The sequence below is a fragment of the Canis lupus genome, chromosome X (assembly GCF_003254725.2).
Source record: "Canis lupus dingo isolate Sandy chromosome X, ASM325472v2, whole genome shotgun sequence".
NCBI classification, from domain to species: Eukaryota; Metazoa; Chordata; class Mammalia; order Carnivora; family Canidae; genus Canis; species Canis lupus.
In genome coordinates this window covers 89,029,754-89,173,932 of record NC_064281.1, presented here as the reverse complement: position 1 = coordinate 89,173,932, position 144,179 = coordinate 89,029,754, and the positions used below count along the sequence as shown (strand labels likewise).

The following is a 144,179-nucleotide window of genomic DNA, read 5'->3' as shown; positions in this document are numbered from 1 at the left end:
CCCCTCCCACCCTACCTCACCCCCTTTATCTCTCTAAATAAATAAAAAGAAAGGTAACTAGATCAGCGGCTTTGCACTGAACCAAGAGGAGTTGTAATATCTCATATGAGTAGAAGTACATTAAGCATTGTTAAAACGTGATTTAATTCATTTGATTCTAGGAACAACCTGAAAAGTAGTTCCTGCTTTTGTCTCCAGTTTAACAATGAGGAAATGGAAGCTCAGAGTGGGGCAGTTGCCTGCTCAGGTTGCATTGTTGGTAAGGTATAGATGTGGGAATCAAGTCCAGTGTTCTTTGTTTTGTTCTACAAGACACCTGCAGTGACAACTGGTTCCAGGTGCTTTGAGGGGTGATACAGGAAAAGAAAAGGGCTTTATTCCTTTTTCTACTCCCTTCCTTCAGGACATGGTTCTCTTTTGCTAGATGTAAGGTTTTCCTTTCTTAGTGAAATATTCCACTTTTTAAAGACTTTTTCACACTTTTGGAACAAATGCTTCCCAAAATTGTGCATTTGTCGATCTCATACTCAGTTATGGGTAGAATTTAGTTTAAAAAGATCATGTTGCTTATGAGGAAGGTAAGTGAGGGATAGCAACCACAAGTCCTGAAGAGTCCTCAAATATGCCATTTTCGGAATCCTTGTAGTATATCTCATGAGAAATAATTATAGGAAAAGAAATGCACAAGGGGATATTTGGAACCTCATATCTTTTTTTTTTTTCAGTTCCCAGAGCTATGGAATGCCATCCTCCTGCTTGGTCCCGGTGGAACTCTTAAGGGGAGGGAAGGAGGCAAAAAACTTCAGATGGGATTCTCAAGGATGATCTAGTTCAAATCATTCTTGTAAAATAGGTGAGGGAATGTGGTGTAATGGTTAAAACACAGGCCATCCAAGATCAGATCCAAGTTTAAGTCCAGTCTCTAGCGCTTCAAGCTGTACAGCCTTGAACAAGTTATTTAACCTCTGCGTTTCTTCAACTACAAAATATGGATCATAATAGTAACTATCTCATAGGATGTTTGTAAGTATTGAATAAGATACCATGTGTATGTGTGTTTACATATATGATGAAATAAAGTGGTCCTAGATGAGCTTGAATAGAGATCGGGGCCAACGATCACCCAGGTATCACCTGTTATAAGTGATTGATATAGGAGAAGACCTAGAAGGAATGATAAATTTAGCAAACATTGGAAGGTATAAAGCAAAAAATAGGAGGAGGTTTTTTTGCTTCAGCATTACCGAGAGTATTATTCCAATTGCTGTTTATTTATAAAATCTTGAATTAAGAAGAAACTTGACAGAACATTTAAATTCTTCCTTTCTCAAAAAGAACCACACACAGCCCAGCCCAGAAGCCTGAGGACAGTTGAACAACTGTTTCTTTGTTGTTGTTGTTGCAACTCCAAGGTCAGAAAGAGCCCTTTAAGTTAGGAAATATAACAATTATTCACTTAAACAACATTCCCGAATATATACTATGTATGTAGTGCTGAAGGAACAAGGCATGGGGGGTGGAGAGTGGGTCAGTCATAGTTCCAACATTCAAGAAACTCACATACAGGTTGCAGAGATCAATGTATAAACAGATATTTATTATGCAACAATGAAGTACCATAATGCAGGTATATGCAAAAGAGAAAACAAGTAATAATGGAGGATGAGTTAGGGAAAGATTCACTGAGAAGCTGAGATTTGAGTTAAGTCTTACAGGATGGAAAAAAGTACAACTAGAGGTCAGAAGCAGGTAGGCAGGAGGAACATGTGCAAAGATACAGAGATGTATAGAACAAAGCCCAAAACAGCACACTTATGGATCTACAAGTATTACAGGAGGGTTAGAGCTTAAAGTGGAAGATGGGGGTAGGGAGTGGTAGGGGATGAAGCTGAAGAGCTAGGTGGGAGGCAAATCATGAAGAGCTTTTTTTTTCCTTTTTAAGCATGCCAAAAGGCTTAGATATTATCGTGAAGACACAGAAGCGTTTTAAATGTCGTGGGGGGTACATAATCAAACCTGTGTTTTAGATCAATCACTCTGGTTGCAGTGTGGAGAATGGATTGTAAACAGCGAAAGACCAAGCCAGGGAAACCAGTTAGGAGGATGTTGCAATACTGTAGGTGTGGGATGCTGGCAATCTGGATTAAGGTGTTAGCAGTGGACACGTAGAACAGCATAACGCACTGCCCAGGTGCCAAGGCTTCTTATCTTAGTGGAAGGACAGAAAGAGGGCAGAGAAATAGTCTCAGAAAGCACACCAGTAAATTCCCAAACCCCTCACTGTATGTGTGAATGCGAATCGCACCCGTTTTGTCTAACTTCCCTTAAGTAACCAGAACAAGTATGTTGCCAGAGCCTCAACCATTTTGGTTTATCAAATATGACTAATAATGTATCTCTTCCCTCAAGAACACATACCCCAGGTCATAGAACTCAAAAGAAAAACAAGACGGGATTAATGTGACTTCGCTTCTCACTTTTGAAATCATGCAAGCCACTGTGTTCAATTTCTCATCAGTATGGTTTACACAGCAGAGCTAGAGGTGCAGAGATTTCCATATTCTTCTCCTGAGAATCTCCCTTCATTCACCTACTGTTGACATCAAGAGTAAAGGATGTAAGGCAAATCAAAACACCAGTATTTCCAGAGTGCCTCCTGGGTACCCAGCCCCACATAAGTACTAGCAGAAGTTAAGGGGCTGATGAAGGTGTGGGTTGGGGGGTATGGAATCATAAGACAGATTTCTTGTCCTCAGGAAGCTCACACTCTAACTGAGAAGGCCTACCTGATATACAACCAGTACCCCGTGATAGCAGAGTGCAAAGCTTGGCAACATAAACTGGAGGTGTCCCAGCAGCCTAGGAGAAGACTGAGCTCAGTGTGGGCTGACAAATCCAAGAAATCCAAGGAAGGCTTTCTGGGGGAGATCTTCTTCTTTCCTTAACTTCTTGCCACCCCAGAGCTGAATGGTTCTCCAGCTATGGACAGCACACCAGGCTTGCTTGCACTCTTTTTTTTTTTTTTTTAAGATTTTATTTATGAGAATGCACAGAGAGGAGAGAGAGAGAGGCAGAGACGCAGGCAGAGGGAGAAGCAGGCTCCATGCACCGGGAGCTCGACGTGGGACTCGATCCCGGGTCTCCAGGATCGCGCCCTGGGCCAAAGGCAGGCGCCAAACCTCTGCGCCACCCAGGGATCCCCTTGCTTGCACTCTTAAGAGCCTAGTTCAAGATTTAGCTCTGCTATTTACTACCTGTAAACATTAATCACAGGCATATATTCACATAGACTCATGTATTCACATATTCATATATATATGAAAGGCAAGGAATTATCTACCCCACTCAGTCCACAGGATTGTTATAAAAGTTATATGAGATAATACACATGAAGGCAGTTTGCAGAGTGTAAAAACTACACCAATATACATCCTATTGTGATTCATGGAAACAGTAAATCCTTAACTCTGCCTTTTACTGTCTGTGCAACCTTCAGGTAACCACAGCTTCCTCCTGACATTCTCTACAGGGATGGAAAGATGAAAAAGCTTACCAAAACCCATCCATCCACTCCTCTATAAATGTTTACTGATCATTTACTCTCTGCCAGGCACTGGGTTTAAAGTTCAGTATGAAGAGATTGCCCCATTTTAACATATAAACATAATAAAGTAAGACTTGCTTTTATGAGGGGTGTATATGCACAGACTGCAGCGGAGTTTAGAAAAGTAAGCCCTAACAATGATTAAGGGAGTCAGAGAGAGTCACAATGTATATGTTTAACCAAGGCTTCTCAAAAGAGAAAGGATTTCCCTGGGGGGGCCAAGAGGCAGGAAGGTAGGAGAACTCACCCAGCTACAGTGTATAGGATAATAAGAGCCTGCGCCAAAGGTGAAATTCCAAAATCCAAGAGATGGAAATACAAGACTCTAAAGTAGACTGAGAAAAAAGTAGAACACAAAGAGCAGTATCATGCTACCAAAAAAAAAAGGAAGAGTAAGCAAGAGTCAGGAAAGATGAAACCATTACATAGTATGCCTGAAACTAATATAACACTGTATGTTGGTTACGAATGAATGAATGAATGAATGAATGAATAAATAAATAAATAAATAAATATTTTTTAAAGAGTCTAATAAAATTAGACCTGAAAAACATCCACTGAATTTTGCAGCAAAGGGGTCGTTGGTGACCTCGACAAATCTTGTTAGTGAAATGGTTGTGCTGGGTTCCCTATTGAAGAGGATTAGAAAGAGTGGGAATTGAGAAAGTGGAGGTTGCAGGTGTCGTGTACTGTTATTCTACAAATTTTGCCAATAAAAACAGCTAAAGATAGAAAGTCATGTAGGATTTGGAGAAGTGTTCGTTTATTGTTTTGTTTTCTTGGAAGTCACAGAGCCTTAAGCGTAGTATCTTGAAGGCAAGTATCTAAGGGAGAGGGCCATTGAGAATATAGGGGAAGTAAAAGACACGTGATAGATCTAGGTTCACTGGAAGCAAGGGTATAAATAAGAATGCAGGAAAAAAGGGGGTGCCTGGATAGCTCAGTCGGTTCTGTGTCTGCCTTCAACTCAAGTCATGATCCTGAGATCCTGGGATCGAGCCCTGTGTTGGGCTCCCTGCTCAGCAAGGAGTCTGCTTCTCCTTCTCCCACTGTCCCTCCCCTTCCCCCTGCTCATTCTCTCTCTCTCTCTCTCTCTCTCTGTCAAATGAATAAATAAAATCTTTTAAAAAAAGGAAGAATGTAGGAAGAAAGAGTTATTTTTGACAGGAGAAGAGATGATACCTCTTCACCTGAAGTCAGATGGAGGAAAGTAGAGTACAGAATAACTGTCCCTATGGCCCCCACCATGTGCATATGCTGCTCTCTCTGCTCCAGATGTTCTTTCCCATTTTCATGAGGCCAAATCCTTACTCATCTCTCAGACTTCAGCTCAACTGTCATTTCGGCGAGGAAGTCTTCTACTCCTCAGAGACAAGACTCAGTCCCCCAGTTGCATGCTTTCACAGCACTCTTTCTTTCTCCCTCCTGGCACTTTTGACAGTTTGAAAAATGCATTCATTAATGTGATCATTTGAATATCGGTCTCACCCATCATTCTGGGAGCTCCATGAGGAAAGGAGTCAAGTTTTTTTCTTTTTGCTCACTTTGTTTTCTCTACTATGTAGTACATAGGGCTGAGAATAGAGTAGGTATTTAATGCATACATGTTAAATCATCTTAAATGTGTACAATTAATTGCACTAGGTGCTGACAAAGTAGGAAGTCTCTATTTTGTTTCCTACAGGGAATGTCAGTCTAGCAGAGAAGATAAACCCCATATCCAAATGATTACAAGGCAGAGATAGCACTTGGTTCAAATAACACTTCTTCCATAAAATGGAACGCTCATCTTGACCAAAATCAATCACAACTTCCTCTTAACTTTCGCTGAACTTTCCTTGTACTGACACTCTATTACGATCTTCAGTTTACAATTTATTAGCTTAGTTCCCCCATCTTCCTATCCATTCTGTGCATTTGTCTTCTGTTAAAATCAATGCAGAGTCAGTATTAGCCCCTTTCAACTGAGAATCCTAATATGTGTGATCATTTTCACTAAAACATGGAGCCATTTCCCAATTTAGTTTTCTCTCTAATTGTTTCTTTAATCAAATGCACTTTGGGGACACATTTGATAAAAAAAAAAAACTTCTTTTAAGACTTTATTTATTTATTTATTTATTTGAGAGAGAAAGAGCAGGGGGAGGAGCAAAGGGGGTGAGAAGGAGAAAGAATCTCAAGCAGACCCTGCATTCAACACAGGGCTCAATTGACCCTGAGATCAAGTCCTGAGCCAAAATCATGAGTCAGACGCTTAACTAACTGACCCACCCATGTGCCCCTGATATAAATTTTAAAATTTAGTCAAACAATTGATCTTTTGGGCCTTTGCTTTTGCCAGTCCAATGGCATATTCGATTTTTGCTGGATATTTAGGTAAGTCAACGACTCACTTTGCTTCAACAACTGGCTGGCTGGCATAGTTACAGGAGCTTAAGATTATGCTGCTGTCATGACAGATTTGATGATTTCCTTTCTCTTTTCTTTAAAGATACCACTAGACCCAAAAGCAAAAACGTAGCTATACTTTCATGTGTGGGGTTTCTTTTGCCAGTTCAAATGAGTTATGACTTCCCATAATGGCACAAATTGTAGTATACTTTGAGGCAATTAGGAAAAGCAACAAAGAAGGTCTAGGAATCCTGAAAGATCTCTCCAATACACTAGGAACCAAAAGAGGCATTGTCGTGCTTCTGGGAAATATTTTAGGGTATTTTGGGAAGCACTGGGCTAGAAATCAGAATTTGCAACATTTGGTTGAGAAACCTAAGTATAACATGGTATTCAGCACCTCTTGTAGCAAAATCATGACAGAACATGGTCATTGCCAACAATTTCCTTAGAGTCTTTGAGTCAAATTTTGTGGATGTCACAATGCTATTTAGTCTGGTATGGTCTGATCTGGTGCATAAAATATTGTCAATGGGGCTTAAGAGGTAGTATCTGTATTTTCATCAAAATTGCCAAAAAATGATATATTACATGATAGTTGATTATAGTTGATAAATTATAGCCAATAAAGCCAGAAACTTCCAATTTCATCTAAACTATGTAAAAAAAAAATTCCCCCTCTTACATTCCATTTTTCTAACCTGATAAAGAAAGAGCATGGGCTTTGAAGGCAGACACTCTTGGGCTCAAATTCTAGTTCCACCGCTTGGTAGCCACCTTCAGGTCTCATTAATCCTTAGTTTCTTTATCTGCCAAATAGGAATCATGCCACCTTCCTCATGGGATTTTTGTAAGGATTAAGTAAAATAACATATGAAATGTCCCTGGAACACAGTGTCTGGCTCATAGGATATACTCTTAAAATATTACTGTTCCTTTCATTTTTTTCAATAATGGGGATGTAATTTAAAGCTTTATTTTCCATTTACTTTTATACCAAAATTAATTTCATTTTGGGAGCAATTTATTTTGTTCTTTTGCTATGAAATGAACTGTCTTTTGAAAAATGTGTTCATATTTCATACGGTGGAATCTAATGCATATGACTTTGCATTCTCGAAAATCATATAATGAGGGCTTCTATCTCTTAGAAGAGTGAACAAACTGTAGACGAGACCAAGATTTGAGAAGTATATAAATAAAAACTACTTCTGTTGCTTTGTCAGCACATTATCAGAAAATAGCACAAAAAAGTACTTGAGGAGCAGTCTAGCAACATAGCCTGGAGAATTATATGATAAGAAGGACCTCCTTGTATTCAAGAAACAAAACAAACAACGGAAAAAGACAAAGGAAGAAACAGACTCTTAACTGTAGAGAACAAACTGACAGTTACCAGCAGGGTGATAGTTAGGGGGAGGGGTGAACCAGGTGATGGGGATTAAGAGTTCACTTATTACCATGAGCACTGAGTAATGTATGGAAGTGTCGAATCCCTATACTCTACACCTGAAATTACTATAACACTGTACGTTAACTACACTGCAATCAAAATTTTTAAAAATTTGAGATGATTTATGTTTAAGAATAAATTATCCAGTTTGGAAAAAAAAAGGATCTCCTTGTGATGAAGCGATCTGGGAAAGAACAGAGGTTTGAATCCAAAATTAGGTTTGGGAGAAATTGTCTAATGCTTTATAAAATGGAGATTTAGTGTTTTTCTAAAAATTTTCTAAGCATTATTCTTTGCATTGCATAGTAAAATCATCTGAAGATATTTGGGTTTTGGGTGTCATTTTTTTTTTTATTGGTGTTCAATTTACTAACATACAGAATAACACCCAGTGCCCGTCACCCATTCACTCCCACCCCCCGCCCTCCTCCCCTTCTACCACCCCTAGTTCGTTTCCCAGAGTTAGCAGTCTTTACGTTCTGTCTCCCTTTCTGATATTTCCCACACATTTCTTCTCCCTTCCCTTATTTTCCCTTTCACTATTATTTATATTCCCCAAATGAATGAGAACATATAATGTTTGTCCTTCTCCGACTGACTTACTTCACTCAGCATAATACCCTCCAGTTCCATCCACGTTGAAGCAAATGGTGGGTATTTGTCATTTCTAATAGCTGAGTAATATTCCATTGTATACATAAACCACATCTTCTTTATCCATTCATCTTTCGTTGGACACCGAGGCTCCTTCCACAGTTTGGCTATAGTGGCCATTGCTGCTAGAAACATCGGGGTGCAGGTGTCCCGGCGTTTCATTGCATTTGTATCTTTGGGGTAAATCCCCAACAGTGCAATTGCTGGGTCGTAGGGCAGGTATATTTTTAACTGTTTGAGGAACCTCCACACAGTTTTCCAGAGTGGCTGCACCAGTTCACATTCCCACCAACAGTGTAAGAGGGTTCCCTTTTCTCCGCATCCTCTCCAACATTTGTTGTTTCCTGCCTTGTTAATTTTCCCCATTCTCACTGGTGTGAGGTGGTATCTCATTGTAGTTTTGATTTGTATTTCCCTGATGGCAAGTGATGCAGAGCATTTTCTCATATGCATGTTGGCCATGTCTATGTCTTCCTCTGTGAGATTTCTGTTCATGTCTTTTGCCCATTTCATGATTGGATTGTTTGTTTCTTTGGTGTTGAGTTTAAGAAGTTCTTTATAGATCTTGGAAACTAGCCCTTTATCTGATATGTCATTTGCAAATATCTTCTCCCATTCTGTAGGTTGTCTTTTAGTTTTGTTGACTGTATCCTTTGCTGTGCAAAAGCTTCTTATCTTGATGAAGTCCCAATAGTTCATTTTTGCTTTTGTTTCTTTTGCCTTCGTGGATGTATCTTGCAAGAAGTTACTATGGCCGAGTTCAAAAAGGGTGTTGCCTGTGTTCTTCTCTAGGATTTTGATGGAATCTTGTCTCACATTTAGATCTTTCATCCATTTTGAGTTTATCTTTGTGTATGGTGAAAGAGAGTGGTCTAGTTTCATTCTTCTGCATGTGGATGTCCAATTTTCCCAGCACCATTTATTGAAGAGACTGTCTTTCTTCCAATGGATAGTCTTTCCTCCTTTATAGAATATTAGTTGCCCATAAAGTTGAGGGTCCACTTCTGGATTCTCTATTCTGTTCCACTGATCTATGTGTCTGTTTTTGTGCCAGTACCACACTGTCTTGATGACCACAGCTTTGTAGTACAACCTGAAATCTGGCATTGTGATGCCCCCAGATATGGTTTTCTTTTTTAAAATTCCCCTGGCTATTCGGGGTCTTTTCTGATTCCACACAAATCTTAAAATAATTTGTTCTAACTCTCTGAAGAAAGTCCATGGTATTTTGATAGGGATTGCATTAAACGTGTATATTGCCCTGGGTAACATTGACATTTTCACATTATTAATTCTGCCAATCCATGAGCATGGAATATTTTTCCATCTCTTTGTGTCTTCCTCAATTTCTTTCAGAAGTGTTCTATAGTTTTGAGGGTATAGATCCTTTACATCTTTGGTTAGGTTTATTCCTAGGTATCTTATGCTTTTGGGTGCAATTGTAAATGGGATTGACTCCTTAATTTCTCTTTCTTCAGTCTCATTGTTAGTGTATAGAAATGCCACTGACTTCTGGGCATTGATTTTGTATCCTGCCACGCTACCGAATTGCTGTATGAGTTCTAGCAATCTTGGGGTGGAGGCTTTTGGGTTTTCTATGTAGAGTATCATGTCATCGGCGAAGAGGGAGAGTTTGACTTCTTCTTTGCCAATTTGAATGCCTTTAATGTCTTTTTGTTGTCTGATTGCTGAGGCTAGGACTTCCAGTACTATGTTGAACAGCAGTGGTGAGAGTGGACATCCCTGTCTTCTTCCTGATCTTAGGGGAAAAGCTCCCAGTGCTTCCCCATTGAGAATGATATTTGCTGTGGGCTTTTCATAGATGGCTTTTAAGATGTCGAGGAATGTTCCCTCTATCCCTACACTCTGAAGAGTTTTGATCAGAACTGGATGCTGTATTTTGTCAAATGCTTTCTCTGCATCTAATGAGAGGATCATATGGTTCTTGGTTTTTCTCTTGCTGATATGATGAATCACATTGATTGTTTTACGGGTGTTGAACCAGCCTTGTGTCCCAGAGATAAATCCTACTTGGTCATGGTGAATAATTTTCTTAATGTGCTGTTGGATCCTATTGGCCAGTATCTTGTTGAGAATTTTTGCATCCATGTTCATCAGGGATATTGGTCTGTAATTCTCCTTTTTGGTGGGGTCTTTGTCTGGTTTTGGAATTAAGGTGATGCTGGCCTCATAGAACGAATTTGGAAGTACTCCATCTCTTTCTATCTTTCCAAACAGCTTTAGGAGAATAGGTATGGTTTCTTCTTTAAACGTTTGATAAAATTCCCCTGGGAAGCCATCTGGCCCTGGACTCTTGTGTCTTGGGAGGTTTTTGATGACTGCTTCAATTTCCTCCCTGGTTATTGGCCTGTTAATGTTTTCTATTTCTTCCTGTTCCAGTTTTGGTAGTTTGTGGCTTTCCAGGAATGCGTCCATTTCTTCTAGATTGCCTAATTTATTGGCGTATAGCTGTTCATAATATGTTTTTAAAATCGTTTGTATTTCCTTGGTGTTGGTAGTGATCTCTCCTTTCTCATTCATGATTTTATTAATTTGAGTCTTCTCTCTCTTCTTTTTAATAAGGCTGGCTAATGGTTTATCTATCTTATTAATTTTTTCAAAGAACCAACTCCTGGTTCTGTTGATCTGTTCCACAGTTCTTCTGGTCTCGATTTCGTTGAGTTCTGCTCGAATCTTTATTAACTCCCTTCTTCTCTCGGGTGTAGGATCTATTTGCTGTTTTTTCTCTAGCTCCTTTATGTGTAAGGATAGCTTTTGTATTTGAGTTATTTCCAGTTTTTGAATGGATGCTTGTATTGCGATGTATTTCCCCCTTAGGACTGCTTTTGCTGCATCCCAAAGACTTTGGATGGTTGTATCTTCATTCTCATTAGTTTCCATGAATCTTTTTAATTCTTCCTTAATTTCCTGGTTGACCCTTTCATCTTTTAGCAGGATGGTCCTTAACCTCCATGTGTTTGAGGTCCTTCCAAACTTCTTGTGATTTAGTTCTAATTTCAAGGCATTATGGTCTGAGAATATGCAGGGGACGATCCCAATCTTTTGGTATCGGTTCAGACCTGATTTGTGACCCAATATGTGGTCTATTCTGGAGAAAGTTCCATGTGCACTTGAGAAGAACGTGTATTCAGTTGAGTTTGGATGTAAAGTTCTGTAGATATCTGTGAAATCCATCTGGTCCAGTGTATCATTTTTTTTTTTAAACCTTTCTGCAGCCCTGAATTCAGCCCCCACAGTAACTCCGGGGTTCTCGGTCTGCAGGGCCTGGATGTTCCGGGGCGGGGCCGCTGATCTGCTCAGCTGGGGCAGGAGCGTCCTTGCTGTCCTGGGCCCTCCCGGCCTCTGCCTGTCCCGGGGGAGGCGGGATCCTGGGCTGTGTCCCGGCGCCCTGTGCTCCGGAGCCTGCGCTGTTGGATTCGCGCTCCCGGGCCGCGCAGCCCCCTTCCGCGGAGCCGCCGCCCAAGTCCCTCCGAGCTGCTCCCGGGGCCCCGCAGCCCCCTCCGCGGAGCCGCCGCCCGAGCCCCTTCAGCTGCTCCGGGTCCCGCCGGGTCCCGCCGTGCGCGCTGCAGCCCTTAGGGAGCTCGGCGCACTCTCCTGGGTGCGCAGTTGCTGTTACTGTCCCCGGGAGCCGGAGGGCATCCTCGCTCTCCTGGGTCCTGCTCCAACTCCCCGCGAGCCCCTTTCCCCCGGGAAGGTCGGTGCAGCTCCTGCGTCTCCGGGACGGGGCTCTCCTGTCCTGGGGACACTCGCCCCGGCCTCAGCCCGGCTCCTCGCGGGGCCCCTCCCCCTTGGAGGCCTTTGTTCCTTTATTTCTTTTTCCCCGTCTTCCTACCTTGATAGATGCGCGAACTCTTCTCACTGTAGCATTCCAGCTGGTCTCTCTTTAAATCTCAGGCCGAATTCATAGATTTTCAGGATAATTTGAAGGTTTTCTAGGTAGTTTGGTGGAGACAGGTGATTTGGAGACCCTACTCTTCCGCCGTCTTGCTCCTCCCCCCTCTGGGTGTCAGTTTTTAACATAATATTTTACACTTCCAATTCTGAAGCTAGCTGAAAATAAATGTGATCATAATCTGAAATTTTCTACATGAACTTTTCCTTCTGCTCACCTTGACTTAGTTTATGGAAACATATATTTTTTAATTTGAGGATGGTACCATGGCTGATAATAAAAGAATGTTAATCCATTTAGACTTTTATTATGCCTTATGTTTTTATTTACATGGTTTTTTCTTTCTTTAGTTTTTTTTTATAATAAATTTATTTTTTATCGGTGTTCAATTTACCAACATACAGAATAACACCCAGTGCTCATCCCGTCAAGTGCCCCCCTCAGTGCCCGTCACACATTCACCCCCACCCCCCGCCCTCCTCCCCTTCCACCACCCCTAGTTCGTTTCCCAGAGTTAGGAGTCTTTATGTTCTGTCTCCCTTTCTGATATTTCCCACACATTTCTTCTCCCTTCCCTTCTATTCCCTTTCACTATTATTTATATTCCCCAAATGAATGAGAACATATAATGTTTGTCCTTCTCCGATTGACTCATTTCACTCAGCATAATACCCTCCAGTTCCATCCACGTCGAAGCAAATGGTGGGTATTTGTCATTTCTAATGGCTGAGTAATATTCCATTGTATATATATAGACCATATCTTCTTTATCCATTCATCTTTCGATGGACACCGAGGCTCCTTCCACAGTTTGGCTATTGTGGACATTGCTGCTAGAAACATCGGGGTGCAGGTGTCCCGGTGTTTCATTGCATCTGTATCTTTGGGGTAAATCCCCAACAGTGCAATTGCTGGGTCTTAGGGCAGGTCTATTTTTAACTCTTTGAGGAACCTCCACACAATTTTCCAGAGTGGCTGCACCAGTTCACATTCCCACCAACAGTGCAGGAGGGTTCCCTTTTCTCCGCATCCTCTCCAACATTTGTGGTTTCCTGCCTTGTTAATGTTCCCCATTCTCACTGGTGTGAGGTGGTATCTCATTGTGGTTTTGATTTGTATTTCCCTGATGGCAAGTGATGCAGAGCATTTTCTCATGTGCATGTTGGCCATGTCTATGTCTTCCTCTGTGAGATTTCTCTTCATGTCTTTTGCCCATTTCATGATTGGATTGTTTGCTTCTTTGCTGTTGAGTTTAAGAAGTTCTTTATAGATCTTGGAAACGAGCCATTTATCTGATATGTCATTTGCAAATATCTTCTCCCATTCTGTAGGTTGTCTTTTAGTTTTGTTGACAATATCCTTTGCTGTGCAAAAGCTTCTTATCTTGATGAAGTCCCAATAGTTCATTTTTGCTTTTGTTTCTTTTGCATTCGTGGATGTATCTTGCAAGAAGTTACTGTGGCCGAGTTCAAAAAGGGTGTTGCCTGTGTTCTCCTCTAGGATTTTGATGGAATCTTGTCTCACATTTAGATCTTTCATCCATTTTGAGTTTATCTTTGTGTATGGTGAAAGAGAGTGGTCTAGTTTCATTCTTCTGCATGTGGATTAGGAAGAAAGAGGAGGTGAGATATTTATTGGAAAAAAGTTATGTTAGGAACACTTTACAAGTTCTGATGTTCCTGTTTTGCAAAGTGATCTTAGTTTACTAGGGACCTTTTTCTGAGTCCTTTACTTATGCTGCCAGTGGGCAGATGGACACACTTGACTGCTAATTTGGGAACCATAACTAGGCATGATTGGCTTGATTTTTGCCTATTTCTCCTCTTGGGGGTAAACCTTCCTATGGACAGTGTAAGTTCTCTACACCACACATGGAACTTGAACTCACAACTCCAAGATCAAGAGTCGCATGTTCCACCAACTGAGCCAGCCAGGTGCCCCATCCAGTTCTGTCTAAGACTGAATGGATGTATTTGCCTAATTCTGAAGATCAGTGAGCAGACTTAAAAACAAATGGTCACATTGGACCTTCCGTATAATAAAGGTGATATCTAGGTGCTTATATTATAATCTTTGTTTTGGTTCTTTTTTTTTCTTTGTTTTGTTTCTCAAAAATATCTATAACCTGGCATAGAAGAGAGTTGGCATTATTGGTGCCTTTTCTCCCTTTCCCTGAGGAGCGCATCATGTACAAAAAAAAATGTTTTATCTAAATATTAACAAATAATGCTGAACAAAAGTCCTATAGATCTAAAGTAGCACGTTACATTTTTAATATTTGCTCTTTTAGCATGTGTTGCAACATTGTATCTACTAATTTTCTCCACATTTATTGGCAGAAAATTGGGATTTGAAACTTGAAAGTGCCTCACAATGACTAATGTTAACCCTTTACTCAGCGAATTGTGGAAAGAAAGCCAAATCAATGAAACAGCTTAGGAAAGGTTAGTATACAAGCAAAATTAACATTCACAATTTGGAAAGAGTCTGGAATAGCATATGATATCTGGCATCCAAAAACAATTCTCCATTTCATGATTAAAGGAACATTTTTGAACCATAACCAAACACAAATGCAGCGTTAAATAGAATTCAGATGGTCACCTTTCAACCTTAAAGGGAGTAAAAGGCAGTGCTTTACTTTTTTTAATTACTGGGAAAATAAAGGCAATCAATGAGATGGAAATGCTTAAAAATGTTTCTTGAGTTCTTTAACACTGGGCATTAAACTAGTTAACAGCCACTGCTCAGTATTTTACAAAGGCCAAAGTAAATTCCTGGATCATCATATTCTGATATTGCCACCAAAGGTATACTTGATTTTATTTCTTGGATTATATACTGTGGATAGAACTTAACAGGAGTGACCATAAAGTAATATGCCTGTCTCTAATAAACATGCCAGAACAACTATGATTATATTAATATTGTCTCCTTAAAGTAGCACCTCATGTATTTATCTCAGTGATGCTGCCATTCGACAAAGTATACTTGGACTCCTCTTTTCAATTGACGAACAACCACAGCCAAGTGCACAAATCTTAAGCATACAAATCAATTAATTTTATGTATGTTTATACCCAGGTAACCAGGACCTAGATCAAGTTGGCAAACATTTCAAAAACCTCAGAGAGCTCCTTTATGCTCACTGCCAGTCATCACTCTTCCCAGAAAGACATCATTTTTCTAAGCAGTATAAACATAAACTAGTTTTGACAATTCTTGAACTTTATAGAAGTAGAGGCATACATTATGTATTCATGGATATGCTGGCTTCTTTTGATCAGCATTATGGGTTTTTTATTGTAACAATTTATTTTATTAATGTCTTACATCGTGTTTTATCTTTATATTACGTATTATTTCACACACACACACACACACACACACACAGCCACTTTCCTTATCTTTTTAGGATTTGAGCAGTTCATTCATCACCATCCCCCCTCACTGATTTGGAAGCTACTGAATTCCCCACCCGCTTCGGGTAGTTATCTTACTTTTTCTGCCACTTTCTCTACTGTTATGGGAAAATGAGTTTCCAAATATTTCTCCTTCATGAAGATTCTATTGGATTATTGTTTTCCCCTCCATCTCAATACGACTCAGAATCCTTTTACATTTTATCTCTAAGTGCACAACTGCTAGATTTCGTTGATAGTTTAGTATTTTGAATTTCAGACTGTTGTAGGTTTTTCCCTTGAAGTATTTCTCTCCCATTGTAAGTCTTTGCCCTAACACTCTGCTTCCATCACACATGCTCAGCATTGTTTTTAAAGTAATCCACATTCTTGTGTTTATTGCTATATATTATTGCATTGTGTGAATATACCAGTTTTTGTATGCATTCTACTACTGAAGGATGTTTGCATTGTTTCTAATATGGAGCTATTATGAGTAACACCACTATGCACACTATTTATTATACAGATTTTCTTATGGGCATAGCATTCCTTATCCAAAAGTGGAGTTGTCAAGGTATTTAAAAGTATTTAGCTTGTAAAAAAAAACAATACTACCAACCCAAAAGCCCTAAAGCAGGGTCTTGAACAGATATTTGTATAACCATGTTCATAGCCACATTATTTCCAGGAGCCAAAGGGTGGAAGGAACTCAAATGTTCATCAATAGATGAATGGATGAACAAAATGTCATATATACATGCAATTGCATATTAGTAGCCTTAAAAAGAAATTCTGACATGAAAAAACATGCATGAACCTTAAGGACATTATGCTAAATGAAATAAGCAAATCGCAAAAAGACAAATACTGTATTATTCCTTTTATATGAGGTACCTAGAGTAGTCAACTTCATAGAGACAGAACATAGAATGTTAGTTGCCAGGGACTGGCAGGACGGAGTCATGGAGAGTTGTTGTTTAATGGTCCAGAGTTTCAGTTTCGCCAGATGAAAAGAGTTCTGGGGATGCATGGTGGAGACGGTGGCACAATATGAATGTGCTTAATACCACAGAAGTGTACTTTTAAAAATGGTTAAGATAGTAAGTTTTATGTTGTGTGCATGTTACCACGATTAAAATTTAAGATTTTATTTATTTATCTATTTATTTATTTATTTATTTATTTGATAGATAGAGCACAAGCAGGTGAGGTTAAGGGGGAAGGAAAAGGGGAGAAGCAAACTCCCCACTGAACAGAGAGCCCGACACAGGACTCAATCCCAGGACCCTGAGATCATGACCTGAGCTGAAGGCAGACCGTAACCAACTGAGCCACCCAGGCATCCCTAAATTTTTTTTAAATACTATAAAATGCTTTTTGAATGTAATCGTAGTAGTTTATACTTTCATCAGTAAAATAGGGGAGTTCCGATTGTTCTACATTGTCACCAAGACCTAGTGTCGTTCATCCATTTAATTTTAACTGTGATAGTGAGTGTGTATTAGTACTTCATTATGGTTTTATTTTGCATTTTCCTAATGACTAATGATGGTGAACATCCTTGAATATTGTTTATTGGTTATCTGGATACCTTCTTTTGTCAATTGACTGACTGTTCAGCAATTTTGCCCAAGTCTTTTTGTTGGTTTGTCTTCCATTTTTTTTTATTTGTAAGATCTTTATATATATTCCAGATATATATTGTTTGTCAGATTGATGTGGTACAAGTATCTTCTCCCACACTGTAGCTTGGCTTTTCACTCACTTAATGGTATCATTTGATGAATAGTTCTTATAGCATATCCTTTTGAATTTCCTAAATACGAAAATTTTTCATATAATCCAGGGTGAGGGGATTTGATCACCAGAAAAAAATTTTCATCTTTAAAGCTGAGATGCTGCTGCTGAAGGTGGTGGTGGTAGTGATATACCACCACTCCAAGTCTGATCAAGGCAATATAAGGACTGTGAAGTCAGCACATTGATAAGGGTGGAAGTTATGATAAGTGGTAGACTTAGAAATTGCTTAAGAGGAGCTAATCTTTCAAGTGTGACTTGTTTATATATCTTGGCTTCCTTCTTGGAGCTGAGAGGAATCTTAAAGGGGTTTAACTGTGTCAAACAGTACTGAATTTGATGAAGAATATTAGTAAAGTAACTAACCTAGCCATGTGTTACCATTTGGAGCTTAAAACTATTTGAGGTCTTGAAATAATCTATGTGTGGGTATATGTGCATGCATGTGCAAAAGGAAAAGGGAGAAGTAGAAATTGTCCCTTATGACAATCCAAAAGGACAAGTTCTAAAAATGATTTGAATGATGGCAGACCACTGAACTATGTATACAGTTTTCCAAAGGGATAACATTCACTTGGATGTATGTCTCATTACTTTTTAGTCATAAGTACAGTTGGGCAAATATCCACTAGGCCCCTTGGACATGGATGAGTAAACATTCATGGCCTTTGTGAGGAGAGTTGCCCTACCTCTCACACACCCCACCCACTCAAAGACATTGCAATCTTCAAACCAGAAATGGAGTGAAACAGGGAAGTCTGAGTGGCTCAGCGGTTAAGTGTCTGCCTTCAGCCCAGGGTGTGATCCTGGAGTCCCGGAATCAAGTCCCACATCGGGCTCCCTGCATGGAGCCTGCTTCTCTCTTTGCCTATGTCTCTGCCTCTCTCTGTGTCTCTCATGAATAAATAAATGAAATCTTAAAAAAAAAGAAATGGAGTGGAACAACTTCCTGAGCCTAAAAGGAAATTAGACATAGCCCTAGCATTTGAAATGTCAGAATTATTGACTGTTAAAACTTCTAAGAGCCATCATGGAAGTTCACAGGTTGATCCAAGTTTAGACTTAAGTTAGTACACAGAACTATCTTCCCTGTTTTCTTCTTTTTTCTTTTGCTTTTATTCATTTAATAAGGGAATTTATAAAATAAAATAGATAGTAATTGTAGTGTATTGTATAGAGAAATGGGCCTGTTTAGGCCAAACACAGAAAGTCTCAGTGAAAAGCCAAGGAGCCCTCATGAGCAAGACAAAGCCCACATGTGCTTTCTTGCTATAAGCAAATATAAACATCTCTTTGAGCACTTGTTTTCCAGGTACTGGGATAAGTTCTTTATATTAATTTTCTCATAGTACCCTTACAACATTATGAGTCAGACACTGTGATCATCTCGAATTTATAGTTGAAATAACTGAAATATATATGGAGATTAAGTAAGTTACCTGAGGGATCCCTGGGTGGCGCAGCAGTTTGGCGCCTGCCTTTGGCCCGGGGCGCGATCCTGGAGACCCGGGATCGAATTCCACGTCGGGCTCCCGGTGCATGGAGCCTGCTTCTCCCTCTGCCTATGTCTCTGCCTCTCTCTCTCTCTCTGTGTGACTATCATAAATAAATAAAAATTTAAAAAAAAAAAAAAGTAAGTTACCTGAGTAGGCAACATGGATAGCATATGGTAGAAACAGAATTCAAACCTGATCTGTTTGACCTTAGAGCTACAGTATTCCATTGCTTCTACCACTGAGGCCTAGCTAGCATGAGTCCTCTAAGGGGCTTAAGTGCCAACTAGTTTATTTAGTCAAATGTGCTAGTCCCTTGTATACTGGCCGGAGTTGTTCAATATAGACAACTGAATCCACTCCAGCTAGTTTTAAGGAGAAAAAGATTTAGTAAAATAGTTTGGGTGCCCCTATAGAATCTCTGGGAGTGCCAGGAACTGGGCTTGGATGCCAAATAACCAAGAGCAATGATTTAGCAATGAAAAAGGCCCAACCATACCTCAGGTTGGTTATAGGAGAAGGACTACTGCTGTGACCTCCTGTTTTGCTTGGGCCTGAGCCACAAAATCAGCCACAGCTGTTTCAGAAGAAACAGATGCTTCAGATCTCTGCTTGACAGAATATCCATCTCCCCAAATGCAGTTTCTGCCCAACCAGGTCATATGCCAATACTCTAGCTGCAAGGGAATCTGAAAAATGAAATTTTTGCTTTTTAGGCACCGAATACAGAAAGACAAGCTGCAGAGAGATAACATGCATGTTGAATGACTTAGCCTATGGTATCATCAGCATATGTAATGGAGATTTTCACTTTGGCCTTTTTCTAACAGGAACCTTTCTGTACGTGATCAATTAGTGACTGCACTGAGTATCTCAACTCAGGAAGATTGAATGAAATTTAAACAGAAATTCTGACTTTATTCAAACAAATCCATGTAGAGAAGTACCTAAATTGCCTAAATAAAGACCCAGACAAGAGTTATGCTCTAAATCCCTATCTCTATGTCTACCTCCAGATTTATATCTAGGTATATAATACTCCTGCCCAGTAGTCAGGCCAAAAAACAAAACAAAACAAGAAAGTCAAAAGCCATCCTTAATTTATTGCTCCTTTCTGCCTTCATCTCAACTAGTCAGTTACCAGGACCTGTGATCTCGGTCTCCTAAATCTTTCTCAAAATCTCTCTCCTTTCCATCATTGCTGTTTCTACATTGGAGTTCATATGAAAATTATACAGTCTCTCACAGCACAGTCTATTTTCTGTGGCTGGGATGTTCTTTATTCTGCAGTCCAACATAAAAACTCACCCTTCAAAGACAAATTCAGGAGTTATCTTCCCTTTATACCTTCCCTCAGTTATGATTCCCAAAATTCTCTGGTCATACTCTTACTATAACAGCAATAGCATTCTTTTCTGTTAGTGCTGTTCCTGGGTCCCCCTCTCTCAACTAGATTCCAGGTTATTGGTGGGCAAAAACCATCTTCTTATTCCTGTCTGTATCTATGGCACCTAGACTTCTGTCATATACATAAAAGACAGGAAGTGTCTACCAAAACAACCTAAGTCCATATAGGGGATATGATCTTATCCATACTCTGATTTTGATTTATCATTCTGCAGCAGGGTTGTATTACTAGTTCAGTTGCACTATTGCCGTTATTAGGTTCAACCAGATTATTGTATTATTTTTAAATGTGGTGAAATGCACATAACCTAAAATTCACCATCTCTACCTTTTGTAAGTGTACAATTTGGTAGTGTTAAGTATATTTGTGTTGTCATGCAACTAGCCTCCATAAGTTTTCATCTTGCAAAACTGAAACCCTACGCTCATTAAGAAACAATTTCCCATTCCTAGCTCCCCGTAGTCCCTGGCCACCACCATTATGGTTTTTGTTTCTATGAATTTGACTACTCTAGATAACTCATATAAGTGAACCATTGAAAACTTGTCTTTTTGTGATTCCACTGCTTTGTTTTAAACTCTTAAAATGTTACATGACCAATTGTCACCAAAGCAGGAAAACTTTGAAGTGGGAGTTTTCTTATTTTAATAATGTCCTCAGTCTCAAAAGGGCTCATCCTATCAGGACATCTCTAAGCTTATCAGAATTCTCTGTTTCCTGTATTTGAGGAACTAATGTGCATTTACTTATTGTACATTTTCAGATCCCTTGGTGGAAAGACAAGATAGAAGTTGCCATTACCTAGGAGAAGAAATTCCAGTTAAGGGCTGTAAGCTTTTCAGTGTGTGATGTACAGTGGGAAAAGACAAACAAGTGTCAGAAAAGACAGTGATCAAATTAAAGAAATACCAGAAACATGACAGCAATCAATCTAGGGAAAATGGTACCTGTTTCATTCATTCTTGACAAATGATTGGGCTAGCTGAATGTTAAACATAAGATTTGCCTAAAGTTGTCCTGGGGAAAAGAATAACAATGGGAAACCTTTGATGTTGAAATTTTCAGAATTTAATGCCATGAATGACATGGTATCCATACATAATATCAAACCATCTAAATTAAAATGACAAATTCAAGCCATCTTCCAATCGTTATTTTTTTGTACTGTTCAAATTTCATCTTGTTCACAATAAAAGCCAAAGTCCTTATGATAGCCTTACAAGGCTCTATGTGTGTTGGCTTCTATCAATTCATATTTTCATTCACTGTTCAGCCTTCACCAGCCACAGTGATCTACACACTGTTTATTAAACAGTCTAAGCAGACCTCGGGGCCTGTCCCTCTACCTGGAAAGCTTAACCCTAAGGCATTCTCTTATCTTGCCTTTTTACTCCTTTTAAATCTCTACTCTGTCTCTTCCTCAAAGAGGCTTCCCTTGGCCATCTTTTATAAAATAGTATCCCACCTCTGTCATTTTCTATCCCCTTATATGGCTTTATTGTTCTTCATTGAACCTATCATTATCTGATACATTTCAATATTTTTTGTTGTCACCTTCTACTAGAATGAAAAACCTATGAGATTCACTGATTTCATCTAATTTGCTTATACTTGTATGTCTGGGATCTAGCACAGTGCTTGGCACATAGTGGATATCAAATAAATATTCACTGAACTGATATATATTTTTAATTATTTTTATTTTTGAACTGATATATGCTTTATTTTTTATTGATTTTTTTTAAGATTTTATTTTTAAGTAATCATCTCACACCCAATGTGGGCCTCAACTTACAACCCTGAGGTCGAGAGTTGCATGCTCCACCAACTGAGCCAGCTTGGTGCCCATTGAGCTGATAGATACTTTGAAGTCTCATTTGCCAAGTCATTATGTGACAGGGGGAAGCACAGTCTCCATGCTATAGGTGAATAAAAATTAGGTTCTGTCCTCTAATCAACTATAAATACAAAATCTCTGTGACCCTTCCTTATTTGGATGCAAGTGTTCTCCAAGTATGGTTTCCAAACCAACAATATCAGTATCATCTAGAAACTTAGTAGTTCCCAAATGAATCAGAAATTCTGGGGCCAAGGCCCAGCAATTGGAATTTTAACAAACTCTCCAGTTATGCTTAAAGGACCATCAGTCTGAGGCACCTGGGTTGCTCAGTCAGTTGAGCATCTGCCTTCAGCTCAGGTCATGATCCCAGGGTCCTGGGATCGAGCCCCAACATTTGCTCTCTGCTCAGCAAAGAGTCTGCTTCTCCCTCTACTCCCAGTTCATGCTCTCTCTCACTATCTCTGTTGCTATCTCTGTCCCTCTCTCTCTAAAATAAGTAAATAAAATCTTCTTAAAAATTACAATAAAATAGGGATCCCTGGGTAGCTCAACGGTTTGGTGCCTGCCTTTGGCCCAGGACGCAATCTTGGAGTCCCGGGATGGAGTCCCACGACGGGCTCCCAGCATGGAACCTGCTTCTCCCTCTGCCTGTGTCTCTGCCTCTCTCTCTCTCTCTCTCTATCATGAATAAATAAAATCTTTTTTAAAAATTACAATAAAATAAAACATCCTTTAAAAAAAAGAACCATCAGTCAAAGTCTTTTTCCACAAGTGAAATCTCTAAGAATTATATGTTAGAAAGGAGTCTTCCTAAAGGTAAAAATGAAAAAGCATACATGAATAAAACCTAAGTCGATAAAAGGCAAGTATAGAAAGATAACTGCTGCCTTTTCTACATTTTGTTTTGATATTCCCAGGGCATTTTTGGTTAGATCTGGGTCAGTATAGCTTGATGCAGATGCCATTTAAGAAGATCCTTATATTTGCTTCCTCACAATGAACCTAAGTATCTACTATTGAGGCTGAAGTTGAGCATTTCCCTTCTTAAAAACCTCTTGATTCTAATTTATTTTTACTTTTTTCAGAAACATTAAGAATACTTTAAGGATATATAGTCCTATATTCTGGATAATGACATGTGAGCTCAGTGGTCGCCATTCTAAAACTATATGTTGCAATTTGATAGCCATTGAGTAGAAAGGCCAAGATTTAATTGGACCAAACTGGAAACAGAAAGGATGGACATCCAGAATGGGGGTAGGGGAGCTATCAACATCAGTGACCATTCCATTGGGAAAAAGTACCAACCCTTTTTGAAATCTTTCTTTGGTTCTGACTTTTTCCAGTATTATATGACATTTGAATCAAATAACAATTGCAAGAACTTAAAAATCTATAAAGCACTATATAAGTGATACAAACAGTAGCTAATCATTAACTGGATACCTTTGTGTTGCCAGGCACTTTGCAAAGCATTGTGCATACATTATCACAATCTCTCAGCAATCCTTCAAGGTAGGTATTATTATCTTCATTTTAGAATGAAGTTAGGTAACCTGCCCAAGACCATGTAATGAATAACTAGTACAGATGAAATATGAACCGAGATCCATCATATTTAAAATCCAATGCTGCTAACCACTACACTCATTGACTCAGTATCACTTTATCCACATCCATAACTATATCTACATATATATTTAAATATCAAATATAGCACATTCTTATTGTAGAAATTAAAACATAAAAGAAGAATTTAAAATGAAGAGTTAAACTCCCCTGTGCCATCATCCAACTGCAATCCCACTTTTATTCATATTTGAAATGAGCAAAATCTGTATTTGCTTCAACAGAATATTTTCCTACTGAAAGTTAAGGAGAAATGTTCCAAGAAGTATGTTGGTTTTAATAGCTCCCTTTATATAAAAAAAGAGGTTTGTTTTAATTACAATAAATGGAATAGTTATTACATTTCTTAAAAATGATTCAGTGAAGTGCACTTCAATTTTTAAAGCAAATGTTTGCACTATTAAGATAGTACCAATTCAACTTGTTACTTGCAAAACAAATGCTTCAGTTAGTTGAGCTGTCAATGTGGACACAGCCCAGTATCTCTGTCTTCCCATGCAGCTAACATTCCTCCTCTGTCAGCTCTGCTACGTGATAAATTAGTCAGAAGCCCAGCAATCCATCCAGATTTGCTTCGTCCTCCAGCAGGACAGGTGTATTTATTTAACAACGTTTTGGCTGTAGCGCAGAATTTTTTTAAGATCTAATTTATTTATTCATGAGAGAGAGAGAGGGAGAGAGGCACAGACACAGGCAGAGGGAGAAGCAGGCTCCATTCCATGCAGGGAGCCTGATTTGGGACTCGATCCTGGGTCTCCAGGACCACACCCTGGGCTGAAGGCTGCGCTAAACCGCTGAGCCACCCAGGCTGCCCACAGATTTTTTTTAGACTGCTGGAAAAAAAAGAACGTTTGATTCTACAATGGTCTTTAATGAATGCAGGCTTGATCCTAGGTTAAAGGACTCTCGCTGTATCTCCAAGTACCACATGTCAGCCTGAACAACCCATTTCCATGCCCACTACACTGATCCTGCCCACTAAGACTCACAATAACATGGCAGAGAATGAATTGGGTGAAACATTGTCTTCTCCACTCTTTTTTTTAAGATTTTATTTATTTATTCATGAGAATACACAGAAAGGAGAGAGAGAGAGAGGCAGAGACACAGGCAGAGGGAGAAGCAGGCTCCATGCAGGGAGCCTGACATGGGATTCGATCCCGGGTCTCCAGGATCAGGCCCTGGCTGTAGTGGTGCTAAACCGCTGAGCCACCAGCACTGCCCGTCTTCTCCACTCTTTTGGGCAATTCCTACTCAGTAAGTTCCAAGCTGGATCTGTAATATTTAATTATTCTTTGATGCTTTTCTCTGCCAATGGGAAAAGAAGGGTAGCATGCTGCCGCCACCACCACCACTTTACTGCAGTAAATGAATGCCTCAGCTCACATATATTGTGACCTGTGCTTTCACTCTTTCCACTCAGCTTCAGTGCTCAACTTCCCAAAAGTTGGCTTGAAAACCTGGTGTGTTCTCATTGAGTCATCCTGGTGCAGTGCTACTCAGAGCTTCTTGATGATCCCATTTTGATACTTCTTTGTCCAGAGGCAATAGAACTCTCTGACTCATTCCTGGGGGAGTTGATATTCTGGCTGAGGATCACCTGAGTACATATCCACCTGTCTGTGCCATTTGTTATGGCTGCATTGGGACCACTATTCAGTGTGAAGAGAGACAGTGCCAGACTCCTAGGATAAAAACCTACCAGCTCGAGTATTAGTATAAAGTTGGAGGTAGCCCATTCTTACAGCCCCTCCCACCAAGATTTCTGCAGTTAAGTACAGAATGTATAGACTCCAAAAGTATGGATGGAAGTTAGGCGAAGGCACTCCATCAACTAGGCTGTCTGCTAATTCATCATCCCTTTGGTTTTTCCCCACTCCTGCCTTAATACTTTCTACTAATAGACGTTCTCCCTTTTGCATTGCAAAAGGATTCTCCATCTTGGAGAATCCAGATCCAAACATTAATTGAAATCCCCCCTAGGTACACCTATGGAATATGCTACAGTAGAGTGGATGGAATAAGATAGAAGTTTGGAATAAGACGTCAGAGATGATATTTGGATAATGACTTTGAATCTGTATAAAATGTTAAATAACCATATTTCCGCAAGATAAAGCTGAAGAAGACAGAGGTGGCTTCAGCATATCAGACATAGCCAGGCACACCAAAGATGAGAAGAAAGGAAAAAAAACAAAGCAAAACAACCTCCCCCCTCCAAACCAAAACAAAGCTTTCTTGAGAACTTTTGTAAGCCGATCAGGTAGGAGTCATGGACATTACATAAAGGTTAGTGGAGCACCAGCCAGGGAGTTCCAGGCAGTCTGCCATTCAAAGTTTAGGGAAAGGTGCCAAATGTATTCAAGTGCTGGCTCATCTGTGAATACCTGCCATACTTCTGCTTTTTATACAATGTATACTGCAAGACAGGGCAAGATATTGAAAAGTCCCAATGTCAGTGGCCAGGACGTTAGCCTTGAGAAGGTGAGCTGTCTCTACTGCTATTTCTTAACATAATAGTATCACAGAAGGGAAAGGTGGAAAAATCTCTCATTTCAAAAAGACAGTCAACTTACATGCACGACAGGTCTAGGAAGATGCCTCACTGATCCCTTAAGCAAAAAGACCTGTAAGTACAAAGGAACTTTATTGTTTGACATGACCCAGGCCTGGCTGTCTGCCAGTATTAACAAAGGAATGGATAGGTATGGTCAGGAAAGTCAGGAAAAGACAGAGAGGGCTAAGAGGAGGAGAATATCAGCAGTTACTGAAGAATGACCATTTGTTCCACTACTGACTTGGAGAGGAAAGAAAACTACTGAGCAGCCATATTTTATGAGACGTGTGGCTTTGGACAAGGTCGTAAGCCCTGGGAGCCTCAGCTTCTCATGAAAAAAGGAGAGCTTCTTTCACCCTATGCAAACAGTACTGTGATATGGATCATTTATGGTCCTCTGTGAAAACATTGCTCCTGGAAATGTAAGGTACCTTTTTGTTCTTTGTAGAATCCAGAAAGTTACACATCCAGCTACGTCTGTAACTACAAAGGGGAGAAGCAGATCAGTTTCGTGTAGACCTTCCCTCCTCCTCACACCCACCAAAACAAACACAGAAATGCATACCCTCTATTTTGAAAAATGCTTTCCTTTTCCATTTTGGAAATAATTCTAGTGCTAGCTGTCATGTCTCCGAAAGAGAGGATTTTTTAGAAGCATTTCGATACATGTAATGACGTAAATGCTTGTCATTAACACAAATTGGTTAGCGCAGCTGGAGGCCATGGGCAAAAAACAAGCACAGAAGAAGCTGTCTTGGAAATTTCACCTCACATTTCAGTTCATCTGTATCCATCTGACACTAAGGTCAGGGATGGAAAGAGGGGATGGTTTAGAGTGAAGATTGGTGACATTAACAGGAGAATTTCAATCAAAACAGACACGGGTGTGAATTGAACTGAGGTTAAACAATGACATGTGGATCGCCTCATTTCGGGGTCTGGGGGAGAGACTCAGATAGACCTACTTCTATGAGTCCAAACTCTTCAAAGGTGAAAATGGAAACTAACCAACTCAACAGGATACATGTTCCCCAAACCCACTTTTTTTTTAATTTTTATTTATTTATGATAGCCACAGAGAGAGAGAGAGGCAGAGACACAGGCAGAGGGAGAAGCAGGCTCCATGCACCAGGAGCCCGACGTGGGATTTGATCCCGGGTCTCCAGGATTGGGCCCTGGGCCAAAGGCAGGTGCCAAACCGCTGCGCCACCCAGGGATCCTCCCAAACCCACTTTGAAAGGATCATCTATCTGATATTGATTATATTCGTTTGCTAGATAATGACTGTTTCATTTTTTCAAGGGTAACCCACAGGGATTAATGAAGATTATGTTTTTTAGCCACCCTTCTTTATTTTGTATGTATGTGTATTATCTTGATTTGAATTTTTATTTATTTTTTTCATTTAAATTTTAGTTAACACATAGTGCAATATTGGTTTCTAGGGTAGAATTCAGTAATTCATCACTTACATACAACATTTAGTGCTCATCACAAAGGCCCTCTTTAATACCCATCATCCATCTAGCCCATCGCCCCCAACCCCCCAGCACCCTTCAGTTTGTTTTTTATTGTTAAGAGTCTCTTATGATTTGTTTCCCTCTCTCTTTCCCCCTCTTCCCTTATGTTCATCTCCCTTATGTTCTTAAAATCCACATATGAGTGAAATCATATGGTATTTGTTTTTCTCTGACATTTCATTTAGCGTAATACTCCCTAGCTCCATCCATGTCACTGCAAATGGCAAGATTTCATTATTTTTGATGGCTGAGTAATATTCTATATATACACACAGCACATCTTCTTCATCCATTCATCTGTCGATGGACATTTGGGCTCTCTAGATAGTTTGGCTATTGCTGATAATTCTGGAATAAACATCAGGGTGCATGTACCCCTTCAAATATATATTTTTGTAGCCTTTGGGTAAATACCTAGTAGTGTAATTGCTGGATTGTAGGATAGTGCTATTTTTAACTGTTCTCCAGAGCAGCCACCAGTTCTTTAGATAAGGGACACCAATACATCATAGCATGCAACCAATTGAGCTAATTTGACATCCCCTAGAAACTATTTCTTTCCTTTCAACATTTGAGCACTTATTCAATGTAGGTGCCTACTGTATGTAGGCACTATGGTAGGCCCTGGAGATACCCTCTTCCTCCACATAAGTGAGAGTGAAAAAACACTGGGAGGAAGTGAGAGAAGTGGAGAAGGAGGAACATATATTATGAAATTCCACCTTTCAGGACTGCCAGAAAAAAATACAACATGCTCATTCATTTTTAAAATTAAATTTGAATTTCAGGTGAACAATGAATATTTTACTGTTAAGTAGGTCCCATGTAATATTTTGGACACATGTGTATTTTTCTTTACTAAAACTGGCAACTCTAAAATAGGTTCGTATATCTAAATCCTTTAATAGAAGTATGTAAAAAGGGACATCTGGGTGGCTGAGCGGTTGTGCATCTGCCTTTGGCTTGGTGCATGATCCCAGAGTCCCAGAATCGACTCCCACATTGGGCTGCCTGCATGGAGCCTGCTTCTCCCTCTGCCTATGTCTCTGCCTCTCTCTCTGTGTGTCTCTCATGAATAAATAAATGAGATCTTTTTTTAAAAATAGAAGCATGGAAAAATACAGCATGGGAACCCTGAGAAGGGAGTATCATACTCTCCAGTATGTTGTCCATCAAGAAAGAATTATCTTGTAAGCAGAAGTAAAAGCAGCACAAGGATGGAGGAAAGGCGTTGTGAGGATAAAGGTGAGCCCACGTGTCAAAGCAGCCACCAGCCTAGAATCAGTCAGGCAAGGGCTCTAGGACAAATAATATTGTGCCAATAGATGCCAATAAAACACCTCCAAAAATAAGAGATCAGGAAGGGATATTGACACATGAGAACAGATACAAAAATCTTGTTTTGGTGTGATATATTTGTAGCATGTTTGTGGCGAGGAGGGGGCCGTGTGGGAGGCAGGTAAAAATTCATTACAGAGTAAACCAATGAGATTAGCCTCAAAGAGTCATTTCCTGAACTGGTACTATTGTTTTTAGGTAATGTCAGAAGAGACTAGATGTCATCACTGACTAGAATAGAATGGGAGACCCACTCTTTCCCAACATAAGGAATTTAAGAAGAATTACAGGTGCCCTAGCTAAAGATCTAGATTAAAACCCTCATTCCACCATCATACCATATTCACAATTGTATGCTTTCATATTATAAAACATTAGTCATATGATCTTGAGAAAGTCATACACCTCTCTGAATCTCAGGTTCCTTGGCTGTAAAATATGACTAGTAATCATGATGATGAAATGTGATGTCTATGGAAGCTCCTACCACAAGTCTTAACATATAGTAAATTTCAATTAATAATGATTATCTTCCATTACCACCGCCCCCCACCCCCATCCATCTCATCATATGACTGGGACAAGACATCATTGAGGAGACAATATTGGACTAGCACTTCAACAGAGCTGACCATATTACGAAACAACAGACCTCACCCTTCGAGACAGGGCTCTCCATATCAATAGAAGGAGGTGTGCCAACTTTATAAATTCCAATATGGCGAAAACTTCCTTCCTTAAAGTATGACGGGAGAAACTACTCCTTATAGAACTGGTTATGGGACTTTCAAGTACTTATGACTAAACTTTTTCTGTCTCTTAAGGAAGCACCATTTAGCGTAACTGTGACCAGAGGGCTTACCAGTAGAGAGTGGTTGGTTTCCCAGTACCAGGTTAATCACTCCATCAGGAGGCAGCTCAAGAGGCAACCCAGGCTTCTCCTATGTAGGGCCTCTCCAAGACGTGACTCCTTGAGAGCAAAGACTACTAGAGAACTGACTTCTCACTAGGCACATTTTTATTTTTTTTTTAATTTTATTTTTATTTATTCATGAGAGACACAGGGAGAGAGAGAGGCAGAGACACAGGCAGAAGGAGAAGCAGGCTCCACGCAGCGAGCCAGACATGGGACTCGATCCTGGGTCTCCAGGATCACGCCCTGGGCCAAAGGTGGCGCTAAACCGCTGAGCCACCAGGGCTGCCCTAGGCACATTTTTAAATGTTTTACTTATATTAACTGCTAATCATTTTACATTTGAGGAAAATTAAGGCTTGAAAAGGTCAAATAACTTACACTAAGTTTACACAGAGATGGGATATAAATCTAGGCATTATGGCTCAAGGGTCCACACTCAATTTCTGTACCATACTGCCCACGCTACTATGACCTTTCTATACCTGAGCACTCTGCTAGGTGAGCCACATGTTTCACATGAAAAAGTAAAATATACTTCTCACTCACAAAGATGTTGTCATTTAATTTTTAAAAAAAACATGCAAAGATACAGACTATGCCATACATTAAAGGCACAGTTAAATCCCAAAAAGGAGTGATTTGGACAACAGATGTTGGTAGGAATTCAGAGGAAATGAGAAAGAACTTCATAGAAGAGGCTGATCATAAAGGAACAATGTTTTGTGCCTGATCGACATTTCTAAAATGGCTCTCCTCTCACAGTTTGGCTCTCTTAATGATTGATGCCATTTACTGAACCATTGATTAAACAACCAAGATGAGCATCATTGCTGGAATGATCAATTTGCTGTAATGAAGCCTGGATTTCTCATCCGAACTATACATTTCCATTCTTCTCCAAGATCCTGGCGCATCTTTATAAAATTCGTGCTTTCTATTGTTTGATTTTGCTTTAATAAACTTTACCCGGGACTTTTCTTGGCTGACAATACCATCCTCCCAATAACTTCGAAGATCTATATACCAGGATAAATCTTGGCGGTCTATAAATTTAATGATAAAGTTTTATGTGCCATGTTTTTTTAAAATAAATTTGTATACTGTTAGAAGCAATATTCGTAATCCAATTTGTATTTTGTGAAAGCAAAGAAAGGATTTCTGCACAACGCTGCCTACGCCTATGCCATATTCGAATGACAGTTGCTTAGCTGCCATCTTGTGGCAAACAACATACACTGTAAAAAAAAAAAAGTATCCAACATTTTATAGTGAGTCAAAATTTCCATTTTAATGCCCTCTTAATGGAAGGTTTTGTATCCCTTTCACCTGTCTTTCAAGGAAAGCAATTTTTCTATTTTTTTCTGATCTGACATTTGTTGGACACAAGTCATTTCAACATTTATACTTCAGTAGTTCTTTTATGATGCCAATTACACTTTAAATGAAAAAAAAAAAAAAGATGTTCCACAGGTTGGATGAGTGTCTATAAATGCATAAGAATTTAATATTGCCCTATTTTGAGACAAATTATAAAGAAGTAGTTGACTGTCACACACACACAGAATTTTTTTAAAATCTCAACACTATACTTCATTCTGAAAGACCACCCATTAGAGACAGTAAAACGAGATCTACTTTTTACATTTGATTTCTAGTTAGCTCATTCACTATTTCTTAAGTCAATCAATTCAACTTTTCAGCCTTATCTGTGTTAAGAACAGCTTAGCTCCCATTTCTGACACACTTTGGGTATGCTTACTTATTCCAGCCCTTAAATTAGGGCTTACATGCTTAGGCCCTCTCTATAACCTTGGCTACAGAATATATAAAGAATTTGTTTCAGAATCTACTTTGCTTTGCTATCTGTGTTGCTGTGCAACCAAGGAAGGCAATAAGCATTAGTGATTAAGTGTACTGTGGGTGGACTCAGACTATTCTAGGTTGATATCCTGAATCCAGGCTTTCCCTTTTAATAGCTGTTTGACCTTGGGTAAATCACATTTTTATACTGTAGCTTCCACAAAGTTAAAATGGGGATCATAATAGCATCTTCCTCATAGGGCTGTTGAAAGGCTTAAATGAATTACCACGTATGCATTCTTTGAATGGTGCCAAACAGAGTAAATGTCCCAAAAGTATGAGCTAACATGACTATTTGTTTTTTTTTTAATTGTTCTACATTGTATATTGTTAAACAATATTATTATTGTTTATACCTTTTTTCTCCCTAGTGCTCGGTCACTCTGCTGATGTCAGACTCTCAGTGTTCAATCATCTTGCTCTTTTAATTAGTTGAGCAAATGCTTATTGACTCCCTAACATGTGCTGCACATAATTCTAGGTACTAAGGCTGTGAGAGCTGCCTTTCTCGAGACGGGCAAGGTCTCAGTTCTTACATGTCTCACAACGGAAAAGGTACTAGATGGCAAATGGATTCATGAACAGCATAATTTCAGAAAGTAGTATGTACCAGAAAAAAATGAGACAGAGCAATGGAACAAAGAGTAACAGAAAATGTAAAGACTCCAAAAGCAGTAGTCCAAATTGTCCACAAAGTCAGAGGAATACAAACTCGGTGAGAGGAAGTAAAGTTAGAGAAATGTGTGGGAACCGGTAACAGGGAGAGGCAGAGCATGGTAAGGACTTTAGATGTTATGCTAAGTACAATGGGAATCTATCAGGTTTTAAAGTAGGGAATTTCAAGATCAAATATATGTTTGCTTCAAAAAAAAAAAAACAACATAGTTTCTATTCCATCAATTTAAAAGTCGAGAAGCCTTATCTTCAGAGAATGAAACAGATGTATAGATAGAAACAAATATGAGAGATGACAAGACAATCCCTCCCTCAAGATGGGCTGCATTTACACCTGTGGGTTCCAGGAAATATCTCTTTCTAACAAATTCTCCCTTATTTTGTTAAGATATTCCTTATTGTTTTCTATTGTTCTCTAACCAAGCAAAACCCTTCTACCTACTTCACGCCTCTAAACTTGCAAAATTCCTTACCTTTGCCTTTATCATAATACTGATCTCACCTTTATTTCCCTTAAAATCATCCGCCAAGGGAAAACACTAAGGTCTTCTAATATCCAAATTCACAGCATCTGAAACTACAGTCTTTCCTGTGTATCATTTTGTCTTTTACTGTGACATAACTGGGATCCAAAAAATTAACAAAAACAGAACACATTGGGGTGCTGCAGACTGTGGGAAATCAATTAAATGTCAAGTAATGATGATCCCAGAGTCCTGAGATCGAGTCCCATATTGGGCTCCCTGGGGGGAGCCTGCTTCTCCCTCCGCCTACGTCTCTGCCTCTCTCTCTGTGTCTCTCATGAATAAATAAATAAAATCTTTAAGTAAGTAAGTAAATAAATAAATAAATAAATGTCAAGTAATGGGAATAGACCTCGCCAGAAAAAAGAAATGTGGTCTTCAAGGAAGTACAACAAGAATCACATGGTATGGAAAAGCTTTCGACATAGTGACAGCCATGGACAAAAGAATTTCCCAACAAGTGTACAGAGCATAACCACAAAGGGTTTAGAAGTACCGAATTCAAAGATCTAAGCCCACAGGCAGCACCAAGGAAAATCTGGTAGCTGGGAAGAGGGCTCCAGTCACACGAATGTAGCTTGGCACTAAAACTGGTGAGAACGTGGCAGGGTCCCCATCCTTCAAGCCTTGGTGTCTTAACAGTACAGCAAAGTCTCAGGGACCAGCTAAAATGAGGATAAAAAGATGAAGAACTACAATCGAGTTTGCCTTGATAATTAAAGTCCTCCTGGCTCCTATTGCAGCTCCATATATCTGCCCTAAAGAAGGGGGGCATGGGTGAATATGCAATTGGTAGGGGTTTGAGATCAAAGACCCCAAAGGTAGGACACCCTATATTGCCTTCATTCATGAGTTACCCATTGAGGCAGGGAGTTGCTTAAAGTGGTAACTACTCAGCTTATTTGTCTCTTCAACTACCATTCTCCTTGGAAAAGGTCAGATTTTTGAGATGCAGGCCTATTCCCTAACAACTAAGTGAGACCCCCCAAAAATAGCTTCTCGGAGGCACTAAACACTTGCTATTTGATAATGTTTTTGGTCTTGAGTCATGGAAATGAATGCCTTCATAGCAAAGCGAGAAAGAAGGCATGTGTGCATAGGGAATCAGGCAGGTCACTGAGCGCATTGCTGACCAAACAGCTAACTGCATAATAAAGCAGTTCAGAGTAACATCACTGGGAAATTGCGTTTTTACACCCCTATCTTCCCAATCTAAAGAGACTGTGGGTGAAGTGAAATAAATACATGGCCTCAAAGAAAAAGCATAGACTGATGTCAGCTTGCAAGGCCCAAATTAATGTTTATACTTACCTCCTCTCAAAATGCTGCTGCTTCAGTCAAGCAAGGAAACTTTGTGATCTTTAGTGGAGCTTTCCAGCTTAAGATGAAAAGAAAGATGTATGTTTCAAATGAGTCATTGCCCTTTCTGGACCAGAGAAAATCTTTCTGATCTTAAGATGGTTGGGCTTCTTTCCTGAGTCTTTGGGAAAGGGATTGAAATTTGCTGTGAAATGCTGTTTTTATTTTCAATTATGCCTCATACAAAATCTCTGATAGTGCCTAAACAAATAATACCAAAGTCAGAACAGAATCTATATCATCCATTACCCTGACATCAGGGTATGAATGAACAGATGATGAACTGTCTAAATCATATGAGCAGGGTGCCTGGGTGGCAGGGCCCTGCCCCACTACAAAGAGAGACCCACGTTGGGCTCCCTGCTCAGCAGGGAGTCTGCTTCTCTCTCTCTCCCTCTGCCCCTTCCCCCTGATTGTGTTCTCTCCCTCAAATAAATAAAATATTTTTTAAAAAAATAATAAACCACATGAGCTAAATGTTTCCTGCCTAAATACTGCAGAAGTTTGAGGACTCTCACTTTCTGCTCTAGGATCAACACTTTCAAAGAATTGCTTTGTGGTTCTTCCTTTAAAAAGCCTTGTTAATCACATCAGGCTCCTTCCATGATTTCAGTACCATATTTCTATCACATTCACCCTAAAATCACCAGTAATGTATAAATTGATGCTGAATGCTTTTAGAGAGATGACACACAGCAGTGGAAATCAGTGCCAATCCAAATTCATGAACATTGCTTGGAGATCCTATTACATACTCCATCTCGCATTCTACTAAGGCATTATTCCAAACCTCTTCTGTCCTTCTCAGTTCCCCTGATCAGGGCCAGCTACATAATCTGCAGGGTCCAGTGCAAAATGAAAATGCAGGGCCTCTTATTCAGAAATGGAAGATAAAATATTTTTCTTTCTTCTGCAGTCTCTGTCTCCATTTGTCCTGGTGTTCTTTGAATTACTGTACAATGCAATATAGTTCTTTAGGTGTGGGGGGATACTCCTAGGACAAATGCAGACCCTCAGAGTTACCCAGACCCCTGCCCCACCACTTAAGGAGTGGGATGTGAACATCTGACCCCCCTCCAACATGCTCATACCCAGGCCTCTGCCCTAGGGGTGGGGGCAGGGGAGTGGACAGCCAAGAATCAGTCCCAAGGAGGCAACCACGCATGGGCTGAGGCATGTGTGATCCAGTGATCTAAGACCAGAGCAAATGCTCCATTTTCCCATTGGACTTCACTGAACAAAAAAAAAATTCAAAGGCAAAATGATTCAGAGCTTCAAGACAGCAGTCATGGAGTTTTAAATCCCCTGTGAAGCCCCCTTTTGAGTGACTGCATTGATCCCTCTCCCCTGACATGGGCCCTGCCCCCAAGGCACCTCTGCCCCCACTACAAAGAAGATAGCATGGATGTCTCACCTTCCTAATCTTCCATCTACATACATAGCAATATCCTATACCCATTCTTTGCTTTATTTTCATCATTTCATCAAAGGAGATGTGCTTCCTACCTGTCAAAGCTAATGCATTCAGGTGTGCTCTGTATCCCAATTCCCATTATTGTTTTCTCTGATACTTTCCTCTCTCAAGTGTATTGACTCTCTCCTGATCTTCAACATCTGCCTCTTTGTTGGCTCTTTTCTTCAGGTTATAAGTATATTCAAATCTTTACCACATCTTAAAAACTCTCTGAGCCGTCTAACGATCCCATTTCCTTAATGATCCACACAGCCAAGGCTCTCAAAATAGTCATCTATCTTCAAAATGTACCCCAATCTGACCTCCTTTAACCACCTCAATTATTCCCCTTATCCAAACCTGAATCAACCCCTTAAATTACTACAATGTTCAGCTAAATAGTCCATCTGCTTCCAACTTTTGCCCTGCTAGTCTGGGTTCTTCACAAAGCAGTAGCAGTGATCTTTCACAACACAAGATGAGCCCTAGCATTCTTCAACGCCAAATCCAGGACAGAAACCATCTATGGTGTATTTTATGCATACACAGGGTTTTCATTTTTATGTAGTTTCATTTATCAATCTTTTCCTTTGTGGTTTCTCCCATTCATTTATACTCAGAAAGTTCCTTCTCAGAGTTAAATAAATATTCACCTTTATTTATTTCTGGTCTTTAAAACATTTCTGTTTCTTTTTTTAAGATTTTATTTATTTATTCATGAGAGACACAGAGAGAGAGGCAGAGACATAGGCAGAGGGATAAGTAGGCTCCCCGCAGGGAGCCCAATACGGGACTCGATCCCAGGACCCCAGGATCACGCCCTGAGCAGAAGGCAGATGCTCAACCACTAAGCCGCCTAGGCGTCCCAAAACATGTCTGTTTCTCATGTTTAGATATTTCATGAATTTGATGTAAGAAATATAATGGGGGAATAAATTTATTTATTTATTTATTTATCTAAACTTACCGAGTAATTCTTCTATCCCCCCCCCACTAATTTGGTTTTTTTTTTTTAAGGTTTATTTATTTATTTCAGAGGGAGAGAGAGAGAGAGAGAGAGTGCTCATGAGTACAAGCTGGGGGAGGAGCAGAGGGAAAGAATCCCCGGCAGACTCCCTGCTGAGTGTGGAGCCCAACATGGGGTTCATTCTCACAATCTGAGATCAGGCCCTGAGCTGAAATTAAGAATCTCAACTGATTGAGCCACCCAGGCCCCCACCCCCCACTAATTTATAACATCATATGGGTCACATCCTAAATTCTTTATAAAGTCAAGTTGCTGGTGGTGGTTGCAGTGATGATGGTGGTGGTTGTTTTTCTACCAGTTTCGTTCCATTGATCCAGATATTGATTCTTGAAACATCTCCACATTTTCTTGGTTATTGCAATTTGGAGGGAGGCAGGAGATAGAGTGAGAATATGCAATGTGACAAGGCTTCTCTAATAACTCTTCCATTTCCAAATTTGCTTGGCTGTTCTCACTGTTTATTCCTCCAGCTGATCCTTAGACTCTTCCCATAATATTCCAATATAAATTCTTCAAGAGTTGAAATAAAAGTTACATTGGCCTCATTAATCATTTAGCAAATAATTTAACAATTTAAAACTATTCATTGCTGCTGTCCAGAATTAAGATCTGCCTCTGCATTTCTCTTCTTTCATGGCTTTCAATTTTTTTGCTTTTCTTTACAGAAAAACCAAGTCTTATGCAGTGAGTTTATTTCTAGTTTTTTTTTCCAGATCCTGGAAAATGAATTTTCCTGATCACATTGTCTAATGGGGTTTTGTAATTTAAATACAAGCTGTTGATTTTGTATGTATACATGTCCATCATTTTTATCTAAGAATTCTTCGATTAAACTTCATGGGATTTTTTAGGAAATGATTGTACAATCTTCCAATAATGAAAACACTTTCTCCTTTTTTATCAATAGCTAGAGTTGTCATTTGTGTTTCATGATGTACCATTCTTACTAGATCTTCTATAATATGATAATAATAATAACAATAAATAGTAATAATAACAACAACATCAGAGACAGAGGCATTCTCTTATTATTTGGCATTAATGACTTTAGTATTTTGCCTTCAGAATCATTGCTGCAAAGTTTTCTGGCCTCATAATTTACTATTCCCACACCAACATATTTTCATCATAAGCCCACCAGTCTATTAACTAAGGACAGCAATATATAGTACATATATTTCTCAAACAATAACTTTTTATTGATATATATGTATCATAAAATTCACATCTTAAGTGAAAAATTCAGTTATTTTTAGTATATTCACAAAGCCATGCAATGATGAATACTAATTCCAGAACATTTTCATCACCTTCATAAGGAATCCCAGACACAGGCTCAGTCAGTGGAGCATCTGATTCTTGGTTTTGGCTCAGGTTGTGATCTCAAAGGCATGAGATCAAGCCCCACTTCGGGCTCCACACTCAGCAGGGAGTCTACTTCTCTCTCTCTCTCTATCTCTATCTCTATCTCTCCCTCTGCCCTTCCCCCACTTGAGTTCTCTCTCTCTCTCAAATAAATAAATCTTAAAAAAAAAAAGAAAAAGAAATCCCATACACATTGGCAGTCTCTCCCAACTCCCCCTCACCCCATTCCTGCAATCATTTGTCAACACTCTGCCTCTGTGGATTTTCCTATTCTGGACATTTTGTATAAATGCAATTATATACTATGAGGCCTTTTATTTATTTATCTAAACTTACCTTCTTTCACTTGGCATGTTTACAAGGTTCAACAATATTATAGAATGTATCAGTATTGCATATCATTTTATTGCTGAATAATAGTCCACTGTGTGGTTTTACCAAATTTTATTTATTCATCCATTGATGGATATTCAGGTTGTTTCCACTTATTGGTGATTATGAGCAATGTCGCTATCAACATTCATGTACAAGTTTTTGTATGACTTTATGTTTTCAGCTCTTTCAGGTATAAACTAAGTAATGGATTTGCTGGGTCATATATTAACTCTATATTTCACTTGCTGAGGAAGTGCCAAGTTGTCTTCCAGCAGCTATATCATTTTCCATATGTAAGTATTCACAAATTCATGAGTGATTCAGCAAAGTATGAGCATTCCAGTTTCTCTGCTTCATTGCCAACACCTGTTACTGTTTTTCACTGCAGACATCCTAGGGGTTGTGACCTGGCATCTCATTTTGGTTTTATTTGTATTTCCCTAATAATGAATGATATTAAGCACCATGTGGTATGCTTCATGACCAATAGTGTATCATCTTTGGGGAAATGTTGATTAATTATCTTGCCCACTTTTTAATTATTTGTCTTTTTGTTGTTCAGTTTTTAATGTTCTTTACACACTCCAGATACATGTTCCTGATCACATGTATGATTTGGAAATATGTTCTCCTGTTCTGTGGGTTGTTTTTTCACTTTCTTGATCCTGTTCTCTGAATCACAAAAAATGTTATTTTTTTAAATGTCAATGAAGTCCAACTTATCAATTTTTTGTTCTTCTTCCTTATGTTCATGATGTCATGTCTGAGAATCCATTGTCATATCAAAGGTCATGAAGTTTTATGTCCAAGGTTTTCTAACAGTTTTATACTTTGGGCTTTTACATTTAAATATTTGGTCCATTTTTTAAAAGATTTTACTCATTTGAGAGAGAGAGACTGGGTGACAGCAAGAGAGAGCACAAACCAAGAGGAGGAGAAGAGGGAGAAGTAGACTCCCTGTGGGGAGCCTGATGTGGGGCTCTATCCCAGGACCTTGGGATCATGACACAAGCTGAAAACAGACACTTTTTTTAAAAAAGATTTTATTTATTTATTCATGAGAGACGAGAGAGAGAGAGAGAGAGAGAGAGAGAGAGAGGAGGCAGAGACACAAGCAGAGGGAGAAGCAGGCTCCATGCAGGGAGCCAGATGTGGGACTCAATTCCTGGTCTCCAGGATCAGGCCCTGGGCTGAAGGCGGTGCTAAACTGCTGAGCCACCCGGGCTGCCCTGAAGACAGACACTTAATGGACTGAGCCACCCAGGCACCCCATGTTTGCTCGATTGTGAGTTAATTTTTGTGTATGGCATGATGTAAGAGTCTGATTTCATTGTTTTGTATGTAGATATATGGTTGTCCAATGCATTTGGACAAATGGCAATGCATTTGTTGAAACAACTATCCTTTGATCATTAAATTGTCTTGGCACCCTGGTAGAAAATCAGTATGAATGTGATTTGTTTCTATACTCTCAAATCTATTCCAATGTCCTATATGTCTATTATTATCTAGTACTACACTACCTCGATTATCATGGCTATGTATCAAATTTCAGAATGGGGAATTGTGAGTTCTCCCACCTGGTTCTTCTTTTTAATGTTATTTGGCTATTCTGGGTTCTTAACATTTCCATAAAAATTTTAGAATCATTTTGTCAATTTCTGAGAAAACAGTAGGTGTGATTTGGGGAAGGTTGTATTAAATCATTAAATCAATTTGAGGAGTTGTGCCGTTTTAACAATATTAAGCCCTTCAGTCCATGAGCATGATATAACTTTCCATCTATTTAGGTCTTTAATTTCTTTCAATGATGATTTGTATTTGTCAGTTACAAGTCTTGCACCTACTTTGTTAATTTATTGCTAAGAACTTTATTATTTCTATTATAAATGGAGTTTTATTAATTTCATTTTCAGGTTGTTAATTGCTACCACAGAGAAATATAATTGATTTTTGTATATTGATCTTGGGTCCTGCATAACCTGCTGAAGTTTTGTTGTTGTTTTGGTTTTATTAGAGACTTACTGAATTCCTCAAGATTTTATAAGTTTATGCTGCCTGTAAGTAGAGATAGTTTTACTCCTTTCTTTACAATATGAATGCTTTTCCTTTATTTTTCTTGTCCTGTTTTTCTTTCTAGAACCACCAGTAAAAAAAGAGTGGAAGAATAGGCATCCTTGTCTTGTTCCTGATATTAGGGGCAATGCTCTCAGTCTCTTATCTTTAAGTTCAATATTAGCTGTGGGAATTTTGTAGTTGCCTAGGGAGTGCCCTTGTATTCCTAGTTTTTATCATGAGAGGATTTAAGTTTTGTCAAATGCTTTTTCTGTCTATTGAGATGCTTGTGAGATTTTTATCTTTTATTCTGTTTATGTGGCATGTTCCATTGATTTGGGAATATTAAACCAATCATCCAACCAATCAATCCTGTCTTAGATAAATCCTCACTGGATCAGTGTATAAGCCTCATAATTATTATATTATGTCATATTATATATAACCACATAATACATAAGTGTATGTAATATAAAACATATATAGTCTTTATATTTTTCTGGATCCAGTTTGCTAGTACATTGTTGAAGATTTCTGTGTCTATATTCATAAGAGATATTAGTTTGTAGTTTTTTCACATGATTTTGCTATCTGGGTAATACTGGATTTATAGACTAAGTTGACACATCCTCTCCATTCTTCTATTTTTGAAAGAGTTTGTGAAGGATTAATGCTAATTCTTCCTTAAACATTTGGTAGGAATCACCGGTGAAGCCTTCTGGTTCTCGGCTTTTCTTTGTGGAAAATCTTTTATTACTAATTCAGTTGCTTTACTTGCTATAGGTTTATACACATTTTCTATTTCTTCTTGAGTTAGTTTCAATAATTTGTGTCTCAGAAAATGTCCATTTCATTGAAGTTATCTAACTTGTTGGCCAAAAATTGGGTAGCATTCCCTTATGATCTTTTTTATTTCTCAAAGGTCAGTGGGAATTTCCCTCTCTTTCATTCTTGGTTTGGGTAATTTGAGTACTTTTATTTTTCTTGGTCAGTATATCTAAAGTTCCGTCAGTATTGTTGATCTTTCAATCAAGTTTTGGTTTCTTTGATTTTCTCTCTTGTTTTTTATTCTTTATTTCCTTTATTTCTATTCATAACCATTCTTCTGTTTATTTTGGATTTAATTTGTTCTTTTTTTTCTAGCTTCCAAAGGTGAATACTTAGGTTAGGTTATTGATTTAGAGAAGTTTCCCTCTAAGCACTACTTGAGCAAAATCCCATAGGTTTTGGTATATTGTTTTTAACGTTTAATTTACCTCAAAGTAATCTCAAATTCCCCTTGTGCTTTCCACTGTGACCCATTGGTTACTTAGAAGTGTGCTGTTTAATTTTTACATATTTGTGATCATTCCAAATTTCCTTTTGTTATTGATTCATAATTTCACTCCACTGTGATTAGAGAACATTATATTATATCAAAAATCGAAATTTACTATGATTTGTTTTATGGACCTCTCTGCAGATTTGCTGCTATTTGTTAGCAGTGGTGTGTTACATGTTTACTGATATTTCTAAACTAATTCTGTAAAATCTCTATTCTTTATCACGTGCAACCACTGAAGACTCTGGTTAGTATATGTGCTGCCAAAGTGAGTGAGCACCTGAAGACTCTGGTTAGCTTAGTATGTCCTCTAATGATTGGACAAATTGCCAGGGACTCTGTGTGCATGTTGAGGAACAATATCAACACTCCATGAGGCAGCTTTTTTTTTATAAATTTATTTTTTATTGGTGTTCAATTTGCCAACATATACAATAATATTCAGTGCTCATCCCATCAAGTGCCCCCCTCCATGAGGCAGTTTTGAATTCTGCTTTAGCTTTTGTTCCCTGCTTATACAGAACCTCAAGATCAGCCAGTGTTGAAGGCTTAATGGTTTCTCAAGTCTTTCTGAGCATGTACACAGCTGCACAAAGCCTTGGGCATGCACACAGCCTTCTAAATTTCCAGGATTGTGTCAAAGCTTTTCAAAGCCCCTATCGATCTCATTCCCCAGATTTCTTTTTAAAACCTTGTAGTTAGTCTATTGTTTGCCTCAACCATTATCCACAACCTCAGGCAGCTGCAAAGTTAATTACTTCCCTGTAATTGGTTTCAGCAATTACCCTGGAGGAAAAGGCTTTTCACACAGGGTTAGCTCCGGGTCAGGTCAAGTAAAGATAATTCTTGAAACTGGGGTTATCCTTGGAATTGTCAGACAAGTCAAATAATAGCAATTTGCTGAAAGGGGAGTTTTGAAGAGTTCCAATCCCAGTCCGACTCCTCAATGGCTATTACACTGTCAGTTTTCACAATGGTATGGGCTTTGGGATTTCAAAGCTAATGATGAAGATTGGACTGGGGCATAAGAGTAGAGCATGTTAATATGTCATATAACAGGATATTACAGTGCAATACATTTCTAGAAACTGCACATATCATAAATGTACACCCCAATAATTTTATCAAACGAAAGACATCCATGTAACTAGCCCCCAGATCAAGAATCATAGCATTACATGGGGCCCAGAAGCACTATTAACGCATCCTCTGAGTCACTATCCCCCTACCAATGTTATCCACCATTCTGACTTTTAATACTGTAGTTTATTGTACTTTGTATTAATAGAATCATACACCATATACTTTTCTGTATCTTGTTTTCCTTCACGCAACATTCGGATTGTTAAGTTTCCTCATATTGTCTGTAGCTGTTGCCAAACTTTTCCAAAAATGGTTGTACAATGTGTACTCTCAGCAGAAAAATAGGAGAGTTCCATTTGCCCCAAATTCTTGACAAAACTTTTCTCTGATATCACAATATCATTTAATTTGAATTTTTCTAATGACTAATAAACTTGAACTTTCCATTTATTTATTTTTATTAAGGGGGGAGGAGCAAGATGGCGGAAGAGTAGGGTCTCCAAATCACCTGTCTCCACCAAACTACCTAGAAAACCTTCAAATTATCCTGAAAATCTATGAATTCGGCCTGAGATTTAAAGAGAGACCAGCTGGAATGCGACAGTGAGAAGAGTTCGCGCTTCTATCAAGGTAGGAAGACGGGGAAAAAGAAATAAAGGAACAAAGGCCTCCAAGGGGGAGGGGCCCCGCGAGGAGCCGGGCTGAGGCCGGGGCGAGTGTCCCCAGGACAGGAGAGCCCCGTCCCGGAGGAGCAGGAGCTGCACCGACCTTCCCGGGGGAAAGGGGCTCGCGGGGAGGTGGAGCAGGACCCCAGGAGGGCGGGGATGCCCTCGGGCTCCCCGGGACACTAATAGACACCTGCGCCCCGGGGAGAGTGCGCCGAGCTCCCTAAGGGCTGCAGCACGCACGGCGGGACCCGGAGCAGCTCGGAGGGGCTCGGGCGGCGGCTCCGCGGAGGGGGCTGCGCGGAGGGGGCTGCGCGGCCCCGGGAGCAGCTCGGCCGGGCTCGGGCAGAGGAAGAGGCTCCGTGCAGAGGGGCCTGCGCGGTTCCAGGAGCAGCTCGGAGGGGCTCGGACGGCGGCTCCGCGGAGGGGGTTGCGCGGCCCGGGAGCGCGAATCCACCAGCGCAGGCACCGGAGCACAGGGCGCCGGGACACAGCCCAGGATCCCGCCTCCCCCGGGACAGGCAGAGGCCGGGAGGGCCCAGGACAGCGAGGACGCTCCTGCCCCAGCTGAGCAGATCAGCGGCCCCGCCCCGGAGCCTCCAGGCCCTGCAGACAGAGTTCCTGCCGGAGCTGAATCCAGGTTTCCAGAGCGGCCCCGCCACTGGGGCTGTTCCTCCTGCGGCCTCACGGGGTAAACAACCCCCACTGAGCCCTGCACCAGGCAGGGGCACAGCAGCTCCCCCAACTGCTAACACCTGAAAATCAGCACAACAGGCCCCTCCCCCAGAACACCAGCTAGACGGACAACTTCCAGGAGAAGCCAAGGGACTTAAAGAACACAGAATCAGAAGATACTCCCCTGTGGTTCTTTTTTTTTTTTTTTTTTTTTTTTTGGTGTTTTTTTTGTTTGTTTGTTTGTTTTTTTGTTTTGTTTTGTTTTGCTTTTTGATTTGTTTCCTTCCCCCACCCCCCCTTTTTTTTCTCCTTTCTTTTTCTTTCTCTTTTTCTTCTTTTTTTTTCTTTCGTTTTTTTTCTCTTCCCTTTTTTTTCTCTTTCTCTTTTCTTTCCTTCTTTCTCTGCTCTCTTTTTCTCTTTTTCCCAATACAACTTGCTTTTGGCCACTCTGCACTGAGCAAAATGACTAGAAGGAAAACCTCACCTCAAAAGAAAGAATCAGAAACAGTCCTCTCTCCCACAGAGTTACAAAATCTGGATTACAATTCAATGTCAGAAAGCCAATTCAGAAGCACTATTATACAGCTACTGGTGGCTCTAGAAAAAAGTATAAAGGACTCAAGACACTTCATGACTGCAGAATTTAGAGCTAATCAGGCAGAAATTAAAAATCAATTGAATGAGATGCAATCCAAACTAGAAGTCCTACCGACGAGGGTTAACGAGGTGGAAGAACGAGTGAGTGACATAGAAGACAAGTTGATAGCAAAGAGGGAAACTGAGGAAAAAAGAGACAAACAATTAAAAGACCATGAAGATAGATTAAGGGAAATAAACGACAGCCTGAGGAAGAAAAACCTACGTTTAATTGGAGTTCCCGAGGGCGCCGAAAGGGCCAGAGGGCCAGAATATGTATTTGAACAAATTCTAGCTGAAAACTTTCCGAATCTGGGAAGGGAAACAGGCATTCAGATCCAGGAAATAGAGAGATCCCCCCCTAAAATCAATAAAAACCGTTCAACACCTCGACATTTAATTGTGAAGCTTGCAAATTCCAAAGATAAGGAGAAGATCCTTAAAGCAGCAAGAGACAAGAAATCCCTGACTTTTATGGGGAGGAGTATTAGGGTAACAGCAGACCTCTCCACAGAGACCTGGCAGGCCAGAAAGGGCTGGCAGGATATATTCAGGGTCCTAAATGAGAAGAAGATGCAACCAAGAATACTTTATCCAGCAAGGCTCTCATTCAAAATGGAAGGAGAGATAAAGAGCTTCCAAGACAGGCAGCAACTAAAAGAATATGTGACCTCCAAACCAGCTCTGCAAGAAATTTTAAGGGGGACTCTTAAAATTCCCCTTTAAGAAGAAGTTCACTGGAACAGTCCACAAAAGCAAAGACTGAATAGATATCATGATGACACTAAACTCATATCTCTCAATAGTAACTCTGAATGTGAACGGGCTTAATGACCCCATCAAAAGGCGCAGGGTTTCAGACTGGATAAAAAAGCAGGACCCATCTATTTGCTGTCTACAAGAGACTCATTTTAGACAGAAGGACACCTACAGCCTGAAAATAAAAGGTTGGAGAACCATTTAGCATTCGAATGGTCCTCAAAGAAAGCAGGGGTAGCCATCCTTATATCAGATAAACTAAAATTTACCCCGAAGACTGTAGTGAGAGATGAAGAGGGACACTATATCATACTTAAAGGATCTATTCAACAAGAGGACTTAACAATCCTCAATATATATGCTCCGAATGTGGGAGCTGCCAAATATATAAATCAATTATTAACCAAAGTGAAGAAATACTTAGATAATAATACACTTATACTTGGTGACTTCAATCTAGCTCTTTCTATACTCGATAGGTCTTCTAAGCACAACATCTCCAAAGAAACGAGAGCTTTAAATGATACACTGGACCAGATGGATTTCACAGATATCTACAGAACTTTACATCCAAACTCAACTGAATACACATTCTTCTCAAGCGCACATGGAACTTTCTCCAGAATAGACCACATATTGGGACACAAATCGGGTCTGAACAGATACCAAAAGATTGGGATTGTCCCCTGCATATTCTCGGACCATAATGCCTTGAAATTAGAACTAAATCACAACAAGAAGTTTGGAAGGACCTCAAACACGTGGAGGTTAAGGACCATCCTGCTAAAAGATAAAAGGGTCAACCAGGAAATTAAGGAAGAATTAAAAAGATTCATGGAAACTAATGAGAATGAAGATACAACCGTTCAAAATCTTTGGGATGCAGCAAAAGCAGCCCTAAGGGGGAAATACATCGCAATACAAGCATCCATTCAAAAACTGGAAAGAACTCAAATACAAAAGCTAACCTTACACATAAAGGAGCTAGAGAAAAAACAGCAAATAGATCCTACACCCAAGAGAAGAAGGGAGTTAATAAAGATTCGAGCAGAACTCAACGAAATCGAGATCAGAAGAACTGTGGAACAGATCAACAGAACCAGGAGTTGGTTCTTTGAAAGAATTAATAAGATAGATAAACCATTAGCCAGCCTTATTAAAAAGAAGAGAGAGAAGACTCAAATTAATAAAATCATGAATGAGAAAGGAGAGATCACTACCAACACCAAGGAAATACAAACGATTTTAAAAACATATTATGAACAGCTATACGCCAATAAATTAGGCAATCTAGAAGAAATGGACGCATTCCTGGAAAGCCACAAACTACCAAAACTGGAACAGGAAGAAATAGAAAACCTGAACAGGCCAATAACCAGGGAGGAAATTGAAGCAGTCATCAAAAACCTCCCAAGACACAAGAGTACAGGGCCAGATGGCTTCCCAGGGGAATTTTATCAAACGTTTAAAGAAGAAATCATACCTATTCTCCTAAAGCTGTTTGGAAAGATAGAAAGAGATGGAGTACTTCCAAATTCGTTCTATGAAGCCAGCATCACCTTAATTCCAAAGCCAGACAAAGACCCCACAAAAAAGGAGAATTACAGACCAATATCCCTGATGAACATGGATGCAAAAATTCTCAACAAGATACTGGCCAATAGGATCCAACAATACATTAAGAAAATTATTCACCATGACCAAGTAGGATTTATCCCTGGGACACAAGGCTGGTTCAACACCCGTAAAACAATCAATGTGATTCATCATATCAGCAAGAGAAAAACCAAGAACCATATGATCCTCTCATTGGATGCAGAGAAAGCATTTGACAAAATACAGCATCCATTCCTGATCAAAACTCTTCAGAGTGTAGGGATAGAGGGAACATTCCTCGACATCTTAAAAGCCATCTATGAAAAGCCCACAGCAAATATCATTCTCAATGGGGAAGCACTAGGAGCCTTTCCCCTAAGATCAGGAACAAGACAGGGATGTCCACTCTCACCACTGCTGTTCAACATAGTACTGGAAATCCTAGCCTCAGCAATCAGACAACAAAAAGACATTAAAGGCATTCAAATTGGCAAAGAAGAAGTCAAACTCTCCCTCTTCGCCGATGACATGATACTCTACATAGAAAACCCAAAAGTCTCCACCCCAAGATTGCTAGAACTCATACAGCAATTCGGTAGCGTGGCAGGATACAAAATCAATGCCCAGAAGTCAGTGGCATTTCTATACACTAACAATGAGACTGAAGAAAGAGAAATTAAGGAGTCAATCCCATTTACAATTGCACCCAAAAGCATAAGATACCTAGGAATAAACCTAACCAAAGATGTAAAGGATCTATACCCTCAAAACTATAGAACACTTTTGAAAGAAATTGAGGAAGACACAAAGAGATGGAAAAATATTCCATGCTCATGGATTGGCAGAATTAATATTGTGAAAATGTCAATGTTACCCAGGGCAATATACACGTTTAATGCAATCCCTATCAAAATACCATGGACTTTCTTCAGAGAGTTAGAACAAATTATTTTAAGATTTGTGTGGAATCAGAAAAGACCCCGAATAGCCAGGGGAATTTTAAAAAAGAAAACCATATCTGGGGGCATCACAATGCCAGATTTCAGGTTGTACTACAAAGCTGTGGTCATCAAGACAGTGTGGTACTGGCACAAAAACAGACACATAGATCAGTGGAACAGAATAGAGAATCCAGAAGTGGACCCTCAACTTTATGGGCAACTAATATTCTATAAAGGAGGAAAGACTATCCATTGGAAGAAAGACAGTCTCTTCAATAAATGGTGCTGGGAAAATTGGACATCCACATGCAGAAGAATGAAACTAGACCACTCTCTTTCACCATACACAAAGATAAACTCAAAATGGATGAAAGATCTAAATGTGAGACAAGATTCCATCAAAATCCTAGAGAAGAACACAGGCAACACCCTTTTTGAACTCGGCCATAGTAACTTCTTGCAAGATACATCCACGAAGGCAAAAGAAACTAAAGCAAAAATGAACTATTGGGACTTCATCAAGATAAGAAGCTTTTGCACAGCAAAGGATACAGTCAACAAAACTCAAAGACAACCTACAGAATGGGAGAAGATATTTGCAAATGACATATCAGATAAAGGGCTAGTTTCCAAGATCTATAAAGAACTTATTCAACTCAACACCAAAGAAACAAACAATCCAATCATGAAATGGGCAAAAGACATGAACAGAAATCTCACAGAGGAAGACATAGACATGGCCAACATGCATATGAGAAAATGTTCTGCATCACTTGCCATCAGGGAAATACAAATCAAAACCACAATGAGGTACCACCTCACACCAGTGAGAATGGGGAAAATTAACAAGGCAGGAAACAACAAATGTTGGAGAGGATGCGGAGAAAAGGGAACCCTCTTACACTGTTGGTGGGAATGTGAACTGGTGCAGCCACTCTGGAAAACTGTGTGGAGGTTCCTCAAACAGTTAAAAATAGACCTGCCCTACGACCCAGCAATTGCACTGTTGGGGATTTACCCCACAGATACAAATACAATGAAACGCCGGGACACCGGCACCCCGATGTTTATAGCAGCAATGGCCATGATAGCCAACCTGTGGAAGGAGCCTCGGTGTCCAACGAAAGATGAATGGATAAAGAAGATGTGGTTTATGTATACAATGGAATATTACTCAGCTATTAGAAATGACAAATACCCACCATTTGCTTCAACGTGGATGGAACTGGAGGGTATTATGCTGAGTGAAGTAAGTCAGTCGGAGAAGGACAAACATTATATGTTCTCATTCATTTGGGGCATATAAATAATAGTGAAAGGGAAAATAAAGGAAGGGAGAAGAAATGTGTGGGAAATATCAGAAAGGGAGACAGAACGTAAAGACTGCTAACTCTGGGAAACGAACTAGGGGTGGTAGAAGGGGAGGAGGGCGGGGGGTGGGAGTGAATGGGTAACGGGCACTGGGTGTTATTCTGTATGTTAGTAAATTGAACACCAATAAAAAATAAATTAAAAAAAAAACTTTTACTTGAAAAAAAAAAAGAACACATTTATCCACTGTTGGATATGGCTTTATTTTTTTAAGATTTTATTTATCTGAGAGAAAGAGCAAGCACAAGGGATGTAGGGGCAGAGAGAGAAGGAGAAGCAGACCCTGCCACTGAGCATGAAGCCTGATGCAGGGCTCGATCCCAGGACCCTGGGATCATGACCTGAGCCAAAGGCAGATAGATGCTTAACCAACTGAGCCACTCAGGCACCTCTCCATTTATTTTTTTTTTAATTTTTATTTATTTATGATAGTCACAGAGAGAGAGAGAGAGAGAGGCAGAGACACAGGCAGAGGGAGAAGCAGGCTCCATGCACCGGGAGCCCGACGTGGGATTCGATCCCGGGTCTCCAGGATCGCGCCCTGGGCCAAAGGCAGGCGCTAAACCGCTGCGCCACCCAGGGATCCCTCCATTTATTTTTTGACCATTTAGTTATATTCTATTGGGAAATGCCTGTTTAAAGTATTTTGTATGTTTTTAATTTGATTTGAATGTTATCATTCTTATTGACGTCTGCTTATTTATATACTCGGAATACAAATACTTTCAAGACAAATGCATATTGTAAAATATTACAAATATTATCTTTCATATCAGCTTGTTTTTTCACCCTTTTGTGTTTTTTGATGAAAAAAATCTTCCCAATTAAAATAAAACCCAGTTTGTTACTTGTCATTTTTTTCTTTTATACCTACCAGTTTTTGTGTCCTGTGTAAGAAATCTTTGAAAACTCCAAGGTCACTTCTATTTGTCTTTCTAGAAGGCCTGTGGCTTCTTCTACAAAAACTTACTTTGTAACCTCTCACTATTAGATCTTAAACTTATCTGCAATTGATATTTGATATTTATGTATGATGTAAGGTAGAAGTCAAAGTACAGGGGTGACTGGGTGGCTCAGTCTGTTAAGCATCTGACTCTTGATTACAGCTCAGATCATGATCCCAGGGTCATGAGATTGAGCCCAGTGTCGGACTCCACACTCAGCAGGGAGTTTTCTTGAGATTCTGTCTCTGCCCCACCCTCATTCTCTGTAAAATAAATAAATAAATAAATAAATAAATAAATCTTTAAAAAAAGAACTCAAAAGACACTATTTCCATATGGACATCCAATTTATCCAGTAATATCTGTTGTAGAATGGAGATTTTGAATATTTTTAAAAGACATTTTCCTGATGAACATAGATGCAAAAATCCTCAACAAAATATTAGCAAACTGAATTTAAAAATACATTAAAAGTAACATACACCATGATCAAGTGGGATTGATTCCAGGGATGCAAGAATGGCTCAATATTCACAAATTAATCAATGTGATATACCACATTAACAAAATGAAATATAAAAATCATATGATCATCTCAATAGATACAGAAAAAAGCATTTGACAAAATTCAACAGCTGTTTACGAAAAAAAAAAAAAAACATGAGAGGGAACATACCTCAGCATAACAAAGGTTTATATGACAAGCCCCCAACTAATATACTCAACAGTAAAAATCTGAAAGCTTTTCCTCGAAGATCAAAAACAAGACAAGGATCCCGTCTTTTATGCAACATAGTACTGGAAGTTCTAACCACAGCAATTAAGCCAAAAAAAAAAAAAGGAAATAAAAGGCCTCCAAATTGAAAAGAAAGAAGTAAAACTGTCACCATTTGCAGATGACATGACACTATATATAGACAATCCTAAAGGCTCCATCAAAAAATTGTTAGACCTAATAAATTAATTCAGTAGAGTTACAGAATCCAAAATTAATATATGACAATCTGTTGTGGTTTTATACATTAATAAACTATCAGAAAGAGAAATCAAGGGAGCGATTCTATTTACAATTGCATCAAAAAGGATAGAATACTAAAAAAAAAGAATAAGATTTTCTCAACTTCCTATGCTTTCAGCTGTTCCCCACCCCCACCCCCAGTCTGCCAGTTCTGTTAGTACTTCAAGTCAGGCTGGAAACTACTGGCCCCTCCAGTAGCTCTCTAAAAAGCCAGAACCTTGGGTGCATATTTCACACTTCTCTTCATCCCCCCACCATCCCTTGAGGGAGAACCCAGGAACCAAGCTGAGGTATACCTGACAAGGTGGGGGGAGGGGAGCAGGGATGATTGTCACAGTCTCATATTTATTTCAGTGCAACTGTGTCAACATTGCATTCACCTAGGGTTAATACAATGCCTTAGCTGCTTTATGGAGTTTTCATGAAGGTATTTTGGTTCAGGTGCTGCTAAGTTGAGGTCGGTATAAGGAAACAAGGGCAAGGACCTCTATTCTTTCATCTTGCTGGTCTCACTATCATGTTTATGGTTTGTTTTATTTAATTATTTGAGAGAGAGAGAGAGTGCACAAGCTGGGGGAGGGGCAGCAGGAGAAGGACAAACATGCTCCCCACTGGACAGGGAGCCAACCTGATGTGGGATTCAATCCCAGGACCCTGAGATCATGACCTGTGCTGATGGCAGCTGCTTAAACAACCAACTGAGCCACCTAGACACACCAATGCTGGTGTTTTATTAACCTGTATTAAAGGTATGATTAATTTAAGGTGAAATTAAAACAAAATTAAGGTGAAATTACAACATTATGAGTGTCTTTTATACTCTAAAAGTAGAGAATGCCTTTAAATTTATTCAATAATTATTTTTGTGGTCATTAATATTTTAAAGTTGTCTTGTAAAGTTCATGTATTCTTGTTAAATTAATTCATAGGCATTTAATTTTTGTTGCCATTCTAGTTTTTTGTATATTTTTAATTGGATTTCGATATGCCAACATATATTATAACACCCAATGCTCATCCCGTCAAGTGCCCCCCTCAGTGCCCGACACCCAGTCACCCTAGCCCCCCGCCCACCTCCAGTTCCACTACCCCTTGATCATTTCCCAGACCCTCTCATGTTCTGTCTCTGTCTCTGTCTCTCATGTTCTGTCACCCTCTCTGATATTTCCCACTCATTTTCTCTCCTTTCCCCTTTATTCCCTTTCACTATTTTTTATACTCCCCATATGACTGCAAGCATATAATGATTGTCCTTCTTCAACTGACTTACTTCACTCAGCATAATACCCTTCAGTTCAATCCACGTCAAAGCAAATAGTGGGTATTTGTCGTTTCTAAAGGCTGAGTAATATTCCATTGTATACATAGACCACATCTTCTTTATCCATTCATCTTTCGATGGACACCAAGGCTCCTTCCACAGTTTGGCTATTGTGGACATTGCTGCTATAAACATCGGGGTGCAGGTGTCCCCGTGTTTCATTGCATCTGTATTTTTGGGGTAAATCCCCAGCAGTGCAATTCCTGGGTCATAGGGCAGATCTATTTTTAACTCCTTGAGGAACCTCCGCACAGTTTTCCAGAGTGGCTGCACCAGTTCACATTCCCACCAACAGTGCATGAGGGTTCCCCTTTCTCCACATCCTCTCCAACATTTGTGGTTTCCTGCCTTGTTAATTTTCCCCATTCTCACTGGTGTGAGGTGGTATCTCATTGTGGTTTTGATTTGTATTCCCCAGATGGCCAGTGATGTGGAGCATTTTCTCATGTGCATGTTGCCCATGTCTATGTCTTCCTCTGTGAATTTTCTGTTCATGTCTTTTGCCCATTTCATGATTGGATTGTTTGTTTCTTTGCTGTTGGGTTTAATAAGTTCTTTATAGATCTTGGATACTAGCCCTTTATCTGAGAGGTCATTTGCAAATATCTTCTGCCATTCTGTAGGTTGTCTTTTAGTTTTGTTGACTGTCTCTTTTGCTGGGCAGAAGCTTCTTATCTTGATGAAGTCCCAATAATTCACTTTTTCTTTTGTTTCCCTTGCCTTCATGGATGTATCTTGCAAGCAAGAAGTTGCTGTGGCCAAGTTCAAAAAGAGTGTTGCCTGTGTTCTCCTCTAGCATTTTGATGGATGCTTGTATCACATTTAGATCCTTCATCCATTTTGAGTTTATCTTTGTGTATGGTGTAAGAGAATGGTCTAGTTTCATTCTTCTCCACATGGCTGTCCAATTTTCCCAGCACCATTTATTGAAGAGACTGTCCTCTTTCCAGTGGATAGTCTTTCCTGCTTTGTCGAATACTAGTTGACCATAGAGTTGAGGGTCCATTTCTGGATTCTCTATTCTGTTCCATCGATCTATGTGTCTGGTTTTGTGCCAGTACCACGCTGTCTTGACGACCATAGCTTTGTAGTACAATCTAAAATCTGGCATTGTGATACCCCCAGCTCTGGTTTCTTTTTCAATATTCCCCTGGCTATTCAATATTCCCAGGGTCTTTTCTGATTCCACACAAATCTTAAGATGATTTGTTCCAGCGCCCTGAAGAAAGTCCATGGTATTTTTATAGAGATTGCATTAAATGTGTAAATTGCCCTGGGTAATATTGATATTTTCACAATATTAATTCTTCCAATCCATGAGCATGGAATATTTTTCCATCTCTTTGTGTCTTCCTCAATTTCTTTCAGAAGTGTTCTATAGCTTTTAGGGTATAGATCCTTTACTTCTTTGGTTAAGTTTATTCCTAGGTATCTTATACTTTTGGGTGCCATTGTAAATAGGATTGACTCCTTAATTTCTCTTCCTTCAGTCTCATTGTTAGTGTATAGAAATGCCACTGATTTCAGGGCATTGGTTGTGTATCCTGCCACACTGCCGAATTGCTGTATGAGTTCTAGCAACCTTTTTTTTTTAAAGATTTTTATTTATTCATGAGAGACACAGAGAGAGAGGCAGAGGGAGAAGCAGGCTCCATGCAGGGAGCCCGATGTAGGACTCGGTCCCGGGTCTCCAAGATCAGGCCCTGGGCCGAAGGCAGGAGCTAAACCGCGGAGCCACCCAGGGATCCCGAGTTCTAGCAATCTTGAGGTGGAGTCTTTTGGGCTTTCTATGCACAGTATCATGTCATCTGCAAAGAGGGAGAGTTTGGCTTCTTCTTTGCCAATTTGAATGCCTTTAATGTCTTTTTGTTGTCTGATTGCTGAAGCTAGGACTTCTAGTATAGCAGTGGTGAGAGTATTGAATAGAAGTGGTGAGAGTGGACATTCTTGTCGTGTTCCTGATCTTCGGGGAAAGGCTCTAAGTGTTTCTGCATTGAGAATGATTTTTGCTGTGGGCTTTTCATAGATGGCTTTTAAGATGCTGAGGAATGTTCCCTCTAGCCCTACATCCGAAGAGTTTTTTTTTTTTTTTACATCCTGAAGAGTTTTGATCAGGAATGGATGCTGTATTGTGTCAAATGCTTTCTCTGCATCTATTGAAAGGATCATATGGTTCTTGTTTTTTCTCTTCCTGATGTGATCTATCATGTTGATTGTTTTACAAGTGTTGAACCAGCCTTGCCTCTCAGGGATAAATCCCACTTGGTCATGGTGAATAATCTTCTTAATGTATTGTTGGGTCCTATTGGCTAGTATCTTGTCGAGAATTTTTGCCTCTGTGTTCATCAAGGATATTGGTCTATAATTCTCCTTTTCGATGGGGTCTTTGGTTTTGGAATTAAGGTTATGCTGGCCTCATAAAACACGTTTGGAAGTATTATGTTCCTTTCTATCCTTCAGAACAGCTTTAGTAGAATAGGTATTATTTCTTCTTTAAATGTTTGATAGAATTCCCCTGGGAAGCCATCTGGCCCTGTACTTTTGTGTTTTGGGAGGTTTTTGATGACTGCTTCAATTTCCTCCCTGGTTATTGGCCTGTTCAGGTTTTCTATTTCTTCCTGTTCCATCATCGTCTCTATTATAAATGAGATTTGTTTTCCATATACATTTTAGCAGTTGTTTTACTTTTGCGTACTGATTCATTGTCCAGTCACCTTTCTCAATTCTCTAATCTTATTTGTTAAATTTCAATAATTTCCAAATACTCAGTTTTTTCCTTTTTTAGAGAACCCTGAGCAGCATTTTGAGCAAAGGAACTCAAGTGTTTCTAACATTAAGTGTTTTATTTTTTAAAAGGTTTTATTTATTTATTCATGAGGGATAAAGAGAGAGAGGCAGAGACATAGGCAGAGGGAGAAGCAGGCTCCCTGCTGGGAGCCTGATGTGGGACTCTATCCCAGGACTCCAGGATCACAACCTGAGCCAAAGGTAGATGCTCAACTACTGAGCCACCCAGGTGGCCCTTTAAGTTTTTATTTTAATTCCAGTCAGTTAATGTACACTGTAATATTAGTTTCAGGTACACAATTAGGGATGCAACACTTCCATACAACACCTGATGGACATCACAAGTGCCCTCCTTAATCCCCATCACCTATTCCACCCCCATCCCTCCCACCCACCTCCCCTCTGATGGCCCTCAGTTTGTTCTGTATAGTTAAGAATCTGTTTCTTGTTTAGTGTCTCTCTCTCTCTCTCTCTTATTTTTCCTTTTGATTGTTTTGTTTCTTAAATTTCACATGAATGAAATGATGTGATATTTGTCTTTCTTTAACTGGCTTATTTCACTTACCATTGTATTCTTTAGTTCCATCCATGTCATTGCAAATGGCAAGATTTCATTCTTTTTATGGCCAAATAATATTCCATTACATATATATAACATCTTTATCCAGTCACCAATTGACACTTGGGCTGCTTCCATATCTTGGCTATTGTAAATAATGCTACAATAAACATAGGGGTACATGTATCTCTTTGAATTAGTGTTCCTTTATTCCTTGGGTATACCCAGTAATGAGATTGCTGAATCATAAGGTAGTTCTATTTTTTATTTTTTTTTAAAGATTTTATTTATTTATTCATGATAGTCACAGAGAGAGAGAGAGAGGCTCAGAGACACAGGCAGAGGGAGAAGCAGGCTCCGTGCACCGGGAGCCCGACGTGGGACTCGATCCCGGGTCTCCAGGATCGCGCCCTGGGCCAAAGGCAGGCGCCAAACCGCTGCGCCACCCAGGGATCCCTATTTTTAACTTTTTGAAGAACGTTTATACTGTTTTCCATAGTGGCTGTACTAGTTTGCAGTCCCACCAATGATGTAAGATGATTCCTTTTTCTCCACATCCTCACCGACACCTGGTTTCTTGTATTGTTGATTTTAGCCATTCTGACATGTGTGAGGTGATGTTTCATTGTAGTTTTGATTTACATTTCCCTGACTGTAAGTGATGATGAGCATCTTCTCATGTGTCTGTTGGCCATCTGGATGTCTTCTTTGGAGAAATGTCCATGCATGTCTTCTGCCCATTTTTAAAAAGATTTTATTTATTTATTTATTCATGAGAGACACACAGAGAGAGGCAGAGACATAGGCAGAGGGAGAAGCAGGGTCCTCATGGGAAGCCTGATGCAGGACTCCATCCCAGGACCCCATCCCAGGACCCCCAGATCATGACGTGAGCCAAAAGCTCAACCACTGAGCCAGCCAGGTGCCCCTGCCCATTTTTTAAAAATAGGCTCCACACCCAGCGTGGAGTCCAACAGAAGGCTTTGACTCATGACCCTGAGATCGAGACGTGAGCTGAGATCAAGAGTCGGAAGCTTAACTGACTGAACCATTCAGGCACCCCTCTTCTGCCCATTTTTTATTGGATTATTCATTTTGAGGCTGTTGAGTTTTATAAGTTCTTTTTATATTTTGAATATTAACCCTTTATCAGATGTGTCATTTGCAAATACCTTCTCCCATTCCTCAAGTTGCCTTTTAGTTTTGTTGATTGTTTTCTTTGCTGTGCAGAAGCTTTTTATTTTGATGTAGTCCCAATAGTTTATTTTTGCTTTTGTCTCCCTTGCCTCAAGAGACTATCTAGAAAGTTGCTACAACCAGTATAAAAGAAGTTGCTGTCTGTGTTCTCTTCTAGGATTTTTATGACTTCAGGTCTCACATTTAGGTCTTTAATATAATATAGTATTATTAGCTATAGAATGTATATTAGATCCCTAGGTCTTTAATATAATATTTAATTAGATCCCCATTTAGGTCTTTAATATAGTATTATTAACAATAGTCTATAGATTAGATCCCTAAAACTTACTCATCTTTTATTTGAAAGTTTATATCTTTTGACCAAAGTATGCCTGTTTCTCCCAATTCCTAGCCCATAGCAATCACAATTCTGTTTCTATGAGTTTGACTTTTTTTAGATTCCACATTTAAATAGATCATACAGTATTTGTCGTTCTCTCTCTAGCTTATTTTACTTAACATGACAGGTGTTAAATAATTGTATTGTGGTAACCATTTCACAATATAGGCATATATCAAATCATCATGTTGTGAACATTAAGTATACACATTGTAATCTTGTCAGTATAACATATGAAAAGCCGGGAAAAAGAACACATCAAAGCTATTAAATATTCCTATTTATTTTTTATCTTCTATGTTCTATATTATTTGTTTCCTTAGGATCCTGCTTCTTAGTTTTTGTTGAATTTAGTTCCTCCTTTTCATGTCATTTCTTTTCCTCAAATGTTTAGTCACTTAATTGTCTGTTTATATTTGTAGATGCAACTCTAAATTAAATTAAAGTAATTGCTAGAGTGTATTTCCTCAGGCTAACTGAGAACCCTTGTCCTCTTGTTCTATTAATACAAATTTCAATTGTAGGAGCCAGCATTCCAATAGTTGTGATGTGGAGAGGAAAAGGTTTATGCATCTGGCAGGCTTTCCTAAGGAATGTAAAAGAAGTTTATTTTCTACATGGGGGTTTCCCATCCACTTGGATCTTAAACATTACCTAGAATAACCCTTCTTCTCTGAAATCAGCACTTATTCTGAGAGTTTTTTGCATCTCAATGCCTCTTTACAGAACTGTATTCGTGGCATTAGCCTGTAAGCAAATTCCTGAATCACTCCTTCTCAGAGCCAAGATTGGCACAGGTGTTCTACTCTAAAATCAACTAATTGACCCATTATCCATGAACTCTTTTTTTCCAGCCTGAACTTCCTTTGATCTTAGGGATAGTTGGAGTTCTGAGGATCATCAACTTCTGGATGTCTACTCATCGACCACTTTGGATCCATTGCTCCTCTATTTCCATCCAATTTATACCTTCCAAATATCTCTCTCTGTGTTAGCATATCTCCTGGATTTCCAGAGGCAATATATTTTATTTTTGTATCCACTTTTCATTGCATTGGGATATGAGGATAAACAGTCTATAAATGGGTGGGTTTAAGAAATCCTCTGGAGCTGGAAATCTTTTCATCTACCTCACCATCTGATCATCAGAATACTTCAAAAAACAGACTCATGGTCAATATTGATCTCAATAGAAACAAATTTTGGCATCTTCTACAAATCATCTAAATTTATTTTATTTTTTAGAAGCATTTATGTATTTGTTTAAGAAAGAGTGAGCAGAGAGAACATGTACACAAGCTGGGGGAAGGGGCTGAGTGAGAAGCAGGCTCCCTGCTGGCAGGAAGCCCATCACCCCAGTTGGATCCCAGGGCCCTGAGATTATGACCTGAGCTAAAGGCAGAGGCTTAACCAACTGAGTCACCTAGGTGCCCCTATTTTAATCAAGAATGAGGCAAAAGTAGTTTCTTTTCCATGAGCGGGATCACCAAAATGTAAAGAATATTTGTTAAAAACAGTGACCACTCATGTTGGCTAAAAAAAAAAAAAACCCACATAAATTTATAGGATGGGGCAAGCCAAAGTTTAGAGCAGATAAATTTGAGAAAAGCTTTAAATTTGTATATTTCAAGCAACATGCACTTTCCTAAACTTCTGGTCTGAACATAAATTCATATATATTTTGTGGTGGTCAATGTGGCAAATTATTCCAAAAAAGAAAATAATAAGAATAATAATAACCTAATCCCTTTGGCATAGCAATTCCATTCTTAAAATGTATTATAAAAAAAACTAAACAAGGGAATATGTAAAAATTTTAACCACAAGGATGTCAATCATACTATTATTCATTAAAGTAAAAAATTCAAAATAATGTTGATTTAATAATTAGGTATTTATTTTGTTTTCTTTAACCTTAATAAGCTTCAGGTTTTTTTAAAGATTCTTAATTTATTTATTTGAGAGAGAGAGAGCAAAGAAGAGGAAGAGGGAGAAGCAGACTCTCTGCTGAGTAGGGGCTCATGACCTGAACTGAAGGCAGATGCTTAACTGACTGAGCCACCCAGGTGCTCCTAAACTTCAGTTTTTACAGCAATTTTATATTCACAGCAAAGTTAATCAAAACATAGAGAGTTCTTGGATTAGAAACTGCTGTGTAGAATATTGCAATGATATGTAAGACATTCTCTAAGTCCATAGATGGCAATTATGGTCGAAGCATTTCATGCAAGGAAGGAAAATCCATATCCACAGTGTTTATTTCAGTAAGAACAAAGCATTGCCCTTTCCATCATGGAAGCACTCCAATATAATCAATCTGCCACCAGATAACTGGCCAATTACGCCAGGGAATGATACCATATTAAGATTCATCATTGGTCTCTGCTGGTAGCAGATCAGGCACCAAGCACTGGCCTTAGCCAGATTGTCTTTGGTGAATGCAAGTCCATGTTGCTCAGCCTATGAATAATATTTATCCTTGCCACCACAGCTACTTCATTTATGAGCCCATTGGCTAACGGCAGAGGTTGCTAAGGAAAGAGGCTGACATGTATCCACAGAAAGGGTGACCCTATTCATTCGATTATTAAAATTCTCCTCTGCTGAGTTCATCCCATGGTGAACACTCATATGGGACACAAATATTTTCACTTTTTCTGTGTATTCAGAGACTTCTATCCACATATCTCTTTCCCAAATTTATTTATCATCAATTTTTCAATCACTCCTTCCAAGTCCCTGACCATTCAGCTAAACCACTGGCCACAGACAATAAATTGGTATGCAGTGACACATCTGGTCCTTTCTTCTGAGCAAAGTGAACAACCAAGTGTACTACCTGAAGTTCTTCCCAGTGGGAAGATTTCCCCTCACCACTATCCTTCAGGAATGTCCCAGAGAGAGGTTGCAGTGGTACAGCTGTCCACTTTTGGGTGGTGCCTGAATATTGTACAGAACCATCTGTCAATCAGGCCCAAATCTTTTGTTCCTCTGTCAACCAATTCTAGGTAACTCCCAATGGAGCCATAGGTGCAGGATGGAAGAGAGAAGGTTGTGTAACAGGAATGTGGGCCAATAACATTTGGACCCCTTGTTCATGCAACTTATATTTTCAGGGCCTGCTTGTGTACAATCATATATATAATAATTCTATTTGGTGATGGAATGCTGCTATGAACATGCGACTTTATGGCTTAGTGGGTCAGGAAACACCTAGTTCATGATGGGCAGCTCAGATCCTATGCTAAACATGTGGCCAATGTCTAAGTGTTTGATCCCTACCAAGGCCCAGTAGCAGGCCAGGAGCAGTTTCTCAAAAGGGACAAAGGTATATGCAAAGAATAGCAGGGCTCTGCTCCCAAACCCTAATGACCTGTGCTGCATATTGATTCTGTTAGATAATAGGACTGACGTGACAGAGCAGATTGCACAGCAATCCAGACCCATTGCGGAGCCTTGTCTCATTCTGGACCTCACTCAAAAAGAGAGGTTTAGGAGCCTTTCCCCTAAGATCAGGAACACGACAAGAATGTCCACTCTCACCACTGCTATTCAACATAGTACTAGAAGTCCTAGCCTCAGCAATCAGACAACAAAAAGACATTAAAGGCATTCAAATTGGCAAAGACGAAGTCAAACTCTCCCTCTTTGCAGATGACTTGATACTGTACATAGAAAACCCAAAAGACTCCACTCCAAGATTGCTAGAACTCATACAGCAAGTTGGCAGTGTGGCAGGATATACAACCAATGCCCAGAAATCAGTGGCATTTCTATACACTAACAATGAGACTGAAGGAAGAGAAATTAAGGAGTCAATCCCATTTACAATGGCACCCAAAAACATTAAGATACCTAGGAATAAACCTAACCAAAGAAGTAAAGGATCTATACCCTAAAAACTATAGAACACTTCTGAAAGAAATTGAGGAAGACACAAAGAGATGGAAAAATATTCCATGCTCATGGATTGGAAGAATTAATATTGTGAAAATGTCAATGTTACCCAGGGCAATTTATACATTTAATGCAATCCCTATCAAAATACCATGGACTTTCTTCAGAGAGTTGGAACAAATCATCTTAAGATTCGTGTGGAATCAGAAAAGACCCTGAATAGCCAGGGGAATATTGAAAAAGAAAACCAGAGCTGGGGGCATCACAATGCTAGATTTCAGGTTGTACTACAAAGCTATGATCATCAAGACAGTGTGGTACTGGTACAAAACCAGACACATAGATCGATGGAACAGAATAGAGAATCCAGAAGTGGACCCTCAACTCTATGGTTAACTAATATTTGGCAAAGCAGGAAAGACTATCCACTGGAAAGAGGACAGTCTCTTCAATAAATGGTGCTGGGAAAATTGGACAGCCACATGCAGAAGAATGAAACTAGACCATTCTCTTACACCATACACAAAGATAAACTCAAAATATGGATGAAAGATCTAAATGTGATACAAGCATCCATCAAAATGCTAGAGGAGAACACAGGCAACACTCTTTTTGAACTTGGCCACAGCAACTTCTTGCAAGATACATCCATGAAGACAAGGGAAACAAAAGAAAAAGTGAATTATTGGGACTTCATCAAGATAAAAAGCTTCTGCCCAGCAAAAGAAACAGTCAACAAAACTAAAAGACAACCTACAGAATGGCAGAAGATATTTGCAAATGACCTCTCAGATAAAGGGCTAGTATCCAAGATCTATAAAGAACTTATTAAACCCAACAGCAAAGAAACAAACAATCCAATCATGAAATGGGCAAAAGACATGAACAGAAAATTCACAGAGGAAGACATAGACATGGGCAACATGCACATGAGAAAATACTCCACATCACTTGCCATCAGGAAAATACAAATCAAAACCACAATGAGATACCACCTCACACCAGTGAGAATGGGGAAAATCAACAAGATAGGAAACAAGTGTTGGAGAGGATGTGGAAAAAGGGGAACCCTCTTGCACTGTTGGTGGGAATGTGAACTGGTGCAGCCACTCTGGAAAACTGTGTGGAGGTTCCTCAAACAGTTAAAAATATACCTGCCCTACGACTCAGCAATTGCACTGCTGGGGATTTACCCCAAAAATACAGATGCAATGAAATGCGGGGACACCTGCCCCCCGATGTTTATAGCAGCAATGTCCACAATAGCCATGCTGTGGAAGGAGACTCGGTGTCCATCGAAAGATGAATGGATAAAGAAGATGTGGTCTATGTATACAATGGAATATTACTCAGCCATTTGAAACGACAAATACCCACCATTTGCTTCGATGTGGATGGAACTTGAGGGTATTATGCTGAGTGAAATAAGTCAATCGGAGAAGGACAAACATTATATGGTCTCATTCATTTGGGGAATATAAATAATAGTGAAAGGGAATAGAAGGGAAGGGAGAAGAAATGGGTGGGAAATATCAGAAAGGGAGACAGAACATGAAGACTCCTAACTCTGGGAAACGAACTAGGGGTGGTGGAAGGAGAAGAGGGCGGGGGGTGGGGGTGAATGGGTGACGGGCACTGAGGGGGACACTTGACAGGATGAGCACTGCGTGTTATGGTATATGTTGGCAAATTGAATTCAATAAAACAAATATACAAAAAAAACTAATCAGATTAGAGAGCCAATTCAGAAAACTCCTCTTTAAAATTCTGTTCCTCTAGAACCACTCTCAGGACCAAAACCTATAGCAGTCTGCTGGCGGTGCCATAACAAAAGATTATAGACTTGGTGGTTTAAACAACGGAAGTTTATTTTCTCATTGTTCTGTAGGCTCTAAGTCCAAGATCAGCATACCAGTATGGCTGAGTTCTGATGAGCACTCTCTTCCTGGCTTGTAGACAGCTGTCTTTCCACTGTATGTTCACACGACTTTTTCATGTGTAAAGAAAAAGAGATACCTCCCTCTTCTTAAAAGGCACAGAGACACCATCCTTATGACTTTATTTAACCTTAAATATTTCCTAGAAGCTCTATCTCCAAATATAATCACATTTCATTTCAACATATGAATTTTGGGGAGTAACAATTCAATACACTACAAGAGATATTAAATATTATATTTAGATGTTAAATATAATATAGATATACCTAGAAGGACCATTTCAAGTTATTATCCACAAATATTTTGTTTTGTTAAGACATCAAGAAACTGTTGATTTTTTTGTTATGGGAATGATCACTTCAGTGGTAATGAATGCAGAATGAGTAGGGATCCATTATTCAAAGAGAAGGCTAGAACTGGAAATTTGGATATTTGGCAATGGTCTGGTGATTCCAACTTTTCAGGCAAACGGAGCTATGTCAACAATATCTCATACATATTCGTATATTCAGCTTGGGGATTTTGAAGAAGAGGCAATTGGCAAAAGGGCCTTTTGAGAAAAAGGAAACTAAGTACTAGATCCTATTTTTCTATGAAGTTCAAAGTTATTATGGTATATCTTATGCACTGAGGTGTCCCTTATCAGTGTCATCAATCAAGAAGCAACATCAGCCCTACTACCCATTCCCTCTTCCAACCTGGAATACTTGTTTTTATTGAGAAGGAGTTTCAACTGTGATCAGCTGCACAGAAGAAGAACTTCATTTAAGAAGGGAAAGGACTGGTTCCTGGTATAACATGTTCCATCTGCTTAATTTTTGCTGATCCCTCCTTCTCCATGGAGATGCCAAAACTAATAAAGATGTGTTTGAGACCTCATCTACTGTGGCATGCACCACACTAGGTGAGTGTAGCTCTGGAGAGAAAAGGCTTCTCTTACATTCTATCAGATGCTTTGTGCATAAATCACTTAGAAACTCCTTGAAGTGGACAGGAGTCTGCACCAGACGACTGAACCATCTGTTCTCATGTGCACCAACTGATAAATAATGCAGCAGCAACAACTGCAGAATGTGAGCCACTGGTCTTATCGGATTTTCCAATATTTTCCCCCCACTAGGCAACAGTAACCAGTTGTAATCTCTTGGATCGCTTAAAGCTCTGAGGATTTGGGACTTATTATAGGAAAAGAGGACCTAATGAGAGGAGAAAGAATATTTTCTAGTAAACCAAATGGGAATTGGGGATCAGAATATTTTAAATATTAAAAGACATGTACCAAGGGGTGATGAAAGTTTCATCCAATAGATAATAGATGAAAAGAGAAAGAAATATGGATAAAGAGATAAAAAACAAATAGTGTATATGTGTCTGTGTCTATATTAATAGCTGTAATCTTATCCCATACTACTAACAGTGATTATCTCTATGGCTAGTTTTTAATCTATATAGTTACACTTTTCAATAATGAAAAAATATCGATTATTAATAAGACATACATACCAAATATTTCTCATTTTGTAAAGAATTCTTTCATCCCAGAAGAATTTTCTTTCTGAGGATGTTAACCCTTTGTAGGTTTGTTTGTGTAAGTGAACACAAATGTGTAGAAGGCTGGTCAACTCAGCTATATGCCACTGGTCTTTTGCAGGGGAAGTGATTATTTTTAGTGATAGCATATGAATTTCTGTTATTTTACATGAGTCATCATTACTGATATAGTTTATCTAGGAATTAACAGCTAATTAAGTGCTATACTTTCCTTAGGACCTCAACCCTTTCTTGCTCCAGTCAACATATGTGGTTAATTCAACTTGTTAGGTTTGGATTTTTCTTTTGTTGATATGTGAGGTCACGAAATAGTTTCCCACTCTGGGGTCCTTATGGAAAAAAAGAAGAAGAAACATCAAAATACAATGTGCTTTCCTTCAGAATGTCTCTCATTTAGATAAAGACCTCAAAAGATCGGGAAAAAAAAGAAATTTTTCTAAGACATTCTATTTAGCAGATCTAATTTAGGGACATAAAATGTAGAAAGAACTAATACTTCCCTTTCCATAATAAAAATGCATATTCCTTCTGCAAATTTCAAGAGATTAATTTCTCCGGTAACCCTATATAATCTCATTTCACAGAGTTTAAGTATTTTTGTTGCTCAAAAGAAATGTTTAAAGTGGAGACAGCAAGGGGTAGTGGTTACTACATATAATTCTGTACAGCATTGAGCACAAGAAAGAGACAGTGGAGGACAAGAGAGAAAGCCTCACCCATCTGCCTCCTCTCCTTTTCTCCATAGTTGCAAATATGCCACCTGCCCAGAGTTCTTGTATTGCTGTTGTCAGGCATGTGCAAGCAATGAAATTTAGAGGGATGGTTTAAGACCATCTCTGAAGTACGTGATTGGTAGCTTAGGATCCATATTTAAACTACTAAATACTGCTGTTAAGATTACTCAGATCAGCTGTCAGAGCCAAATTTAAACATTAGTAGGGACTCATTTGTGCCTCAGTGTCCTCATTTATAAAATGAGGATAATTGAGTCATTGTGGGAATAAAATGGGATAATTCATATAAAATATATATAATAGTATAGAGCATATAATGTTCACCTAATAGTAGCTATTGTTGTTATTACTAAGTGGCTCTTGGGCATTGTGTAGTTGAGGTGAATAAAGGAGGACCCATAGAAAAAGGAAGGGGATTAGGTAATACCTGGAAATATGGTCAAATTAGAAGAATAGCTACATTTGCTATCTGAGAAACTTACCTGAAACTTACATTTGCAAAGAGAGAAGAGGGCCTTTATACCTGTGTATATTTCTGCAGTCAGAGTTTGCATGCCCACCTTTTCAATTGACATTTCTCCTTAGTCCCGGAAAAGACCACTGTGGTCCAAGCTTCAGAGAACCACTCTAGGCTCAATACTGGCCTCCTATGGAAGTGGAAGCAGGATTAACATTCCAAGAACTAGAGAAACAATTCTCTTTATTAAGGGAGCTCCTAGGGGAGGTGGAGCAATGTATTATAATTAGTATAATAAATATTATTGTGGTAAAGGAATTGACATGAGCAGAATGATAAAAGCTGAGTAGGTGTTCATCGATTAAATGAAGGATCCTGGGTGTGAGGATGATTGGAGGAATGTTCAAGAAGACAAAATTGTGTGAACAAAAGCAAAGGAGCCTGAAAGAACATTAGGCCTTAAAAAAGCAGTAGGTCTTTTTGTGATGCTTGAACTTAGAGTATAAGAGAGAGATAGCAGAGAGAGAGAAAGCCAGGGAGTCTGGGAACAATCAGATCTCTTATGGTCTTGCTGATAGACAATCTGGACTTTCTTCTCGTAATTAATAAGAAATTATGGTTGGAGACTCAAGAGATAGAGACTTAATACATAAAGAAGCCAGATAAGGAATGACAGGGACTGAAACTATAAAGTATCAGTAGGGATTATAAGGAGGATACAAAAAAAGGTAAGAATCTATACTTGGGAGTAGTCAATTTTTTTTAAGTAAGTACAGGGTGATGGGGTGGCTTAGTCACTTAAGCATCCAACTCTTGGCTTCGACTCAGGTCATGATCTCAGGGTCTGAGATGGAGCCCTGAGTTGGGCTCCATGCTCAGCATGGAGTCTGCTTGGGAATTTCTCCCTCTCCCCCTGCCCCTCCTCCCCATTCTCTCTCTCTCTCTCTTTCTCTCTCTTTCAAATAAATAAATAAATAAATAAATATTTTTTAAAAGAAAAGTAAGTACACATGATCGTTCAGTTAAACATTTTATTTATATGCAATGTTTTACAAAATTATTTAAAATATGAAGTCAGAGTCAGTTATACATTTAGCTATTTGTTTTGTTGATAATAATAGATTACATGAAATTAGATATTTCCCAGAATGTAGGGTGAGAGAATTCTTCATCTAGAGCCCTGGAACTGGCAGAAGTACTAAGTCTTTGAAACTATTTCTACCTCAGAGGTCAGCATTGCTCTAGGATGGTCCTAGATAACCTGGTATAATGTGGGGCTGGCGCAAAATGAAATGTCTAACTTCTAAAATTAGAACTCACACTCTAAGTCAACTCTAGGTAACTCAATTTTAGATACACGTCTGATGGGAGTTCTAATAGTGTGGAAAAGGAGATCTATGGACCAGCAATTGATTTAAGAGAGTGCCACAGAATCCTATAAAATGTGAAAGAAACAGAATCCATAGGTATAGATTCAGACTACCCCATGGTCTCCACCTTCAAAGACACATTGCACTGCCCAGACAGGTAGATTTTTTTGTGCATGTGTGACACCAAAGTTGTCATTTGCCAGATCTCTTTGTCTCCCCGGGTATCAAAACTCCATTCTGGCATAACTTTTTCTCATGCCAGTTAAAGGTTTATTACAAACTAAAGAGTTAAAGAAGCCCTCCAGATATTTTGGGAAGCAACCCAGAATCAAAGCATCAATAATAAAAGTCAAGTCAACTTCCTATATATCAAAGCACCAAAAGGTCAAGGATGTTAAAAAGTGACCTTTACATTTTATAACACAACTAAACACAGTGTTTAGTTATTATTTTCAAAAAATTGTCAGAGAACATAGAAATCTTCAAACAATAGTTAAAATGGATAGAAAGTTCTAAAAAGTGTGTATTCAGAGTTTAATGAGCACTCAAATATTTGTTAATCTCAAATCTATGTTATTATATATTTTGCTTCCTATAACTGTAAAAATAAGATAAATGTAGGAGCACGGGTGATCTACTCTATATTCCTAGCCCTACTAGATATGTAGCTATATCTTAAATATCAACCTGTGCTCAAGTAAAATGTAAAAGGCTATTATTTATAATATTTTTAAAAGTAGAAGGCACATGCCTAAAGCCTGAATAGTCCAGTACCAATCTACTATAGTATACTTCGCTTAGAAATGCTCACATTTCTTAGCATGATGTTTTGTAAATAATGCAATGAGTTAAAGAATTGGCCTTGGTTCAAGAGGAAAGCCTGATGAAAATGGATACAAAAACCAATTTTAAAACAATTCAGCATCTGTCAAGAAGAAATCTGAAACCTCAAGTCACCATTCACAATTTGTTATTAATTATAGTTTGAGATAAATCCTCAGTGACTTCTAGGTTATGGTTATGTCTTCCCAACGACAGTCTAGTACCGATAAATTGAAGGAAATGGGCCATTCCTGAAAGTCACTGGAAAGCACTTCGAGTTACATTTGGTTTCCTGTTCTAGAAGAGTAAGAAAAGGTTACATTAAGGAAGAAACTCATTACTTGACTAAAGGCACTGAAAGATAATTCAAGGGGACCTCAAACCAAGTAGCCGTGGTTGCTAACACGCATCCCACTCTGATGTTTAAGACACAAAAGTCTCCATCTCTCTAAGGGAACTGCTTTTGCGGCACGACACACTCTCTTGCTTGCCTTGGAGCCAAGTAATTGGAACCCGAAACACACGGCGGAGCTTCTGTTGGAAGCGGTTACCAACAAAACAATACAGAAAGGGATTAATGCAGCTGTTGGTGAATCCCAGGAGGATGGCAAAAGGAAGTGCCAGGTCAATGACTGCTATAACTTCACAGCTATTAATGACACCCATCCAGGCCAGAGCATCCAAGAAGGTCAGAACATGGAAGGGAAGCCAGCAAATGATGAACGCCAGAACAACAGCAGCCGCCATCTTCAGGACTTGGTCACGAGTTATTCTGTTCTTCCCATAGCTGTTGGTCTTCAGTAAGTGTTTTCTGATGCCAAAATAGCATGTTGCTATGAATATCAAAGGGATAATAAAACCAAGGATATTTTTCATTAAGGCAATCCCAGCTGACCATTGGGCATATTTCTCAGGTGGGAAAGCCATAATGCAAGCATTCACTCCCAAATACTCAATGGTTCTGACATCTCGGAAATAGAATGTTGGCAATGAGGACAGACAGGCCATACACCAAACGAGGGGAACTATATAAGATGCTTGCCAGGGATTTCTTCTTTGAGACAGAAAGGGATAGATAACAGATTGGTACCTATCAACACTCATGCAGGTGATAAAAAAAATGCTAGCAAACATGTTCAGAGTCAGGAAAGAACCAAAAACTTTGCACATCACAGGTCCAAAGAGCCAGTCATATCTGTAAGAGTAATAGGTTGCCCAGAGAGGAAGAGTAGCCAAAAGCAGCAAGTCAGCCACAGCCAGGTTGAAGATGTAAATGCTGGAAACCTTTTTAGGACCCTTTTGACAACAGAACAGTGTAACCACAATAGTATTGACAAGAAATCCAATCACAAAAATAATATAGTAGAGGACAGGAATTGCATCTAAGTGCTTATCTGATGGCTTATGCGAGCAGTTAAAGGTAGACTCGTTGCCAATGATGTTCACAAGTCCGAAGTGAAGGCTGTTGGTAATGTTTTTGCTGATGGTGGCAAGGGTGATGTTGCTCTTCATATTGAAAGGTCAGTGGCTCCTAATTCTTATGCCTTCTGTGAAAATTTAAAAAAAAAGAGGGACTCTCAGAACACACACAGAGTGTAGGACATCATTAAATCATTAGCATTCTGAAAGTTTGTCAAAAGCAAAAAAAAGGTGGGTAATTATAAAAAACACCGGGAAGCGCATCTATGCCTTGTGAAGTAAGAGTGGATTTTGCTTCTCGAGGAAGAAAAGGGAATTTCCTCAACAGCACCAAGCAGTTCAGCAACAGACTGAAAATTCTGAACAGAACTATATTTTGCCCATCATTTCTATCGTATTTTCAAAAGGCTTAAAGAAAATCAATAGTCCAAAAGGTTAGCCTGGACAAGCAATATGGGAAACAAATAAGAAGGAATCAAGAAATAAGAAAAGTTAATATTTCAAAAACACGTGAGTACATATCTCAGTCTGTATACTTTCTAGAAACCACACTGCTGCCTGCTCTTGCATAGAGAAATGCCTTATTCAAGTAACTAATTATGTACAAATCATTACAGCTGTGGAAAATATAAGTAACATAAGCTATGAAAAAAATAAGTGAATGCACAAAAGACTGAAAGAGAATATGTAAAAGAAACATATTGAGATGGCGGGGTTAGGATTGGGTTTCACTAATTTAAAAAGAATTCCTTCACTTCTACTTTTCCATTGTTTTCACAATAATAATATCATTAAGAGGGAGCTATGGAGTAGGTACAGATTTCTAAAAGCCCCCTTTTCACATTTCAATAGAGACTATTAGTTTTCGATCTAGATGTTTAATCAGCTTAAAAAGAAATCCATTTTCTTTTTCAATTAGGAAAAGAACAAGACAAAATAGCCAAATCTGATTTAAAGGCAAATAGAAATAGTTTTGATTGCTCAATGAAAGAACTGAACATCAATGATGAATCATGAGATAATTGTATCATTTTTCCTTTGCTATCATTTCAGTTTTAACACAACAAAATAGGAACAGTGCTACATGGCTCTTAAATGTTATAATCCGTGCTCGGGTTCCTGTGATACTGGGTTTTGTTGTGGTGGTGAGGTTTTTTTTTTTTTTTTTTTTTTTTAGGAGCAACATTAAAACAAAAGAAAATTAGCTGAAGTAAACATAGTAAAGGAAAGGCTATTACTTGTGACAGTTTCAAAATACATACAAACTACTCAATGAAAACCAAAATCACCAAAGAATCTCCTAGTAAACAGCAAAGTTATCATTTTTGTCTAAAGCTCATTCTCTCATAATCTTGACCTAACAAAGTAACATGAAAGAATCTCAAATAAACTCACTTGAAGACTTACTGGTTGCTGGAGTTTAAAAGTTAGTTATCATAAATCAGCTTGCCTAGTTCCTAAGTGCACCCCTGTAAGAGAAACAGCAGTTAAAGAATTTAGGAGTTTTGCAAAATACAGTGCTAAAATACAGGAAAAAGGGAAAGTTCATCCATAAAAAATATTTTCATTTAATGTATGTTCTACTCTCCAAATACAGTATGTAGAAATTGTGCAGACCTACCTTAAAAATTCAGACTGAAGAATGCTTTTAATTCTGTGCTTATTCGTTCCCTTAGACTCGGGGACGTAATAGCACCAGATCTCTGGTTTCCTTCTTATATGTTCGGTCTGTCCACTGGGAGCCTTCAACCTACATAATTCTAGGGCTGACTTATGAACACTTGCCAGCTTTCCAGAGAGGTTTTTTTTTTTTTTTTGGCTGCAAAACATTAATCTGAAATTCTCACTGTCTCCAATCATAACAGCTCATTCAAATAAATCTCAAACAAAAAAAATGAAGTTTCCACAAATGTGTTAGAGAATTTTGAAATCAGTGGCTTACTTTAAAAGAAGAATATAATTATTTGCAGAATTTTCTCTTTCTTTTTTCCCTGATACTGTCATTCTAAGACGAGTTAAGGAGTGGAGAACAGGGAATTTATTCTAGTAGCAGAGCCTTTGTCCACCAACGGCTTCTACCATCTTCATTTCTTTTTGAATTTTTTTTTTTTTACCTCTGTGCCTTAAAAAACAGTAGCGACTTTACTCGAAGTCTAAACTTTCTAAAACTTCTCCCTTGCTTCAAGCAATTTTTGTTGGCTCGTTGCTGGAGAGGTGGTGACAGAAAGGATATAAATTTCATGTCTTCGAAAAGAGGTATTAGCAAATATAGTGCCTCCTCCCGCAGGTCCCTGTCCTGTTTGCGGTTTAAACAGAGAGCTCACAAGGTGAAGAAGGGTCGGGCAACCACCACAGCTCAGGTCAATGTTGATTTTTCTTTTTGTTGGCAGTGGGGGTGACCAACCTTACAATCAGTCCCACAGCAGCAAGAGTGACAAAAGAAAGAAAGATCTGAACAGGTGACAGTAGTGACACTAACAGCCAACAGTCAACTCTAAGTACCAGACACTGGTACCGAGTGCTTAATAATTTTAGAGGGACCCAGTAGAACGTACTAGTCTGTACATGGCCTCTAGGATACAACTACCTGGCTCCACAAGCTCAGCTATACCCACTTCCTTATCCTATGACCTTGGCCAAGTTACTTTCCTTCTCGGTGTTGTGGTGTTCTCATCTGAGAAATGGGGATGATGTTAATTACCCACATCTCAGAGTTATGAAAATTAAATGAGCTAATATACTGGAGAGGGGTTGTAGGGCTGGGGCCTCGCTTCCCCTCCGCTCCCCCCCCCCCCCCCCCCCCCCGTCCCCTATACCTGCTGCCGTTTGTTTAAAAAGAATAATAAAAGGATTAAAAACTATAAAAAATGTCAAGTAAATAAATGAGCTAATAGACTGAAAGTGCCTGAAACTATGCTTCGCATACGGTAGATGCAATTATAAAGTATTGTTATTACCTCTGCTTTCCAAATCGGGAAGCTAGGGCTCACAGAGTTTAAACGACTTTTTTGAGGTCACATAGCTATTAAATGAGGACATCTGAATTTTAACTGAGGCAATCGAAGGACAGAGTCTGTGCCTTTAACCTCCACGTTACAGGAGGGAACACTCACTGGCCCTTTCCTCTCGTTCTTTGTCCTGGCAAAAAGAAAACATGCAACATTTACAAAAATCCACAGCCAATCATGCCTAAACTGTCACAAAAACACTAAAGATGGGAAAAAGAGTTTGAAGGATTGCCATGTGGGAGAAAATATTTTTCTTAATTTTATTCACCATATTGCAATCAATCCTGTAGCATATAGGACCAGAAAGAAGAGGTCACCCTTGCCTGAAAAATACGGTAGGATTCAAAGGTTTGCACACCACCCTTTCGGTGATTCTTTTGGTTATACCGAGTTGGGGCATTGAGGAAATGCTCCTAAGATATATACACACCATTGTATTTCATTTCAAAATGTTTATTTCCTATGCTCTGGACAGATTCAGGTAGAGGCTCTGTCCAAATGATGTCTGGGAAACGAATGAGCGGGCACATGTGGTTATCGGCAGGAGAGATGAAATGGGAACTGGTTTCGCTCTTTGTTTAAGCCTAGTTTCTCCCTCCATTTCTAATGTTTGTTTTTTGCCACATCCAGGGGAATTTTCCAGGCCAGAGCCTCCTGAGTGGTCACGATGGGTCAGATTCCCACCCTGCTCTATTTCTAGCCCCCTCTCATGCGGGTTGCGAAGAAACAGCCAGGAGGTAAGCTATAAACGCTTGAGAACAAACTGCAGGCTCGCCTCTGGGAGACCTAGCCTTGAACACCCCCGAGGAGCAAGGGACCTTGTCTAGAGCTTTTGTCCTTCATTACAGTAAGTTCTGACGTAAATAAAGTTTAAAGAGGCACACATTTCCCAGAAGATTAAAAGAACATTTACTCTGCTTCCTCATAATTTTAGAAGCAAAAATTTTCACAAGTCAAAAACTTTGTAACTGCAGGGAATTAAGGAAAAAAGTTTTTTAAAAAAGGAATAACAATAATATTGACACCACTTGAAGCAAGAAATACAGCATATTATTGATTCAGCAAAGTACTCCAAGTTAAGCCAACAATGTAAATACACTTGAGAGTCAAATAAATGTCAGCCATAGGAAGCAGTACAACACAAAAAAATTCACTCTCCTGGGGACAGGGGGGGTAATTTTTCTGCAGGAAGATTGATTTTAAAAGCCTCAGGTCATTTGAATAAATTATGCAGCTCTTCAGGGCAAGTGCAGCTTGGCTAGCAGAGTTCAACAATGGTAAATCACTTTAATTTTTTTTCTGGTGAATACCTATTATTTATCATGAGATTACTTAACAGTAAAATTTAAATGATCAGGTTAAAAAAAATGTTCCTGAGAGGATTTTCTCCTCTGTGAGAAGGATACAGGGTTCAGAAAAAAATCTTATTTGTCCTCTCACCCCCACTCACACACACAGATGAGGCTTTGAAGGAAAACAGGAATTATTAAATGCAAAAACCAGAATATAATGCCCTGATTATAAAGGCAAGGATTAGAGGTGCAGATCACAGAATAATAAAATGTGTGTGGGCTGTCTTTTTCAGTTTAAGTTTTCCAGTGTCATTTTAATTTTCCCCCATGCCAGCCACCTGGGTCCCTATCCAGACCAATAGCATTTCCACTTCTCCCAAGTTTCATAAAGCACAAGCATGCGCGCATGTGCACGCGCGTGTGCGTACACACACACACACACTTAACACTACTCTTTCAATTCACTTACCCATAGGGAAGCCTTACCTTAATTGCCATGTATTTTTCCAAACCTGGGTATCCCTGAAAGAAGGATAGTTAGGAAGATTGAAACGTCTTTCTAGATTCTCTTTGTGTATTTCTTTAGTTTCCAATATAATGAGAACAAGAACATCAGGATGAAAGCAAGTCAAAAGGAGCTAACAATCAGATTATTCATTTTGCAGAAATCAGCCTCAAAATTCAGTAAAATGGCCAATATGAGTGATTATTTACATCAAATTAACTGTCTGCTTAGGCGTCATATAGAGAGTAATTGAGAGGGATATTAAATCAGTTAACAGAGTGGAATCCATGTGGTGAAATGAGTAGATGTCTGATTCAGTACATTCCTGAGACCAGTTGTTTCCAGCTGAATCTGGTCCCAAGAACATAAGGAGAAGGAAGAGTTCCAATTTCCCTTTGCCCTGAAGGCATCTACAGGCCTGAGCATCACATTCAGCCCAGGATCTCACAGAAGGCACCTGAGTTCTACCAAATAGCATCTCAGTGCTGTGTAACCCAATTGGTAGAAAAATAGAAAATTGATAATTGTCCTTATTTTTGGTTCATGTTCATTTAATTGATCTGGCATTTGCTCCTACTTATCTGACTCAATTGATTATGTAGGGTATGTCACTCCAAAATGTGCCACTTTGGCATTAAGGATTATTTTGAGCTAGAGACAATTGAGCAGAAACAGATATAAGAAAAACTCTCTGCCTTCCCCCATTTGCCTGAAAACAGGATATGAATTTATAAATGTGTCTTTCTTTTCCTTACTCCTGAAAGACAGAACTCTTAATGACCGGCAGAGAGCTCTAGACTCTTATCAGCCCAGAGATGGACACCAAGAAGAATCTACATAACAAACCTTTTACTAAATAATTCCTATCTTCTATTAGTTTCCTCCATATATTTACCTTCCTACAGTTTGCAACTCTAAAACCCTAAACCCCTTTTTTTGTCTCTTCTCTATAAATCTGATGTTCTTTTATTAAGATGCTATATAACCCCAAGTTCTGAACACCACTTTGAGTTTCTCATCACTGAGGTTTTTTTCCATGTGTATGCATAATGCACATGTTAATAAACTGACTCTATTTAACTTATCTTTGTCAATTAATTTCACACTGCCAGTTACTGGACCTAAGAGGACAGAGGAATTTTGTCCCTTCTTACAATTAGCTTATGTAAACTATCCAAAATGGCCAGTTAATTAAATGTATCAAATCAGTTGTGTTAGCAATATTTGAACACCACTGTTAGGTAATGAGGATGTTTTGGGAGAAATGTCAGATTGGATCTCTCATTAGGCAGTGGGTCAACAAATCATTAATTCTAGAGTGAGGTCCTTAGGCTTGAGGTCCAGAATAAGAACTTCTCAAATAGCCCAGGCTTTCAGCAATTGACTCATGCCAACAAAATTCTCACAAATCTGGGAGTGCCGGAGTGGCTCAGTTGGCTAAGCATCTGGCACTTGATTTAGGCTCAGGTCATGACCTCAAGGTCATGAGATCAAGCCCTGCATAGAGCTCTGTGCTCAGCACAGAGTCTGCTTCAGATTCTCCCCATCCTCCCTCTCCTTTTGTTCCTCCCACCACTCATGCTCTCTCGGTCTCTAAAATAATAAATAAATAAATAAATAAATAAATAAATAAATAAATAAATAAAATCTTTAAAAGAATTCTCACAAATCTGATATACCACCTTGACTGCTACTGTATTATTTTATAATTGGGATATACTACTTCTCAGTGACCATAAGCTGTGTTCCTTCTTTGTGTGTGTGTGTGTGTGTGTGTGTGTGTGTGTGTGTGTGTGTGTTCCTTCTTTAAAGCATCCTCTCCAACTCCTTCCCAATATCAATAGAGGAAATCTGGATTGGTAACTCTGCAGTCAGGCCAGGAAAACTGGTAACTGGGAGCATATTTCACTTCAGCTCTGGGAAATTCTATAGCACGGATAATCATTCTAGAAGCCAGATTGATGAATCTCCCAAATCATTCTCTCCACTAGTTTTGCCTCTCTGAGCCCTAATTTCTAGTTGCCACGCAATTTTATTGATACTTTATTTTACTGATGAAGCTATAGTCAAGTCCCTGCTCCAAGCAGCCTAAAAGCTTTTGTTTGATTAGTTCAAATAAGACTCTCAAACTCTCAAAGTTGGAGAATGGAGGTGGGGAAAAGTAATGCTTCATTGTTTTGTGTCTACAACAAAGAGAGAGGGAAAGAGGCAAATAACATCTCTCCAAAACTAGCCGTAAGTTCAGAGAAAATAATAAAAGCAAATGGTTATTTGGCTTTGTTTGAGGGACTCATCTGCTCAGCCTCTTCCTGAGGCCCCTAAAAAGATGGAAAAATAACAACACATTGTACAGCTTTGTTTGTTTACTTATTTGTTTTACAGGGAAAGTGCACATGCACACAAGTAGAGGGAGGGGCAGAGGGGGAGAGGGAGAGATAGAGAATCTGAAGCAAATTCTGCACTGAGCATGGAACCAGATGCAGGGCTTGGTCTCACAAACCAGAGATCATGACTTGAGCTGAAACCAAGAGTTGAAGGCTTAACAAACTGAGCCACCCAGGCACCCCTATACAGTTTTGGATATATTTTGCTTTGGAAGTATAAAACAATTTAAGATTAGAAGATAGAGCAAAATGACAGGAGTCATTTTGAGGATGAGATTCTTGAAGGATTATAGGGTCTTTACTCCAAGGAACTGAAAAACAGGACACTCATCACTGGGAATTCTGAGACTTCTTGGGATTTTAGATATTGATCCTATCAATATTTGGATTCACGGTGTTCAATACAAATTGGTAAAATCTACAACCAAAAGAATTTTTACTGTAAATAATTTGCAATGTGTCCCCACAGAAAATAGTTCATGTTCAGATATCTGGAAGTTGATACAATTCCATATAATTATGTTGTATCTTATTTCACTATTAACACTCCTGTTTCATATTGGTCCTATTTTACATTGGTCACCCAATCAAAATTATTCACCTTTTCAGAAAATTGAGATATAATTCACATACCATAAAACGTATCTGTTTAAAATGTATAATTCAGTGGTCTTTTTTTTTAATTTTTTTTTCACTTATTTATGATAGTCACACAGAGAGAGAGAGAGAGAGGCAGAGACATAGGCAGAGGGAGAAGCAGGCTCCATGCACCGGGAGCCTGACGTGGGATTCGATCCCGGGTCTCCAGGATCACGCCCTGGGCCAAAGGCAGGCGCTAAACCGCTGCGCCACCCAGGGATCCCTAATTCAGTGGTCTTTAGCATATTCACAAAGTTGTACAACTATCACCACTATATAAGTGGAGAATATTTTCATTACCTCTAAAAGAAACCTAATACCCATTAGCAGCCACTCTCCTTCCCCGCCTCTCCCAGCCTCCATTGTCCTCTTATTTTAAGCTTAAAAGATGAACTGTAGGGGCGCCTGGGTGGCTCAGTTGGTTAAGTGTCTGCCTTTGGCTCAGGTCATGATCCGAGGGTCCTGGGATCGAGCCTCCTCGTGGGGCAGTCTGCTGGACAGGGAGCCTGCTTCTCCTTCTCCCTCTGCCTGCTGCTCTGCATGCTTGTGCTCTCGCTTTCACTTTCACTTTCTCTTTCTCTCTCTCTCTCTCTCTCTCTCTCTCTCTCTCATTCTCTGTCAAATAAATAAATAAATCTTTAAAAAAAAGATGAACTGTAGACTCGAAATTCCACAAGAGATTGTCTAGAGAAAAAGATAACCAGTCAAAACACAAATGAATGAACTTTAAGAACAACGCTGCATACTATTTTCATTCTGCTTTACTTATTTTCAATGGCATGAATCTGTGGCCCTGCAGACTGCAGGAAACTAAACACTCATTCAGTGAACATTTAGTACTGTTAGTATAAGACTACTTCCCCCCAACTGTATACATTCTTGTTGAGCTATTTGTACTGAACTCCCAGTTAGGTTTCTTTGGCGTTAATGCAAAAAATAAATGTCATATAAATAGCCTCTAGGGTTGATTCTATCTGAAGGTCCCCAACCTCTTTGTGAAGAGAAGCCACTTTTCATTTCCCCAGACGTGAAGTCCCCAGGGGTTGTTAGGGGGGTGCTGACATCAAAGACTGTGAACAGAGGAGGGAGCGGGGACCAGGCATTATGCTGGGCACTCAAATGTGTCATAGGAACCTCTCAACAATCCTGAGAGACAGTCCTCATCCTCATTTTGTAAACAAGGAGAGGAGAAATTCAGACACTGAAGCACACTGAGGTTAAAGAACTTGCCCAAGATCAAGCAGCTTGTAAAGTATAGAACTCAGGCTCAAACCCCATCCATGATTTTCACTACACCCTTCTGGTAAATAGGAGGCACAAGATGAATCAACTTCCCCAATTTCAGAGGGACTTCTAAGCATTCTGGGAATTTCTGGGTTAAAGTCAATCAGAAAAATGCTTTTAAAATTATCAGGATAACTCAGGAAATGAGAATAATTGATAAATATGACATACTCAGAGGAAATCTCACAGGTAAATGTTGTAAAGAGATTTTTCTTTACCAACTCCTAACTCAAAAGTGAATGCCTGTAGCTAAGACAGAGTCAATAAAGTGAAAAAACTCTGAATTGCAACAGTTTAGGGCTTTGTTTACATAATTTAATTGCCTATACAAATCTTTCTGGAGTACTAAGAAAGCTTTCTAAAGACATCTAAAACTATATACGTATATAAAATAAAATGACAATGAATACATAACCTATCCTACACTTTCAAAATTAATGTATTTTTTCCATCAGATTGTAAATTTCTATTTTTTTCCCTTGAAATTTTGCCAAATACTTTGAGAAGCTCCAGGCACTCCTACATAAGACTTAGGATAATAGAGTACAAAAAAACATGTGAGTTCTATTATGTAACCAGCTAGCTAACCTTATCTATACTGCCTTCCCACTGTGCAAGACAGCAAACTCCAGGCAGCACAGGACAGTAGAGGAGACAGGTGAAGGGGATCCAAGCTCATTGCTCCAGTTGTTAAAAAGTAAATCTTTGAGAATAATTCATTGATTAATTAAGTTAATTATGGCAGTTCTGTGCTTGTTTGGAAGTTCGAGCTTGGAAACTACAGAAGAGAATGGTCCTCCTGTCTCTGGGAAAGAAGTATATGGAAAACGAAAGAATAGAAGGAGTATCCCCTTTAACTGCCATTTGGGCCAAAACCAGTCAGTACTGGAAAAGTTGGATTCAACATTTTACAATGCTAACCCTCTGGGTGCTCATGTAGGATACTGTTGACAATTATCTACATCATCTTTAGAGCCTAAGCTTCACTGAGACACTCGTTTTCTTCAATAAACATTTTCTCAAGGCCTACCATGAACTAGGCCTTGGGCCAGGTGTTGAAAATACGGAGATAAATAAATAAATATAAAAAAATAAAATGTGCCTGCTAGTTTCCAGGGGCTTCCGGTCTAACTTATTTCAAAGAAATAAACTTTTTATAACAATTCTTTCCTTCTTTGATTTGTAAATATGAGCAAGCCTTAGGGAAAATTCTTACGATAAGGAGAGGGGAGTGAAAGCAGAATCTTTCAGAATCTACTGTAGACTGGTGGCTGTCGGAAGACTCATACTGGTACTATATTGTCAATTTGTCGGAGTCTCACCCTCTCTCTCTCTCTCCCCCCACTTCTCTGTCACATCCCCTTCCTTCTCACAGCCCTTCCTCTCCTCCACTCATTTCTCTTCCAGCAATTCATTTTTGCATTTTGCCCTTGTTACCGTTGTTATAGCTTGCATTGAGCAGACAGAAATGAAAAATATATTTTTCCGCATGTTATATATTCAGAGAAAGAGGCATGCCATGGCCATCACTGGTCTCAGGGACCAGACAGTTTAGATGATTAGATAAACAACACAGGAATCAAGGCTTATTGTCACAGAGGCAAGACCTAAAAGGAATAGTATATTTGTGCTACAGGTTTATAGGAACTTAGGTTATAGTACCACTCCAAAGGGATCTAAGCAACTGCTGATGGCTCTACGTTAACAGATTAAAGATAAAATAAAGAAGGTTTTGAAATATGTGACACCAAACATACTTCTAATGATTTGGGGGCACTTGGGTGGCTCAATAGTTGAGTGTCTGCCTTTGGCTCAGATAATGATCTCGGGGTCCTGGGATGGAGTCCCACATTAGGCTCCCCGCAGGAGCCTGCTTCTCCCTCTGCCTATGTCTCTGCCTCCCTTTCTGTGTCTCTCATGAATAAATAAATAAAATCTTAAAAAAGATTCTGAGGGGGTGCCTTGGTAGTTCAGTCGGTTAACCATCTGCCTTCAGCTCCGGTCATGACCCCAGAGTCCCAGGATCAGCCCCACATTGAGCTCCCTGCTCAGCAGGGGAGTCTGCTTCTCCCTCTGCCCCTCACCCTGGTCATACTTTCTCTCTCACTCTCTCTCAGTGTCTCGCAAATAAATAAATAAAATCTTTTTTAAAAAATCAAGATTTTAGTATACCATGGTCTAGTCTCACCCATATTTAGTCATAGAGCACACCAGCTAAAAATGCAAGCCCTGGACTCGGATGAACCTAAGTTTTGGTCCTTGTTCTACTATTTGCTAGCAGTGTGACCTTAGAGAAGTTACTTCACATCTCTGAGTTCCAGTTTCTTTGTCAAGGTTATTGTAAGGATTAAATGAGACAAGACATAATAAAGCACTTAGTATGGTGCCTGGAATATAGTATATTCAATGAATAGTTTCCATTTGGATTAAACCACGATTATTACTTGTCAAAAGGAAGTAAGCTAAATAAATCAGTCGTGCACTAGACTATTCTGTTGTTGCTTTATACCAAAACAAGATAAATGTAGTTTTGCATCAGATCCATGGCAGCATAAATAAAATATTCTCTGGAGAGCAAATGACTCCTGTTCACATCTCTACAGATATAAAATAGGAAGAAGAGCAGTACGTCCTCACAGGTAATTATGAATTGTGGGAAATAATGTATGTAGAGAGTACACAGAGCAGGCACCAAGTAAGTGGTAGCATTGAAGCACATTGTTGCTATTACTGCTATTGTTGTTATGATGCTTCGAATTAATAACAAGTATTATTAATTAAATTTGATCATTATTATTAACAATTACCTAAAACTGCCAAAACAGCTCTAACCCCACTCTTTGACTTCTAATCAAAGTTATGGACTAAAGTGTAGCTTAGCGGGGCACCTGGGTGGCTCAGCCAGTAAAGTGTCTGCCTTTGGCTCAAGGTCCTGGGATAGAGCCCCACGTCAGGCTCCCTGCTCAGTGGGGAGTCTGCTTCTCCCTCTCTGCTCTGCCCCTCTTGGCTCCTACTCTCTTTCTCTCTCTCAAATAAATAAATAAAATCTTTTTTAAAAAGTGTGACTTAGCAAAGACTAATGAAGAGTTTAGAATGAAAGTCACAGCTTATGTAGACTATATGTAATCATTAAATAATGTCAATCCTCTGTTCGAGCACAAGGAGTGTCTTCTCCTCTCAACATGGCTTACAAGGCCTTATATGATGTAAACTGCATCCATCCTCCAACCCATTTACATACCACCATCACCACTACTCCTAAGACCTCAGTTCCTACCTTCCTACCTCTTTCTTCCAGTTTGTGCCACTCCAGTCACACTAGCTTCCTTGTTATGCCCCCTGCTCCCCAAGCACACTGGGCCATCAAGGCCTTCACAAATGCTCTCTTCGTCTGATGAATTCTCTTCCCTCAGTTAACCATGTGACCTACTTTCTCACATCTTTTTAGATCTCTGCTCAAATGTCATCTTGCTAACAAGGCTTCCCCATCCCTTTCTTTTTTTTAAGATTTTATTATTTATTTATTCATGAGAGACAGAGAGAGCAAGCGAGGGAGGCACAGACAGAGGGAGAAGCAGGCTTCATGCAGGGAGCCTGTTATGGGACTCGATCCCAGGACCCCAGGATCATGCCCTGGGCCAAAGGCGGCACTAAACCACTGAGCCACCCGGGCTGCCCTCCCCATCCCTTTCTAACTTAAATACCCCCAAATCCTGCTCTATGTTACACCATAGCCATTATCACCATCTAACATAACATTCACACACGCACGCACGCACACTCACGCATGCGCAAGTACACACACACACCACAGAATCACATTTTGTTTACTGACTTTCTTCTCAGATAAAAAAGTAATATCTGTTAACAGGAATTTTGCCTCTAGTTCACTGATGTGTCTTTAGGTCTCAGAGCCAAATTTGACACAAAATAGAAGCTCAATAAATATTTGTTGAATGAACGACTGTCACTTAAACAAATTTGTCCTTTAATCAGAAGAGCTTTTTGTTAGGTTGAAACAAAGGACCAGATGGAAAATTCTCGTATAAGTTACATCTAGATTTCTGACAACTCTCTATTCAAAAATGTATCCCGAATATGGATTTCACGAAACTGGTATGGATCTAAAGAGTTCTTTCCTGGGGATGCCTGGGTGGCTCAGTGGTGGAGCACCTGCCTTCAGCTCAGGGCATGATCTCAGAATCCGGGATCAAGTCCCACATCGAGCTCCCTGCAAGGAGCCTGCTTCTCCCTCTGCCTGTGTCTCTGCTTCTTTCTTTCTGTGTCTCTCATGAATAAATAAATAAATCTTTTTTTAAAAAAAATAAAGATTTCTTTCCTGTCTGTTATCATTGCTATTGTTCCTGGGCTCAAAATAATACCCCCTGTCATGACAAACATTTGTCATCATTGGGATTTGATACATTAACATTTCAAAGTCTATTTGAAGTCAGGTAATTGAAATGCAATCTGAAGCTTTCCTTTGCTAAGTAAATTCATCAGCTGTAAGGCACAGAGCTTTATTTGTGCTATTCAAATTTTAGAAAATTTCATACCAAGTACAATATTCAAACTAGATTCACATTATTTAACTACTAATAAAAGAAATGAAACCTAATTCTGTGAACTGTTCAGCAAAATTCCTAATTGTTCTTACTAAGTAAAATTGCTATTTATGTCCCAGGGCAGAATTCTAAACTAATTCTAAACTATGATATACATTTCATCTGATGGTGAATATAAAAATGAGACTTCTCCATCAACTCACTTATTCGTTCATTTGAAAAGCATTTCTTAAAAAAAAAAAATGAAAAGCATTTCTTGGGCATCTATCTGGCATCTACCTAACACATTTATGCTATATCAAGTTCCAAATGTCAAACAAAAATGACCAAGAGGATCTCAGCCCTTAGAGGAAAGTCTAAATTGATTGAGGAAGACCAATGCAAATATCAACATTCAACATGTATATAAAATGTGGAAGGAACACTAAATCTGCTTAGGCAAATGTTTCAAAGAGGGAGGAACCACGAGGCAGGTCATGAAGGATTGGTAGGTTAGTCAGGCTGAAAAAAGGGAAGAAAAGAATTTAAACAGAAAGACACAAAGGTAAAAAGCTGAGATGGACTTTTGAGGGAATGAGAAGACATTGGTGGAACATGGCTTAGGCCATTGTCTGTCAAACTGAGATCTGATTATCAACTTCATGACTCATTAAAAACTCCGGGGATCCCTGGGCGGCTCAGCGGTTTAGGGCCTGCTTTTGGCCCAGGGCATGATTCTGGAGTCCTGGGCTCAAGTCCCTCGGTGGGCTCCCTGCATGGAGCCTGCTTCTCCCTCTGCCATTCTTTCTCTCTCTCTCTCTCTCTCTCTCTCATAAATAAATAAATAGAATCTTTAAAAAAAAATAAAACTCCAATTCCTAGAGGCCTCTGCCAGATTTCAAGATGTGTCCCAAGGACCTGAAGTCTTTTTTTTTTTTTTTTTTAATTTTTTTTTTTTCATTTATTTATGATAGTCACACAGAGAGAGAGAGAGAGAGGCAGAGACATAGGCAGAGGGAGAAGCAGGCTCCATGCACCGGGAGCCTGACGTGGGATTCGATCCCGGGTCTCCAGGATCGTGCCCTGGGCCAAAGGCAGGCGCTAAACCGCTGCGCCACCCAGGGATCCCAGGACCTGAAGTCTTTAGTGAGCTTTTGACCTGATTCTGATGCACACTATATGCAAGAGGCTGGGGTATGGCAGGGAGAGAATGGAAGGTAAATGTAGAGAACAATAAAAATATATTTTGGGGCAGCCCCAGTGGTGCAGTGGTTTAGCGCCGCCTGCAGCCCAGGACATGATCCTGGGGACCCTGGATCGAGTCCCACGTCAGGCTCTCTGTATGATGCCTGCTTCTCCCTCTGCCTGTGTCTCTGCCTCTCTCTCTCTCTGTATCTATGAATAAATATATAAAATCTTTAAAAATAAATAAATAAATGTTAAAAATATATATTTTGGGAGGGGCACCTGGGTACCTCAGTCAGTTAAGCATCCAACTATTCATTTGGGCTCAGGTCATAGTCTCAGGATCATGAGATGATTGAGCACCCCCCTCCCCTGCCATCAGGCTTCATGCTGGGTATGGAGCCTGCTTAGGGTTCTCTCTCTCCCTCTGCCCTTCCTCACTCCCCACTCACACTCTCACTTTCATTTATATATATAGATATATAGATATAGATATAGATATAGATATAGATATAGATAGATATATAGATATATATAGATATAGATATATAGATATATATAGATATATATCTCAAAGCATTATTATAGAAAGCCTTTATAACCCCACGTTGGAGTTTAGATTTAGTAAGATTTAATCTGCTCATTTAAAAAAAATATTTTATTTTTAAGTAATCTCTATACCCAACATGGCACTGGAACTCACAACCTCAAAAACAAGAATTGCATTCTCCACCACTGAGCCAGCCAGGTGCCCCTAATCTGCTCATAATAAGGAAGTTTTAGGCAGAAAACTGGCACAATTGGGTCCTCTTCTAAAACAAATATTTAGACAACAATGGGCAGGATCAGCAGGTATGAAAGAAATTAAGGCTATACAGATCTGTTAGGATGTTTGGTGTAAAAGTTCACTCTGTGTTCCTCACCAAACTTAAATATGACTCAAAATTCACCATAAAAGAAGAGCTTGAAAAAAACTATGGTCATGGCATGTATAGAGTCTGTTGTTTGGATTTTTTAAGATTTTATTTACTTGGGGATCCCTGGGTGGCGCAGCGGTTTGGCGCCTGCCTTTGGCCCAGGGCGCGATCCTGGAGACCCGGGATCGAATCCCCCACATCAGGCTCCCGGTGCATGGAGCCTGCTTCTCCCTCTGCCTGTGTCTCTGCCTCTCTCTCTCTCTCTCTCTGTGACTATCATAAATAAATAAAAATTTAAAAAAAAGATTTTATTTACTTATTTGACAGAGAGAGAGAGAGAGCACAAGTAAGCAGAGCAACAAGCAGAGGGAGAGGGAGAAGTAGGCTCCCTGCTGAGCAGGGAGTCCAATGCGGGACTCGATCCCAGGACCCCGGCATCACGACCCAAGCCAAAGGCAGGCACCCAACTGACTGAGCCACCCAGGCACCCCTGTTGTTTGGTTTGAAGGAAAGGCTGGTTAGGTGAATAATCCACTTGCTACCGTTTCCTAAAAATATCTGACATCTTCTCCTATTATGCTGCAAACTATAGAAAATCAGTGTTGATTTGTGGAAATAAATTGATTTTAATTTGCACCTGGATTTATTCTGTGAACACAGTTGATCAAACCTCTTCGTAATTTTTCTGAATTACCTCAAGCTTACCATATTCCTAACCAAATATCCATTTGTAACTAACTTTCATTCTTCCTGAATTTCTGGAGCTTCATGCTTCCTATCTGTGTGAAGGTACCTCCGTGAAGTTGGAGAGAAAGTTTACTTTTCCCCTCTAGGTTGATCTAGTTCTACCTGCTAAAGTTCTCAGACTTTGCATTTGAGGTTCCCTTTAAAGAGTATTGTTCAGAGCAGCGTTACTCAGTAAAAGAGGTAACCGAAGTGGTTACTTCTATTCACACAAACATGTGTAAACATTTTATTATGATAATTAACTGAGGCATGAATACTACCACTAATAATAACTGTGTTAATAATAGCTACCATTTCTTCAGTACTTACTATGTGTTAGGAACTGTACTAAGAAAACATGTTATAAGCACCATTATCTCTCATTTACCCCTCATAGCAACACTTTGAGGTAAGAACTATAAGTCCCACTTTACAGGAACTGAAACAATTTTGCCAAAATCACTCAGCTACTATGTGACAAACACAAGATTGGCATCCACATCTGCTTACCTCAAAAAAAATGACATTCTTGAGTCACTTGCTCTACCATCTTGGCTCAGTTTAACTATACCTAGTTTTCTTTATGGTTATATTACTGTCACTATGCTTCTTCTATTCTATTGCTCTAAGGCATCAAAAGATCCCATGATCTTGACTTACAGAGATTCAGGGATTAGGGATTTCCATGGGACCATTTTAGCTTATTCTGAGTTATTTTCCTTAAATATATGCTAAGTTCAATTTCCTATAAGTGTCCTAAATTGCTTCGTGTATGAGTTCTTTTTCTAGGGATACCCTATGTCAAGATGAAAGCATGCTCCCCTCCTCCCTTTAAAGCACTGATAACATGGAGAGTTCTCAAAGGGAAATAGTCCACACTGACAGCATCTCAGATTCAGAATATTAGGGAATGGGATGGTAGATTTTGGATGACGCCCTTAGCTATAGGGATTTGAGCATCCAGTTGTCCTTATCCTAATAGTCATAGTAAAAATATTTTACATTAGGGGCATCTGAGTGGCTCAGCAGGTTGGACATCCAGCTCTTGATTTCAGCTCAGGTCATAATCTCAGGGTTCTGGGATTGAGCCCCACATCTGGCTCCAAACTCAGTGGGGAATCTGCTTGAGATTCTCTCTCTCCTTCTACCCCTTCCCCCATTGGCACTCATGTTCTCACTCTCTCTTTCTGAAACAAATAAATCTTTAAAAAAAATACTTGATATTAATGTTTTCCAACTTCTATCACATCTGTTATCTTCTTCAATCTTCACAAAAATCAAGTGGGTTCTTATCTCTACTGTTACATAGAAATTAATACTCAAGAGTAGTTAAGTGATTTGGTCAAGGTCTTATGGCTAGTAAGGACCCTGTCCTTATTTGAGTTTTCAACCAGCCTCTTTAGTATTGCTGCATAATGTAATTTTTTACAAAGAATATGATAGACAAAGGCATCTGAGTGGCTCATTGATTGAGTGCCTGCCATCAACCCAGGTCGTGATGCTGGTTTCCTGGGATTGACCCTATGTAGGGTTCCCTGCTCAGCGGGGGTCTGCTCCTCCCTCTCCCTCTGCCTGCTGCTACCCCTGCTTAGTGCTCTCTCTCTCTCTCTCTCAAATAAATAAATAAAATCTAAAAAAATAATATGATAGACAATTTACACGAGGGGAAATAATAATAGATGTTATTCCTTAAGTCAGTCCTTAAGTCAGGTTTTTTACATACCACATACATGACTGTCAAAAAAACCCTTACACAGCAGGTATTATTACGCTCATTTTTCAGCCACAATACCAAAGCTAGTAACTGGAAGAGCTGAAATTTAAAACTAGATCTGTTTGGTTCCAAAGCCCATGGTCTTTCCACTAAGTGAAAAGAGTAAATGAACAAGAAAAAAAAGTGTTCATACCTCCAAAATTAAATAAATTCCAATTAAAACAACCTTGGATTTCCTTTTTTTTTTAGCTTAATAAAATAGTCAAAAAATACCTTCAAACTGATGGGACTTTATTAATTAATGATGCGCTGATAACTTGCCAATATGGTCATATTTAGCAAAACTTATTCTGCTCCTAATCGTATATCCCAGAAAAACAATTTATCAGAAATAAAAGATACACGAAAAAGACCATTGTAGCATAATGTATAATAACAAAAGTTGGAAACTACTAAGTTTTTCAATATATTACTACTACAGTATTGATATAATGAAATATGATTACTAAGAAGCTATGTAGGAAATAGTAAAATGTTTAAGTATTTAGTTAAAATAGCATAACCCAAAATTGGGCCTACTGGGTAGCCACCTGAAAAAATAATACTAAATCAAGTTGGATTCCTAATTCCCAATTTATACCAAAATAAATTCCAGATGAATCAAAAATTTAAACATAAGAAGCAAAAATATAAAAACAGTAATGAAAGGCATTTCTAAGCATAATGCAAAATCCAGAAGCCATGAAATGAAAAGCCAATAAATTTAACCACCTAAATGTTTCTAAAATTCTGTATAGCACTGGGTGATGTATGGAATTGTTGACTCACTATATTGTACACCTGAAACTAATATAACACTGTAAAAAATAAATAAACTAATGGAAAAATTTAAAATATAATTAAATAAAATAAAATTCTGCATAGCAAGAAAATACAGTTTAAAAATAAAAAATATCTATGTGAAAATAGATATATGCAAGACACATGATAAACCACTAATTTCCTTAATATATAAAGAGTTCCTACAAATCAATAATAAAAAAATAAACAAACCAATAGAAACTTGGGCAAAAACATCACCAGAAAATTCACAGCAAAGGGGAAAATAAATTACAAATGAAAAAAGGTCAAATTCACTCATTATTAAAGAAATCCAAATCAAAAGTACAATGAGATGCCATTTCTCAAATATACCATTTGAGATTTTTGTAATTATTGAAAATATGCTACATTAGTAAGAACATACCTAATTGGGCACTCACATACATTGTTAGTGAGAATCTAACTTGGTACAATTTCTACAAAGGAAGATTTAACAATGATATCTATATCCTTTGTACCAAGAATTTACCCTATGAATTTATTTGCATAGATGTGCAAAGAAGTACACAGATATTTATTACAGAATTGTTTATAACAAAAACATCAAAAATAACCTAAGTATTCATCTGTAGGGGAGTGTTAAATGATAAGATATTCTCAAAAAATGAAATGTTACACACCAGTTACAAAGAACAGAGGTGCTCTATGTTGTAATGTGAAACAATTTCCAAGATAAACTATTACCTGAAAAATACATGATAGAGATATTTTTTGTAAGAGAGGGAGAGAGACAGAGAAGAGGGGGAGAGGGAGAAAGAAAATCTTAAGCAGGCTCTATGCTCAGCACAAAGCCCAACATGGGGCTCAATCTCACAACTCTGAGATCATGACCTGAGCCAAAAATCAAGAGTCAGACACTTAGGGCAGCCCTGGTGGCGCAACAGTTTAGTGCCGCCTGCAGCCCAGGGCGTGATCTGGAGACCCTGGATCGAGTCCCATGTCAGGCTCTCTGCATGGAGCCTGCTTGTGTCTCCGCCTCTCTCTCTCTCTCTCTCTCTCTCTCTCTCTCTCTCTCCCTGCATCTCTATGAATAAATAAATAAAATCTTTTTAAAAAATAATACTTGATCTTTAAAAAAAATAAATAAAAGAGTCAGACACTTAACCGACCAAACCACCCAGGCACCCTGGTACAAGTCTCTGGTCTGGCATGTAAGGACTTGGAAATTTTCACTTCATCCTAACAACAAGGAAAAAGCTGAACAAAATGAAGATTTTAAACTTTTCTTAGATATGTCAGATAAGTAAGGGCAAAATACTGTCCTCCAAATTGCAGCAGCAGATAGATATAGAGAATCACAACTCACTGGAACAGAAATCCCCAAGAGAACCAGTACCCAGGGCAGGAAAATTTAAACTATAAGTGACAAATTGCTGGAGGCTCAGTGTGGATATGTCTGAGAGTTAAAAACTCCAGAGAGAACCAAGTCATTAGGAGGTCTCCACATTTTTTGTGAGTTTTGCCACTAGGAGTTCTCCCAGGTTCTCACAGTAAATATTAAAGAAAAATCCCCTTGAAAGGAGAGAAAATGAGTGGGAAATATCAGAGAGGGTGACAACATGAGAGACTCCTAACTCTGGAAAACGAACAAGGGGTGGTGGAAAGGGAGGTGGGCAGGGGTTTGGGATGACTGGGTGACGGGCACTGAGGGGAGCACTTGATGGGATGAGCACTGGGTGTTATGCTATATGTTGGCAAATTAAACTCCAATGAAAAGAAATTAAAAAGAAAAAAAAAGAAAAATCCCTTTGTGTTTCCCTCAGTGGGAGGGAAAATTAAATACACCAGAATATTTTGTTATTTTATCAGTGTCTAACCTCCTAGGATTTTACCAGAGCATAACTGACCTGGAGGAAGGGAAACACTCAACTCCAGGCCCTCTAGCCATCCTGTCCCATCTGAGGAAGATAAAACTGAAAAACACTTATTAAATATTATAAGTGCAGGAGCACTGGCTCATGAAAAGACTGAAACTTAATCATAGAGCTATAGAATGCTTCCTCTTCCGCCCAAATCTTACCACCATATCACTGAAGATCTACTTATCAGAGTTTCTTTTGCACAGTGTATTATGTCCAGCTTTCAACAAAAAATTACAAGGAATACTAAAAGGCAAAAAACTCAGTGTGAAGAAACAGAGCAAGTACCAGAATTAGGGTCAGTTATGGCAGGAATGTTGGAATTATCAGACTGGGAATTGAAAGCAACTCTGATTAATATGCTAAGAGCTCTAATTCAAAACGTGGACAACATGTAAGAACAGATGGGCAATGTAAGCAGAAAGATGGATATTCTAAGAAAGAAACAAAAAGAAATGCAAGAGATCAAAAACACTATAACAAAAAATGAAGAATGCCTTTGATGGGTTTGTTAGTAGAGTGGACACAGCTGAAGAAATAATTTCTGAGCTCAAAGCTATGTTGATAGAAACCTCCAAAACTGAAAAGCAAAGAGGAAAAAAAGACTGAAAAAAAACCCAGAAAATAACATCCAAGAATATTGGGACAACTATAAAAGGTATAACTTATGCATAATGGGAGTATCAGAAGGAGAAGAGAGAAAGGAACAAAAGAAATATTTGAAGAAACAAGACAGGATTTTCTCCAAGGCAATGTCCAACACCAAACCACAGATCCAGGAAGCTCAGAAAACAAGAAGCAAGATAAATGCAAAGACAAACAAACACCAAAGAAAACACCGTACTGAGTCATATCCTATTCAACCTTCAGAAAATCAGAGGTAAAGAAAAAAACTTGAAAGAAATTAGAGGAAAAACCCTTTAACAATAGAGAGGCAAAAATAAATATTATGTCTGATTTCTCAGAGTCGTGGAAACAAGAAGAGAGTGGAGTGAGATATTTAAAGTTTTGAGAGAAAAAAGCCACCAACCTAGAATTCTGTACCCTGCAAAATTATCCTTCAAAAATAAAAGTGAAATAAGGACTTTCTCAGACAAACAAAACTGAAGGAATTTCTTGCCAGAAAACCTACCTTGCAAAAATGTTAAAACTTCATCAAAGAAGGGAAATGATATGTTAGAAATTCAAATCTACATACAAAAGAAAAACCAGTGGAGAAGGAATAATTGATGGTAAAATAAAAACTTTTTATTCCTAATTGATCTAATAGATAATAGTTCATTTGAGATAATAGCAACAATTTGTTAAGTTATATATACTTATATATAAATGAAATAAGGGACATCTGGGTGTCTCAGTGGTTGAGCATCTGCCTTCAACTCAGGGTGTGATCCTGGGGTCCTGGGAGAGAGTCCCTCATCAGATTCCCTGCAGGGAGCCTGCTTCTCCTTCTGCCTATGTCTCTGCCTCTCTCTGCTTGTCTCTCATGAATAAGTGAAATAAATGACAGCAGTAATGTAAGGGATAGGAGGGAGGAATTAGGATTATTCTGTTATTACAAGGTATGTGCACTATCCATGAAGTGGTATAGTATGACTTGAAAGTGGACTTCGATTAGGTGTAAGCATATATGACAAACTCTTGAGTAACCACTAAGAAAAAGTAAAGAAAGAAATATTAATAGATATGCTAAGAAAGGAGAGAAAATGGAATCATACAAAATGCTTAATTAGAGCCACATAGGAAGAAAAAGTGTGGAAGACAAAAACAGAAACAAGGAACAAAGGCAACTAACAGAAAAAAAATAAATATAGCAGAAATTAATCCAACCATTTTAATAGATCATATAATTTATCTATATAAGTGCATAATTCAATGTTTTGGGATATGTTACATTATTATTTTTTAAATTTTGGTAAAATATATATAACAGAATTTGACATTTAAAAAATACATGCCTTATGCTAAGAATAGTATAAAAGGTAGATTTTTTAAACTTTTTTAAATAAAAATAAAAGGTAGAGACTTATACAAAAATGCTTTTAAAAGTATAGACTGTCTCTGAAAGAAATTGCAACAATAGTTGCCTTTAAGAAGTGGTACTTGGGAATTGAGTGAGAATAGAAGGGAAAATAATTTTTCATGTATTCTCCTGTGTTGTTTTCATGATTTATCACATTAATATATCACCTATTCACAAAAACAAAAAAAATAGAAAAAAATAAATGTTACATAATTGTCATTTTTTTTTACTGATTTCACTTTTTACACTAATGCCCAAATCACTAATCACTCAGGGTACTCTTTCCTACTCAGAACCCTAATGAAACTTCAGAATCCTTCTTAACACAGTGTTTCAGGCTTTCCCTACTGCTGAACCAAAGCAACTCCCAGTGAAAAATATAATTGAAATTATGTAAAGAGATGTACCCACTGAAAATATGTTGCATTAGAGATCTCTCTATATACAAGTCTTTCCGGATAACTTAGCTATTACACTAAACAATGTATTTTTTAAATAGTACTTTCCCAGAAAATATAATTAAAACAAAGATGAATAAATATGCTCAATATGAACCATGCTGCTACAGTTTTCTGATTGTATGTTTATACTTCTTTGCCAGATTAAAGACAAGAAAAACAGCATTTAAGGACTTACATACTTACCCATATGTGGAATATTCCAAACTATGTACCATTTCAACATATCCTGGCAGGTTATCTAACAATGCTGCAACATTTTTAAAGCAATCCGACTGCCAAGTCTCACAGTGTGGGATCCAGATGTGGAAGGTATTTGGAAGCGTGTATTTGCTTCTAGGCAAACCCAGGATCAGTCCATGTGAAAGAATTCCAACCTCCTCACCCCTAGAGTGTGGGTTAGTAACCATGACTGGTACGCATTGTCGGTGGCTCTGGAACAAGAATGATCCTATCTCACATTTGCCACTAGCCAAAAACTTGCAGTGAGCCTTTCTTGGCAGGAAGTCATTTTCAATCTAAGTAGAATTTTCAGGTCCATGGCATTTCTTTATCAAAGCCAGTAGCAGTTACAGTTTTGCAATCTCCAACATGCACGTGCATATCCAAGGGTGCACGTACACACATGTCCCATTGCTCTAACCCCATCCACCCTCTAGAAGAAGCAGAGAGGGAACTTCTCAGATGTCATTGGCTAGAGTTAAAATTTCCTTGATATCATTTTAATCTAAAAGGCTGACAATATTATATCCAGAAGGAAAAGACATGTAGCATAATTCAACAATGGGTGTGCCATCAATTTTCTCATCTGCAAAATGAAATAATTTCATTGGACAATCTCTTTTGATCCTATCTAGTTCAGACATTCCTAAATAATAAGAATCATTTAAATATAAATAACTGTTCACAAAATATAGGAACGATAGTCCATTCCTGTCAATAATTAATATACCTTGAGGCTGGGATACAAGGCCTCACTGGCTCATCTGTCATTTCTTAAGGTCTGTTTCAACTCCAAGATTCTATGGGCATTTGGGGTGTCAGTTTTGTAAACTAACATATATTATGCATTTTATTTTTTTTTAGAACACTGAAAATGAACAACTCATTTGAACTGAATGCTTCAGCTCTTGCTCTTGTCAACAAAACATGAATGGAAATCTCGTTACTTATATTAACAGTGGTAAACACTGAAGCTGTCTGCTGACATTAATGTGTCCGTACATTCCTAATAAAAGCAAGCAGAGCTTCACCATGAGATAATCACAAACATTTTTTAAAGATTTTATTTATTTATTTATTTATTTATTTATTTATTTATTTATCTATTTATTTATTTATTTATTTGAGAGAGAGAGAGCATGAACAGAGGGAGGAGCAGAGGGAGAGAGAAAAACAGACTCTCTAGGCAGGGCTGGATCTCAGGACCCTGGGATCATGATCTGAGCCAAAGGCAGGCACTCAACCAACCAAGCCACCCAGATAATTGGCCCTAATAATTGCAAAATTTCTATTCCTGCCTCATCCAGATCAGGAATTACCTGGAGACCTTTGGCCTCCTTGAGAGTCAGATGGGTCCCAGGGTGACCTAAACCAAGAAAGTCATATAAAATAAAGGAGAGAACAAATAGTTTGTCTGATTTGATCAAAATTCACAAATCATCTTTATTATGGGAGGCAACAAAATCGCCTTTTTAAAAAATTATTTATGTATTTATTTGAGAGGGAGAGAGAGAAAGAGAGCAGGGAAAGGAGCAAAGGGAGAGGGACAAGCAGACTGCACTGAGAGCAGAGCCCAAGGCAGGGCTCCATCTCCTGACCCTGAGATCACAACCTGAGTGGAAATCAAGAGTGGGTGGCTTAACTGACTGAGCCCCCCAGGTTCACTGCAATAAAATAGCTTTAAAGGAAGAACAATGAGGTTCAGCTTCCAGATCTACCCTTTATTAGCTGCATCGTCCTGGATAAGGTATCTAATGTCTCTATGCTTTAATTTCCTCATTAATTTACTGAGGATAATAATACTTTATTCTTTTTTTAAGATTTTATTTATTTATTCATGAGAGACACACAGAGAGAGGCAGAGACATAGGCAGAGGAAGAAGCAGGCTCCCTGCCGGGAGCCCAATGTGGGACTTGATCCCAGGACCCTGGGGATCACACCCTGAGCTGATGGCAGACGCTCAACCACTAAGCCACCCAGGTGCCCCAATAATACCTTATTCTTAAGATTAATGTTCTTGCAACCCTGAAGGCACTAAAGAAATAGTAGCTATTATAACAATCAATGTGTCCTTCTCAATTCTAGATCATATCTTGTCCCACCATAGCAAGTCTCTGGATTTCACTCAAGCCTCTGTCTGCCTCTCTCTCCTCTTCCCTTCCCCTCTCATCAACTCTGCCTCATTTGCGTTTTTGTAACTTACTCAGCTTAGAGATTATTTCGTAAATCACTTCTACTCTGCTAAATCATGAAGCCTAATCCCTCTGACCAGTCCATGGCCCCAGACTGACACTAATAGAGAAGTCCAAAATATCCACTACACCACTTCTTCCATCTGAGATGAGTGTGTGTTATTTTATTTTTAATTTTAATTCCAGTACAGTTTATTTTTTCAATCGATATTCTGATCACTGCTCCCTAAGCAACACAAAAATTTATCAGTCAGAACACAAATATTTATAAAGGAAACCTAAGACAGTGTAGGACATTTATTCTAATGTGTCAGTCTATCAGCTGCACCAAAAGAAACCAGATCTGATGCCTAGAACAAAGATTAAAACTTACAAATTGTGTGTAAGAAAACATCTGCCTTTCCTCCAGCATCAAATCTTTTGTGGCAAAAGAAGTATTTATAAACCTGAATCCTACAGTTTTATTTGGAATTATAGACTTTGGTTTTGGAAAGTTGGAAGGATGTAAGTGGTGAGCTTTGGAAGTGCAAGCTTTGTACAGAGGAGAAAACAACCCTCTTCTAAAATCTTGCCCTGTTCTAATGAATCTGTACACATTCTAGAAATCAGTTGATTAGAGCAAAAGCTTATTTTTAGAAATAAGCATAAAAACAATGACAGGATTTTAAAAACACCATGATGCAGAAACTATCTGACAACTATACTTCTCTCTTGGTGACTCTGCCATTGCTTTATAAAGAGAAGGCTGAAAAGCTGAAGGAGAGATTCTACTCTAGTTCACAGGGGGGTAGGTAACATCAGCCACAACTAAAACTCCATGAAAACTAGCTAACTTATAGCTAGAAAATGTTTAAATAGGCTCTGAGGACAAGTCCATTTTAAGATATGTATGTTGCAAATATTTTGTTCATGGTCTGTCATTGACCATTGACAGACTGCCTCTTTTTTTTCAATGTTTATAGAAGCTTTATTTTATTTTTATTTTTGGGGTATACTTGGCACACAATATTACATTAGTTTCAGGTATACAACTTAGTGATTTGACAAGTTTATACCTTATACTCTGTTCACTGCAAGTGTAGCTCCCATCAGTCCCATTACATAGCTATTTCAGTATCTTTTATTGTATTCCTTATGCTGTGCCTACTGTCCCCATGATTTATTCATTCCATAACTGGAAGCCTATATCTCTCTCTTGCCTTCATCCATTTTGCCCAAACCCTCACCCCCGTTCCCTCTGGCAACCATCAATTTGCTCTCTGTATTTATGGGTCTTAGTCTGTTGTTTGTTTATTCATTTATTTTGTTTTGTATTTTGGATTTCACTTGTGGGTGGAATCACATGGTATTTGTCTTTCTAAGCCTGACTTATTTCACTTAGCACGATATCCTCTAGGTCCATCCATGTTATCTCAAATGGCATGATGGCATCCTTTTCATGGCTGTGTAGTATTCCACTATATTTATATACCACATTTTCCTTATCCATTCATCCATTGATGGACATCTAATAGAATCTCTCAAAGAAGTTTTGCTATTCATGTTATTGTGTTGATATTATGGTTGGAGTCCAACTTACCTTTTTCTTTTTCCCCTTGTCCTAGCTAAAGTTTTTTATAATCTAAGATATATTTGCCTAACCTATGGTTACAAAAATCTTTTCTGTTTTCTTATAAAAACGTTACAACTTTATCTTTTACTTTTAGCTCCATATTCCATTTTGTTAATTTTGGTGTGTGGTAAGTGGTAAGGACAGTAGTAAATTTCTTCCTAACAGATATCCACTTAGAACAACACAATTTTTTACAAAGTCTGCCCATTTGTCATTGATTACTTAGCACATTTGCATAAAATCAACTAGACTTATGCATCCTGTTGAATTTCTAAAGTCTCTATAAGGTATTTTTACAATAAGTGTTGTAGTTTGGAGGGCCACCTGAGTACCTCAGTAGTTGAGCATCTGCCTTTGGTTCAGAGCATGGTCCTGGGGTCCTGGGATCGAGTCCCACATCGGGCTCCCTGTGGGAAGACTGCGTCTCCTTCTGCCTATATCTCTGTCTCTCATTAATAAATAAATAAAATCTTAAAAAAGAAAAAATGTTGTAGCTTGGAGACATAAGTTCACCAGTACTCTTCTTTTTCAAAATTGTTTTGAGTATCATGGGATCCTGGCATTTCTATAAGGGATTTATAATCATCTTGTTAATTCCTACAAAAAAAATGTCCCCTGTGATTTTGTTTGTGTTGAATTTATAGGTCAATTTTAAGACAGCTGACACCTCAACAAAATTGACTACCACATATGAATACAGCATATATTTCCATTCCTTAAGGGTTTTTTAAAAAATAATTTCTTTCAATACTGTTTTATAGATTTGGTGTATAGATTTGGAACATTTTGGCTGAATTTATCTTATATATATCATGGGGTTTTTTTCAAATAAACGGTCATTTGAAATTTCATTTTTCAATTGTTTATTTCTAGTATATAGAAATACATTCGATCTTTTCCTGCTGGCCATATATTCAACATTCTTGTTAAATTTACTTAGGATTTCCAGTAGGGTTTTTAAATATAGATATTATATGAGAGTTTCTATGTATACAATCCTGTTTTCTGTAAATAATGAGTATACTTTTTGTTTTTAATGTTATGTCTTTTGTTTTTCTGGCCTGATTGCATTGTTGTACACCATCAAATACAATATTAAGTAGGAATAGTGAAGGCACACATACTTGCCTTACTCCCAGTCTTACCAGGAAAGCATTCAGTCTCTCAAGATTAAGTGAGGTATTAACTAAAGGGTTTAGGTTTGCTTTTGTTTTGTTTTATCTTATTTTGTTTTAAATGCTTTTATCTTGTGGAAGAAGATCCCTTCTATTCTTAAAAAACAGAGAATACTTATCATGAATGTGTGCTGAATTTTGTGAAATGCTTTTTCTGCACCTTTTCTAAACATGACCTCTTTGATTAGTTTCATATGGTAGACTTAATGGATTTTTTTTATTCTGATAAAACACGTATAACATAAAATTTACTATTTGGGGACACCTGGGTGGCTCAGCGGTTGGGCATCTGCCTTCGGCTCAGGGCATGATCCCTGGGGTCCCGGAATGGAGGCCCGCATCGGGCTCCCTGCATGGAGCCTGTCTCTCCCTCTGCTTTTGTCTCTGCCTTTCTCTCTCTGTGTCTCAGAAATAAATAAATAAAATCATTTTAAAAATTATTTACCATTTTGAACATTTTTAACTTTATAATTTAGTAACATTATGTATATTCACACTGTTATTCAACCATCACGACCATCCACACTCAGAACTTTTTCATCTTCACAAGCTAAAATTCTGTACACATTAATCATTAACTGCCCATTCTTCCTCTGCCTAATCCCCAGCAACCAGTATTCTACTTCCCATCTCTAGGAGTTTGACTGTGGTAGGTACTTCATATGTAGAATCATATTTAGCCTTTTGTGCCTGGCTTGTTTTGCATAGCATAATGCCTTTAGGGTTCAATCCATTTTGTAGTATTTGTAAAATTTTCCTTCCCTTTTTAAAGCTGAATAATATTGCATTGTATGTGTATACCACGTTTTGTTTATCAATCCATCCATTGATAAACATTTCCATTGTTTCCACCTTCTGGCTATTGTGAATAATGTTACTATGGACATGCATGTAAAATACTTGTTCGAATCTCCGCTTTCGGATCTTTTGGGCATATACCCAGAAGTGAATTGCTTGATTGTATAGTAATTTTAGTTTTAATTTTTTTTAAGGAATTACTACAATACTGTTTTCTACAATGGCTGCACCATTTCACACTCCCATCAGTGCACAAGCATTCTGATTTTACCACATCCTAACACTTATTTTCTATTTTTATGACAATAGCCCTCATAATGGGTGAGAAGTGGTGTCTCATGGCTTTGATTTGCATTTCCCTGGTGATTAGTGATACTGAGTGTTTTTTCATAGACTCTTTGGCCATCTGCATATCTTCTTTGGAAAAATGACTGCTCAAGTCCTTGCCTGCTTTTAAATTGGGTTGTTGGGCTTTCTGTTGCTTAGTTGTAAGACTTCTTTATTCTGATATTAATCCCTTATCAGATATGTGATTTATAAATACTTTCACCCATCCCATGAGTTGTCTTTTCACTCTGTCGATAATGTCCTTTGATGCACAAAAGTCTTAATTTTGATGAAGTCCAATTTATCTATTTTTTTCTGTTACCTATGTTTTTGTGGTGTCATATCCAAGAAATCACTGCCAAATCCAATGTCATAAAGCATCTCCCTATTTTTTCTTCAAAGAGTTATACAGTTTTACCAGTTAAATTTAGTTCTTCAATCCATTTTGAATTAATTTTATATAAGGTAAGGGTCCAAGTTCATTTTTTTCATATGGAGAAACAATTTTCCTATCAGTGTTGTTGAAACCTTTGTCCTTTCCCTACTGAATGGTCTTGAAATTTTTGTCAAAAAATAATTTAACCACATATGTGGGCATTTATTTTTGGGCTTTTTAGTCTATTCCTTTGGTCTGTATTCTGTATTTTATACCAGTACCACATTGTTTTGATTATTGTGACCATGCAGTATATTTTGAAATCAGAAAATATGAGACTTCCAACCTGTACTCTTTTATTTAGCTATTTGGGCTCCCTTGAGATTCTACATAAATTCTAAGATGGATTATTTTCATTTTTGAAAAAAAAAACATTGTTGTATTTCTTGTAGGGATTGCATTGAATCTGTAGAGCACTTTGGGTACCAATGAAGTCTTAATGATATCAAATCTTCTGATACATGATCACAGGATGTCTTTCCACTTATTCATGCCTTTCATGAATTCTTTCAGCAGCATTTTGTACATTTCAGTGTACAAGTCTTTCACCTCCTTGATTAAGTTCATGCCTAAGGATTTGATTTTTTTTCAAGTTATTATAAATGAAATTGTTTTAAAATTTCCTTTTCAGGTTACTCATTGATTGTTAATGTATAGAAATGCCATTGATTTTTTGCATTTTGTATCATCTGGTTTTTCTGAAATTGTTTATTAGTTCAAAGGTTTTTTTGTATGTGGACTCATTAAGGTTTTCTTCATATAAGATCATGTCATCTGTGAACAGAGATAATTTGATTTCTTCGTTTCCAATTTGGATACCTTTTATTTCTTTCTTTTGCTCTGGGTAGAACTTCCAATACAATGTTCACAAGAAGTTGTGGAAGCAAGCATCCTTGCCTTGTTCCTGATCTTAGAGGAGGATCTTTTAGTCTTTCACTATTGAGTATGATGTCAGCTGTGGGTTTTTTTATATATGGCCTTTATTATGTGGAGGTATATTTTAACTATTCCTAGTTTGTTGAGTTTTTTAATTATGAAAGGAAGTTGAATTTTGTCAAATGTTTTTTCTGCATTGATTGAAATGATCATGTGGGGTTTCCTTTCCTTCCTTCTGTTAATGTGGTATATCACATTCATTGATTTTCGGATATTGAACCATACTTGCATCCTAGAAATAAATACCATTTGGTCATGTTGTGTAATCCTTTATTTTTTTAATTATTTTTTTAGAGAGGGAGGAAGAGAGAGAGGGAGAGTCTCAAGCTCTCCCTACTGAGAGTCCATACTGGACATGGAGCCTGACATGGAGCTCAATCTCATGACCCTGAGATCATGACCTGAGCCAAAAATCAAGAGTCAGATGCTTAACTTACTGAGCTACCCAGGCATTCCAAAGAGATAATCTCATGTTGTATAATCCTGTAAATGTTCTGTTAAATTTGGTTTCCTAGTATTTTGTTAAGAATTTTTGTATCAATACTCATAAGGGATATTGGTCTGTGGTTTTTTCTTGTAGTGTATTTGTCTGGCTTTAATATCAACATAATGCTGACCTCATAGAATGAATTTGGAAGTGTTCCTTCCTTTTCAAATTTTTGGAAACTCTTGAGAAAGATTTGGGTGTTAACTCTTCTTTAAATATTTGGTAGAATTCACTAGTGACACCACTAGTCCAGGGCCTTCTTTTGGAACACTTGATTCTTTTTTTTTTTTAATTTTTTTTTATTTATTTATGATAGTCAAACACAGAGAGAGAGAGAGGCAGAGACATAGGCAGAGGGAGAAGCAGGCTCCATGCAGGGAGCCCGACGTGGGACTTGATCCCGGGTCTCCAGGATCGTGCCCTGGGCCAAAGGCAGGCGCCAAACCGCTGCACCACCCAGGGATCCCGGAACACTTGATTCTTGATCCATCTCTTTACTAATTATAGATCAACTAATATTTTTTATTTCTTTATGATTTAGTCTCAGTAGGATGCATGATCCTAGATATGTATCCATTTCATATACATCATCCAATTTGTTGACATACATTTGTTAATAGGTACTCTCTTATCCTTTTTATTTCTATAAAATCTCACTTTCTGAGTTTAATTTGAGGCTTCTCTCTTCTGTTGTCATTTTAGTAAAAATTTGTCAATGTTGTTGATCTTTTCTAAGAACTAACTGTTGGTTTTATTTATTTTTATGTTGTTTTTTCTTTTTTTTTTTTTAAAGATTTTATTTATGTATTCATTGAGACACAGAGAGAGAGAGAGAGGCAGAGACCAGGCAGAGGGAGAAGCAGGCTCCATACAGAGAGCCTGACGTGGGACTCGATCCAGTGTCTCCAGGATCACACCCTGGGCTGCAGGCGGCGCTAAACCGCTGCGCCACTGGGGCTGCCCTTTATGTTGTTTTTTCATTCACTATTTTATTTGTCTCTGCTCTAAATTTTATTATTTCCTTCCTTTTATAGCTTTGAGTTTAGGCTAATGATTTGAAAACTTTCTTCTTTTTTGAATGTTAGAATTTACAGTCATAAACTTTCTTCTGGGAACTGCTTTCCCTATACCTCATGAATTTGGGTATATTGTGTTCTCATTTTCATTTTTCTCCATATATTTTCTAATTTAACTTGTGATTTCTTCTTCAACCCATTGATTGTTTAAAAGTTAAATTGATTATTTTTCCAATGAAAACCTAACCTAGAATTCCTGGGGTAAATTCCACTTGACTTGATTATGATACATTATCCTTACATATAGCTAGATTCTATTTGATAATATCCTTTAAGAATTTTTGCACCTATATTTATGAGATATGTTGTCCTGAGGCTTATTCTCATGTCTTTGGAGGTTTTTTTCTTTGATATTTTTATGCCTTTTCAGTTGAGGTCTAATTGATATACAATAAATGTACATATTTAAATTATAAAAAATGGTACTTGATATATGTATATATTTGTGAAATCATCACCACAATCACAACAGTGAATATATCTATTACATGCAAATGTTTCCATGTTCACTTCTGTTATTCTCACCTTCTTGCCTTTCCCTGGTCCCTCTCATCCTCAAGCTACAGCTGATCTGTTTTCTATTATAATACAGTAGCTTGCATTTTTATAATTTTATATACATAGATTCATAAAACATGTACTTTTTCTCTGGTTATTTACTCAGTATGCATATTTATTCATCCATCTTACTGCATATATTGCAATGCATTTCTTTTATGACCAAATAATATTCTAGTGTATTGATATACCACAAACTGTATGTCCATTTCCTGTTCATGGACAATTGGGTTGTTTCCAGCTTCTAACTATCAAAAATAACACTGTTATGAACATTAGTGTGCACATTTTGTGTGGGTATATATTTTTGTTTTTCTTGGATTGGAATGGCTGGATAATAGGTATGTGTATAATTACCTTTTTAAGAAACTGCTAAACAATTTTTGAAAGTGATTGTGTCATTTTACATTTCCACTGGCAGTGTTTGAGAATTTTAGTTTCTCTATGTCTTCACCACTTGGTATGGTCAGCCATGCTAATACATGTGCTGTGATAACTCACTTGGGTTTTAATTTGCATTTCCCCAATGAATAATGATGTTGAGCACCTTTTGATGTGTTTTTTCACCTGTATATTGCTATTGTGTAGGTTTAAAATGTCTGATTCTTTTTTAAATTAGATTGCTCATTTTCTTATTACTGTGTCTTGAAAGTTCTTTATATATATTCTGAATACAAGTATTCAGCCAAAGGCCCCAGGAGACCACCACTTAAGATCTTGAGAGTTTGTTTTTTGTAATGGCTCCCTCTTCTCCAGCACTCTAGCTTGCAATTTAGTCAGATCAACATCCCCAGACTCTAATCTCTATCTATTCAGCTCAGCAAGATGCCCTGCTCTGTTTGGGAGACCCTCTACACAAAGCGCAGAAAATACATTCAGGCAGAAAGGCTCAAATGTTTGTTTTCTTTCTTTCAAGGCTCACTGTCCTGTACTGCATATTCCTCAATATATGAAAATGATTCATTCATATATTTTCTCTAGTCTTCTAATTGTTTACAGAGGCAAGACAGGTCTGGTACCAAGTGTAAATTTGTTTCACCTATTTTCTTTTATCCCATTTTTCTTTTACCACTTTGTATTCAAGGTAAAAGTTTTAGCTACATCTTTAATCTTTTGTCTATTCCAGCATTTCCATTAGTTCATGAGGTCTTTGTATGATACCCAAATAATTTCACTCTTATCCCTTTGCCTCCTCCTTCTTCACCCATCCCCTTTAGAATTATTTTTCCACCTTTGCATATAAATTCACTTTCCCAGTACATTCACACATATGGTATTAGAGTTTTCTGCAACTATACAATTAAAGATCAGGTGTTTCTTCCTTTTTTAAAAAAATATCTTATATATTATTTTAAGAGAGAGAGAGGGAGAGAGAATCTCAAGCAGACTCCCCACTGAGTACAGAGCCTAACATGGGGCTCCATCTCATGACCCCGAGATCATGACTTGAGTCAAAACCAAGAGTCACAAACAATCCAATCATGAAATGGGCAAAAGACATGAACAGAAATCTCACAGAGGAAGACATAGACATGGCCAACATGCATATGAGAAAATGCTCTGCATCACTTGCCATCAGGGAAATACAAATCAAAACCACAATGAGATACCACCTCACACCAGTGAGAATGGGGAAAATTAACAAGGCAGGAAACAACAAATGTTGGAGAGGATGCGGAGAAAAGGGAACCCTCTTACACTGTTGGTGGGAATGTGAACTGGTGCAGCCACTCTGGAAAACTGTGTGGAGGTTCCTCAAACAGTTAAAAATAGACCTGCCCTACGACCCAGCAATTGCACTGTTGGGGATTTACCCCAAAGATACAGATGCAATGAAACGCCGGGACACCTGCACCGCGATGTTTCTAGCAGCAATGTCCACAATAGCCAAACTGTGGAAGGAGCCTCGGTGTCCAATGAAAGATGAATGGATAAAGAAGATGTGGTTTATGTATACAATGGAACATTACTCAGCTATTAGAAATGACAAATACCCACCATTTGCTTCAACGTGGATGGAACTGGAGGGTATTATGTTGAGTGAAGTAAGTCAGTCGGAGAAGGACAAACATTATATGTTCTCATTCATTTGGGGAATATAAATAATAGTGAAAGGGAATATAAGGGAAGGGAGAAGAAATGGGTGGGAAATATCAGAAAGGGAGACAGAACGTAAAGACTGCTAACTCTGGGAAACGAACTAGGGGTGGTAGGTAGAAGGGGAGGAGGGCGGGGGGTGGGAGTGAATGGGTGACGGGCACTGGGGGTTATTCTGTATGTTAGTAAATTGAACACCAATAAAAATAAATAAATAAATAAAAACCAAGAGTCAGATGCTTAACTAACTGTGCCACTGGGGCACCCTAAGTGTCTCTTCTTCCCCCCCTTGCCTCACCTTTTATCTTGAGTGATTTAAATCTCATAACTTTTTGGCTTCAAATGATAATTTGCTTTACATTTCATTATGGTTTATAATTGTGAAGTTTCAATTATTCCTAATCTCATTAAATATTTCTTTATGCATATGGTGTCTACTGCTGTTTTTCAAGATGTCTTTTATTGAAGAATGTTTTTCTCACTTGAAATTCCATATCACTTGCTGATATCTCTTATTTTTAGACAGTCATTTTAGGGATGTCCACCAAGTAAAGTTAAAAAAAAATCTGTATTTATAATTTCGAAGCCCCCTTTTTCAGTGGGTAAGTATTTTACTTACCTTCCACTTATAGTGTCTCAATGGATTCCACAATAAATAGTGATATTAATAACAATATGCACTCTGCTGGTGGAAATCAGAAATAACAAACAGAAAGGAAACCACTTCCTTAGCCTCATCTCTTAGATCATGGCCTAGCTCATAGTAAGCAATCAGTAAATGTCATCAAATTATTTTATTACTTTTGCTAGCAATATGCTAATCCATAATGTTTCCCCCTCTTATTTATTTATGATTCATCTTTGTGCAATGCCATGGAAAAAGCCAAACAGATCTGCATTTGAGGGCAGCCTGGGTGGCTCAGTGGTTGACCGTCTGCCTTCGGCCCAGGGCATGATCCTGGAGACCCGGGATTGAGTTCCACGTCGGGCTCCCTGCATGGAGCCTGCATCTCCCTCTCCCTCTGCCTGTGTCTCTACCTATCTGTCTCATTGTTTCTCATGAATAGATAAATAAAATCTTTAAAAAAAAAGATCTGCATTTGAAGTCAGATTTGTAGTTGCTTTCTCTCACTGAGCTTTAAAATGGGATTAAAACATGCATTATAAGATTTTTGAGCGTCTAGCATGAGCCTCAGCATATAGTAGGCATTGAAGAAATGTTTGTCAAAAATTTTAAATGTAAATTTCCCCAAAAAAGTCTAGTTTTTTAGATCTTTCCTTCAGAATAAATAAACAGAAATTACACTGTCTAATCCTCATTCTTCCCCCCCCCACAATTTCAACTTCTTCAGTGCCTCATCTTTCTTTCTTTGCATCTTCAACTTTAAGTGGATGAATAGGAGATGTGTAAACTAAATTGGTACTCATGAAATCATTTATTTTCACAATTGCTACTATAATGTGTGCAGTAAAATGAAAATAAGCAAAATAATCTGGAGTATAAAGAAATAGCAAAAAGTTTGATAGTTGAAGCAAGGACGCAAGGAATGGGGCAGTAAGTGATTTTAAAATGTCTGTAGCAATATAAGGAGATCAAATTTCAATTGGTTTCATATTCCAAGCTATTTTGTATTTTAACCCATAGGAGAGCATTCTCCAAAATGTGTTTCCATTAACACTCACTTGAGAGGGTTTTAATAAACATTCTATGAAAAAAATTCCATGAGCAAATACATATGGGAAAACTCTGTATCAAATGACAAGAGAAGGAATTCTCAGAGCCTTGAATGTAATAATATATGAATGTCTTAGAAGAAAACATATTGTGCAAGTCATTTGACCTCAGAATTCTTTACTTCAGGTGGATTATGCAGTGCTGCCCTTAATCAGAACAACAGACCTTCTATGTAAGGGAATGGCATAGATTAATTTTAAGAAGATAACTCTGTCATGGTGAGGCTGATCTGTAGGGAAGAGAGTTTGATTCGTATATCAGTGAGGGGGCTATTATAACAGCATGAACTGATGATAGCCTGGACTAAAGCAATGACAGGAGTGTAGAGCAACTGGCAATTCTTCAAATGTGGTAGAAGGGGTGTCTGGGTGGCTCAGTCGGTTAAGTGGCTGCCTTCAGCTCACATCATGATGCCAGAGTCCTGGGATCAAGCCCTGCATCAGGCTCCCTCCTCAGTGGGGAGTCTGCTTCTCCCTCTCCCTCTGCCTCTCCTTCTTGCTTGAGTTTTCTCTCAAATAAAATTTTTTAATGTAGTAGTAGAAGACGATTGAAGAGGATTTTCAGTTTGAACCAAATAGATAGTGATATCATTAACAAGAATAGGGTAACTCTGGAAAACAAACAAGGGGTAGTGGAAAGGGAGGTGGGCGGGGGGTTGGGGTGACGAGGTGACGGGCACTGAGGAGGACACTTGACAGGATGAGCACTGGGTGTTATGCTATATGTTGGCAAATTGAACTAAAAATAAAAAAAAATAAAACAAGAATAGGAAAAAAAGGAGAAATGGCTAAGTGGGGAAAGATAATTAATGAGAGACTCACAAAACTATATATACAATCCCAACCTGTATTCCCAGTCCAGATTCATATTTTCAATTGTCCTTCTGATAATCTACAGACACTTTAATCTTAGCATGTTATAAACCACCTTCATCCGCATGGGGAATAGTCTATTCCTTCAGAGGTCTTACGTATTCAAGGCATTATCTTTATCCTACTTAATTAATCAACTTCATCCAAAGAAAGAATATTCTGTCCCTTCAGGGGTCCTGTATATATTCTACTTTCTTATGCCTCTAGGGGATGTTTTTTCCCAGAACAAAAAGTAACAGATTTGAAAGAAGTCCCCCTCTCTTGGCAACTGTCCAACATGAATCCATGTTACCTTCTAATAATCACAGAACCTCCTACAAAAAAAAAATTTCTTAGTACATGTAACGTAGGTTCTTAAACATGAGTTGAAATCACATTGGAGCCATTTGTTGGCCTGTGCTCACCATTTTGGAAGACATGTCTCACTAATCAAAATTATTCTATCCTTCTGAGCCTAGGGCTGCTTGAAAATCAGCAAGTTTCACCCTCCTGATAAGATTAAGAGACCTCTCTATCCATGCAAAAATTTCCAAGTGGGCAGATTCCCCAAGTCCCAGAACTAATATCTGTACATCATGAGCTCTGGAATATTCTCTGATAAAGTGAATCTTCTCTTAGGAAGTTAAGGTTCCCTTAGAAGTTCCATGGATAGACTGAAAGAGTCTTCACATCCCCGGAATAACTTCTAAAACTGAAAATATATGTAGAAAATGTATAATTTTCCCAGAACTTCCATAATTTTCACCAAATTCTCGCCAAGAATCACGATCCTTCTAAAACTGATACCTATGAAAGCTAGGTAGTTCTAAGCACTTCCCTCTGTCCTAAAATATCACATTTTTGGATCAAATGAAAATACTTTCAAAATACCACTTGAGAAATCTTAGCTTATAGATTACAGAGTTGGGTTATTCTTGAGTGTGAGGTGTAGGAGATGCACTACAAAGATCCAAGTATATTCTTAAAGAGAAATCAGGACCAACTTTCTAGCTATTTCAAGGCATTACTTTTTGTTTTTAGGTCCTTTTCATCTAAGACTGGCATCTGATAAGCTATGTACCACAACGTCCTCTGGCTGCTCCCTGAAATCGAAGTTTTTCCCCATTATTACTAGTACAGTATTAATGCCAAATCGAGTACTCAATAATAAATATTTGTTGAATGACTAACAGTTTATCAGCTTCTTACTGCTTTCCTGTTATTTTAGATTGTTTACTTTCTTGCACTGGTGAGTCCCACCATATTTTCTACCCTAAAATACTTTCAAACATACACTTCTAGAGTTAACTTACTATAGCAGTAGCATATACGTTTGTGATCCAGATTCATGGATCGACACATGTATCAATTATGGGAAGTTAGAATTTCCAGAAGGTTATGTGTAATTCTCAGTGGCTTTGTTGTGCCCTTTAGAGGCTCATGTCTCCCAACAGCACATCCCACTGAAAACACCCTCAGTTTTCATTAATAAGTTTCTTGTTCACATTCCACATTTTCCAACGTCTTGAGTCTTGAGTCTTGAGTTTCCCTTTTGAGATATTATAGGAATTAGAAACATGACCTACATTCTTACATTTGCCATGTGTGAATACCAAGTAGTCCCCCTATTGCTCACTAAGAAAAGGTGTGCTTTACCTCATGCCTTTTTCTAGGCCCTCTTTTTCTAGGCCCTCAAAACTAGATTAAGACCTTTGTTTCAGAAGGCATGCATAATTTTTGATGTTCAGGAGACTTCCTGTCTTTTTAAAAATTATTTTCCATTCAGTTCTGTCTTCCCCTATAAAGATTATTCCTAAACCCTCAGCTAAAATAGAGTAATGCCATCCTCTCAAGTAAACTGAGGTGAATTTCCATTTGCTTCATGGAAGAATGTTGTTACTAGTACTACTATTAATCTCATCATATAATGCAACACTTGAAGTGTTTTTAAATCTCAAGAGACTATTTGTGATGGAGAGGAGAGCAAGCCAGGAGAGCAGCTTCCCAACCAGAGGCCTAGCCTGGAAGTGCCATGGTCTTCTAGCTTCAGTTTACAATGACTCAGATTCCCAAGCATCCCACACATGACATATATTTCTTTTCCTCTCTGAAATAAACAATGTATGTTTCAAAGTGAAATCCTCTAGCCCCCACACTCAGCTTTGAAGGATACAGTAATCAAATGTGGATAAAAGACAGAAAAAACTAGGGGAATTGTTTGTTTCCATATAAATAATTGCCTCTCTGAGCACAAGTAGAAATTTGCATGGCTTTGTTTTGTCTTCTATCTGCCTCCTGCAGTAGGAATGGGAAGAAAAGACAAAATCTTTGAGTTCAGTTGGTGGCTGGCTGGATGACATGAACACCCTGATTATTGAAGGTGAATAGATGGGGTATTCGTGATCATCCAGGGTAGGCTCCACATCCTCCACCTCAGACCATTAAAACCTACAGGTAGAGAAATAGAAGCTGTCTTTGGGAAACCAAAATAGAACTTATTTTTATGCGGTTTCTAATTGTTGCTAAAATCCAAGGTATTGAAACAAAATTAAACACATGAAATAAACATCTTTTTAAGCACCAGTCCCGTTTTCACAAATTGTCTCTTAATGAGTGTCATCTATGAAGTGTGACATTTAGTTTTGGGATTCAAATGAGATACAATATTTGTCACTTACTATTTATTCCTAATGAAATGAAACATATGCCAGGCATATGGTCATTTATTCAGCATTCATATTTGCACCATGATAGCAATATATTATGCCCCCCCTCCACATACCCCAAAACAATGTATTTGTGTATCCATAGGTAATATACTGTAACTTCACTTTAATGCTATCTTGCAGGCACTAACAAGACAGATCTATCTGGCATCGCTTTCAATAAAGTCTTACTATTGTCCTGAAATAGCACCATCTTTGGAAGCTTGAACACTGAAACACCTTCATAGAAAGTAGCAGTGCAGCAAAGCCAATAGCTGGATATCTGGGAAAGCAGAATGGGAGAGTTGGAGTTCTGGTGTCAGAGTGAATGGTGTTCAAATTCATACTCCATCACTCACGAACTATGAAAATTTGGACAAGTTACCAAACCTCCTTGAGCCTTACTTACCTCATCCATTAAAAAATATCAGTCTTATACAAATAAAGGAACAGGATTATGTAGAGCACCTAAGCACCACTTCTTACACACAATAGAAACAAAAAGGGGAGTACCTCCCCTCCATTTGCCTTTGTGCAATCAGATCAAAATACAAATCTTATGTTAATGTACTAACATGCAAATGTATTTTTCATAAGTTAAGATGATTTGTCTACTTGCATCACTGAATGTGAATATTTGGGGGCCTGAAGGATTCTAAAACAGGAGTGATATAATCACAGAGATTTTATTTGTGAATCAGGAGGCTATTTATTAAAACAAAATCCAAGACAGAAGGAATCATTTTGTGATTATATAACTGAGAGGGGTCAATTATAAAAGAGAAGCAACAATCCTCCCTTAATGCCAGGTATATAATAAATTACCACTTTAAGGTTTTAGCATTTGAGTCCCAAAAGCATCAAAAGTGCAAGTCTCTTTAATGAATGTTTCTTTATTATTAACAAAAATACTAATAGCCAATATTTACTGAATGCTTATAATAAGGCAAATTCTGAGCTAAGTGTTCTACATGAATTATTTCTTGTAATTTTTCCAACAGTCCTGTGAGATATACATGATCTACATTTTGCATGTTATCAAGTCATCAAAGGCTAGGATTTAAAATAAATTAGTACTGGGGCTCCTGGGTGGCTAGTTAGTTAAGCATCTGCCTTCAGCTCAAGTCATGATTCTGGAGTCCTGAGATGGAGCCCTCCATCAGGGTCTCTACTCAGCGGGAAGTCTGTTTCTTCCTTTCCTGTTCCCCCTGCTTGTACTCTCTCTCTCTTTCTGTCAAATAAATAAATAAAATCTTGAAAGCAAATAAAACTTTAAAAATAAAATAAAATAGAGTAGTACTGGGGGTGCCTGAGCAGCTCAGTCAGTTAAATGCCCAACTCTTGACTTTGGCTCAGGTCATGATCTCAGGGTTGTGAGATCAAGCCCCATGTCAGGCTCTGCACTGGGCATGAAGCCTTCTTGGGATTCTCTTTCTCCCTCTCCCTTAGCCCCTCCCCTGCTAAAAAAATAAAAATAAAGTAAAATAGAGTAGTATTAACAGTTTTGACTATAGTATTTTGACACTCACTTTTTGCAGTCCTGAAAATCTCCTCTCAATATTTATGACTATTTCTAATAATAAAAGCTTATCATGTGCCAGGCATTATTTTAAATACTTCACATTCATTATATCTTATAATGCTCACTATTTTCTGAGGAAATAAAGGTTCTTATCCCAATGTTACAGAGTAAGAAATTCTAGCAGAAGGCAAGATCAAAATTAAACCCAAATGTGTTTGACCCCTAAGCACTTGTTCCTAACCACTATGTTTTGTCTTTAGATATGTCTGTGACTGTTAGAAAGGGGAGGGGGAGGTGATAAAATCACATTGTTGTTGGCCTGTCTCTCAAAGGATCTATACAAAAGAGACAACATCACAATAGCCAAGGACAAAAAACAGAATCATGGCCCAAACATATACAAGCAGTATCAACAAACTGAATCTGTGTGAGCTAAAGCTAAAAACCATGTTAAAAAAAAAAGAATCTCTTTAATTTGTTTAGCTACATTTGAGACAAAAAAGAACAAGAATCAGCAAAGTAACTACTTGGATCAAATGGTATAATATTACCAAATGACAAAAAGTAAGCAATGTGACTCTACTTTTCTTCTTCCTTTTCCATGAGAAAGAAGAGACTTCAACTTGAAATAGAGAAATGTGGTTGAAAAGGGTGTCCCATGGGACGCCTGGGTTGCTCAGTGGTTAAGGGTCTGCCTTCCGCTCAGGGCATGATCCTGGAGTCCCGAAACTGAGTCCCACATCAGGCTCCCTGAATGGAGCCTGCTTTTCCCTCTGCCTATGTCTCTGCCTCTCTCTCTCTCTGTGTCTCTCATGAATAAATAAAATCTTTAAAAAAAAAAAAGATAAGTGTGTCCTAAGATAAATAGTAAGAGAACTCTGTGCTACTTCAAATTTGGTAAAATGAGAGAACCTGAAAAAAAAAAAAAGAGAGAACCTGGCTGGCTCAGTCAGTAGAACATGGGACTCTTAATCTCACGGTTGAGTTCAAGCCCCATGTTACATGCAGGGTTACTTAATAAAAAATAAGTATATTTATATAATATAAATAAATTTTGTAAAATGTATGGACTCAAAAGAATTCCATCTCGGGGTGCCTGGGTGGCTCAGTGGTTAAGACAAGGAGTAGGAGGTATACTCTGCAAGAGTTGCTGAAAATTATTTTGCAGGTTATTGCCCCATAATAAATATTATGATTTACCCCATCTGGGTGGCTCAGTGGTTGAACGTCTGCCTTTGGCTCAGGGCGTGACCCCGGGGTCCTGGGATTGAGTCCCGAATCGGGCTCCCCACAGGGAGCCAGCTTCTCCCTCTGCCTTCTCTGCCTCTCTATGTGTGTTTCTCATGAATCAATAAATAAAATCTTTTTTAAAGATTCCATCTCAGTGTGACAAAAATCTTATGGATATAAACATGGGACTATTCTAGAAATCTCTCAATTTGATTGAACAAGTATACACGTACCAGGCAGGCATTGTACCGAAATTTGTTTGGTAATACAAAAGGTGAATAAAACAGTCTCTTCTCTCTAGGGCTCATAATCTGATTGAGATATTTTCAAAACTACAAAGCAATGTGTAATATATAATAGGTTATAATTGCTAGCTTTGAGTCAGGGGAGAGTGATATCAATTCCTCCTATAAAATCTCAAGAGGGCATATCATGAATGTTTTATTGAATCTGGACTTTCAAAATGAATAAGATTTCAACAAGAAGAAATAGGATGGAAGGATACCTTAAGTTGATGAGACTGCCCCAGTCATGTCATTGAAGTATTGGAGTGGAACAGCACGGGGTTTACTTAGGGAAGTGTAAATGGTATGGTTTTGGAGAAATCAAGATAAATGACAGAGATTATACAGGTCACATAGTAAAATAGAGATTTGTCTTTTATTTATCACTGTATATCTAGCATGGTGCCTAGTAAAGATTAGTACCCAATAAATAAAATAAAGGACAAAAATACAAATTTGAATATAGACAAACGTTGCCTTGATTTTCAAAACTGGAGAAAAATTGGATTGTAGAACAGTTATAACAGACTGATTTTCAAACACTTAAAAGTAAAAGTAGTATTCATGAGGAACCAGAATGGATTTATCAGCTGCTAACCCCACTAGAGAGTCCTTGCTTCTTTTATATCCCAACTTTTTTATTTTGAAAAATTACAGTTATAGAAAAGTTGGAAGAATAAATTCTATGAACATACATTTATGCTTCACTTAGATTCTCCAAATGTTAATATTTTGCCATATTTGTACTAGCCTTCTCTTCCTCTCCTTTCCCCCCTGCTCTTCCCTCCCCCTTTCTCCCTCCCTTTCTCCTTCCCTCTCTCTCTATTAATCCCTTTTATCCATAATTTTGCGTACCCTGGTTTCAATCAACAGCAGGCCAGAAGCAGATGATCCTCCTTCCAACATAGAATCAAAAAGTCAATAACAGCCTAACACTAAGTCACAATGCCTATGTCATTCCCCTCACTTCTCATCACATAGGCATTTAATCACTTCACATCATCCCAGGAAGGAGAAAGGTGAATACAGCACTATTTAAGAGATCACATTCACATAGCTTCTGTTACAGTTTGTTGTTATAATCATTCTATTTTATTTAGTTACTGTTATTTATCTCTCACTGTGCCCAATTCATAAATTAAATTTTATCATAGGTATGTAAAACATAGTAACACAGTAAACATAAAACAGAGAAAAGTTTAAAAACAGGCACTAGTTGTGGTTTCAGGCATCCACGGGGAGGTGTTAGAATGCATCCCCCATAGATAAGGGGGGGCTACTGTATATACACAAATGTATGTATATACATATATATATACACACACACACAAATATAGTTTATATATACGTAAAGTTTTCTCTTTTTTTTCTGAACCATCTGAAAGCAAGGTTAAGATATCATCACTTCATTTTAAAATAAGGTTGCCAAAGTAGTATTAACAAATATAATGTATCTGGGCTTTCAAAAGTATTTGGCAAAATATTTCTTCTTTTGTTGTTTCGAGGGGTTTTTGCAAAGTTCTTACTAGCTTCATGAATTCAGTCGAAAAATAGGAATCAAATGATATGACCAGGTGAGTTCACTGAGTTAAATTAACATACTGAAGCGTGTTGCTTAATCGATCAGTTTCACCCTGGAGGGAAGTCACTAGCACTGTCCTACGAGGTTCTGTACTTAATACAGTTAAAGTAAACATTTTATCTCCTACTGAGAGTTTATTCCTGGATAATATCTAATTCAACTCTTTCCAGCTGTAGTTCATACAAATCACATTTAGGATTTTTAAAAATATATTTATTCTTGCCCACCCGCAAAGATTCTGGCTTAATATGACTGGGGAAGGGCTCCAGATATCTGTGGCAAGACATCTATAACTGAGAATCATTGTTTTAGGATAACTGTCCTCCTTTCATTAAATCTCTAGCTACCCCTACCTCATTGCAGATCATTTAGATCTAAAAACCTTCAGACCCTTCTAATACAAAAAATTGCCTGAGCACAGTGGATGTCCACCAGAATTAAATAGATTTGCCAATTTCAGGTCATCTTATTCAATCTGCAGCTACAGTTTCAATTAAGACTAAAAAAAATGCATAGTTGTACCTCCTAGAAAAAGTAGAGACACACCTCCTTTTTTAAAAATTCATCTTCTAAGAGCTAAGATCTTACTCCTGGAATGTGGCTAAACTGGACCTCAAAACATAAAAATTATAACTTGTGAGCTCTCTCCTGAGTTCTAGTATCAGATATTTGAAAGAGACCTGTATTTTATGATAAGAATCCACATTTTCAAGGCTTTTAGGCATTTTACTTTCTACATATAAGAAGAAAATATGTTAATAGAGGACCAGACACTAAGCTTAGTGTCTGAGGATACTAAGGGGAGACATCATGGACTCAAATAGGAAGAATCTTTCCTTTCTGTGTCGATATTTGTCTCCAAAATAAGAAATATAATTTAGGGCTTTTGTCTTCTAAGGACCACGCTGTTTTTAAAGATCTGACTACAGTTTGAAAATCCTTTAATCTCTATGAACTCTTTGTAAATTATAAGATAATAATCAGATGACTTCAATGTTGTGGTGGGTGGGAGGTTATCAAGACCTTGCACATGGACTCTCTATGGACTGGGAGGTTGATTTCCCTATAAATCCGTCATCTAGGGCTTGCTGTGTAAATCAGAATGGGATAAGAAAAAAAAGACCTCATTTTAATACTTTTAAAAGACAGTTTATGGAATAAATCTGGAACAAATTGCACACTTATCTGTATGCATCAGGTCAGTATTGTTGGACTACAACTTGCTTTTCCCTGCCAGAGTAAGAAAAGTAGACCACAGTGGGAATAAATTGTGTAAACAAAACAAAACCAAATCTTAAATCTATTATGCTATTGAGAAAGGGAACTTATGTTAACAAGAATATGTGAAACGTAGTTTTCATTCCAGATAACTTTCCAATTTTGTTTATAAAAATTTAAGAAAACTATCACCCCAACTTCTGAAACTGATAATAACTAACACCTACCAAACGCTTGATATTTGCCAGGTGATCTTATAATTACTTTGGATCTGGGGTTTTTAAACTTGACTACAAATTAGAATCATCTGGGGAGCTATAAAATTCCAGATTACCAGACCTCAATGGAAACAAATTAAATTAGAATATTGGGGGGTGATATCAGTCCAAGCATTAGTAGTTTTTTTAAGCTCACTGGGTGATTGCAATATGCAGCTGAGGTTGAGAACTATTGTTTCTGATATGCCAACTTATTTAATCTTTACAACATCCTCTTGATGTGGGGTGCTTTTTTATCACTGCCACTCTCACCATTTCTAAATTACAAGTAAGAAGACTATGACAGAAAAATGTGAAGTTAATGTCCCAAGGCCATCAGCTCATAAGCATCAGAATTGGATTTTAATCCAGGCAGTGTGCCTCTATTATCTTATTATTAAATTATTGTCACTTAAAAACCACAGAATAACACAATTCTGTCAACCTTCAAAGTACCAATCATAAATGTTGCTTTAGTAGTAGACCTTACATACTACTAATTTGTTTAGTTGAAAGTTAAATATAGAGAAAATAATGTCTGCTGAGAAAATTCCTATTTGTAAACTTTATACTACAACCAAACTATCTGGTCTCTAAAGCATGTATCTATTGCCATTCAGCAGTGTTGGGCCCTCACCCTTTAATACATTCTCACCGAATGCTATAGGTTCCTATTTTTAAAACACCACAGTAAAGTTGTATTTATAGAAGACTGAAGCAAGATCCATTCTTCCAGACATTCTATGTTATAGCCTTCAATTAAGTGAATCCAGATGAAAGCTTACTATTTAGTTAATGTTATTTTAGTCCCATGCAGAATTCTCTTCACTGTAGTATTTAAAGAGTCCATATTTATGTACTAACATACTATTTCAGGTTTTTTTCATTGAAAGATGCTTCAAAATTTTTGAGACATGGTTATAAATAAGTGATCAGACATACTGCTTATAGGTTGATGACTTGGGTGAAGGCATACAAGGATTATTATGAATCACATGAATTCAGAAAATATATCTTAAATGCTGTATCACAGAATCTGAACCAAAAACGTTCAAAGATTTCAGCCATATGCTGAAGCAAGTAAGATTAAAATTTAACAAAAGTATGTTTAGTGTCTTGCACTTGGTTTTAACAAAAATGCAAGACAGAGATACTTTGAGTCAATTCGCCCTATACTCAGAACTGGCTGTGAGAAAGTTCCTTCTTGTCTTGAAATGACACTACATCTTGTAACTTTTATCCAATGGTCATGGCTTTTTTTACTCAAGCATTCAGAAAAACACCACATGACTTAGCAATATTCTGCAAATCGTTCTGAGTGATAACACATATTTGAATATATTCTTTCAGGGAAATAATAAAATGCTGTAATTAAGAACCAGAGTTCAGGCAGGTCTCAGTAGGATAACAAACCAGCCCAGTCTGCCCATGAACAAAAGATTTCCTGGAATACAATACTTTTGGCAGGTACAATGTGATCAAGTCCCAGTAAAAAGCCCAGACACCAAAAGCCCAAGTCAGCTTCCCTAGCTAGCAGTATTCTTTGAATATTGTCATACATTGATGCCAGGAAGGTAACATGCCCCCAAGGAGATGAAAGCTTCATAATTGGAACCCTCTCAGGCTTCACCCTATCCCTCTCTTTCTTTGACTGGTTCTAACTTGTATCCTTTTGCTCTAACAAAACTGTAATCCTAAGTATGGTATTTTTGTGAGTTCTGGAGTCATTCTAGTGAATTACTAAAGCTGAGAATGGTCATGGGAACCCCCAAACCTGTAGGCCTCAGGATTCCTGAACTTGTGGCTAGTATCTGAAGTCAGGGAAATCTTTGGGCACTGTTCCCTCAATTTGTACAGATCTGTTCATTTTTATACACCCTGTAACAGAGTTTCAAAATACAAAATGCAAACACTGAGAAAATAAAAATCGACAAGTTCACAAACATCATTGTTGAATATGTTGAATACTATAACGCATCTTTCAAAACAGCTCAGTGGAACAAGCAGGAAAAAAACTATAAAGATACAGAAAATATAAAAAACACAATTAACAAATTTGTCCTAATATATAGATTTTATGTGAAAAATTATTTTACACTACATAAAAACTACAATAGAATATACAGTTGACCCTTGAACAACATGGGTTTAAACTGCATGGGTCCAGTTATACATGGATTTTTTTACTGCAAATGTGTTTTCCCTTCTTTATAATTTTCTTAGTAATATCTTTTTTCTCTAGCTTACTTCATCATAAGAATACAGAATACAATACATATGACATAGAAAATACGTGTTAATCAACTGTTAATGTTGTTGGTAAGGTTTCCAGTCAAGAGTAGGCTATCAGTAATTACATGGACAGTCAAAATTTATACACAGGGATCCCTGGGTGGCTCAGTGGTTTAGCGCCTGCCTTTGGCCCAGGGCGGATCCTGGAGTCCCGGGATCGAGTCCCACGTCGGGCTCCTGGCATGGAGCCTGCTTCTCCCTCCTCCTGTGTCTCTGCCTCTCTCTCTATGTCTATCATAAATAAATAAATAAATCTTTAAAAAAAAAGTTATACACAGATTTTTGACTGCATGGAGGGTTGACACCCCTAACCCCCACACTGCTCAAGAGTCAAATGTACATTGTTTTTAAGTACACATGGACTATTTTCTGGAATTGAACCAATGTGACTATAAAATGAACCTCAGCAAGCATAAAATGTTTGAAATCATTCAGAATATATTCTTTGAACACAGTGCAATCAAAGTAAAAACAGGGCAGCCCGGATGGCTCAGTGGTTTAGCGCCACCTTCAGCCCAGGGTGTGATCCTGGAGACCCAGGATCAAGTCCCACATTGGGGTCCCTGCATGGAGCCTGCTTCTCCCTCTGCCTGTGTCTCTGCCTCCCTCTCTCTCTGTGTGTGTCTCTCATGAACAAATAAATAAAATCTTTTTTTAAATAAAATATTTTTTAAAAAGTAAAAACAATGAGAGGTCTAACTAGAATACTATCAAATATTTGGAAATTAAGGAATACACTTCTAAATATCTCATGGGTCAAGAAAGAATTGGAATGAAGATTAGAAAATATTTTAAGTGGAAGGATAATAAAAATATGAGGAAAAAGTTTGAGGTATGCAGCAAAACCAGTGTTTAGAAAGAAATATATAGCTTTATTTTTTTAAGATTTTATTTTTAAGTAATCTCCACACCCAGCACAGTGCTCAAACCCATGACCCTGAGATCAAGAGTCACATGCTCTACTGACCAACCCAGCCAGGCGACCCAGAAATTTATAGCTTTAAATGTGTATGTTAGAAAAGAAGAAAGATTGAACTTTAGTTATCTGGGTTACCATCTCAAGATAGTTGCAAAAGCACTAAATCAAAACATAAAAGAAAATAGAAAGAAATAAATAATATAGAAAAGAATGGGGATGAATAAAATAGAAAACGTTTATGTGGTAGAGGAAATCAACAAAATCTAAAGTTCAATCTTTAAAGGAATAATAAATTTATATACTCTAGGGTGAGCAAGGGGAAAAAAAGAAACAACAAATTACCAACATCAGGAAAGAAATGGGAGAAACTAATACAGAAACCAAACTTTAAAATGATAAAGGGACACTTCTACTTCCAGAATTCCAGCATGTGGGGGATAAAAACATTACTGGCAAAAAAAATTCTTTTAAAAAACAATCATTTAGTCTCTGAAAATTGTACTAAGGGTATATATCAAATGAAGAAGCATTGATTCATGAGAATCTATCAAATATCCATGAGAACAGTGAGAGTCTATGGCACTTCAGCTACAACTCACTCCCTTTCTCCCCCTCCCCAGATCTGCCTGGCAGAAGCTTCACACAAAGAAGGTGTAGCCAAGAAGATGGGGCTCCATCTCCTACAGCTCCCAGTCTAGGGCCTGCAGTATGCCCCCAGGAGAAGCAGGCCACCAACATTTCTTACCCTCTCCAACTCTAAGTTGAGGAGGCTAAATTTGGTAAGTGTAGCTGAGAGTTTGGGGGCCCCCACACTTCAAGCAGCCCCCACTCATGGGCAGAAACTATAACCCAGGCATAAGAGGCCAATAACACTGGGTTACAGTAAAAAGACTTAATATTGTTAAGGTATCCATACTACCCAAAGTGAACTAACAGCAGGTTCAACACAATTCCTATCAAAACCCCAATAGCCTTTTTGTAAAAATGGAAAAGATGATCATCAAATTCAAATGGGATTCCAAGGGGCACTGAAAATCTAAAACAATATTTAAAAAGAAGAATAAAGTCAGAGGACTTACACTTCTCAAATTAAAAGCTAACTGCAAAGCTATAGTAATCAAAACTGTGGTGCTGGCCTAATGATAGACATACAGACAAATGGGATAAAATAACGGGTGCAGAAATAAACAGCCAATTAGCTTTTGACAAGGTTGCCACATCCACTCAATGGGGAAAGAGCAGTCTCTTTACAACTGGATGTCCACATGTAAAACAATGATTTTAGATCCTTACCTCACATCATATATAAAAATGAACTCAAATGTAAATGTAAAACTGACACCACAAAAGTCTTAGAAGCAAACATGGGGGTGAAAATTCATGACCTTGGATTGGGCAAGGAATTTTTAAATATGACCTCAAAAACATGAGCAACAAAAGAAAAAAATGGATAAACTGTGCTTCACCAAAATTAAAAACTTTTCTATATCAAAGGATATTATAAAGAAAATGCGAAGACAAATGTACAGAATGGGAAAATATATGAAAATCAGATATCTGACAAAGGATTATCAGAATCCATAACAAACTTCTACAACTCAACAACAAAAACCCAAACAACCCAAATAAAACATGTAAAAAAAAACTTAGACATTTCTCTAGAGAAGACATTCAAATGGCTAAGAAAAGATGCTCTATAGGTTTAGTCATTAGAGAAATGCAAATTACACTACAATGAGATCCCACTTTGCACCTGTTAGGATGGCTACAATCAAAATTACAAATAATAACAGATATTGGCAAGGATATGGAAAAATTGAGACTTTTATACATTGCTGGTAGGAATATAAGATGAGATGGTACAATAACTGTGGAGAAACAATTTGGTAGTTCCTCAAAAATCTAAACATAGAATTGCCATATGACCTAGCAAAGCCACTACTAGGTATATAATCAAAAGACTTGAAATCAGGGACTCAAACAAACATTTGTATGTCAATGTTCATAACAGTATTATTCACAGTAGCCAAAAGATGAAAACAACCTGAGTGTTCACCAACAGATGAATAGATAAATAAAATGTAGTATTCTAGTAGACAAACAACATATTCAGCCATAAAGGAAAGAATAAAGTTCTAATACATGTTTCAATATGGGTCAGCCTTGAAAATACAAACATTTTTTAAAGAAATTTAAAAAGACCTAAATAACTAAAAAGACATTCTATATTAATGGTACTAGAATGCTTAATACTGTCAAGATGGCAATACTACCCAAATTCATATACAGTGTTGATAAAATCCGTATCAAAATCCTACCTCCCTGGGTGACGGGCACTGGGGGTTATTCTGTATGTTAGTAAATTGAACACCAATAAAAATAAATTTAAAAAAATCCTACCTCCCTTCCTTGCAGAAATTAAAAAACTGATCTTAAAGTTCATATGCAAATTCTAGAGCTCAAAATAGCTAAAAATACCTTGGAAAAGAACAAAGCTGAAGGACTTACATTTTTGATGTCAAAACTTACTACAAAGCTATAGTAATCAAGACAGTATGGTATTGGCATAAAGAGAAACATTAAGTCAATGAAACAGAATTGAAAGCCAAGAAATAAACTCTTAAATTTATGGTCAAATTTTTTTGACAAGGATACCAAAACAACTCAATGATGAAAGAATATTCTTTCAACAAATGATTCTGGTTCAACTGGATGTCCAGATGCAAAAAAAAATGAACCACATACAAACAGTAATTCATAATTAAAAGCCATAAATGTAAGGAGATGAAACTATTAATTCTTACCAGAGGGGTACCTGAGTGGCTCAGTTGGTTAAGCGTCTGCATTCAGCTCAGGTCATGATGTTGGGATCCTGGGAGTGAGCCTCAAGTTGGGCTCCCTGCTCAGCAGGGCGTCTGCTTCCCCCTCTCCTTCTGCTCCCTCCACTCATGCTCTCTCTCTCTTCCCTCAAATAAATAAATAAAATTTTAAAAATAAATAAAATTCTTACCATAAAACATAGATATAAATTGTCATAACTGCATTGTGCAAAGGTTTTCCAAATATGACACCAAAAGCTCAAGCAAAGGAAAAATAAATTGAACACTTAAAATTCAATAAAAAGATAAATAACTAAAAATTGCCAAAAGATCTGAATAGGCATTTCTCCAAAGAAGGTATACAAATGATCAATAAGCACATGAAAATATACATTATTAACCATCTGAAGAATGCAAATCATATACACAATGAGATACTATTTTACCCACAGGATAATGACTATTAACAAAAAGACATAATACCAAGTTTCAGCAAGTATGTGGAGAAATTAGAAATTAGAAATTAATTATTTTAATTAAATACACTGCTAATTGCACTGTAAAATGGTACGGCCCCTTAATGCTACTTAAAACTTATAATCGTAAGGTAAGTAAATGTCACAATATCTCTAAGTCAAGGATCTTAGGGTATTGACACACAGTAAGTCCATCATTCTGTTTGATTTCCTTTATTGTCAAGTATTTCCAGCTATGCCTTTTATCTGACTATCTCCACTCCTATTGTTCTGCAATCCTCCTTTACTCTTGGTACCCCTTAATAGACTGAGATAGGAATTTCAGTTCTGTTCTGCCACTCTCTAACTTTAGACAAAGTGTATATTCCCTCTGAATCTCACTTTATTAATAAGGAAAATGAGCATAAAACACTTCCCTTATCTATCTTATAGGCTTATTTTGAAAATCAAATATAAATATATATGATAATACCTTATACATTCTAAACCAACAGACAAGTTTAAGTCATTATTAAATGTGAGAAATGCGCTAACAATAATGTAGAACTGAAACATTTTTATCGGAAGCTGTACTGATTGTATAAAAATATGTATTCTCTTTTATTGTTGGGTTAATGAATAGTTTTATCATTTACTTCTTATATGAAGGCACAATTTGCATTTTTACATATGCAGTCCTGAATTGATTTTTTTCCTGCCTGTGGATCAATGAGCTTTGATAGGCAAATCAGTTACCATTCTTTTTTTATTAATATTTTATGTATTTATTTATTCATGAGAGAGAGAGAGGCAGAAGTAGGCTCCTTGAGGGGAGTCTGATGTGGGACTCCATCTGGGGACTCTGGGATCACACCTTGAGCCAAGGGCAGGCGCTCTACCACTGAGCCACCCAGGCGTCCCACTGAGCACCCAGGCATCCCACCATTCTTGATCTATGGAATACATCAGCAGGTAAAATGGAACTTTTCCCCCAAATGTTTAAAAATGTAACTATTATCTATCTGGAAGGTGCTTCCTTCAGCTTCTTCATGGTCTAATTCTCAACTGAAACTTCGTGTACACTCTCTCAGTTAATTACTTCAGTGTTATCAAAAACATGTAAATTAAAAGTTTTTAAAGACAGCAGAAACACACCCATTGAAAGCATCAGAACAAAGGAAGAAAAATGAACTGTCCCTGAGAAAAACTATCTCTCACCATATTCTCTGCCAATGTCACAATGACTTGGTGGTTTCACTGTCAAAACTCAAGGATTAAATTGGCATATAATTATAATGATCCAAAAAGCAAAGCATTGAAAAGAAGCTGCTGAGATTCAGAGGTACTTCGAGGTTTCCAAGAACAGATTGCCTTGATGTCATTTATGCTTCAAGTTTTAAGTGAGTCTGCCTGAAGGGTTACCTTAGGAAGAGCTAAAGAGGAAGGAAGACTCCAAGTACATCCATTTTTTTCCTGCCTGGAGAAGTCTTGTCATATTTTACAACTTCCCCCTGTGTATGGTGCTCAAGATGAACCAACCTAAAATAGTTAAATATGTTCTTTCCAATCTATGATTAATGATCTGACATAGCAGAGATAAAGTGAAAGAGGTAGCAGCTCAAAAACTCTGATTATAGGGACACACTGTTACCAAGGGATTTTTAAGTACAGAAAAATACTAATATATAGGACAAATATCAACATGACCTAAAGGTAGGGAAGAGTTTCTTAAAGCACCAACCAGAAGATTGATAAAGTTTGAGATTTAAAGGAATGTACTTTATTTATTTATTTATTTATTTACTTATTTATTTATTTATTTTTTATTATTTGACCTCTCATTTACTTTTTTCCATCTGTATTTCCTATTTTATTTATTATTTTTTATTGGTGTTCAATTTACCAACATACAGAATAACCCCCAGTGCCCGTCACCCAATCACTCCCACCCCCCGCCCTCCTCCCCTTCTACCACCCCTAGTTCGTTTCCCAGAGTTAGCAGTCTTTACGTTCTGTCTCCCTTTCTGATATTTCCCACCCATTTCTTCTCCCTTCCCTTATATTCCCTTTCACTATTATTTATATTCCCCACATGAATGAGAAAATATAATGTTTGTCCTTCTCCGACTGACTTACTTCACTCAGCATAATACCCTCCAGTTCCATCCACATTGAAGCAAATGGTGGGTATTTGTCATTTCTAATAGCTGAGTAATATTCCATTGTATACATAAACCACATCTTCTTTATCCACTCATCTTTCGATGGACACCGAGTCTCCTTCCACAGTTTGGCTATTGTGGCCATTGCTGCTATAAACATTGGGGTGCAGGTGTCCCGGCGTTTCATTGCATCTGTATCTTTGGGGTAAATCCCCAACAGTGCAATTGCTGGGTTGTAGGGCAGGTCTATTTTTAACTGTTTGAGGAACCTCCACACAGTTTTCCAGAGTGGCTGCACCAGTTCACATTCCCACCAACAGTGTAAGAGGGTTCCCTTTTCTCCGCATCCTTTCCAACATTTGTGGTTTCCTGCCTTGTTAATTTGCCCCATTCTCACCGGTGTGAGGTGGTATCTCATCGTGGTTTTGATTTGTATTTCCCTGATGGCAAGTGATGCAGAGCATTTTCTCATGTGCGTGTTGGCCATGTCTATGTCTTCCTCTGTGAGATTTCTCTTCATGTCTTTTGCCCATTTCATGATTGGATTGTTTGTTTCTTTGGTGTTGAGTTTAATAAGTTCTTTATAGATCTTGGAAACTAGCCCTTTATCTGATATATCATTTGCAAATATCTTCTCCCATTCTGTAGGTTGTCTTTTAGTTTTGTTGACTGTATCCTTTGCTGTGCAAAAGCTTCTTATCTTGATGAAGTCCCAATAGTTCATTTTTGCTTTTGTTTCTTTTGCTTTCGTGGATGTATCTTGCAAGAAGTTACTGTGGCCGAGTTCAAAAAGGGTGTTGCCTGTGTTCTTCTCTAGGATTTTGATGGAATCTTGTCTCACATTTAGATCTTTCATCCATTTTGAGTTTATCTTTGTGTATGGTGAAAGAGACACAAAGAGATGGAAAAATATTCCATGCTCATGGATTGGCAGAATTACTATTGTGAAAATGTCAATGTTACCCAGGGCAATATACACGTTTAATGCAATCCCTATCAAAATACCATGGACTTTCTTCAGAGAGTTAGAACAAATTATTTTAAGATTTGTGTGGAATCAGAAAAGACCCCGAATAGCCAGGGGAATTTTAAAAAAGAAAACCGTATCTGGGGGCATCACAATGCCAAATTTCAGGTTGTACTACAAAGCTGTGGTCATCAAGACAGTGTGGTACTGGCACAAAAACAGACACATAGATCAATGGAACAGAATAGAGAACCCAGAAGTGGACCCTGAGCTTTATGGTCAACTAATATTCGATAAAGGAGGAAAGACTATCCATTGGAAGAAAGACTGTCTCTTCAATAAATGGTGCTGGGAAAATTGGACATCCACATGCAGAAGAATGAAACTAAAGTAATGTACTTTAAAACAACTATAAATACAGATAAACAATAGACTAACAAAAGATATTTGTAATATATGTGTCTGACAAATTAGTATACAGAATGTATGAAGAGCCTGCACAAATGAATTGGAAAAAGTCAAACAACCAAAGGAAAAGCAGTCAAAAATTACAGGCAGGCAATTCAAATGAGAAGAATATTAAAAATAAAATAAACATATGAAAAAATATTCAATCACAACCAGGGAAATACAACCTGGTTCATGAAAAGTGCCTGTTATCAAGGGATATGTGTATGAAATTTTCTCTGCCTGTCTTTTGTTATTATTATTGTTATTATTATTTGACCTGTATATTTTTGTTTATTCTTTATTATTTTAATAACTGCTTTGTTGAGATACAATTTACATGCAATCAAATATACTGTATAAAACTGTACATTACAATGAGTTTTAGTTTACCTACAGAGTTGTGCAAGCATCATCTAATTTCAGAATATTTTTAGCACTCCAGAAAGAAATCTCACACCCATTAGTTGTCACTCCTTATCTTGCTGCCACCCTCAGCCCATGGCACCCACTAAACCACTTTCTTTCTGTATGAACTTGCCTATTCTAGACATTGCATGTAAATATAATCACACATTATGTAACCTTTTGTATCAGACTTTTTCATGTAGCAAAGTGTATTCAATGTTAATACATATTGTAGCATGTATCATTACTTCATTCGTTTTTATTACCAACTAATATATGATTTATGGATATGCCACATTTTATTGATCTACTTATCAGTTGATTGACATTTGGCTAGTTTCCAATATTAAAAATTTATCTTTGAGGCACCTGGGTGGCTCAGTGGTTGAGCGTCTGCTTTCAGGTCAGGTCGTGATCCTGGGGTCCTGGGATCAAGCCCTGCATCAGGCTCCCTACAGGGAGCCTGCTTCTCTCTTTGCCTATGTCTCTACCTCTCTCTGTGTGTCTCTGATGAATAAATAAATAAAGTCTTTAAGAAAAACTCATCTTTGGGGAAGCCTGGGTGGCTCAGCGGTTGAGCATCTGCCTTTGGCCCAGGGCGTGATCCTGGAGTACCAGGATCGAGTCCCATGTCGGGCTCCCGGTGCATGGAGCCTGCTTCTCCCTCCTCCTGTGTCTCTGCCCCCCTCTCTCTGTGTCTCTCATGAATAAATAAATAAGAATCTTTAAAAAAAAAAAAAAAAAAAAAAAAAAAAAAGAAAAACTCATCTTTGAATTTTTAAATAAATATCCCTGGAGTAAAAGCTGCTCAATGACCAAGTTCTGAGTCAGGTCAAATAAAAATAAACTCTGTGACTGGGTGTTTTCAGAGATCTTCCACACAGGTCAAATAATTACAGTTAGTATGACAGAAATAAAAAAGATCATAAGGCACTGGTATGAATAATTATACACCAACAAACTGGGTACCCTAGAAGAAATGGATAAACTCCAAAAAACATACAATGCACCAAAACTGAATTATGAATAAATAGAAAACCTAAACAGAACAATAATGAGTAAAGGGATTAAATCAGTATTCAAAATTTTCCCAGCAAAGAAAAATCCAAGACTAGATTTGTTCAGTGATGAATTCTACCTAACAAATGTATAGCAATCCTTCTCAAACTGTTTCCCAAAACTGATTATCAGGAAACACTTCCAAACTAATTTTACAAGGCCAGAATTACACTCACACCAAAGCCAGACAAGTATACAAGAAGAGAAAATTAGACCAATATACCTGATGGACAGAAATACAAAAATTCTCCACAAAAATACTAGCAAACCAAAGTCAATAGCACTTTAATAGGATCATGCACCATGATCAAATGCAGTTTATCCCAGGGATGCAAGAATGGTTCAACATATACAAATCAATAAATGTGATACATCATAGTAACAGAATGAAAGATAAAAGTTACGTGATCATCTTAAAAGACACAGAAAAATTATTTGACCAAATTTAACATCCTTTCATGATAAAAACTGTCAAATTAGGTATAGGAGGAATGTACCTCAAAAAAATAAACGCCATATAGGACAAGCCCACAGCTAACATCATACTCAAAAGCAGAACACTGGGATTCCTGGGTGGCGCAGCGGTTTGGCGCCTGCCTTTGGCCCGGGACGCGATCCTGGAGACCCTGGATCGAATCCCACGTCGGGCTCCCGGTGCATGGAGCCTGCTTCTCCCTCTGCCTGTGTCTCTGCCTCTCTGTCTCTCTCTGGGTGACTATCATGAATAAATGAATAAAATCTTTAAAAAAAAAAGCAGAACACTTTCCTATAATATCAGGAACAAGATCAGGGTGCCCATTTTCACCACTTCTACTCAACATAGTACTGGAAGTCCTAGCCAGAGCAATTAGGCAAGAAAAAAAAATGCATCCAAATCAGAAAGGAAGAAGTAAAATTATCTCTGTTTGCAGGTGACATAATCTTCTCTACAGAAATGTTAAAGAGTCCCTCAAGAAACTTTTAAAACTAGTAAAGGGAAGTTTCTTTTTTTTTTTTTTTCGTTTAGAATGTACAATTTAATCGGTTTTTAGTATATTCACGGACAGAGGCAGCCATCAGCACAGTCAATTTTAGAACATTTTCATCATCTCAAAAAGAAATCTCATGCCCTTTATCTCTTATTTCTACATTTAGAAGGACTGGTAGGATGATTCAGTTGCATATTCCTTTTCATATTCCTTTACTCTTCTTTTTTTTAATAAATTTATTTTTTATTGGTGTTCAATTTGCCAACATACAGAATAACACCCAGTGCTCATCCCGTCAAGTGCCCCCCTCAGTGCCCGTCACCCATTCACCCCCACCCCCCGCCCTCCTCCCCTTCCACCACCCCTAGTTCGTTTCCCAGAGTTAGGAGTCTTTATGTTCTGTCTCCCTTTCTGATATTTCCTACCCATTTCTTCTCCCTTCCCTTATATTCCCTTTCACTATTATTTATATTCTAAAGGGAAGTTTCATGATAAAAAAATCATAATACAAAAATTAGTAGCAGTTCTATAAACTAACAACAGGCTATCTGAAAAATAAGTTAAGGAAACTCCATTTATAAAAGCACCAAAAAATAAAAATAAAATACCTACGAATACATTTAACCAGAAGGAAAAAGATTTGTACACTGAAACTATAAAATATTAATGAAAGAAATTGAAGAAGACACAAATAAATAGAAAAGATAGTCTGTATTCATACATTGGAAGAATTAATATTGTTTAAATGTCCATTCTACCCGAACTAATCTGTAGACTCAATATAATCCCTGTTGAAATTCTAATGGACTTTTTCACAGAGATAGAAAAAACAATCCTAAAATTCATATGGAACCACTAAAGACCCCAAATTGCCAAAGCAATCCTGAGAAAGAACAAAACTGGAAATATGACACTTGCTGATTTCAAATTATATTACAAAGCTACAGTAATCAGAGTAGTATGATACTGGCATAAAAATAGACATATGGAAAAAAAATAGACATATGGGCCAGTAGAACAAAATAGAGAGCCCAGAAATACGCTCATGCATACACTGTCAACTAATCTATGACAAGGGCACAACAATAGGAAAAGCATAGAATCTTCAACAAATGGTGCTGAAATAACAATATCTACATGCAAAATAATGAAAATGGTCCCTTATCTTACACCATATGCAGAAAACAGCTCAACATTGATTAAAGACTTGAATGTAAGACCTGAAGCCATAAAACTTCTAAAAGAAAATGTAGTGAAAAAGTTTCTTGACCTTGGTCTTGGCAAAAAAAAAATTTGGATTTGACACCAAAACCATGAGCAACAAAAGTGAAAAGGAGTGGGACACATCAAACTTAAAGCTTCTGGACAGCAAAGGAAACTATCAACAAAATGAAAAGAGAACCTGTGGAATGCAAGAAAACATTTGCAAACCATATATCTGACAAGAGTTTAATATCCAAAATATCTAACAAACTCAATACAACTCAGTAGCTGAAAGACAAACAACCAGATGAAAAAAAGTAGGCAAAAAACCTGAATAGACATTTTTCCAAAGAGTACATACGAATGCCCATCAGGTATATGAAAAGATGCTCAACATCATTAATCATCAGGGAAATGCAAATAAAAACCACGATGAGATTTCACTTCATAGCTGTTAGGACAGCTATTATAAAAATGTCAAGCGATAACAAGTACTGACAAGTGTGTGGAGAAAAGGGACTCCTGGGATGCCTGGGTGGCTCAGTCAGTTAAGAGTCTGCCTTTGGCTCAGGTCATAATCCCCAGGGTCCCAGGATCAAGTCCTACACCAGGCTCCCTGCTCAAAAGGGAGTCTGCTTCTCCTTCTCCCTCTGTACCTCCTTTCTACTCGTGCTCTCTCTGTCAAATAAATAAAATCTTAAAAACAAAGAAAGAAAAGGGAACCCTTACACCCGATGGTGGAAATGTCAATTGGAACAATCATTATGGAAAATTGTATTGTGGTTCCTCACAAAATTAAAAGTAGAACTACAATATGATCCAGCAATCCCCCTTCTGAGTATAGAGGAAAAATCTGCACTTCTAGGTTTATTGCACTGTTACTCACAGTAGCCAAGATATATAAACAACATGTCCGTTGACAAATTGATAGGTAAAGAAAATGTGGTATATTTTCTTTGTATGCTGCATTTCTTACATACCACATTTGCCTTTATCTGTTAACCTGTCAACAAACACTTCAGTTGTTTATAGTTTATTTTTTTTAATTTATTTTTTATTGGTGTTCAATTTACTAACATACAGAATAACACCCAGTGCCCGTCACCCAGTCACTCCCACCCCCCGCCCTCCTCCCCTTCTACCACCCCTAGTTCGTTTCCCAGAGTTAGCAGTCTTTACGTTCTGTCTCCCTTTCTGATATTTCCCACACATTTCTTCTCCCTTCCCTTATATTCCCTTTCACTATATATATACATAGTGTCTATATATAAAGTTTATGATATATAATAATATATACACATATACAATGGAATATTCAGCCTTAAATAAGAAGGAAATTCTGCTAATTGCAACAACATGGATTAAACTTGAGGTCATTATACTAAATGAAATAAGCTAGAGACAGTAAAATAAATATCACATGATCTCATTAATATATGAAATATTTTTTAAAAGTTGAACTCATAGTAACAGAGTAGAATAGTGGTTACCAGAGAGACTGGAGGGTGGATGAGGGGAGATATTGAACAGAGTGTACAAACTTTCACTTGTAAGATGAATAAATCCTGGGGATCTAATGTATAGCATGGTGAATATACCCAGTAATGTATTGCACACTTGAAATTTGCTGAAGAGTAGATCTTAAGCGTCCTTAGCACAAAAATTATGATAGCTCTGTGATATGATAGATATATTAGTTAGTTTTATTGTGGTGATTATTTCACAAGTATACCTACACCAAAATATCACATTGTGCACCTTAAATATATACAATTTTTGTTTGTTAATCATACTTCAGTAAAGCTGGATAAATAAATTAATTCTGTAAAATGGGAAGAAAAGACATATAAGGCAGACTTCATTAAAATCCACATTACCAGGGCAAAATTCAGTCTCAGTAACAGAGTATCTTTGTTGGCAACTTAGCTCCATTCTAGCCTGGCACCGCTAGTGACCTTAGCTTGCAAAGGTGAAACTCAAAGTTTTAGCTGATGTCGAAATGTAACTCTCATTCCCAACTAGATAAAGTGCTGTGGACTGAATATTTGTGTTCCTCAAAAATTCATAGTTGAAGCCTAATCCCCAATGTGATGGTGTTGGAGATGGGGCCACTTGGGAAGTAATTAGGTCATGAGGGTAAAGTTCTCATGACTGGGATTAGTGCTCTTATAAGAAAAGACACGGAGAGCTTGCTTCCTCTCTCTTTGCTCCTTGCCATGTAAAGATATCAAAAGACAGCTATCTACAAACAGGAAGTGGGCCCTCATCAAACACCAGATTTGCCAACACCTTGATATTGGACTTCCCAGGCTGCAGAACTATGAAAAATAAATGTTGCTGAAGCCACCAGTGTGTGGTATTTTTGTTAGAACAGCCCAAACTGATTAAGACAGCAAACTTTCATCAGTTCTGGAATATAGCTGTTCCTCACTCTAAACATGTGACAAGAAAATGGTTTATTTGAAAGGTACACATTGTAAAATCTACTCAAACATATAAATCAAAATAACTCTCTGTACCATTGAGCAAGGACCACTCCATAGAAATGGAAAACTCAGCATGGCCTAGCATTCATTGTTATGGCATCATTCAATGTCAAATGATCAATTATTAAGAACCAAACCTGTTTTGTACATTGTACACTATCCATCACATAGAATATGTTATCAGTAAGAATAACCTGGCCTTGGCAACACTGGCGATGACATCTGGGAATATGAATGCTGGGTTTGTGGTACTCTTTTGAGATAGCTATCCTGTTCTGGTCGGCAATGAAAAGAAAACATTCCTTACAGTAAAAGCTACTTTTGCCTCAAAGGAAAAGCTATTCCTGATGTCAATCATACAAGCTCTAGGTGAGTAAAGAAAATAACTCTGCTTCTCTTCATCTGAATTTTTATTATATTTCCAGGCTAGAAATACCCACGACATTATCTGACATTTGAAAAAAGTTCGGGAGCTAGGTCTGAAGTAAGTAAAATCTCTTCTTCTTAGAGTTCCCTGAAAGAAGGGCTATATTGTTGAACTGTATAAGAATGGTAGTGACATCTATTGAAACCTATGTACTTGCTACATGCTGATCCAAGTGACTTAGGTTACAACAAACCTGTGAGATAAATACTATGTTACCTTCACATAACTAATAGAAATGATTCACGGAGAGATTAACTGTCCCAAGTCACAAAGCTCATAAAGATTAGAGTTGGAAATAGAAGCCAGACAGATGAGCCTTAGAAATTATGATATTTCACCATGACACTGTGCTTATTTTAGTAGAGAAACTATTCCATGACACTCAGGTTTTCTGGCTTCATGGCACTCTCTTTTTATTTCTCTTTGGTTACTCTAGGGTCATAAGTAAGGTTGTGTTTTGTTCTGCCAAACCAGGTTGAATCAGATGATTAAAAGGGGAGTGGGATTGCACTGCCTACATGATGGTGGCAGCAATGATTAGTGGGAAATGCCAAAGGGAAATGAAAACTCAGAAAGACTTTTTAGAAGGTTCTCCTTTTTTTCTGCAAATGTAGTGCTTCTAAGGAAGGATGGTTTTATTTATAGAATTTTTATCTCTCTGATCAGTGCCTTGAAACATCTCCTTTAAGAATTGAATGACTACATGTTAAAATAGGCCTGATATATTTATTCAGACTAAAGATTCAGACTAAGATTTTAGTGATGGACTTTTTTACCATTTTTTAAAAGGGCCAAAAATGGGGAAAGGACAATGCTTCACTTAAAGAAATGAATCTTTGGAACGCAAATAAAGATATTGTAATGGACCCCTCAAGCCATACCTCTTAGGGACCAGACTGCAAGTCCTATGGGTAAGGCTGTCCCTTGGTGCAGAAAACACTGCAAATTTAGAAGAAAGGAAGCTTTCCAATGATACACAATACTTGAGTTACAAATGCTTCCAGAATTCAGTGGAATAAACCTCATATGATGATCAAAGGGGACTTGTCCATTCAACGGAAGGTATTAACCAAGTGCATGCCCCCAAACCACCTGGAATGCTTTTGAAAATACACATGTGGTTGAAAAAATGCTCCACATCACTTGCCATCAGGGAAATACAAATCAAAACCACAATGAGATACCACTTTACACCGGTGAGAATGGCTAAAATTAACAAGACAGGAAACAACAAATGTTGATGAGGATGTAGAGAAAGGGAAAACCTCTTGTACTGTTGGTGGGAATGCAAACTGGTACAGCCACTTTGGAATACAGTGTAGAGGTTCCTCAAAGAGTTAAAAAATAGAGCTACCCTATGACCCAGCAATTGCTCTACTGGGTATTTACCACAAAGTTACAGATATAGTGAAACAACAGGCACTTGCACACCAATATTCATAGCAGCAATGTTTGCAATAGCCAAACTGTGTAAAGAGCCACAATGCCCGTTGACAGATGAATGGATAAAGAAGATATAGATATATAGATATAGATAGATATAGATATAGATATAGATATAGATGATATAGATATAGATAGATATAGATATGCCATGGAATATTACTCAGCCATCAGAAAGGACGAATACCTACCATTTACATTGATGTGGTTGGAACTGGAGGGTATTATGCTGAGTAAAATAAGTCAGTCAGAGAAAGACAATTATCATATGGTTTCACTCATATGTGGAATATAAGAAATAGTGAAAGGGACCATAAGGGAAGGGGGGGAAACTGAGTGGTGAAAACTTAGGAAGATAAAACATGAGAGACTTCTAACTCTGGGAAACAAACAAAGGGTTGCAGAAGGGGTGATGGGTGGGGGGATAGGGTAACTGAGTGATGGGCATTAAGGAAGGCACGTGATGAGACGAGCACTGGTGTTATACTATATGTAGCAAATAAAATTTAAATAAATTTTGTAAAAAATAAAATCAAATAAAAAGAAAAAAATACACATGTGCTGATGGTCCAATTCATTGATTCATTGGTTTTATAACCATACTGAAGAGTGTGGATTATTGGATATTAACCTAGATGGAAGTCCTTAGTTCTGTGTCATAAAGATTTGCAAATTGTCAGAGTCATTATTAATGTGCTCTAATAAAGGCTAATAAAGGCTAATAGATCCATCCTCAGATTTCCCTGAATAGTGCCCAATTCTGCTTTCTCTGAATATAATTTGTAGCAATATTTCTTATTATGATATGCATATCACAATCAACTGTGATAACTTTTTAGAATGTACATGCCTAGGGATTCTAAGTCAGTAGCAATATTATTTTTGAAAACTCCAACAATGATTTGAATGCATGTCTCTCAATTGAAAATAAGGTCATTATCACAGAATTTCATATGTATTCTTTATTTTAACAAGCATTACCATTTTCAGTTTATTTTGGATATGGTGTATACATATGTTTCATTCTTTTGCATGTAGCTGTCCAAATTTCCCAATATCATGTACTGAAGAGACTGTCTGTTCCCCATTGTATATTCTTGCCTACTTTGTCATAGATTAATTGGACATATAAGCATGCATTTCTGAGGTCTGAATTCTGTTCCATTGATCTACATGTCTATTTTTTTTCTAACCAGTACCATACTGTTTTGATTACTACAGCATTGTAGCAATAGTTTGAAATCTGAAGTTGTGATACCTCCAGCTTTATTCTTCTCCCCTGAAATTGTTGTGACTATCTGAGAGGTCTTTTGTGGTTCCGTGCAAATTTGAGGATTATTTTGTCAAGCTCTGTGAAAAATACTATTGGTATTTTGATAGGGATTATATTGAATCTGTAGATTACTTTGGACGTATGGACAATTTAATGATATTAATTCTTCCAAAGCATGAATATGATATACCTTTCCATTTATTTCTGTCTTCAATTTCTTTCATCAATGTCTTATAGTTTTCTGAATATAGGTCTTTACCTCCTTAGTTAAATTTATTCTTAGGTATTTTATTTTTTCTGATGCAATTGTAAATGGGATTGTTTTCTTAATTTATCTTTCTTCTCACATATTATTAGTACATAGATACACAACAGATTTCGGTATATTATTTTTTATCCTATGGTTTTATTAAATTCATTTATTTTTTTAATAATAAATTTATTTTTTATTGGTGTTCAATTTGCCAACATACAGAAAAACAGCGAGTGCTCATCCCGTCAAGTGCCCTCCTCACTGCCCATCACCCATTCACCCCTACCCCCCGCCCCCCTCCCATTCCACCACCTCCAGTTCGTTTCCCAGAGTTAGGAGTCTTTATGTACTGTCTCCCTTTCTGATATTTCCCACCCATTTCTTCTCCCTTCCCTTCTATTCCCTTTCACTATTATTTATATTACCCAAATGAATGAGAATATATGTTTGTCCTTCTCCAATTGACTCATTTCACTCAGCATAATACCCTCCAGTTCCATCCACGTTGAAGCAAATGGTGGTTATTTGTCGTTTCTAATGGCTGAGTAATATTCCATTGTATACATAAACCACACCTTCTTTATCCACTCATCTTTCAGTGGACACTGAGGCTCCTTCCACAGTTTGGCTATTGTGGGCATTGCTGCTAGAAACATCGGGGTGTAGGTGTCCTGGCGTTTCATTGCTTCTGAATCTTTGGGGTAAATCCTCAACAGTGCAATTACTGGGTCGTAGGGCAGGTCTATTTTTAACTCTTTGAGGAACCTCCACACAGTTTTCCAGAGTGGCTGCACCAGTTCACATTCCCACCAACAGTGTAAGAGGGTTCCCTTTTCTCCGCATCCTCTCCAATATTTATGGTTTCCTGCCTTGTTAATTTTCCCCATTCTCACTGGTGTGAGGTGGTATCTCATTGTGGTTTTGACTTGTATTTCCCTGATGGCAAGTGATGCGGAGCATTTTCTCATATGCATGTTGGCCATGTCTATGTCTTCCTCTGTGAGATTTTTGTTCATGTTTTTGCCCATTTCATGATTGGATTGTTGGTTTCTTTGGTGTTGAGTTTAAAAAGTTCTTTATAGATCTTGGAAACTAGCCCTTTATCTGATATATCATTTGCAAATATCTTCTCCCATTCTGTAGGCTGTCTTTTAGTTTTGTTGACTGTATCCTTTGCTGTGCAAAAGCTTCTTATCTTGATGAAGTCCCAATAGTTCATTTTTGCTTTTGTTTCTTTTGTCTTCGTGGATGTATCTTGCAAGAAGTTACTGTGGCCAAGTTCAAAAAGGGTGTTGCCTGTGTTCTCTAGGATTTTGATGGAATCTTATCTCACATTTAGATCTTTCATCCATTTTGAGTTTATCTTTGTGTATGGTGAAAGAGAGTGGTCTAATTTCATTCTTCTGCAAGTGGATGTCCAATTCTCCCAGCACCATTTATTGAAGAGACTGTCTTTCTTCCAATGGAGAGTCTTTCCTCATTTATCGAATATTAGTTGACCATAAAGTTCAGGGTCCACATCTGGGTTGTCTATTCTGTTCCATTGATCTATGTGTCTGTTTTTGTACCAGTACCACAGTGTCTTGATGATCACAGCTTTGTAGTACAACCTGAAATCTGGCATTGTGATGCCCCCAGATATGGTTTTCTTTTTTAAAATTCCCCTGGCTATTCAGGGTCTTTTCTGATTCCACACAAATCTTAAAATAATTTGTTCTAACTCTCTGAAGAAAGTCCATGGTATTTTGATAGGGATTGCATTAAACGTGTAAATTGCCCTGGGTACCATTGACATTTTCACAATATTAATTCTGCCAATCCATGAGCATGGAATATTTTTCCATCTCTTTCTGTCTTCCTCAATTTCTTTCAGAAGTGTTCTATAGTTTTTAGGGTATAGATCCTTTACCTCTTTGGTTAGGTGTATTCCTGTATCTTATGCTTTTGGGTGCAATTGTAAATGAGATTGACTCCTTAATTTCTTTCTTCAGTCTCATTGTTAGTGTATAGAAATGCCACTGACTTCTGGGCATTGATTTGTATCCTGCCACGCTGCCAAATTACTGTATGAGTTCTTGCAATCTTGGGGTGAAGGCTTTTGGGTTTTCTATGTAGAGTATCATGTCATCGGCGAAGAGGGAGAGTTTGACTTCTTCTCTGCCAATTTGAATGCCTTTAATGTCTTTTTGTTGTCTGTTTGCTGAGGCTAGGACTTCCAGTACTATGTTGGATAGCAGTGGTGAGAGTGGACATCCCTGTCTTGTTCCTGATCTTAGGGGAAAGGCTCCCAGTGATTCCCCATTGAGAATGATATTTGCTGTGGGCTTTTCGTAGATGGCTTTTAAGATGTTGAGGAATGTTCCCTCTATCCCTACACTCTGAAGAGTTTTGATCAGGAATGGATGCTGTATTTTGTCAAATGCTTTCTCTGCATCTAATGAGAGGATTAAATGGTTCTTGGTTTTTCTCTTGCTGATATGATGAATCACATGGATTGTTTTACGAGTGTTGAACCAGCCTTGTGTCCCGGGGATAAATCCATCAAAATCCTAGAGAAGAACACAGGCAACACCCTTTTTGAACTCGGCCATAGTAACTTCTTGCAAGATACATCCACGAAGGCAAAAGAAACAAAAGCAAAAATGAACTATTGGGACTTCATCAAGATAAGAAGCTTTTGCACAGCAAAGGATACAGTCAACAAAACTCAAAGACAACCTACATAATGGGAGAAGATATTTGCAAATGACATATCAGATAAAGGGCTAGTTTCCAAGATCTATAAAGAACTTTTTAAACTCAACACCAGGGATCCCTGGGTGGCGCAGCGGTTTGGCGCCTGCCTTTGGCCCAGGGCGCGATCCTGGAGACCCCAGATCGAATCCCACATCGGGCTCCCGGTGCATGGAGCCTGCTTCTCCCTCTGCCTGTGTCTCTGCCTCTCTCTCTCTCTCTCTCTCTCTGTCTCTGTGACTATCATAAATAAATAAAAATTAAAAAATAAATAAATAAATAAACTCAACACCAAAGAAACCAACAATCCAATCATGAAATGGGCAAAAGACATGAAGAGAAATCTCACAGAGGAAGACATAGACATGGCCAACATGCATATGAGAAAATGCTCTGCATCACTTGCCATCAGGGAAATACAAATCAAAACCACGATGAGATACCACCTCACACCAGTGAGAATGGGGAAAATTAACAAGGCAGGAAACAACAAATGTTGGAGAGGATGCGGAGAAAAGGGAACCCTCATACACTGTTGGTGGGAATGTGAACTGGTGCAGCCACTCTGGAAAACTGTGTGGAGGTTCCTCAAACAGTTAAAAATATACCTGCCCTACGACCCAGCAATTGCACTGTTGGGGATTTACCCCAAAGATTCAGATGCAATGAAACGCCGGGACACCTGCACCCCGATGTTTATAGCAGCAATGGCCACGATAGCCAAACTGTGGAAGGAGCCTCGGTGTCCAACGAAAGATGAATGGATAAAGAAGATGTGGTTTATGTATACAATGGAATATTACTCAGCTATTAGAAATGACAAATACCCACCATTTGCTTCAACGTGGATGGAACTGGAGGGTATTATGCTGAGTGAAGTAAGTCAGTCGGAGAAGGACAAACATTATATGTTCTCATTCATTTGGGGAATATAAATAATAGTCAAAGGGAATATAAGAGAAGGGAGAAGAAATGGGTGGGAAATATCAGAAAGGGAGACAGAACGTAAAGACTGCTAACTCTGGGAAACGAACTAGGGGTGGTAGAAGGGGAGGAGGGCGGGGGGTGGGAGTGAATGGGTGACGGGCACTGGGGGTTATTCTGTATGTTAGTAAATTGAACACCAATAAAAAAATAAATTAAAAAAAATAAATAAATAAATTCATGATTAAATATCCCTGTGAAAATGCCAAATGAAAAAAAATAAAAATAAAAATAAATAAATCCTACTTGGTCATGGTGAATAATTTTCTTAATGTACTGTTGGATCCTATTGGCTAGTATCTTGTTGAGAAGTTTTGCATCCATGTTCATCAGGGATATTGGTCTATAATTCTCCTTTCTGGTGGGGTCTTTATCTGGTTTTGGAAGTAAGGTGATGCTGGCCTCATAGAACGAGTTTAGAAGCATTCCATCTCTTTCCATCTATGCGAACAGCTTTAGTAGAATAGGTATGGTTTCTTCTTTAAACTTTTGATAGAATTGCCTGGTAAGTCATCTGGCCCTGGACTTTTGTGTTTTGGAAGGTTATGGATGACTGCTTCAAAGGATACGGTCAACAAAGCTAAAAGACAACCTACAGAATGGGAGAAGATATTTGCAAATGACCTCTCAGATAAAGGGCTATTTTCCAAGAATTATAAAGAACTTATTAAACTCAACACCAAAGAAACAAACAATCCAATCATGAAATGGGCAAAAGACATGAAGAGAAATCTCACAGAGGAAGACATAGACATGGCCAACATGCATATGAGAAAATGCTCTGCATCACTTGCCATCAGGGAAATACAAATCAAAACCACAATGAGATACCACCTCACACCAGTGAGAATGGGGAAAATTAACAAGGCAGGAAACCACAAATGTTGGAGAGGATGCGGAGAAAAGGGAACCCTCTTACACTGTTGGTGGGAATGTGAACTGGTGCAGCCACTCTGGAAAACTGTTGGAGGTTCCTCAAACAGTTAAAAATAGACCTACCCTACGACCCAGCAATTGCACTGTTGGGGATTTACCCCAAAGATTCAGATGCAATGAAACACCGGGATACCTGCACCCCGATGTCTCTAGCAGCAATGTCCACAATAGCCAAACTGTGGAAGGAGCCTCGGTGTCCATCGAAAGATGAATGGATAAAGAAGATGTGGTTTATGAATACAATGGAATATTACTCAGCCATTAGAAACGACAAATAACCACCATTTGCTTCAACGTGGATGGAACTGGAGGGTATTATGCTGAGTGAAATGAGTCAATCGGAGAAGGACAAACATTATATGTTCTCATTCATTTGGGGAATATAAATAATAGTGAAAGGGAATAGAAGGGAAGGGAGAAGAAATGGGTGGGAAATATCAGAAAAGGAGACAGAATATAAAGACTCCTAACTCTGGGAAACGAACTGGGGGTGGTGGAATGGGAGGAGGGCGGGGGGGTGGGGGTGAATGGGCGACGGGCACTGCCGGGGGCGCTTGACGGGATGAGCACTGGGTGTTATTCTGTATGTTGGCGAATTGAACACCAATAAAAAATAAATTTATTATTAATAAATAAATAAATAAATAAATAAATAAATAAATCCATACAACTTTGAAAAATAAAAATAAAAAAATAAACACCTGAAAATAAAATCAGCAAGGACATAGATCTGACAAACACTATCAACCAATTTGACACAATTTACATTGATAGAATACTTGAAACCATAACATAAGAGTAAACAGTATTTTCAAATACAAATGGATCATTCACTAAGGTAGACCATATTCTGGGCCATCAAAGCACTAAAAATTTAAAGGAATTAAAATCATATGAAGTATCTTCTTTCACTATAAATAAATTTTAATAAGAAATAACAGAAAGATATCTAGAAACACTTCAATTATTTGGATATTAAGTAATACACTTCTAAATAAACCAGGCATTAATAAAAATACCTCAAGGAAAAATAAAAAATGTTTTTAGCTGAATGGACAAGAAAATTGGGATATACCAAATTTGTACAATTTGCCTGAAGCAGTGATTAGATTGAAATGTATAGCATTAAATGCTTATATTAGTTTATATTAGAAAAGAGGAAATGTCTCAAATCAATAATCTATAAAAATAAAATCAAATTCAATGCAAAGCATGCAGATGTCAAAAAATTATAGACAAAAGCAGAAGTTCATGAAGTTAAAATTGGAAAAACAAATAGAAAATCAATGAAACTGAAAGCTGGCTCTTTGAAAAGATCAATAAAATCGGTAAATGTCTATGCTGATCAAAACAAAAAGAGATAAGACACAAATTGCCAACAACAGGAATGAGAGGAGATAGCACTCTAGTTGTGACACACATTAAAAGCATAACAAAAGAATATTAACAGGAATACTATAGCCATAAATTGAACATCATAGGTAAAATTGACAATTCTTTACAAGAGACAAGGTACCAAAATTCATTCAGAAATAGATAAATTGAACATTTCTGTATCTGTCAAGAAAATTGAATTTATATTTTAAAACATTTCAACAAACAAAACTTTAGGCCAAGATGTTTTCACATGTGACTTCCAGAAAACCTTTAAGAAATAATACTAATTCTACACAAATTCTTTCATAGAATGGAAGAAGGAAGAAGTTTTAACAAATCATTTTATAAGCACAGATTAAGTATAATATCAAAACCAGACAAAAACTTAAGAAAAAAAACTAGAAACCAATAATCCTCATGAACATAGACACAAAATCAACAAAATATTAGCAAATAATAGTGGAGTGGAGTTTATTCTAGCAAAGTAAAGCTAATTTAATGTTCAAAAATAAACCAATTTGGGCAGCCTGGGTGGCTTAGCAGTTGAGAACCTGCTTTCTGCCCAGGGCGTGATCCTGGAGTCCCGGGATTGAGTCCCATATCGGGATCCCTGTGAGAAGCCTGCTTCTCCCTCTGCCTATGTCTCTGCCTCTCTTTCTCTGTGTGTCTTTCACGAATAAAGAAATAAAATCTTTAAAAAAATAAAAATAATCCAATTTAATGCACCATATTTTAAGAACAACTTTAAAAAGACACAATCATCCTAATAGTTGCAAAAATAATATATGTCAAATTCACCATCTATTCATAATAATGATTTTTAGCATACTCAAAGCAGATGAGAATTTCCTTAAATAGATAAAGGAAATAAAATTAAAACCCTATAGCTAACATCATACTTGTGCCTTTCCCCTAAGATCATTAACAATGAAAGGATGTGTACTCATACCACTCCCATTCTAAAGTTTACTGGGGAGGATAACACCAAAAAATGGTAAGTTAGGGAACTCTAAAATCCAAGCTTCTACAAAAGTAATAAATAAACTGGCATAAACTGTCAGGATCAATTTTTTCAGAACTCTGGAATCTAAAAAAAATTGACAATTATCAAAGGATCACTTAATGAAGAAAGAAGATTCTGGATCTTGGCAAGAAAAGTGCTGTGGAATTTTATCTTGCCAGTTAACCACCCTTCACTCCCCAGCTTAGTGGCACCCACAAAACTAGAAGCAGCATTACTGGTGAAAGTTGCTGATATCAGAGCAATAAAGATTTTATTCTCAAAGAATTGTGAGTATATATTTTGGCCTATCCTGTGGCTCCCTGAAGAATCCTCTGAAGGGCTTGCCTTTGGTTCACCAAAGGCATTCTGGGAATGCAGAGCATTCCCAGGCCCGAGGAAGCTTCCTGGGGCATGTTTGCTGAAAACACATCTAAAGGCACACATCTTAAAAAAAAAAAAAAAAAAAAAAAAAGGCACACATCTTGGCCATAGCAACCTAAGACAAGAAACAATGTCAAGACAATAGACCAACTGAAAATCCTAAGAAATAAGAGGCTGGAAAATGACCTAAGTGCAGAATAAGGAGTACTAAAAGCCCCAGGGAATCAAGACATCCATGCACATATAGAGAGTTGGCAGTATACTTAGAAAAGCCCTGATGAGACTTTTGGGCTAAATGGAAACAGAAAGTAAATGCTAAAGCAGAGTTGTCGTCTGGCTAGTGTTGAAGTAGTATCCCCAGCACAAAGCCAGTCCATAAAAACAGATAGTTTTTCTGTTTTTAGGCCC

General features: G+C 38.0%; 1 protein-coding gene across 2 annotated transcripts; it reads right to left on the bottom strand.

Moving 5' to 3' along the window:
• Positions 1 to 67,491: 67,491 nt before the first annotated feature.
• AGTR2 (angiotensin II receptor type 2) lies at positions 67,492 to 71,833 on the bottom strand. 2 transcript variants are annotated; one of them, XM_025431804.3, is made up of 3 exons: positions 71,677 to 71,833; positions 71,451 to 71,524; positions 67,492 to 70,183 (listed from the first exon to the last, which is right to left on the bottom strand). In XM_025431804.3, exon 3 carries the CDS (start codon positions 70,146 to 70,148, stop codon positions 69,060 to 69,062), a length of 1,089 nt encoding a protein of 362 aa, XP_025287589.1. In that variant the 5' UTR covers positions 70,149 to 70,183; positions 71,451 to 71,524; positions 71,677 to 71,833; the 3' UTR covers positions 67,492 to 69,059. The 2 variants fall into 2 exon arrangements, with proteins under 2 accessions (XP_025287589.1, XP_025287590.1); XM_025431805.3 differs by having other exon boundaries at positions 71,463 to 71,524.
• Positions 71,834 to 144,179: the final 72,346 nt, after the last annotated feature.

Coding starts and splice junctions, on each gene's coding strand:
- AGTR2 (XM_025431804.3), bottom strand. CDS start 70,148: ATGAAGAGCAACATCACCCTTGCCACCATCAGCAAAAACATTACCAAC.